This window comes from Periplaneta americana, chromosome 5 (assembly GCF_040183065.1).
Source record: "Periplaneta americana isolate PAMFEO1 chromosome 5, P.americana_PAMFEO1_priV1, whole genome shotgun sequence".
Lineage (NCBI taxonomy): Eukaryota > Metazoa > Arthropoda > Insecta > Blattodea > Blattidae > Periplaneta > Periplaneta americana.
The window spans coordinates 191236284-191380462 of record NC_091121.1 but is presented as its reverse complement, the minus strand read 5'-3'; the positions used below and the strand labels follow the sequence as shown (position 1 = coordinate 191380462).

Genomic DNA, 144179 nt, shown 5'->3' with positions numbered 1-144179 from the left:
AGACATGTGTACACGAAACCAAGTTCAGTCCAGTCTGCTGGTACTGTACAGTGACGTTCCAAAAAAAGGCAACTAATTTATCAAACATTAAAATAAAATGATTGTTAGAGGAGAAAAATCCTATAGGACCAAAAAATTAATCTTTACATAGATTAAAATAAAAAACCTATCATGCGAAATTTTCAAAATTAATTAATATGCATTTCCTTTCTACTTCTATCATAAGCACAAGTGCAATACTTACTCAACATACATAATAATTGTACACAACATATGAAGTACAATACATGGTACTGTTACAATGTAGCCTACTACAACACACATTCTGAAATGAGTCCTGGGTCCAGCACCGAAAGTTATCCAGCATTTGTTCATATTGGATTGAGGGGAAAAGCCCGGAAAAAACCTCAACCAAGTAACTTGCCCCGACCGGGAATCGATCCCGGGCCACCTGGTTTCGCGGCCAGACGCGCTAACCGTTACTCCACAGGTGTGGATGATGTAATGAATGCAAAACGAAAAAAGCACTAAGTCATTGAAATGTATCTTCGCTACCCCAGCAGTGTCCGTAGACTTCTTCCCTGCTAGCATGTCTTTTATGTCACAGAATATCGCATATATTCTTAGACTAATCACATAGATAACCACATGTACAGATCAAAACTAGACTACTAGCTATCTTCTGTCCTCTCTTCTGATAAAGTGAACTAGGTGTACGGGACTGTTTTTATTGTCAGAACAGTACCTCCTCTCTCTGCCTTATGAGTATGACTGAGTAAATAAAGCACATGGGACGACAGGTAGGTCGCTACCATCGCTGCCCCCACCCACTACAGTCCAGCTATCCAACTTGAAATCGCACTGTTTTCATCTATCGGGTCTAAAGTCTCTAAGCCTGTTAATATATTATAAATAATAGTTGATAATAAGCCCACAGAACAAGTATCTCATTTTGATTATTTAGGTTGTAATATAACTTATGATGTAGATAGAGATATTGACAAAAAAATAAGCAAATTCCAGTGGATATGCGGAACAATAAATAGAACACTAAAAAAATAAAACTAGAAAAGAAACAAAACTAATGTTCTATAAAACTATAGCGGTACGCGTGTTGACATATATGGAAGCGAATCATGGATAATTAAAGAACGAGATAAAAGTAAATTACAGGCTGCAGAGATGAGGTTTCTTCGCAGAGTAAAGGGATGCACAAGAAGGGAGCTGATAAGAAATGAGGATATCCGTAAAGAATTAAATATATACAACATAAACGAAAGTTGAAGATTATAAAGAAAAGTGGAAAGAACACCTGTCTCGAATGGATAACGAAAGAATTCCAACACTGATACAACAGTACCAACCTAAAGGCAAAAGACATGTAGGACGTCCTAGGAAGAGGTGCAACTGAATAAAATGTGAAGACGGAACAGCACTAAGCCTAAACCATGAAGTGAAGATGATGATGAAGATGATGATGATGATGATGATGATGATGATGATGATGATGATGATGATGATGATGATGATGATTAATATATTATATATATTTTAAGACACAAAATGAGTCACAATTCCTGGCAAGAAATAGTCTTAATTATGGATGACAAATTTATAATGACACGATTTCGAAGAATCTATATAAAAAACTGTAACATTTAATTTTTATTTTATTTTAAAATTATTTATTTCAGTCACTGGCTTCACAGCATATGTTTAAGGTGCTACACCTTTACATTACATATTTAAAAGACGTATGAACGTTTTCGTTTGATCTACGCCAATATCATCAGATACGAAGTACATTTCAGCAATATCAATGCTCTCTACATAATATCTACAAATACAAAACATATTTAGTGGCATGCAAAATGAGACATATTAAAACCAACATTGCTGTGATACACATTGACATTCTATATGACTGCCTTGATTGTCACTTACTTAAAATACACGTATAAATTACAAAAAATATTGATTTATATATATATATATATATATATATATATATATATATATATATATAAATGTAAGTCTTCACATATGAGATAATAAAATGATATGATTTAAAAGTGATAAAAATAATAAAATATAAAACTAAGATAAAAATTATATATGTGAAGAGTTGCAAAATTACAGTAATTACATGTATTATATTTTTATTTCTGTTTCACATTAATATATATATTTCCACCATTCAGAAACGTATGTATCATGGTTTGTGTCACGTAATTATTTGAACATTTTCAAGTTTATATGGTTTTATAAATGCCAATGTATTACACGTTGGGTTGTTTGATGTTGATTAATGATGTATATTTGATTTTGTCGGTAATGCTGTTCCTCAAATCTGGAATACAATGTAGACTTCTCTGAAAATTAAAAATGAATTGCAAAATGTAACATTTAAATTCAAATTAAAAATTAAAAAATTATGTAGAATACGCTATTTAAATTACTATCATATTTTATACTGATACATTTTAATTCTCTTATGATTTTATTATAATTAATTTTAATTAATTTTATTCTCAGTTTACTCTCTTAAAACAGGAAGTCCACACCTGTGGAGTAACGGTCAGCGCGTCTGGCCGCGAAACCAGGTGGCCTAGGCTCGATTCCCGGTCAGGGCAAGTTACTTAGTTGAGGTTTTTCCGGGGTTTTCCCTCAACCCAATATGAGCAAATGCTGGGTAAATTTCGGTGCTGAACCCCGAACTCATTTCACCGGCATTATCACCTTCACCTCATTCAGACACTAAATAACCTAAGATGTTGATAAAGCGTCGTAAAATAACCTACTAAAATAAAATTAAATAAATAAATAAATAAATAAATAAATAAATAAATAAATAAATAAATAAATAAAACAGGATACTTTCATTCTGACTTCTTACTGATATTAAATTCGTACTAAATACAATATTCCAGTTATTTTCATTTTAAGTACAGGCCTAATATTACCTTCTTTTCTTGGAAATAATATATTAAGCTACTGTATCCACAATTTCACCCGTCCCTCGAGCATGCGTTTTACTCATATGGAAGTTAGAATTATATTAAATGGAACATATTGTTATCTAAAGGTTGTTTCATTATTATTAATCTTATAATTTCAAGACAAGTTTTTCCCTCAATCCATTAATAGCAAATGCTGGGAAACTTTCAGCGCTGTACTCTGGATTCATTTGGCTGGCATTATCGCCTTCATCTCATTATTCGCTTGACAAACATCGCAGTTGATAAAGCGTTGTAAAATAACCCAATTAAAAAAAGACAAGTTTATTTCTGGAATCTATACTAATAATAAATCTGTAGCCGAAATTTTTCTGGTAATTTTCGATATTCCAAAAATAATTGGTCCTAACATATATAATTAACCGCCCTGAAACCGAAAATCGCTTTTTTGACATTTTTGTCTGTATGTCTGTCTGTCTGTCTGTCTGGATGTTTGTTACCTTTTCACGTGATAATGGCTGAACTGATTTATATGAAAATTATATGGAATATAAATTAAGTTCGTTGTAACTTAGAATTTAAGCTATATGGCATTCAAAATATTGTATTTAAAAGGCGGATTATAAGGGGACTTGAATTAAATTAATCGAAATATTTCCCTTATTATTAATTTTCATGAAAAATATTACATAACAAAAGTTTCTTTAAAAATAATTTCCGATAAATTATATTCCATGCAAAATTTTGATGGGACTGATATTTAATGAGATAAATGAGCTTCAAAATTACAATAACAACGCCATCTAAGGCAGTGCAATGAAATAAAAAACAAATGACTTCGTCTATAAGGGGCCTTGGACAGCAACAATCGAAAGCTATTAAACATAGCCTACAGAGAATGTTTCTGTGTTTGTATGAAGTAATATCGGAAGCTAAATTAACCGATTTGTATAATTAATTATTAATTCACCATTGGAAAATGAGAATTCATCTAATGTTATAATGTTATTACAGTAACTTCTGAGTGAATCGAGGACAGGTAAGATTAAAATAGCTTCTTATGCACAGAAAACTTGATAGACATTCGTTTCCTGTATTTCCTAAAATAATTTTTATGACTGGATCAAAATGATCGCATTTTAATTTTTTAATACAATTTAAATTAAGTAACATAATAAACGATTTATCCTTCTATCAAACACGAATGTTCCCTGGATAAAATGTCCTATTTTAATTATGTAATTACTTTATATTTATTTCTAATGGGTGCAGCGGAGCGCACGGGTACGGCTAGTTCATACTATATAATTAGTATATTTATGTCGTGTATTTTTCTAATACGCTACTGTAATTCATGTACATTTACAAATGCATGTTCTGATATTCTAATAATAAATTATTATTATTATTATTATTATTATTATTATTATTATTATTATTATTATTATTATTATTATTATTATCATCATCATTATTACAATGTATGGTTTTGAAAACAAACTACAATATTTTAAGGTAAATCCATAGGATGGCTTCCTTCGGAAGGGAAGTAAAGTTGAAGGTCCAGTATCGCAGATTTACAGGACGTAAAAGAAACCTTTCCCTGAAGAAGAGGGATCTGGGGAAAATGTAATAGTCATTTCTCACCTATATTCAAATTTGGAGTAGTACAATTAACCCACGGCACTGATGCGGCGAGCTTGTATCCTAGAGCTAAACTGTGGAAGCACCTTGCCAGCGGGGCAAGAGCACGCTCGTACGGGCAAAGCGTGCACAGGTCTGGCCTAAGACAACACAGAACAAACACAAAACAAGCAACAAAACCGTTTCCTTTGAAAATGAGATAAATACTCTATTCTCTCCAGGGTCGAATAATTGATTCACGGAGTTTGTGACAGGATGTGCTACCAATGGAACATCGTAAAACAGTTAGCAATTGCTGTCAAGTGACGAGACCTGCCAAAGAGATGCTTTCCCTTATAGGGTTAGGTACAGCTTCTTCTTCTTCTTCTCCCTTCAAGGTTTAGGTGATATCACCTGTTCCGGTCTCTATCGTCCAGCCACCTCTTGCGAGGTCTACCCAGATCCCTTTTCCCGATCGGGCGGTAATTCATTATCTTCTTTGGTAGCCTATTCTCTGCCATTCTGTCAACATGATCTTTCCATTTTGTTTTATTTTCTTCTACCATGTCGTGTACTGAGAAAATATTTAAATCTGATCTTATTGTTTCATTTTTTATTTTATCGGCTTTAGTGCATCTTCTTACGTATCTCATAAATTTCATCTCTGCTGATTGTATACGTGATTCTTTTTTTTTTGTTATTGTCCATGATTCAGAGCCATATATAAGAGTAGGTACAGCCATAACTTTATAAAATTTCATTTGAGTTTCTTTTCTCGCTTTTCTTCCTAAAGTTCTTCCAATTGTTCCACATATCATCTGAAATCTATTAACTTTCTTCTCAATATCTTTCTCATAATTAAAACTAATATCACATCCTAGATAATTGAAGTGGGATACTTGTTCTAAAATGTTTCCATTTACTATTATCTTAGATCTAACAGGATTTTTCCCTTTAAAAGCCATTATCTTTGTTTTGTTTGCAGATATAGTTAGATTGTAAAATATTGCGTTTTGGCTTAATCTATACACTGCTCTTTGTAGGTTATCTTCTGTTTCCTGGATAATTATTTGATCATCAGCGTATAGTAAAGTATTTAAAGGTGTGTTAGATTCTATTTTAATCGCAGTCTGTATTTCATCTTTCCACTTCAAAACTAGATTGTCAATATATAAATTAAACAGAGTGCGTGATAAACTGCACCCTTGTCGAACACCTAAATTTGTTAAAATTGCTTCTGACACTTTAAAACCTGAGCTAGGTACAGCTTACAGCAGTAAAATTTTGGAAATATTCAACAGTTTTTTCCTCCATTACTGTATCTTGTACAATAATGAAAAGTAATATGTGTAAAACACTGTCCTTCTCCTATATGAAAAAAATATTTTTACAATTTACTTTATTTTTTTAATTTTCCACATAAAAACCCTATTTTACATGAGTATATTAGGGTTAAACTTTTCAATCAACTTGAGATAATATAATATAAATACATGTTTTAAATTTTTTTTCTGTCGATGTTATGAATAAGAGAAATGTAAACTTAATTTTACGACAGTTACAACTAGCAACACAAACACATGAGAAGTCTACATCAATCATAAAAGAAAGCGCCTAATTATACAAAATACATTGAAATAGTAATATGCGTTACAAGAGCGGTATGTTTACGTTTTCATGGTCGAGGAAAAGATTGAAAAAGCGAAACGTAGTTGAGCTTTTTTAATTTCCGAGAACATGAAAACAAACATACCGCTCGTGTATCGTACATTATTTTGTGCGAAGATCATTTATTACATACCTGAAAGACGAATTTCTAATTAGTTGCAATGAAATCTCCATGTTGATTTCTGTTTAATGACGGAAACTTCGGAACACAAAAATATCTTTCTTCAACATTGTTGCTATAAAATATTTTCTGTGTTTACTATACTCCAGCAGGCCGTGATATACGTCTGTCTTTTTTCCCCCTCAGTCTATAAATGCGAACTTAAAACAAACGGTAAGGTTATGTAATGATTTATTTTTCATTTTAATATTTTAACAATATTATTTATATAACATATTGCAGTAATAACATCGGCATCTGGAATCTCGTTGATTTTTTCACGGCTTCCTTAATGTTACTTGTATCAGGAATGCAATAAGTTTCGTGGAGTAGTAGACTTTACTTAATTTTTGCAAATATTTAAAAACAATAATTAACATTGCAATTTAGGTGAAATTGCAGTGGTAAGTTTCCAATTTATAATTATTACTATGTTAAACGTCTCTAAAAATAATATGATAAAAGCCTAAAGCAGTAAAATGAATGTCGCGCTTAAGCGGTAAGAAGAGGGAAATTGTTATGTGTGTTACGTTGGGAATACTGAATGTGGTATTTGACACTTACCGCGTATTGGTTCTGTGCGGAAAACAAGCAAATACGCACGATCTCGCACAAAAAAATTATATCTGTAAATACAAAACTTAATTGAATAACAATAACGTAGAATTTGGCTTGAAATAATACATATAGCGTCCATAAGTCAACAAATATTATTATACATACTAAAGTAATGTGCAGTATACAGACATAATCATACTGTACAAACAAATATTTCATAAACAGGTAAATTTGTAATTTACACACACCCTTTTATAGCATAGCATAGATGGACAATTCATATTACTTTGTGATTCATTTTTTTTAATAATACACACAATACAAGAACAATATTGACACTTACAATTTTCTATTGATGTGGTTAATAAAATTAATGAATATTTTGCGACAACAATTTCTACTGAAAATGTTGTACAATAGCTTTTAGCTCATATCACATTTCCCCCCCCCCCCCCGAATTTAGTTCACTGTGCAGTGATGAAACGTTTCCCACATAACTAAAAAACTATCCAACATTTTGTGATGAATTTTTTTGTGTCTATTTATGCATGCCATATCTAGAATATGATGTCCACGACTGTGGAGTAACGGTTAGCGCGTCTAGCCGCGAAACAGGTGGATCGGGTTCGATTCCCGGTCGGGGCAAGTTACTGGGTTGAGGTTTTTTTCGGGGTTTTTTCCTCAACCCAATACGAGCAAATGCTGAGTAACTTTCGGTGCTGGACCCCGGACTCATTTCACCGGCATTATCACCTTCATCTTATTCAGACGCTAAATAACCGAAGATGTTGATAAAGCGTCGTAAAATAACATAATAAAATAAAATCTAGAATATGATGCAAGATTACTTCTCTACCTTTGATAGATTGTCTGATAAAAAATAAATTAATTTGAAAAATGGTAAAATATCAGTATTTCCTTCTAACACAAAATAAAAAAAAAAGTATTTATTAAGGAATGTAGTTGAAAGAGCATGATATTGTAAACATGAGTTTCAGCAATAAAATAAAAGAGAGAGAACATGAAAAAGTTAACAAGTTTATGAGTTATGAGGGAAACGCTTCATCACTGCACAGTAAACTGGCATCATTTTGAATTTTGAAAAACAAAAATATAGCCTAAATAGTTTTTTAATTGTAAAAATATTTTTTTCATATACCAGAAGGATAGTATTTTATACATACAAATTTTCATTATTGTACAAGATACAGTAATGGAGGGAAAAAATGTTGAATATTTCCAAAAAAAATTTCCTGGCATTTCGCTTTACAACTGGGATGTTACAGGCTTACTATTTGGAGCGAGGGGTTGTTTACCAAAATTTACATGTAATATCCTTAAATCCTTTAAAATTCCCTTTTATGAGGGAAGATTGTAATGGAAATTCTGAAGGCCTCTCTTCAAATTCTACACTATCATCTACAGTACCACGTAAATTTTTACGTTGAAAGAGTAATGGAACGGAGAAAAATTCTCTCCGGCACTGGAATTTGAACCCGGGTTTTCAACTCTACGTGCTGATGCCTTATCCACTAAGCCACACCGGATACCCATCCCGGTGTCGGACAGAATCGTCTCAGTTTAAGTCCCAACTCTTGGGTTCCCTCTAGTGGCCGCCCTCTGCACTACGTCATAGATGTCTATGAACGTAGGACTGAAGTCCACACATGTGCTGAGGTGCACTCGTTATGACTAATTGGCCGGGATCCGACGAAATAAGCGCCGTCTTAAATCACGAAGTGATTTACGCATATCATATATTATTTTAATGTACCGAAGTACATATGATATTTCCATGCAGATATTCTGCATCATACGATGAAAGAGTAATGGAACGGAGAAAAATTCTCTCCGGCACCGGGATTTGAACCCGGGTTTTTAGCTCTACGTGCTGATGGTTTATCCACTAAGCCACACCGTTCCATTACTCTTTCATCGTATGATGACGCAGAATATCTGCATGGAAATATCATATGTACTTCGGTACATTAAAATAATATACGTACATTTTTGTTTTAATGTACAAATCGAATCATTATTTTGCTCGTTTCATTTCCCTTTATCTTTTATGTTTGTTAATTCCGGATCCCAGTGGTCAACCTCACTTGAGGACGGATGATTTGAAATAAATCTTAGTAGTACCTAACCCCTTAAGGAAAACCCTATTACAAGCCATAATTTCAGTAGTGACGCAAAATAAACACAAATATTTATTTCCGGTGATGCTGAAACAGAATACTTAGCAAAGATGTCAACACAGGTTTTAATAATTAACAAGAACTTTGACGTAAGAGGCCGTAAGAATTGTTCTCAGAAAACATCTCATTGTCAGAAACAAGTTAGACACATTTGGGTACCGTCAATTACGATAAATTGTAGGTATGAAGAAAATTCCATTTACCTGCAATCACATTATTTTATCCGTGTTCAGCCGACGTTTAGCAACAAGATGGAGAAGAAATTATAAATTGCTTACTAGAAACCCTAATTTCAAGAGGATTGTCACGTGCAAGGATTCATTGCCGAAGAAGACGCGAACATGTTCAAACCTCAAACACTGAGGATGCTACTCCTGCTAACAGGGCTGTCTATAGCGACACACACTACTGAAAACCAACAGGAGAAAAGTAAGTGAAACTATTTTCCTTAATTACATATATTATTAAATTTATTTACATTACCCATTTATTTTTTTAATATTGAATAAGCAGTCGCGGACAGCCGATAAGGGTGAACCACCAGTATGGTGGTTAGGCGATGGGCTAATAACCCATCACCATAAAAAACAGTTTCTTACGAAATGACACTCGAAAGGAAATTAAACTCAGAATAAATATGGGAAATGCCTATTATTATTTTGTTGAGAAGTTTTCGTCATACAGTCTGCTATCAAAAAAGCTGAAAGTTAGAATTTATAAAACAGTTATATTACCGGTTGTTCTGTATGGTTGTGAAATTTTGACTCTCACTTCGAGAAAGGAACAGAGGTTAAGGGTGTTTGAGAATAAGGTGCTTAGGAAAATATTTGGGGCTAAGAGGGATGAAGTTACAGGAGAATGGAGAAAGTTACACAACGCAGAACTGCACGCATTGTTGTTGTTGTTGTTTTCTAATGCCAGGCGTTTGACAATAAAGTCATTTGACCTCTTGCACTCCAATATTTTTCAAAGATATTATCATGACCAGCCACTGAAGCACAGATTTTGAGGTGTTCCGAATCCATTTCTTGGTTTGAGTTGCACAATGGGCAATTAGGAGACTGATATATTCCAATTCTATGCAGATGTTTGGCCAAACAATCATGGCCTGTTGCCAATCTAAATGCAGCTACAGACGATTTTCGTGGTAAATCGGGAATTAACTGTGGATTTTGATGCAGAGAGTTCCATTTTTTCCCATGGGATTGTGTTATCAAATTTTGTTTGTTGAAGTCTAAGTATGTAGATTTAATAAATCTTTTACATAGATTTAGTAACAGGTCTGTAAGTAGCAGTGCTGCCCTTCTTTGCTAAAGCATCCGCATTCTCGTTTCCCAGGATTCCACAATGGGATGGTATACATTGGAATACAATTCTTTTATTGAGTGATATTAATTGAGAGAGCATTTTAGTTATTTCTGCTGTTTGAGATGAAGGCGTGTGTTTAGAGATGATTGATAGAATAGCTCCTTTGGAGTCTGACAATATAACTGCATTTTTAAATTTATTGATGTGGCATAGAAGATTCCTGAGACTTTCACTTATTGCAGTGATTTCTCCATCAAAACTTGTTCCATATCCAAGAGATCTATAAAGTGAGAAGAGACAGCACGCAACACCTGCACCGGCACCTTGTTCTCTGGAGATCAAGGATCCGTCAGTGTATAAATGAAGCCAGTTTTGTGGAGGGTATCTAATATTAATTGTCTCTAAAGACAATTGTTTTAGTATTTCAGTGTTTACTTCTGATTTCAGTATTTCTTCTGTTAAATTTAGATTACCTATATTCCATATTTAATAGAGTTAAAGTGTTTGGTTTAATTTGTAGGTTTTCTTTTAAATTCGGGATATTGATTTTCTGTTTTAATTCTTGAACAATGGATATGAAAGTTTTTTGAGTTTTCAATCTACAGAGAGGACTGTATGAATGCCAATTGTTTCCTGGTAATCTAATAAGTTTTTCATATTGAATCAGTGCTTTTTCTTCTATTGTCATTTTGATGCTGTTAATATTAGTGAGGAATCTCATAGAATCTATTGGCATTGTTTTGATTCCACCAGTAATGAGTCTGAGAGCTTGGTTTTGAACATATTCTATGTCGTTTATGAAAGGTGAAGTAATTAAAATTTCTCCGCAGTATGTCAGCACTGGCTGTATAAACATTTTGTATGTAGTGTTCAAAGTATTCCTAGAGCATCCCCATTTCTTTCCTGCTAGTCTTTTCAGAAGGGAGAATCTTTTACGAGCTTTTTCAGAAATGTATTTCAAATGGTTGCTCCATATTAACTTACTATCGAAAATAACTCCAAGATATTTGGATTCATAAGTCCTAGGAAGGTGTTGGCCATTGTATTGGATATTGAATTCTCTTTCTTTTTTACCAAGTGAAAATATTTGTATTCTTCACCTAGCATAAGGAAAATTATTTTTCTCCGTTCCACTCATCCTTCATCACATGATGAAGCAGAATTTATGCACGGAAATATCATACGTACTTCGGTACATCGTAATAATATATGATATGCGAAAAATAATCACTTAGTGATTTAAGACGGCGCTTATTCCGTCGGATCCCGGCCACTTAGTCACTCATAACGAGTGCACCTCTTCACATGTGTGGACATTGTGCCACTGTCATACATCTGTGACGCAGTGCATGAGGGTAGGCCGCTAGAAGGAATCCAAGAGGTGGAACTTAAACTGAGAGGATTCGATTCGACATCGGGGTGGGAATCCGGTATGGCTTAGAAAATAGAGAGTCAGCACGTAGAGCTGAAAATCCGGGTTCAAATCCCGGTGCTGGAGAGAATTTTTCTCTGTTCCACTCATCCTTCATCATTAATTTATTTTGTTTTACAGGAGCGCACTTGGGATTGATAGACTTGATAACTACAATCCAGGAAGAGCGAAACAATGATTCGACGGCAGACAACGCTTTCCAGCTGGTAGATGAAATGACTTCGAGGAAAATCAGTAACAGTCCTTTAACAGAAGTGCTCGGACCACCTATAAGCAACCAGCACAGTGGAAGTAAAGGTATTACAATAATTATTATTATGCTTACAGGAGTCTGTGATTATAATTGGTCATGTCTGCGGTAATTTTGTTTGCATTCTGTAGAAAACATAGTTTTGAGTTCGAATCCTATTTACACTAGCGGATTATGCAGCAAATGCTGCAAACTAAGTTCATTAGACTTTCAAATAAACATTTTTCAGATTTATTTTCAATGAATACCAGACATTCTGAAAGTTATTTGCTTCCATAATATTGAAAGATACTCTCTCTCTCGAGCCAATACTGAAGAGAACCACGCATATAAATACCTACACCACACCGCCATTAAATATATGAAAAAGACCCAACCCCACTTGATTAATAGCTATAAAAATATTTGATTTTAAATAATATTATTATCTTACGTAAGTTTTATAGCTTTCAGTAACATATACTATATAGCCGCCACTCAGTAAAATATAGAAATCAAAATCTAATTTAAGTTATTCTCTACATCTACTCATATAACCTCAAAACATTTCACTCTCAAATCATAAATATAGCATTAATATTTAATGTGTATAATTAATGAAAAATAGTCACATCATGGCATTAACTACAATAATATTTCATTTCTAATAGTAATAATGTCATCAAAGCACATCAAGTTTTGTAGTTTTTAATATCCAATACACAGCTGTACTCAGAAAATTACACACCACAGAATCGAACCTGTAAATTATTTTTAGTAAGTTTAGTTTTTAATAACCAATTTAATTTGAGCACTAAATATGTCAGCATTCTTGCAGATCATGGCCTTCGTGTAATATTGTTTACAGTAGTGTGTGTTTTGTTTTATTCTGTAATGCAATTAGCTAGTTCTCAAAACTGACGACAGATGGATTTTGGAAAATAGGAAAATTATGTTGAAAAATTGACATTTCACTGAAAACTACTATTTTTCTGAAAAACCATTATCCTAAATATGTAGGTTTTACTAAGAACCATCATACATACAGCACAGTTGAACAAAGATACGTTGTGTACTCCATACCACGGAGAGTAGCCTAAAATTATTCTACGGCCGAAAATATAGGTATTCAACATAAGTATCGTAGCAGTAGTAGTAAAGTCCTTTCACTCCTCCGGGAAGCATAGGGCCCTTGTGAAAACACGCCATCTTACTCTATTTTTAGCCATAGCTTTGACTTCATTCCAACACCATCCAAGTTGTTCTGCTTCTCTTCTAACGGTGTTACCACAGTCTACTATATACAGTCGCGAAGCTCAATATGTAGTAAAAATGCAAACATGGGTAGTTGCCCACCACTAGGATCGCTACTATCGCCTCATCATTGCAGATCTCTCTCCTAGCAGACGACAAAATATGTTACACTTTCGTTGTCGTGTTCTTTTGGAAAAATTAACACCTTCCTTCCATTATTGAAATATTAAATGCATAAAGTTAATTTGTTATTTTAATGAAGTATATTAAATTCCACCAAAAATTCGAAGATACCTGCAAGAAATAGGTTAATATTATTTTTGTTTCTGCAAAACGAACTGAAATTTACTATAATCGCTTCACTCATTCAAGATTATAGCGATAATTAATTATGAAACCAATAAATATTAATTTTCATTTCCCTTTACAACAATAATAATGGAAATATGAATTAATTGAGTAACTTACGTGTACCGGTACTTGTAGTGTAGGCTTACGTAGTTAACAAAGTGGGATGAGGTTAAGCAATAATAATCACACCAGAATTGGAAATAAAAACGTGATCAATAAATTTTATTGTAACAGACTTTTTCTACGTCTCTAGTAAAGTAACCAATAAAAATAACAACAAAATTAACAGCTATAATTAAAAACATATCCTTTGAAAAAAAAAAGTAGGCCTAAGCAATAATAATCCCACCAGAATTGAAAATAAAACGTGATCAATAAATTTCATTAAAACAAACTTAATTTTTCTACGTCTCTAGTAAAATATTATTATTCCAATTATTGTATTTTAGCCATTAACATTTTCATTATAACGAATAACGAACATTTCACAAGCATCAATGTGAAATACGCAACGAGCTAGCACTCGATGGAAATACGACACAGTCCAAAGTCGACCGTGGACAGTCTATTGTTTCTAGTTGCTAACCGCTTGGAGCGCTTTATCACGAGATTTGCAAAAAATCACCTCAAGCTTCGCGACTGTATATAGTAGACTGTGGTGTTACTCCAGCCGACTCTAGGCCTACCAACTTTCCTGTTTGCCCCATGTGGATTCCATTCAAAAGCTGTCCTAGCGATATTACCCTCTTTTCCCCGCAACACATGCCCAATCCATCTTCACTTCCTATACTTGATCTCTTTCTATATTTCTTGCTGATCAGTAATTTTAAGGAGATTTTTATTTGAGATGGTCTTAGGCCACCATATTCCCATTATGAGCCTCAGATATCTATCCATGAATACTTGTAACTTCATTTTAATTGTATTATGTTTCTTTCCAAGTTTCACATCCATATAGCAGAATATATTTTACATTCGTATTAAAAATCCTTATTTTGATTGTTGAAGAGATTTGTTTGCATTTCTAGAAATTTGCTAGTTGTGAGAAGGCAGCTTTTGCTTTCTTAATTCTTGCATTTACATCTTCATCTGAGCCTCCTTGTTTAAAAATTATACAGGGACACCATTTTATTTTTACTTCAATTTTTATTGCACCTGAGTGTTTCAATGTACTTCACTCCCATCCCTTCTATTAGTAAACTTCCAACCGTTCTCCACACAGAACCAAGGCCGCGTATGCAGTACTGAGTTAGTGAGTATAGTACGTTCCAGAAATATGTTCGCGTTTTCCAGTGACGAAAGAGCTTTCAATATTGAATCATATTTTCGCACAGGTACTGTCGTCCGCTTGCCTACGTCGCATCCCGGTTTCCCCCACCTGCTTCTGTTCGTCCCTCTGTAAAGTCTAGTAGCTAGGCTGTCTTATCTCTTTTCTGAAAACATTAATTTCTGTTAGGAATTGGACGTCTACGTAATATTATACAACTGTTAAAAATAACTTAAATAAAAGGGCCTCGTTAAGTAATTAACTGTCACGTAATGTCCTCCCTTTCTACGACCCTGCGACATAACCACTTGGAAGGACAGTAGATAGCATGTCTGAGTAATTTTATCTTTTCGGATTGGGCAGAAGTGAAGATTGAATTTACAGTACGTAAGGTACTCTTTTATAGAGTAGGTACAGAATTATTTCAACATGAGTTACTAGTACGAAGGACGAAACTGGTAATTGGAATTAGGTACAGTAGACCTATTCTATAGTGCGATAATATGCACATTAGAACTGAAGCCTGTATCGAAATGAACGGCCACCGTTTTAAAAAATGTGTTTAAATATCCATATTATGATTATTTTTCAATTGAACTTCATTCTCTATATTGTATGCTAATGTGCTGTAACAGTACAATATACACTGCACAATTAATAAGTCCAATGGATAGCTCAATTCGTGAGTAAAAACACTCATTGTTAATACAGTACTGTATTTTGATTAAACAAAAACCTAATGAAAATTATCAAACTCAGAATCGCGATATTTCCTAGTTTACATAAATGGATGAACTACTTTTCTTCCCTCCTATGCCTAGTAAAGTGTTTTGTATTTTACGCCAGTATCATCGAACTCCAGTCTTGGAAGGGGGAGCAAGCGGTGTTTCCGGTTCTAGACCTTTAATCCAAAGATATAGACAGGTTAATATTAAAAATGTTAGTAAAAATAAAATGATGTCCCTATACTTCCTAAGCAAAGTATCATAGCAAGTGCTCGTAATTTACCTTTACCTTAATCTTAAGCTATACTGAGAAATGTCTTCCATAATGCATTTTGTATTTTTTGCAAGCTGTGCATGTACATTTTTGTTCCTACGCATTATATGGTTTCACAGCAGTTGTTGACGCATATTTCGCATTTATTATCTGTCGGCATTTTTAACATGTATGTTGGAATGGCTTTGTTTTTATGCCAAAAGATAATCCTGTAGTTTCAAAACAAATATCATTTTCTGACTGGTCCACACCTGTGGAGTAACGGTTAGCGCGTCTGGCTGCGAAACCATGTGGCCCGGGTTCGAATCCCGGTCGGGGCAAGTTACCTGGTTTCAGGTTTTTTCCAGGATTTTCCCTCAACCCAATACGAGCAAATGTTGGGTAACTTTCGGTGCTGGACCCCGGACTCATTTCACTGGGATTATCACCTTCATTTCATTCAGACGCTAAATAACCTAGATGTTGATACAGCGTCGTAAAATAACCCACTAAAAAAATTCTGACAGTACCATTCAATTTGAAAAGTTTTTTTTTCTTTTAATTACAGGTTATGACGGAGTTCTATTCAACAATGATGGGGAAAATGCGACATCTATCGGCCATCGTCGAATTAAGAGACAACCAAAAAAACTGAAAGGTGTGGTACAAAGTGTGCTTGGTAAACTGATAGGTGGAGGAGGTGGAGGTGGAGGAGGGGGTGGTTCTGGAGGAGGAGGCGGTTGTGGAGGAGGCGGCTGTGGAGGAGGTGGTTACAGAGGAGGTAGCTACGGGGGAGGAGGTTGCACAACTTGTTATACACCTCAGCCAACGTATTATGTTGTACAGCAACGGCCTATGGTATACAGACCAGCTTCGCAGCCCTACTGCGATCCCTGTAATAGACCTGCACCAGCACCAGCACCACCACCACCACCACCACCGCCGCCACCACCACAACAATCATACTGCGACCCCTGCCACAGACCGGCACCACCACCACCACCCAGACCTGTCTGCAATACCTGCGGTGGCGGTAGAGGCGGCGGGGCTTACAGCTATTCAACGAGCACCAGCTACAGCTACAAGTAAGTACCGGTTCAAATATAGTCTAGCCTAGACCAGCGGTGGCGAAAATGCTATCGTGCGCCGAGTCACTGTGTAACCTGCAACGTGCATAGCACCTATGGAGGGAGGCGGACACCCGAAGGAGAAGTTAAGCAACTGTCTGACTTATTAACGGATTTTCATTTTCCTTACGTCAAGCACTTAAATATAATTTTATACAGTACAAGGCTACAAACTAATGTTTAGTACGTGTAACGAAGAAAGAAATGAACAATAAAACATAGGACACATTATCACAACCTAAAATGAATTGTCTTCAGAATGTCTCTGCGACAGAGTTTCAAAATCAGGAATTATGTCACTTACTGCCAGTCGTAGTTGATCACGAAGGTATTTGTCAGTGTTGATCTAAATTTGGTTTATACTATTTTCATTGTTGAAAATAATTTTTCACAAATGTAAGTTGTAGCGAACATGGCTTCAAAAGAGCAAGCGAAAGAACGAATTTTCAAATATTTATTTTTTGGCAAAGATTTGTAAAGTTCAACATTTGTTAAGTTTTTACATCTAGCTTTCATTTAACATCACACTGTAAATCTGTGACTTTAAATTGAAGATCTAACCGCATTATTCGTACATCTGCTGAAAAAAGATCAACGTACAGAGGTGATGATGATTATGGTGATGATGATGATCATAATAATAATAATAATAATAATAATAATAATAATAATAATAATACTCAACCTTTTAATGTTTCATGAGCCACATGTAGTATAATGCCGTTTTATGTTATACAACAGTTTTCCTCGTAATACTTGTGAACAAATCATACATTTAATATTCTCACCATATTGGCAGCAAAAAAATGAGTCCTCCCATCCCACTTGAAACTTTCGTTTTTGTAGAGGTATATGGTTTCAAGAGAGACATTGCGACGATACGCCACTCGCAGATCAGAGACAAATACAAATGGAACCGAGTTTGACTCCAGTGAGGGAGAGGGTGGGGGTTGTGGGAGGTAGGAAACGCATAGGTATCATTGCGAGCCACAATGTGCTCGTGAGTCACATTTTCGCCACGGCTGCTTTAAGAGATCGCGGCCAGGTAAATTCTTTTTCTATAATACAATGGCCCGGTCCCAACAAATTCACTCATAAATACCTTTCTAATTACGATACTCGGGTTTTGAAACAAGCATTTACACACTGCAATACCAACTTGCGAAGAGATGGTAATCACTACGACTATTCAGTATCTAGAACTGCATACAGACTGCATTAATCTTCAATATAAATGAAAAAAAATTGTTTATACTTCCTATAAAATTAATATTTGAGGAGAAAAATTCGCTCCGGCGCCGGGGATCGAACCCGGGTCCTTGGTTCTACGTACCAAGCACTCTGACCACTGAGCTACGCCGAATTCAATCCACCGCACCGGACCGAAACTCCTCCTTCAATGTTAACCTTTGTGGCCTGATTCCAAGTTAGGCTTATATGTTGACGTATATGTCCAGTGTCAACTGCCATTATACTAGGAGCGCACTCAGTTGAATGACTTGTTTGGCCAGGATTCCGCAGTTAAGTGCACAGTAATCTGTACAGACATATGCTCTGCAGCTATGAGAATATTATAGATTTATTAATTTCTCCGCAAATATTAATTGTCAATATTACAGAGATTATTCTGTAGATTTATGTAATAACAAGCCATAATATGTAATGTGGGGTAAATATGTAAAAATATGTAGTATCAAATTTTAATATATTAATGGTAATTACAAGATTTGCAAAGATTTGTTATTTATATAAGGTTAGGTTGAAAGGAATATAATATGCAATTAGCCTACATAGAAATCCGGTCCCTATTAATGAAGGTGCAAATGATAATTATGTTTCTGTTGACAGTGGGAAAAAGAAATAATGAAGAATCAACAATGGATGAAGAATATCAACATCTCTTTCGTGGAAACATTTCCAACTACAAATACGTTACCTCCCCCAAGTTGTCTATCCGTGATCGATTCAAGAAGGAAACAACGAAAGTTATGTGATGGAGAAGAATAGAACCTGTAAAATAACTTCAATGTGTATCTATTTATGAACATAGCCATACTTTCCTAATGGTTCCTCAACTTGCAATGTTACTCTTATTTTTATGTGACTAATAATCTGCATAGTGATTATCAGAACTCCTAAACTCTTGATTAAGACCATGAATGGTAAAATAAAATTACGTCAGTAAACCTAAGAAGCATCTTCGAACTTTTGTGTGTGTATTCTAACCTAACTTAAGCAACTTGGAGAAAATTCGTCTGTTCTATACACTAATGTAAAAATAATTGCATACTAGATCAGGGATTTGTAACGAATTGCAAAATAACAATGTTACAAATAAATTTACTACAGTACATTTATTTAACATTATAATGACGCATTCAAAAAACGGAAAAACTTCCCAATCTCATACTTACTTATTTACCTGTGGTTTTTAAGGAACCAGGAGGTTCATTGCCGCCCTCACATAAGCCCGCCATCAGTCCCTGTCCTGAGCAAAATTAATCCAGTCTCCCGAAAGTCTTTTTCCCTCCAGCCTCCCAACTAACACTCTATATGCATTTCTGGATTCGCCCATACGTGCCACATGCCCTGCCCATCTCAAACAACTGGATTTAATGTTCCTAATTCTTATGTCAGGTAAAGAATACAATACGTGCAGTTCTGCGTTATGTAACTTTCTCCATTCTCCTGTAATTTCATCCCTCTTAGTCCCAAATACTTTCAGTGTCGCCAACATAGTAATAATACTACACACCTAATCAAACCTAAGCTAACCTCTCTCATAATACTACTCACCTAACCAAACCTAACCTAACCTGTCACACAATACACACCTAATTTAACCTAACTTGTCACATAATACTACACACCTGTAGTAACATTACTCTCATTTAGTATAATTTCGTTTGCATGTATTGTCGACCCTGCTTCTCGTGTCAGTAGTCATTTAGTGGAAGTGGATCGTAATTCGAGAAAGGAAATATGGCGAATTTCATAACAATGACATTTAATTCGCCCAGTGTATGTTTTATGATATATTAAATGTGTTAATGTAGTAATAATTCTATATACATATAGTACAATAAGAATTTAAATGTGTTGTGGTTGTGATAAAAGTATTGAAAATTGCTTTATAGCGCCACATTGGCAGTGATAAAGGTAATTTCCTAGTACCCGGTACTCGTTACATAGGTCGTTTTTATGTTTAACATATCTATATATATAATTTGAACTGGTAATGGAAATTACGGGAAAACGGCTGAACGGATTTTAATAAATGGCCCCTCATTTTGAAGCTTGGAACCCAAAGTTTTTCGGAAAAGTAGTAGTTTTCAGTGAAATGTCAATTTTCCTACATAATTTTCCTATTTTCCAAAATCTATCTGTTGTCAGTTTTGAGAACTAATGTTATTGAATCACGGCCGACTTGATTGAATTTCAGAACAAAACACACACTACAATAAACAATAGGCTATTACACGAAGGCCATGACCTGCAGGATTGCCGACATATTTAGAGCTCAATTCAATTTGTTATTAAAAACTGATTCTGCAGTGTATAATTTTCTGAGTACAGCTGTGTATTGGATATTCAAATCTACGAAACTTGAGGTGGTTTGATGACATTATTACCATTAGAAATTAAATTTTATTATACCGGTAGTTAATATCATGATGCATCTATTTTTCATTAATTGTACATAATATTGATGCTATATTGATGACATGAAAGTGAAACGTTTTGTGGTTATGTAAGTAAATGTAGAGAATATCTTAATTTAGATCTTCATTTCTATAATTTACTGAGTGGCTGCTATATATATAAAACTACAAAACTTAAGTAAGATAATAATATTGTTATTAAAAATCAAATATTTTTATATTTATTAACCCAGTGGGGTTGGGTCTTTTTCATATACTTAATGGCGGTGTAGTGTAGATATTGTTATGTGTCATTGTCTTCAGTATTGGCTCGAGAGAGCGCAAAAATTACATTTCCTAAGGAAAGAGCAAAAGGTATTACTTACTGATAAAATAAGAGACCTACAAAATTTTCTGGTCTCCAGATCATTTCAGCAAGATCTCTTAGTAGGATAGGATAAAATGATTTTACGCTCTACATTTCAAGTTCTACATGCAGCAGCTATACGAAAATGCTATTGTTCGAAAGCTTAGCAAACCTGACATTTTTTTAACTTTTGCCTACAATCCACAATGACCTGAAATAGCTACTGCTATCGTCCTGACATTGATACTTGCGTTTTCGCGTTGAAACTCAAAAGCCGAAGTTGGATAGGTCCAAGAAAAAGTATTTGGCCTAAAAAAATCCATTCAGAGGGAGTATGTTTTATTATTATGGAAGCAAATAACTATCAAAAAGACAAGTATTCTTCATTGAAAATAAATCTGAAAAATTTTTATTTGAACGTCTAACGAACTTAGTTTGCAGCAGCATTTGCTGTACAAGCCACTAGTTTAGTATAACTTGTTGCTTGTGAGCCATCCCAAACCCCGACCTCCACGCCTAAGAGCGCCAGTCCTTATATACCCGTCAGTCAAGGTCTCCTGACAAATAAAAGCAATTGACAATAGATATCTCAGTCATGACAACCTCATTAAATATCCTATCAATTGAATAATCGATCTTGCTACGTACAACATATTACTTTATTGGCATTAAAAATGTAAAAAAATACTTCCAGAATATTCCTTGAATCAAAAAATGATGAAATAAGTGTGTTCAAAAAAAGAAATAATTATAAATTAACCAATTTTAAGGAATTATATATTCTTGTCACGTCACTGTCACTCTTACGAGCGACATTCAACTTTTATAAGCAAATGGTCATTTCTGAACTTCCGAAACGTAAAAATGACAGAACTTGTGATTTTTAACAACAGAAAACTTACGTTGGAAACATCCGACGAAAATAAATCTCTGCAATTTTGTATAGATCACAATTTAATCCCGAATAAGGATTCAAAGAATTGTGTAAGGTGCAACGGTGAACGAAGCCTTGTGTGGATATCTGATCGTGACAAGACATATTGCCCACATCGATTGAGGTGTAATATATGTAAATACAGTGTCTCTCCAAGAGCAAATACTTTCTTTGAAAGTTCCAAGATATGGCTGTGGCAGAGTCTATGTATTGTTTACAATTTTCTAGCTAAAACTACCATTGAACAATGTGCTATGGAGGCAGAAGTTAATAAAAACACCGTTGTCGACTGGTATACTTTCTGCCGCGAAATTTGTTATATATATATATATATATATATATATATATATATATATATATATATATATCAGTAATAACTCAAACAAAATTGGTGGAACTGGACACATTGTGGAAATCGACGAGAGTCATATTCGAACTCGAAAGTATAACCACGGGCGTCTTCTGCTTCCTGAAAGGGAACAAATATGGGTTTTCGGAGGAATTGACAGGAATACCAAAGACTGTTTTATAGTTAACGTTGAAAAGAGAGACACCGCAACCCTGTTACCCCTGATTATAAAGTGGATAAAACCAGGCACGAGAATTATGAGCGACCAGTGGAAGGCTTACAAAGAAATAAGTGAACACAATTTCCAGCACTCTACTGTGAATCACAGTCTAGAATTTGTGAATGCAGAAGACCGCAGTATACACACACAAAACGTTGAAAGAATGTGGAGATCTGTAAAGGAAACTGTGGGAAAACATGGTCGTCCTCACTATCATGGTTTTCTTTACCTGTCCGAATTCATCTATCGATACAAAAAAGGAAATCATTCGGCACCAACAATGTTCCTTCCATTTTTGGAAGATATTTCACTGGTCTATCCAGGACTAGGGAAAGTCGGTATGACAGCAAATGAAGTAGAAGAAATAGTGTAGCCTGAAAGATTTTATTGACACGAAAATCATTTACAGTGAAAGTAGTGGTGACAAACAAAATGTTTGAAGATATGGCTTGTATTTTACAATGTGTTTTTTGTTTGCTTTAGGGGCCTCTGTCCCCTAAAAATCCCTGTGGGGGGATTCGCCCCCAAACCCTCATGTAGTTACCTATATCTGTGTTAATGTAATTTATAATGATTAATCCATCCATCAGCTTTGATTTGAAGGTACGAGTTATATTTTATGACGTGTTCTTTCTTGCTCCGCACCTGTTGGGGACTTGGCCCCCAAACCTTCATGCAATTAATTTATAGTAATTAACCGATCCGTCATCTTTGGTTTGAAGGTACGAGTTAGGCTATATTTTATAATGTGTTATTTCTTGTTTTAGGAGACTCCGCCCCCTAAAAACCCCTGTTGGGGACATAGTCCCCAAACCCTCATACAATTAATTTATAGTACCCTAATAAACCGGTCCATCACCATTGGATTGAAGGTACGACTTATATTTTATAATGTGTTCTTTCTTGTTTTAGGGGGCTCCGCCCCCTAAAAAGCCCTGTTGGGGACTTAGTCCCCAAATCTTCGTGCAATTAATTTATAGTAATTAACCGGTCCATCATCTTTGGGTTGAAGGTACGACTTATATTTTATGAAGTGTTCTTTCTTGTTTTAGGGGGCTCCGCCCCTAAAACCCCTGTTGGGGACTTAGTCCCCAAACCCTCATACAATTAATTTATAGTAGCCTAATAAACCGGTCCATCACCTTTGGATTGAAAGTACGACTTATATTTTATAATGTGTTCTTTCTTGCTTTAGGGGGCTCCGCCCCCTAAAAACCCCTATTGGGAACTTAGTCCCTAAATCTTCGTACAATTAATTTATAGTAATTAACCGGTCCATCACCTTTGATTTGAAGGTACGACTTATATTTTATGAAGTGTTCTTTCTTGTTTTATGGGGCTCCGCCCCCTAAAACCCCTGTTGGGGACTTAGTCCCCAAACCCTCATACAATTAATTTATAGTAGCCTAATAAACCGGTCCATCACCTTTGGATTGAAGGTACGACTTATATTTTATAATGTGTTCTTTCTTGCTTTAGGGGGCTCCGCCCCCTAAAAACCCCTGTTGGGGACTTAGTCCCCAAATCTTCGTGCAATTAATTTATAGTAATTAACCGGTCCATCACCTTTGGGTTGAAGGTACGACTTATATTTTATGAAGTGTTCTTTCTTGCTTTAGGGGGCGGAGCCCCCTAAAAACCTCTCTTGGGGACTTGGTCCCCAAACCTTCATGCAATTAATTTATAATAATTAATCGGTCCATCACGTTTGAGTTGAAGGTACTGGTAGGGCCTACATTCTTTAATAAATCACTGAAAAACAAATGTGAATATACAGGATGTGGAGTGTGTACGAAATTATTATTTTTGGCGCATCATTTTTACGTAAATAACGACAAATAAAAACTAACTTGCCACATAACATTATTTTAGGAAATACAGGAAACAAGCATGAATTATATTCACCATTCTTAATGATAATGGGATAGAAAAAACGTATGTAATAGAAATTACATACAAATGTACGGGTAATAAACAATAAGCAAACCATCTTCGATTAATCGTTTCGAAACTACGTGAATATATGTGGATTGTGTAGGAAAATAATTTCTTATATGTTGCTCCCAATGTGCATCATTGTTAACTTATGAAAACAAATGAAGGGTACACGGGAAAAACGATCAAGGTCCATCAAAAATCGAAATTGAGTTAATAATACTATCTTATAGTGGAAAGGAAGTACTATCATGTGGTCTAGCTAGTAATAAGAAATCATCGTTCTGACATTCCACTACGTCAATTTCTATTAAATACACACATAACAAAGTATTAAGTGCTTGAACTTTAAAATTCGTTTTTCTCGAAACTTTCTAAAATGGACCTTGATCGTTATTCCCGTGTACCCTTCAAATGAAATTTAACATGGCATACAAACACTATTTGAAGAAAGATAGGAGATATTAAGTAATATTCATCGTTCTTAATGATCTTCGGATGGAAAATAACAATGAAATATGTATAAAATAGAAATTACATACAGGTGAGCATATAAAAAAGAGTAAGTAGAATCATTTATTTGATTAATAAGCTTAAATTACTCCAGGTTTAGTGTAAGAGTGGTCTATGTAACGAGTACCGGGTACTAGGAAAATACCGTGATAAAGATGTGCAATATTCGTTTAGTGACTGGTGGATATTCTATATTGGCCATTTGTTTCTCTGAAATCATATTTTGAATCTCAAAATAAATTTCCTTTTATCACCAAATCATTCTTTGAAAATCCTCAATCAAAGGCATGGCTGTACTTTCGACACAACAAAGCATCAACTTTTCACTCTTCTATTGAAAGACTAGAGGGTCAAACAATAATTACAATTTTCGACGTCATTTCTGTTTTAAATTATTTAAAAGCCAATAGCTGTCAGATCAATTTATTTAGTATTTATTTATTTAACCTGGTAGAGAAGGCCATCAGGCCTTCTCTGCCCCTCTACCAGGGGATTACAACTATAATATGAAGAATAAAATTACAATTAACATTACATTTACAATTACAATTGCAATAAAAATTAAAATACAACAAGATTACCTGATTATTGAAAGCTAGACAATTTATCATGGAAGTTAAAAACAAAGAATATTTTTGTATTTACTGAATTACGAATTAAATCTAGAATAACAAAATTCTATAGTGATGAAATTGTCATATATTGATATATTTTGTGATAGATTAAGAGAACTATTTACAAGAAATTATGTCTGAACGAGTCTCAATTACTGACTAAGTGCCTAGTAAGTTTGCGTCTGAATTCAATTTTATTTTGACAGTCCCTGATGCTAGCAGGTAACGAATTCCAGAGTCTTGGCAGGGCTATTGTGAAAGAGGATGAGTATGAGGAGGTGCGATGGGATGGTAATGTTAGTATTGTTTCATGGCGAGAGCGTGTGTTCAGATTGTGGTGGGAAGAAAGGTAAGTGAAGCGAGACGACAGGTACGAAGGAATAGAAGAGTTCAAGATTTCGAAGAGAAGGAGAAGTGAATGTAAATGTCTTTTCTTATCTAGTTCAAGCCAACCTATTCTTTCCGGGGATGGAGTAATATGATCATATTTACGAACATTGCTTACAAAACGTACACACAAATTATGAGCACGTTGAAGTTTCGTTTTGTTGTCGCTGGAGAGCTCAGTAAAATGTCAGCATAGTCAAAATAGGGAAATACAAGCGTCTGCACAAGGGACTTTTTTTAAGCAAGAGGGAAGATGAACATTTACCCTTTCTAGCACATGGATAATAGAATACAGCACATGGGTAATAGAATAGCACATGGATAATATCAATTCTTGGTGAATTGAAAAAGGAAGGTTTGTCATCAGAGAATGTAAAATTTAAAGTATATCCATATATTTTATCAAACTGCAGCTGAATATTTAAATAAATGGATTGTGCCCTTTGAGAGTTTACGGGACTTAAATTGGGTAACACTTAAGAAAGGAATACCCCAGTGGATGGATATAGAAAAGACTCAATATTACAATCGCAAATCAGCAATCATAGATTACACTGCGACTGTTGTGTATAGTGCATATGTAGATATTAAACACCGAAAATACTGAAAAAAAAATGGAAGCTGGAGAAAATATTGTCAATTAAAGACTGTTGGATAGAAATTATTTCACATTTTAAAGTGAACAGTGTTCCTTTTTCCAATTTCCTTAAAATATTAATAATTCTTCTTTTTTTTACTTGGATCATGTTGATTGATAAGATGAACTTTAACCACCCGTCTGTCAACTTTCATGAAAAGCTTTCTGATAAAAAGAACTCAGTAAAGAAGATCCAAACGTCGGCGAAATATCAATAGATGCTGCTTTAATTCTAAAGGACTGTTTGGTTGGAGTGAATTGAATACTGCTATATAAAGTAAGTTACACAGTTTTTGTTAATTTATTAGTTTCAAAACGTAAGTAAGCCTATTTATGACTAAACAATTTTTATAAAATATCCACATTTTGTCGTTCTCTTTTGTCCTTTTTTTCGTTGAGGAGAATATTAAAATGTCTCGTTTTGTTGTTTTCAAAAATAAATATGGTACCTTAGTCATATAATATACTTCATTTAGTGAAATTGTTTTAATTTTATCTGCTCCGCCAGTTAACCAATTTTGAATTTCCGCCACAACTTGAAAATATCGTTTTATTCCGATCATAGTTACGATTGGGTAAGTTGTAATAACTGTGAATATTACTGCCTTACAAATTGTGAATATCGTCAATTACGGTACAGTATGTGCAATAAACAAAACACGGCCCAATCTCACACATTCACACCGTTGCTTAACACGTACGCAACGCTCACACAGCAATGCAATGACGTTATATCACCACACGCAGACGTAATAAAAAAGAACAAAACAAAATCATGCGTCAACGAATCTAGTAAACCGTGATTAGTAACAGAAAGTCTCTATAGAGATCGCTGTAACCGCAGTTCTTTAGCGTATTAGGAGTTACGCAGATAGAATCAAAGAGTAGCCTATGAACACAAAACTTAAATAAAAGTAACCTATAATAACAGTTAAACTTTATATTCGCTATGTCGTATCCTAGTCTACATTTAGTCATAAACGTGTGTTCACTTTTAACACATTGAAAAAGCACGGTTCTCATCGGGGCCGTTCTCATCCACGGTCACAGCGATCTCTGTGGTCTGTTTCTGTTACTAGTCACCGTTCAATGGATTCAATGCCAAACGTTTCGGTTTACATGGCGTGATTCGACAGTGATAGGTTATAGTGGGATATAATAGTTAATATCGTTCAAGTGATTTCACTGATTAGAAATGTCGGAAATAATTCAAATGACTAGAATAAAGAAACGATCAAGAACAAGTCCATTGTGGAATTATTTCACTGTTACGAACAAAGAACACTATAGCGCCGTTTGTAATGTGTGCAACGCCAGGTTATCGTACAAAACTACGATAACGAATTTGAAGAAGCATTTGTACAAAAAGCACATGAAAGTGCTCAATTCAAACGATTCGGTTGAAGTAATTCGAAACTCTATTACCACAGAAGGCACAGATGACATTAATGAGGAAATTGTTTGTGGAGATATATTAGGAGAAGTAAATGAAATTGAACACGTAAGTAAACAATTGTACTTTTCTAGCTCAAAGAACTGTTTACGTAGAAAATCATTCATGAATCTCCAGTATCTTATTATTACACTAAAAACGTTTCGGGTAATCATTTATTCTTTTATATACAGTAGACCTACTCGAAATATATATGTCTACACCGGTATAACATACCTGTACATTCTTACTTTTGAATTTCATGCCAAAACAATTATATTGGCAAAATACTTGGCGGTGCATTTGAAGTTAAAGTCGGTTAATAAAATTGTGCTGAGGATTTCACAACAATATCATATCGACCGGACAGTTATTTAAAATAAGTTAATTCCTGGCTTTTAAAATGTCATTACGTAGGCTACATAAAAAAGTAGGCCCTACCTACGTAGGCTAGGCCAAATGCAAAATTTTAAAGAAAATTACCTATTCATTAATATTTTAAGATGATTGCATTCTACGTAGTTTTAGAGTACTAAAATCTGTGCATTTCGAACTGGCGGCGGATCAAGATCACGTAGGCCTACAAAAGTACAAATCACGCACGAGTCACAGAACTGAAAACTGTTAACTGAAGCACTGGTAATTCCGGCTGTCCCAGCTGACTTTAGTTGAGGAGAATGGTCCAGGATTGGGGTAAGCACACATAGCAAATGCAGTCCATTGGTTGACCTTGAGCCACCAGTTTGAAATGCATGTTTGATAACACTCTTTATTTTCATTAGGCCTACCGGTATCTAATAATTTTCAAATGGACAGCCGGCCAACTAAAGTTAAAAAAGAAAAACAACGAAAAAAATACAGAATCATTGTTTCCAGCTAGTTACGAATACTGTTGGAATTTGAATTCGTGATGATAACAAAGAGTCTTGATTATTGAAATAATGCATTAGGCGTATGGTATTTTTATTGTTTAGAAACGAAAACTGACTGACAGTTGTTAAGTTACTATTATTATTAGGTATACAAAATTGTACAGCCAGTACAGAGGCTCTACTGTCGAAGTGATAATGTTAATAATACGTACCCTTGATCACATATGACACGTAGTTAACGGTAAGCTGAAAGAAAAATCACTCTATTACTTGAATAACTACCAGTGAACTAAACTAAAGAAAAATCATACCAGTATTCTAAAGTACAGTAAGTAATACGTGTATACGGTGCCTAGGTAACGAATTTTGTCAAATTTAAAAACAAGTTTTAAACACAACGTTTAAATCTTTTTTACGTTATAAAAATTATTTCTCACTGTTAATAGATGCTAGATCTTAAGTGAAATATAAGCAATGAAACTGAGATTAATTTGAAAATATTCTTTTTTATGAAACTCACCATTAAGTTTCCTAAAATTTACTTTCTTTTTTCGGTTAGTAAGACATTAATTTTATAACCTTATTTAGTTTAATAAACAGCGCGATAAATTTAAAATGTATAAAATTCTGGTGCCCCAAAATTTTTTCTTAAAAAATTGAAATTCTGCCAATTTTTACAATACCCATCTGGCAACCCTACATATAAAACATGTTTTATATTTAAAAAAGAAATCTTATCAGCTTTATCAATTTCAACAGTTAAAAGATTAATCAACTCAAAATATCAAGGTGTACTTTTCCACGAAATACAAATAGTAAAAGATGGGAGAGTCTCAATGTACAATACAGGCTTAAATTTCCTTAGTCCCCAAGGAAAAGTGCAGTCGCACCCTTTCGATTAAATTACTCACATGACATGACTGTCAAAACACTTGGTTAAACGAGCGTTGAGCGATTTCCGCCGATTTTGGAATAGACACCGACGCACTTAGGTTAGGTTAGGTTAGTTTAGGCTTTTATTATCTCGTCAAGATGAAGGTGAAAGCGATTGAGTGTGATTTTTTGTTTTCTATGTTGGCAGTTCAAGTGCGTCGGTGTCTATTCCAAAATCGGCGGCAGTCGCTCAACGCTCGTTTCACCAAACACTTGAACAAAATTGGAATTTTTTCTTCACCACTTTATCCATTGTGCAGTCTACAGAGAGAAATGGATCAGAATCATATATCTAGCCCTTTCCTCTAAACCCACTCTGTGCAGCAATGTATTACTTTTATATGGAAAAATCTTATAGCATGTATATGCTCATTGGTGTAAATGAATGAACTACTTGGAAAGAAAGCGAGTTAATGGCTTTATTGTCAAGAACTCGGCATTAGTTAACAACAACAACTTAAAAAAGCGGTTTTTTAAATTTTTTTAATAAAACTTTTTTTTGCCAACCCTGACGGTAGTTACACAAAATATATTGATACATTTCTAAGTATCATGAAATCAAAATATTATTATTATTATTATTATTATTATTATTATTATTATTATTATTATTATTATTATTATTAAATACATTTCTACTTCATAATTTCAAATATAGACATAATTCCAATTCTTCATAGATCCACATTGTTTGATACTTCCCATTTTGTGAGAAAATGTCTATGTAGGGCTTTATAATTGATTGGAATTCTCTAAGAATAAGAACAAATAAAATAATTGTAATAATTATGGCCAGGAAGTTCATGCCCTAAGAACCTAATAAGTATGCATGCAAGTATGCTTTTAAAAATCTTGAAATATACACTAATAAAATTTTGTATTTCTTGATATCACTAAAAACTAAGTAGGCCTAATAAATAATAATAAGAATAATATGCAATAAATGTAATAGCATTATAGGTCAAACTAGAAGATTAAAACTTGCATTTATTGTTGAGAGTTGAGAGTGGCTCACTACTGTGCTATGAGATTCACTACTGTTCTCCAACCAGGAGATTAACCGTGAAAGGAATGTGCTTATTATTGCGTCACCTATTGCAGCGAAGTAGATAGGTAATATTACCGTTATAACGTCAGTTTAAAGAACATGCGCTCTCCTGCATATGTTATTTCCTGTATGGAGGGATTAAAAGACCAGAGGTGCTATTTATAGACATTTCGCTAGCCCACGCTACGAGCGTGCTAAACTAGCCCTGGCTATCGACTGGTTACTTGTACAGGATTCATATCATATCGCTAACACTGGTTTATGAATACGAAAAAGGTTAGTTCATTGATCAACCACCGGAAGCCCGCGCTAAGAATGTGTATGAATATGGCCCCAGGAGATTAACCGTATAAGTATGTGTGTATCAGTGTTATCGTTGTTGCTTTGAGAGTTAGCCAATAGAGATGCGTGTACTCACGTGTGTGACTTTATGATATCAACATTCATTCACAGCATTACCCCGCTGCGTCTCATTCCCCTGAGACTTTCTCCTGTTTGGAGTACAGTAGGTGTGCCGCAAACTTTCAACACTTTTCTGGTAAAAATAATTATAATAATGTCATTCAATACCACTTTTCAAAAATAGAATATGGTGCTTTTAGGCTATTTTAAAAAAATTCAAACTATCATTTTTATGCAACATAAAATCAGCTTTAATGAGCTTAAACGCGAAAATATGCCACAATAATATAAATATCATGAAATATTATGTATTTATAAAAAAGCCAAAATATGCAAATATATGCAACATAAAATTGTGTTTGATAACCTTAAATGTTGATGTTAATTAATCAGCAATTAATTACAGGCGCTGGGTAACTTTCAGTGCTGGACCCCGGACTTATTTCACCAGCATTATCACCTTCATATCATTCAGACGCTAAATAACCTGAGATGTTGATACAGCGTCGTAAAATAACCCGATAAAATAAAAAAATAAATAATAAATAAAAATTACAGGCAATGAAAAAATATGTGCAAATGCATGAACTTTTTGGCCCTAGTAATAATAATAATAACGATAGATTGTAGAACTATTTTCAGATTGGTATTGATGGAAAGAAGAGACGACTGCAAAATGACCATAAAAATGACACAGTTGAGAACTGCAGCAATATCGAACAAAGTGAACTTGGGGAAACTGAGGAACACTTCGAAATTGTGGACGACGAAGGCACCACCATTCACATCCCACCATCTCTTAGGAAGAGAAATATTGAAATAGTACATCAGCCAAAGTCCAGTGATTCAGTGGTAAACAGAACACCTCCCGCTGCAGCAACAGGACCTTACGGAGATGAATTCGACCTGTTTGGAAAACTTATAGCTACACAACTAAGGCAAATGCCTAAACGTGTAGCAATTGCAACACAGTTAAAATTACAGACAGTTATGACAGAAGAGCTATTACGATGTGAGGAAATTCAAGATTGAACTTACTTAAATGTAAGACATACTTTTGTATAATGCACACAAGTTCATCAGTTGTTTCTTTAAAATGTCAAATTTAAGTGTACCGATGTTACACATAAATTGAGAAGGACAAGGTCTCATTTTATATTGCACTGAAACTTGTGTTGGTGACTTATTTACATAAATGCCACTATTTCCTTGAATTTATTTGATTTCATTATTTCCTTTTCTGTCTCAGTGTGGATACTTGATATCATCTCGACCCAGGTGCCCCCTCTAGGATTAACATACCAATTCTATAGTTTATAATTCAACATTATTAGATAGTGTCCACAATGTGGAAGTGGATCTATATTCTTGGTGCAATGTAATTGAAGATTTTTTTTAAAAAGAACCATAGTTCAAAAAATGCAAATTTGGAATATCAAGTGTGTGGTTATAGAAGCAGGGGCAGTTATTCAGGTGAAGTAGGTGAAGTGCGACTTCACCTATTTACGCGTAAAACACAATTTTATCTCGTATTAATAATTAATTCTAGTTATTACCAGTACCATATTTCTAAAATAAAAAAAAGTTTTATTTTCAGTCGTTATGAAGAGTGTTTAGTTGTATAAATAGCACCTATAACAGTCCGCTGAATAGAATAATGTAACTGTCGCGAGCGCCGAGCGGTGTCTATTGCAACTTACAATACTGTAAAGGTGAAATTATTTGGGCTCCCATTCTCATACAGCACTTGGTTTCCATGGTAACGTGACGTCACACACTAAAGAAAGATTGTATGAGTGAAGTGTGTTTCTGAGTCTTTCAGTTACGGAGAACTGTCAGACTTGTAGGTGGAGTAACCAGTTTGCAGATACAACGTTAGAGAAGGGTTTCAGCTGGTCTCCAAGGCCGGGGGCTATTGTTCAAGGGCTGCGAAATTTTAGAGTATGTACTACCTGACTCGAGAATACTATCCTCATTCCTTGTGTCCAAGCAGCCACCCCTGCAGTGGTAAATTAGCTAGCTCTATGTTATTTTATCAGAAATACACCCCACATACATTCGCAAAGTTTAAAAGTTGTTTTCCACTGCGTGTATTATTTCTTACCATGAGCTTACCAGTTTTGTTCCAGCTTTTGTATTTGAAAGTTTAACGCGTGCGTAAATGTACACATGTAGTTTGATACTGTGTACGAATATATTAACTTATTATTTAATATATTTAGAGTATATTAGTGATAAGTGTATATAGTGTATTAATCCTACATCATAGTTTAATCACTATAGTGCTATTAAACAAATACTTAGGTACTAGTAAATAGAAATGTTGATAAATGAGTGTGAAATATATATCCCGAAAATGACACGGTTTGTTATTTATTAGAAATGCCGTTTCGTAGACTTAAATATGAGGATAAGAAAGTTGTTTTAAATTCTGGACGACCTACAGTTCCATTTCTTCTTTGTTTTAAAAAGTGCTAAGGAAATAGAGAAATTGTATAAAATAACTTCAAAAATTTTTTCGATGAAAGAAGATTTTCTGTTTGAAGAGATTAAAAATTTCACTCGGAATGCTACATCACAGGAGAGATTTTCCTCATTAGCCCCATAGCTTTGCATAGAGATATACTGTCCACCCTCGGTTAAAGTCAGACATTTTATGAAGACATTATCGACAGGTTTACTGCTTTAAAATATAGGAGGATTGACTTGGTATGCAAGCAATTGAGTGAGTCCCGAAATAAATTAATTTTTCTGTTTGCATGTGTTCTAGAACTATTAAAATTGCACGCAGTTTATGAATAATAGGCCTACTTATTATATTGGTAAAAGTGTTTATGCATTTGTGTATGTGAACAGCACTTCACCTATTTTTTTTTTTACGGCGATCCGCTACTGTATAGAAGTGGACATTTTCAGTAGTTTTCATAAAACAGGCATAGTCCAAAGATTTTTTTGTGAACACAGCCATTGTCAGGATGATGGTAGCATTTACAAATATCACATTCATATCATATTGAAACATCGCGGGTGCTCGTGTAAAGAGAGTTAAGTCAAATTGTAAGTTATGTAAACTTCTCTCCTTTGGTACTGAACAAAACTCCTTCGTCACAAAATATGGAGCAGTGTAACTGCATCATAGATGGGAGAATAACTTAACCCCTTTAACACAAGAGAAAAGTAATTGTGGATAGTTCAAATCTGTACTTATTCCATATTAGCCAATTTATACTTAACCCCCTTTATATGAGCACCCGCGATTTAACCATACAATTTTAAACTGTAGTAGACTAGCAGTACTGCTTCTTATGTACGCGGCAAAAGCCACCTCAGAGAAAAATACTTTAGCACGTGAATTGTTGTATTAGTTATAGAGTCATCTTTAGGTGCAGAAGTAACCCCATGGAAGAAACGTAAGCAACGAAAGGAGAAGAAACAGGATATAATAAAGAAAAAGAAGATTAAGGGAGAGGTTCACTTCAGCCCAACAGAGAATTTTTTTTTCTTAAAACAGTCATTGCCCACAATTACTTACATTTATGAGGCAATTTAACTTATAAATGTACTTCCATGTTTCTAGAATACCTTAAGTAATGGCACAATGAATTTCATACTTCAACTGTCAACAACACTCATGCCAGATAATTTTTTGTTTCTCCTGAGAATTTATGCTTTTGAACTATGGTTGTTTTTCTAAAAAAAAAAAAAAAAACCTTCAATTGTAATTAATGGAGGAATTACGAAATGATGCAGAGGAAATGGAATAATTGGACGTACACCTGCCCCAAACACTGTTTTTATCCATCATAAATTCCAGCTGGATTTGCCAGGATTATTTCAACCTGGAATATTCAGCCTTGGAAGTCGGTATTGTAGCTGCATGGTTTCAAGAAAATTCTAAATAAGTAAATAGGACCTACCTATATTCTCTTTTTTTTATTATTATTATTATTATTATTATTATTATTATTATTATTCTTTGGTTAAATTAAAAAAAAAAACATACATACATAGAATAGCATTCATTGGTTGAAATCTCGTATGTAGGCTTTGTCAATTGCATGGCATGTAGTCTATGAACTAACCGCATTGAATTCTGTTCTCTTTCTGCACTCTCTTGGTGTAAAATCGGACTGGTAAGAACACATATTTTTAATAAAACAAACCATAAATTTTCTTCTGTTCTTATGGACTGTAATACTTTATGTCCAAGAATCTTTCGAAAAGAGTTTTTTTCTCAGCTATCCACTAGAAATGATAAATGTTTAAAATGTATACATTTAAATTAAATCCTCTACTGAAATGAGGTAGTTTTTAAAACCTGATTATGAGATAGAAGGACTGAAAATTGTTTAAGAATGTAACTAAAAGACAAAGACTAATCCAAGTAATCTAGTTAAAAAGCTGAAATGTAACAATGTAAAGAATTTTTTTTTTCATTTATTTATTTATTGTCACTTTAATTTATAACAAAAGTCGTCGCGACACAAATTAATTTTAACAATAACATAACATTTAGCAAGTTAATTCATTACAATAAACATTACACAATTTTATCAAACAATCCACTATTATTATTATTATTATTATTATTATTATTATTATTATAATTATTATTATTATTATTATTATTATAACTTAGAATTGTGATAATAATAAAAATTAACTCAGAGAACACTCAGAACTTTTAGCTATCTTCACCATGGCCCACTCTGTCTAGAAATTCTTTATTTACTTTTGTTCTGAACTACAGAGGTTGCTCAGAACATACTATAGGATTATGTGGCTATTTTTGTGAATAATTAATGGAATGATAATAGCAAGGAAGGTATAAGCCCTAAATATGTCTGGCAAGAACTTTGTTCACTGAAATTTCACAAAATCTGTCAGGTTTATCCACAGTTTCTGTTTTGGAAAGTCGTAAGCTAATTGTAGTATTCCAGGAATTCTCGAATGCTACAAACCTAAGTGAAAATATTTAGGTCTACGTAGATTATTCAAGGATGCCATTGCAGAGATGGTGAGATCAAATTTGATGACAGAAATATTATTTAAATATTTAATTTTATGGCTTTATAATATTATGCGAACATAATTTAATTCGTGATTTATAATTTTTCATTATTCAATATAATATAATTAAGTTATCATTTAAATTACCCTTTCTTTTTATAAGCAATAAAAGCTAGTTGTAGCCGGAATACATCAATAGGTGTGCCACAAATGATCTGCTTATGTGCCGCAAGAAAATGAAAATAATAAAGATTGTCGTAGCAAAAATTGTAGAAAAAAAAAGTGAGTCCACAAAAATTAACTTTCAGCGAACGTGGCACAAGTCAACACAGTGTAGGTATTAGCGGCAGAGAGAAGAATGACTGACACTCAGCCAAGGTTGCCAGATCAGTAAATTTAAAAAATACCATATTTTACTTGTCTTAATGAAAAAATCCTACATTAAATACCTTCACAAAACATGTTGTAATATTGTATGTTTTCATATTTCCTAAAATAACAAATTAAGGAAACATGCAGAATATCATTATCACACTGATATTGCACTGTAATAAATTTCGATGATTAAATCTTACATTTCTACCATAAACTTCAAATAAAAATACAAAAAGTGTATTAGTTCTATTTGTGAATAATGTGTTTTTTGTTTCTCTTCTCAAACTTTTTTGCTTCATGCACCCTTTCACCATTCATCATACTCTCATTTCCTCCTATGTTGACTCAAAAATAATGAATATGAAATTGAAATTATTTTATTTTATATATTAATGCATATACATTTATCTCATTTAGTTGTATTTTATAGTCCTAATTCCCATAAAACCCTCACAATTCCCCCTGATTAGGAATCATAGCTTTAGATTATATGAGTGTGCCGCAGGATTTTAAGTTACACCTTCAGTGTGTCACATGTTGAAAAAGGTTGAAAAATACTGGCTATGCCATCATACGGATTATAGCATGTATAGGCGAATCCAGAAATGCATATAGAGTGTTAGTTAAAAGGCAAGAGGGAAAAAGACCTTTGGGGAGGCCGAGATGTAGGTGGGAAGATAATATAAAAATGGATTTGAGGGAAGTGAGATATATGATAGTAGAGACTGGATTAATCTTGCTCAGGATAGAGACCGATGGTGGGCTTATGTGAGGGTGGCAATGAACCTCCAGATTCCTTGAAAGCCATTTGTAAGTAAGTATTATTATTTCTTTATATGTTGTGTTCTAGATCTCTAGGAAAATTGGAAGAAATGTGATTATTCTAAAAAAAATCGGAGAATATATAATTATTATGTTAAATGATTTTTCACTCAATTTCTTAGCATATTTCTTAATTATTTTGCCAATATCTGCATAGGGGTCTTAATTTAGAGCCTTACCAAAAAGGCAAGTGCCGCCTCTTGAATATTTCGAGAATAACCTATAAACTCTTTTATTTGTGGAATGCTAAAGCCACGTTGCATTAAATTAAGAACATGAAATTTGAGAAAAATGTCATTTGTAAGTAAGTATTATTATTTCTTTATATATTGTGTTGTAGATCTCTAGAAAAATTGGAAAAAATGTGATTATTCTAAAAAAAATCGGAGAATATATAATTATTATGTTAAATGATTTTTCACCCAATTTCTTAGCATATTTCTTAATTATTTTGTCAATATCTGTATAGGAATCTTAATTTAGAGTTTTACCAAAGAGGCAAGTACCGCCTCTTGAATATTTCTTGAATATGTGGAATGCTAAAACCACGTTGCATTAAATTAAGAACATGAAATTTGGGAAAATGTTCTGTGAGATCTATTCTCCACAGCTAAAGTGTTGTGAAGAAATATATATTGGAAGCTAATTGTATGAACCCTACTGATTCCTCCATCCTCTCAACAAATAAATAAAAACATTTTGTCAATTTAATCAGTGTATAGTCATGCACTCATGAACAATGACAGCTTTGTAAGAAAATACATGAAATTTCATCCTCTTGAAATTGTATTATGTATAATAATTATAATTAACACTAAAGTTTGTGTACCATTAGGTAACAGATAAAAGGTCAGTTGAAATCGTGGTAAGTACAAGTGGAATGTATGACGAACAAAGACAGTAATGGAGCTGGTATTATTTCTGTACTTCCGTTATCCCTGTAATAATTACACTGTATATCCATAGTACACTATGATCATCATCACCATTACAGTAGCAACATGAAACTATTGCATCATAGCATTATTCCCAGGCATCAAAACCATGAGTTTCCTCCAGTGAATGTTTTATGGAGCTGGTAACCATGAAAATTCCTGAAGTTGCACTGATGTCTGAAAATGACACAAGGAAAGCAAAGTACTCAAATTATTTATCTACGATATGTTGTAATTAAAACTAAAAGCAGTTGAAATATTTTCTCTGTTAGTATTTCTGGCGACTTCTGGGACATTACATTATTATTATTATTATTATTATTATTATTATTATTATTATTATTATTTTTTACTCAGAATACCTCATATGAAGGCGTTATTTTAATAATAATACATCTCCATTCACATTTAATTTGAGATAGGGAGTCTTAAAGTTAAATGTGTATAGAAAATTCAGGATGTGAAATATTTTTCAATTCCGAAGAATAATAGTTCATGCCTTCTTGTCAGAGATTAAGCTGTCCTTCTACTCTTGGAAGTTTATGAATACTATGTGAAACATGTCTAATAAAGGGGTGACAATACAAATAAAAAAATTCAATGTATGATTGATAAATCCAAAGAAACTCTTTGGAGGTGTATCAGAATATTGCTTTTATGGCATGCCATTTACCTTCAGATATTTGATAATTTAGATCAAGATCTTGATCATCAGTATCATCAAAATCTTTTTAGAATCACTCATTTTGGCTTTGTATGGAACACACTTGAGTTATATCACTATTAAAATAATTTTCTTGTAGGATTATCTAAGATGCCTGCATTATGGTGCACTATGTTGGCAGTAGAAAGAAGTTGGAATTGTACCACTTTCATAATAAAAATAATAGCCAGGACAGGCCATATTATCACTCAGAAGTATCTTCACCACTTTAATCTTGTTGACTCTAGTAGTTGTTACTGGTGCAACAATAACAAAGAAGATTTGGAACATATCCTCTTAAACTGCCCTGTCACAAACATCCATAGAACTAATCTAAACTCTGCAATCCCTGTAATCTTGGACAATTCTCTCCAATATATACTGAATACACCTCATCTTTGGAATGTGGCTGCTGAAATATACAACCAGCATCGTGCTTTTTACCCATCATTTGTAAGAAGAGGAAATTCATAGTGAAACATAGTGGAACACGTGTTGTCAGCAAACAGCTGGATACACTACGAAGATAGATAAGATAGAAAATAAAAAGAATGAACATTTGTGATGCTGAAAATGTAGGTAACTTCAATTTAACAAAAAGTGGAGTTGTACCACTATTAAAATAACCCCTATTACGCTTTTCAGCATTTCTAATATCGGAAAATTGTTCCTTATTATATTTGTCTATCTATTCATCCTTTGAAGCAGTGGAAAAATTCAAATATCTTGGAGCAACAGTAACACATAAAAGTCACTCGGGAGGATTTCATGTTTCCTGATTTTCTCAATTTTAAAATTCCATTTTTTTTTTCCACATGCCCTACCAACAGACGTAGGAATAAATATTTCTTTTCTTTCAGGTCCTGGTTTCCATGACTAAAGCTGATATTTGTGCTGTTTTCAGTGATCTAAAAATGTCCACATTGAAGTTATATGAAATGTGTCAAGTTCTCGGGAAGAAGATAAAAGTTTTGAATCTTGTGTACACTACTTTTAACACTTGAATATAATTAATTGATTAACTAGTGGACTTACTCGTGTTAATTATGTAAGATTTGTGCGGCTTACAGCTGCTTCAGTGCTTCCTGCACCATCCTCAGGCTCTGAGGATGGTGATTGAAGCACTGAAACAACTGTAAGCCGCACAAATCTTACATAATTAACACGAATAAGTCCACTAGTTAATCAATTAAGATAAAAGTAATGTCACCTTTGCTGAAAAATTGAAAAACAATATTTTTTCCCAATTATCCAAGAAAAATGGATCAAATATTATTTATTATATAAATCATCTTCATGTAGACATCATAAAACGTGCCAAATTACTGTTTGAGTCGGATTATATCAGGTATGCTTATGCATTCATTTATAAGGTCCAAAATATTTTGCTAGAAAAATAAATTTTTCGCGAGAAATTGTGGGAATGGTAAAACCCCACCCTAAAAATAAATTTAACGAATAGAATTCCAGTTTTTAGACAAGATGTGTGTGTGTGTGTGTGTGTGCGTGCGTGCGTGCGTGCGTGTGTATGTGATGCTCTGGATTTAACAATGAAGTCATCATCCTTCTTGCTTCCCAATATTTTGATGGAAGGTCCACATATGTCCTAAGAGTTTCACAATCAGCCAGGTGCTCCATCTCCATGTCCTCTTCTCTGGTGCATAGTAAGCATTTAGGTGAATTCAGTACTCCAATACGATGGAGGTGTTTACTGAGGCAGTCATGACCAGTAATCAATCTAAACATGGCCACGGCAGATTTTCGAGGTAGGTCAGGAATTAGTTTTGGATCTTTGAGTGATTCTTTCCATTTTGAATTTTGATGTTTTGCCTGTTCGCTGTTACTTATTCTTTTTATGACTCGCTTTATTGATTCATATGGAAACTTGAAATTTGTTTTTAAGTTGATTTTAGTTCCTTTCTTTGCTAACATATCTGCTTTCTCATTACCGTTCAGTCCACATTGGGCCGGGATCCATTGGAAGACCACTTTTTTATTTAGCATTTGAATTTGTTTTACCATGCAATGAATTTCTTTTACTTTTTACATTTTAGGGGATGTAGTTGAGCTGATGGACTGGATTGCAGCTTTGGAGTCAGACAGGATGATTATGTTTTTGCACTGGTTTAGCCAAACAAATACATTTTGAAGTGATGTATAAATGGCTTCAACTTCGCCATCAGAATTTGTTGTGTACTTGCCAACATTTTTATAAAGAGAAAAGTATTGACAAGTAGCTCCTGCTCCAGCTCCTTCATTTTGATCCATGAGAGATCCATCAGTGTAAATGTACAACCAGTCCTTTTGTGGATATTTTGTATTAATTGTTTGTAGGGCAATGGCTTTTGCTACTTCTGGATTTATATCTTTTTTGTTGAAGACTTCATCAAGATCAAGGCAGCAGTCTACTTTGAAGTTATTAAGTGGATTATATCGAGACATCAAGTTTTCCTTTTCACTTGGTATTTCACAAGATTATTGTATGATGTGTTTTAGTCATCCGATCATAAGACTTTATTTCGTTTATATCAGTTGTGTTATGCTGTGAGCTGCACTAACACTTTAACTTAGTTGATCAATGTTATTCTTTAATAATGTTACATTGTGGGTGTGTTAATGATCCAGACCTGTTCTACTTTATATGTGGTTCGTATACAGTAGCAAAGCAAAGACAGAAAATAAATATATTCACAAATACGCGTATTTTACGAATTTGTATTAATATTAGGTGACCAAGATAATATATATTATTTTAATGTACCGAAGTACATATGATATTTCCATGCAGATATTCTGCGTCATCATACGATGAAAGAGTAATGGAACGGAGAAAAATTCTCTTCGGTACATTAAAATAATATATATGATATGCGTAAATCACTTCGTGATTTAAGACGGCGCTTATTCCGTCGGATCCTGGCCAACTAGTCACTCATAACGAGTGCACCTCAGCACATGTGTGGACTTCGGTCCTACGTTCATAGACATCTATGACCTAGTGCAGAGGGCGGCCACTAGAGGGAACCCAAGACTTGGAACTTAATCTGAGACGATTCTGTCCGACGCCGGGGTGGAATCCGGTGTGGCTTAGTGGATAAAGCATCAGCACGTAGAGCTGAAAACCCGGGTTCAAATCCCGGCGCCGGAGAGAATTTTTCTCTGTTCCATTACTCTTTCATCGTATGACCAAGATAAGCCATGGGGTCCACATAAAGTACCGGTATACGGTTTTGAACTTGTGTAGAAGGATTACGGTATTGGAAGAGTAGCAAGAGAAAAGCTATGCCATTTGGAATCACTAAGGTGTGGAGAGAACCAAACAATCATTTCTTTCATCCCCACCTGGGTTATATTCCTAAATCTAGGTGCTGTAAGTGAAGAACATGACGAAAGGTTTCACCAGGACATAAAACAAATGGAAAATAGATACCAAGGGAAGTAGAATGTAAGTATGTTGGCTGATTACTGCTGGATGCTTAAGAGAGACGGTTCTTCAGAAACCACTTCCAGAAAGTCAAGAAAACGGAAAGTTCAAGCAGAATGAGCTACAAATATGGTCAGTGTAAGTTACACAAAAGTAAATGTTATACTACTAGCTTTATTATTCCGTTATTAGCTCCAATTTTACCACCAACTCTCATTTATGCATGCTTAACAAACATAAACATGATACATTTATCTATAAAATAAAACTTTTTCATATTTTCGTTTTTTGTGATTTTTGAAAAATTCTGACATGAAGGGGCAACTTGGAGGTCAGTTTCGAATTCAGAACGAAAAATCTGATAAGAATCACCTTTTAGACCTGAGTCAGAAGGAAAAATGTTTCAAAACGCAGGACTGTGTACTCTAGCTCTTACTTTGGTTCACAGGAATCAAGAACTGGTATGTAGACAATACGTCGAATTCAGTAAGGAAGTAAATAAAACACATGTTAAACAGTTGAGAGTCCACACGTGTGGAGTAATGGTTAGCACGTCTAGCCACGAAACCAGGTGCCCAAGGTTCGATTCCAAGTCAGGGCAAGTTACCTGGTTGATGTTTTTTCCAGGGTGTTCCCTCAACCCAATATGAGCAAATGCTGGTAACTTTCGCTGTTGGACTCCGGACTCATTTCACCGTCATTATCATCTTCATCTCATTCAGATGCTAAATAACCTAAGATGTTGATAAAGCGTCGTAAAATAACCTACTAAAAAACAGTTGAGTACCCATATTACCCGAAAAATAATACACATGTGCCCAGTACAATATCATCATTCAACGTCCAAGCTTTCAGTACAAAATCTGAATTTAAAATATCTATGAACAACACAGCCTTAAATAAAGAATGAATAAAAAAAAACTGAAACAGACAATTTTATTAATATAAATTATTGTCATTATCAAAGTCAGCTAAATATATGAAGCAATTATCTTCTTCAAATCATATTTAAAACTTTTTATTTTTTAAAAAATCCGCACTACCGTTACTTGAAACCAGCCACTTTATGGGAAAATGTCTGCACATTGACAGCGATTCATTACCCAATTAAATTCGTAATTGATACACTGAGTAAGCCTACCTACTATTCTGAAAAAATTAAAGTTATGATGATGATGATGATGATGATAATAATAACAAATATGATGTATGAATAATAGGCCTAATAATAATAATAATAACCATTGTCTTAATGTTTGGTTTCAGTATAGGAAGCATATAAACAAATATACTGCTCGTATATAATAAAATTTGTTCGCAGTGAAGTAGAAAAAAGAGGGAAGAAAGTAAAAAAAAAAAAAAACAAACAAACAAACAAACAAAGAAAATGAAATTTATTAAGTCATTTTCATCACCCACTTCCATTCGAAAAGCTGACAACATGAATTGAGAGGCATGATTTTATTCGTGTATTTATTAAGCTACTTGATCCATTAATGATTGCTTGAGGAGAGTTTATGAGAAAACAGCAACAGATGCATAATGTCGTCTGTGTGTCATCTGCAAATGCCATTTTTGATGAGAGTCATTGATGAAGTGCTTCAAATTACATTTCTTCTTAATGTAAATAATGTCTTCAAAGTGAAAACTTGGACCTCAGTCAAGCTGTCAATGCAGCCATGAATTCTAATACAACAGATCTCATGAAGCATTGAGGAAAGATGCAGAGGTAAGATTTTCATTTGTATATGATAATGTTTTAAGGTTCTGCAGTGAGCTCTAAACACTTTTTTTTTCTATTAACGTTATAAAATATTGAATTCAAAGATTTTTTTTTTTTTTTTTTTTTTGCTTTTGTTTATGATTAAGTTTTTGTGTTTAAATTGATGAATTAATGTCTTCAGATCATGTGTCTGGACTATTACTTTAAATTTCTGAATGTATAAGAATTTCTATACCTCATTGGAGGAATGGAAGCACTGTAATGTAACAGCCTGTACTCATGTGTTAGAACTCTGCAGGTGTTCAGGCCACCATTTGGAGAAATATGAACAACACACTGCACAACAATGCAGAAAAAAGAAAAGTGATCCCGGTATAATGTGCAAACTTAAAGACGAGATTAAATAAAATAATCAGAGTTTACATGTCATATGATATCTTCAGAAAGGTAAACTTCATGTAAAAAAGTTTCTGTTAGCACTGTTCCGTAGTTTTATGGATGAATGCATGTGTTTCTGTACGAGAGAGAAAAAGAGGAAGATTGTTTTTAGTTACACCATACTCTATTGTAATTTGTAATAGACCTACAGTTCAAGTCCTATACAACTCGGTCCGAAACATCAGGGATGTGGATGTAACACTGGAAGAAACATGCCCTCGAAAATATCTTTATTAAATAATCATATTTCGATATACTGTACCATGGTCAAGCTGTAATGGGGGGAGGATGTAAATGATGTCTCTCATAATCCCGTTAAATGGGGATTCTATGGTTTTGCTTACGGTTCTTTCTCTGCCTATGCTATTGGTCAGCAAATCATGAGGACCAACATTGTGGCAAACAACCCACAACCTAGAAGATTATTTTAAAATTTATTTATTTATTATTTATTTATTTCAAATATACAGAATAAAGAAATATAATTACAAAACAAACAAAGAGAAATACAAATAAAATAATACAAGCAATATAAAAAGAAGATGCAGTAGTATTAACAAAATTTGAGACCGAATGAGCAGCGCTCGTGCTCGGTCGCAGTTCAGATATAATATTAAAATAAAAATAATAATATAAATAAATAAGTAAAATAAAATAGGAACTAAAATATAATTACAGCGGCAATGGAATTATATAATATAATATTAACACTATAGAAGAATAATATCGCACGTGAAAAGTAGGACTAATATATATTTCAAAATCATAGAATACAAATATAATATAGGTGGATTAATTCATACACATAGGCTATAAATTTATTTAATCAAATTGAAGATATTAACACGTTTCTAATTTTCTTGTTATATGTTAGTGGGTTACATGTTAGAAGTTCTGGGTGTAATTTAGTTAAAGCATTGTACAACCGAGGGCCAAAATTTATGCTATGCTTTAGACCAGCAGATGTGAGACATTTAGGTTCTACTAATGTTGAATTAATATTTCGTCTTGTGTCATAATTGTGTGTCTGTAATACAAACTTATTACGATTTTTATGATAAAAGGTCAATTTTCATTCATTTCTTGAAGCAACCATTTTCTCCCTTGATGACAAGTTTGTCTCTCATAAAGAAACTATGCAATAAAATTATTTCACACACTAGTTTCCATATATTTGAAGTGGTACTCCCTATAGAAAAGAGAACTGGAATAGAAGTACCAGTAGAGAAATTTTATGGGCTTTCCTTGTACATATACTAGATGAGAACTATGTCTCTAGAACCAAATCCTGAAGTTTTTCTAAAACAAGCCCCAAAATGCCAGAGATTACTTGTCATTATGCAATAAGGACATATTTACAGTCGTGTACACCTATTTACTATCATAGCTACATTACCTGTCACGATTTGTTCATGTGAGAGATCTTTTTCGTTGTTAAAATTCTTACCAGTATATAAAAAGAAGACTAAAGTACTTAAGGAACACAACAGATGAACAGTACTTGACTACATTACTTATGATGTTCATTCATGAAAATATTGAAGTTTCAGCTAGGGTTCCCAACCAGCCAGGATTTGGAAGGATTGCTCAGAAATTGTATGCTATGTCCTGGAGGAATTTTTTACTTTATCAGGACGGCAAAAATCCCAGAATTATAATAATTTCTGATTATTTATTTTTGAGCATGGCTGATGTAAACAGAAAGAAGTTTCAGTCAAGTGCATCTCTTCTTTTTCACAAAACTTACAATATTTTTCAAATTGATGTCATTTTGAATTGTTAGTTTTTCCTTTGGTTGTGTGTCAATCCATCTGGAGAAGTCCAAGTATATTTATGTATATATAGAAATGATCGGGACGAAATTGAAATACAAACTGCTGAGCCATTTATACCGGAACCCACGCTTTCAGAAGTCGAAATTGCTATAGAAAATCTGAAAAAGTACAAGTCTCCAGGTATCGATCAAATTCCAGCAGAATTAATACAAGAAGGTGGAAGTGCATTACATAGCGAAATTTATAAACTTGTACTTGCTATTTGGGAAAAGGAAATTGTACCAGAACAATGGAAGGAGTCCATAATTGTACTTATTTTTAAGAAGGGGGACAAGACTAACTGTAATAACTTTCGAGGAATATCACTTTTGTTGACGGCATACCAAATTTTGTCCAATATTCTTTTGAGAAGATTAACTCCGTACGTAGATGAAATTATTGGGGATCATCAGTGCGGTTTTCGGCGTAATAGATCGACTATTGATCAGATTTTTTGTATTCGACAGATAATGGAGAAAAAATGGGAGTATAAGGGTACAGTACATCAGTTATTCATAGATTTCAAAAAGGCGTATGACTCGGTTAAGAGGGAAGTATTATATGATATTCTTATTGAATTTGGTATTCCCAAGAAACTAGTTCGATTAATTAAAATGTGTCTCAGTGAAACATACAGCAGAGTCCGTATAGGTCAGTTTCTATCTGATATTTTTCCAGTTCACTGTGGGCTAAAGCAGGGAGATGCACTATCACGTTTACTTTTTAACTTCGCTTTAGAATATGCCATTAGGAAAGTTCAGGATAACAGGCAGGGTTTGGAATTGAACGGGTTACATCAGCTTCTTGTCTATGCGGATGACATGAATATGTTTGGAGAAAACCCACAAATGATTAGGGAAAACACGGAAATTTTACTTGAAGCAAGTAAAGCGATCGGTTTGGAAGTAAATCCCGAAAAGACAAAGTATATGATTATGTCTCGTGACCAGAATATTGTACGAAATGGAAATATAAAAATTGAAGATTTACCCTTCGAAGGGGTGGAAAAATTCAAATATCTTGGAGCAATAGTAACAAATATAAATGACACTCAGGAGGAAATTAAACGCAGAATAAATATGGGAAATGCGTGTTATTATTCGATTGAGAAGCTTTTATCATCTAGTCTGCTGTCAAAAAATCTGAAAGTTAGAATTTATAAAACAGTTATATTACCGGTTGTTCTGTATGGTTGTGAAACTTGGACTCTCACTCTGAGAGAGGAACATAGGTTAAGGGTGTTTGAGAGTAAGGTGCTTAGGAAAATATTTGGGGCTAAGAGGGATGAAGTTACAGGAGAATGGAGAAAGTTACACAACACAGAACTTCACGCATTGTATTCTTCACCTGACATAATTAGGAACATTAAATCCAGACGTTTGAGATGGGCAGGACATGTAGCACTTATGGGCGAATCCAGAAATGCATATAGAGTGTTAGTTGGGAGACCGGAGGGAAAAAGACCTTTGGGGAGGCCGAGACGTAGATGGGAGGATAATATTAAAATGGATTTGAGGGAGGTGGGATATGATGATAGGGACTGGATTAATCTTGCACAGGATAGGGACCGATGGCGGGCTTATGTGAGGGCGGCAATGAACCTTTGGGTTCCTTAAAAGCCATTTGTAACTAAGTAAGTTTTTCCTTTCTTAAATGTCTGTTTTGTCTTTGAAAACTTTACCCACATGAAGTGAGCTAAGAATCTTGCTTAATGGTGTTCGGTTCAGTATTAGTGTAGATAAGTTGCATAAAGATATTTTCATTCTCAAAATATCACCAGATGCTCTCAATAAAAACTATAAAATGTTTTTTTTTAAGTGTCAGAATATAAGAAACATTTAAAACTAGTTTATTTCCCTTTATCAGTGCCTGTTTTCAAGGCTTAAGCCTAATGTGAGAACGTTTTTAGTTTTAGTTTATATACATCATAAAGGGACTAACTGAAGATCAGTTGCAAGCAGAAATCCAGGTGAAACTAAATTTCAACATGTTCTATGCTAAATACTGGGTAACTTTCAACACTGGACCCTGGATTCATTTTGCTGTCATTGCCACCTTCACGCTAGATAACCATTGCAGTTGATAAAACGTCATAAAATAAATCAATGCTGAGTTCTATGACTGTGTTAAGAGTAGGCTAGATTTGATAATGAGAGCCAAATCTAAAGATAAGTATGTTTTCAAAACTTCAACTGCGATGTAGTAGTAGTAGTAATTTATTCATCATAAAGATCTTCACAAATCATGGCTTCGTCAATCTTATTTCTAAGTCTTAATCTAGTTTCTGATTATACTATGGACATATTTATGAATTTGTAGCTTTGTTATTGCAGGACATCTGCTGACATGATACAATTACACATTAATAGGCACTTTCTGCAAGGTCTAAAGACATAAATTCCTCTACAGTATATGGCATATGATGCAGCAGCAACCTGTTGACCATGTTTTTAAACTTCTTTTGTTTACTACTTATTATGGAGCTTGGAATTTTATTATACATATTTATGCCTCTATGTAAAATACTTTTAAGACTTGTGGTTATTTTATGAGTGGACAGATGGATATGACTTGATGTTCTTGTTTGATACATGTGGTAGTCTGAATACAATTTGAATTTTGCTTTGTTTTTATGAATGAAAGACACTGTTTCTAGAATGTATATACAAGGTACTGGCAGAATTTTAAGTTCCCTAAAAATTTCTTTACTTTGCGACCTTATAGGTGCTTGTTTCATAATTTTTATAATTTTCTTCTGTAGCTTAAAAATTTCAGTAATTTTGCTTGTTGCGCCCCATAATGGTATGCCATACTGAATCTGGGAATGTACATAGCCAAAATACATAGATCTGAGAACTTCATTAGAGGTTGTTTTGTTTAATATTCTGAAAGCATATACATAGCGCTTCAATTTTTCTATAGTTTCCTCAACATGATAGTTCCAGGTTAAAGCAGAGTCGATCCAGATGCCTAGAAATTTTGTATTTTTAACTTCCATTATGTCTTTATCATTTATTTTTATAGGAGTAGAATTTTGATCGCTGCTATTGTTAAAGAGTATGTAAACAGTCTTACTAATATTCAGTTGTAACTTATTTTGCTGAAGCCAGTTTTGGAGGTGGCCATTGCTCTGATTGACTGTACTTAGAAACTCATTTTTATCGCTAGAGTTAAATAGCATATTTGTATCATCAGCAAACAAAACCGTTTTAGCAAAAGGTATATGATCTGGGAGATCATTTATATATAATAAAAAAAGTACCGGTCCAAGAACTGAGCCCTGTGGAACACCGTGCTTCATAGAGGTGGAAGTCGAACGTATTGTATTTATTTCTACAAATTGTTTTCGACTGTCAAGATATGATTTAAACCAATTACCTGCAAGGCCTCTTATACCATATGACTCTAATTTAGTTATTAATAGATCATGGTTTACCATGTCAAAGGCTTTACTGAGATCTATAAAGAGACCAAGACTATTTTCTTTCTTATCTTTTGCTTCGAGAAGATTTTCAATGAAGGAAAAGAGAGCATTGTTTATTGTCTGGTTCTTCCTCCTGATACTAGTGCTAGTCTTGTCTAAAGTTATCAAAACTAAATGTGGATGTTTATGTTGGTCAGTACTGTACAGTAACTCTTAATTTGCTGTTTGTGACAATTAAATAAGTAAATAAATTAGTTCGGCTTAAAATTCGAAATGTGATTAGGATTCAGGCTAAGATAAACAACATATTAAATTAAAATGATCATACCGGTACCAATTGTATTGGGTTGCATTTTATTTAAACAGACTACTAAGATTTATTTTAAATCATCCGTCCTCAAGTGAGGTTGACCACTGGGATCCGGAATTAACAAACATAAAATATAAAGGGAAATGAAACGAGCAAAATAACGATTCGATTTGTACATTAAAACAAAAATTTACGTGTTAACATATAGATGATAGTGTAGAATTTGAAGAGAGGCCTTCAGAATTTCCATCACAATCTTCTGAACCTCATAAAAGGGAATTTGAAAGTATTTAAGGATATCACATGTAAATTTTGGTAAACAACTCCTCGCTCCAAATAGTAAGCCTGTAACATCCCAGTTGTAAAGCGAAATGCCATATTTTTCACTGAGGTATGGAAGACAAGGTACATATTTAGCTCACTTGTCATCATTTATCTGCAGTGCTTGATTCGTGTCTCGTTCAAAGTAAATCGTAGGGTCTAAGACCATCGCTTTCTGGGTTCTTCTATTGATGGCAATTATATCGACTCTTCTATGAGAACATCTTCAGACACACAATGAATCTCCTCATGTACTTCCCATCCTCTGTTTCTTAGCAGGTTGGCAATTGCTGTAAGGGCACGATGGTGTCTGTTGTTACACAGTATGTGGCCAAGTGTTTCAGTCTCGCTGCAGCCGGGATGGCGACAACTAAACAAGTTGCTCTTAAATTGTTTTTAATTCAATAACTTTTTTTCCTCCCCCTGGGCCTCGTGTAAGTTGTCCTGGAATTCACCAACTCAAAGTTGGGAACCTTAGTTTCAGCTGAGGAAGTTCTGAACAACTTACCCTATAAACACACATAATTGACCACTACGAAATTTTTATGATTACGTCATTCTCATTAGTGGTATTAATTTTGTCTTGTATTTAATTATTGCTTTATGAATAATAAATTTTTTTTTCATGTAATCATATCAATATCAAAGCCAGAGGTTTTACTAAGTACAGGATGTAACGGTATCAATCTATTATTTCAATCCAACATTCAATTATTTTTCGATCATTTACTACAATTTGATACAGCCGTCAATATTATTCTACATAATGTGTTCGAAAAAGTATACATTAAAATAGTTTTCACAAAAAGGGAACATTAATTTGATATAATTTTAACCAATAATATTCTGCTTCAAAACTGTTAATAAAACAATATAAGAATGAAACCTAGTACGAAGACAGTGCCATAATAAGAAGTTTAAGGTTTTGGTTGGTGTCCAACTGCATCGAGAACCTATATACCAGCAGTCATCAGTACAGTGCACCCTTGGGCTAGCATATCTTGCCCGCACATAAGAGACTGCACTATCGTGCATCTGTGGCTGCTAGCGGATATCCTTTCTCCATATCCCTTCTGCATGATGGTGCATATTCAGATACACTGCTTATCTGTTACCCATTTCAGCGAATGCTAATGATCACTGCTATATACCATATCCAAAAATGATTACTAGTAATGTACTCTGTTTTCACAATACTTATCTCTGTAACTATTAACGCTACAACAACGCAATAAGTGCTAATAGATAGGAAATCTCTCCAAGTTTTGTTTGATACCTTAAAAGTTCTCGATATGTAACCTCTGGTCTACCAGGACATATCTAAGCAATATTCCAATTCCTCCCGCACTCTGTACAGTGTGTCACCATCTATCACAGTAACTCCAAAAAAATTGTTTTGAGATACGTACACGCATTTTTGTTTTCGCTTTTCCTATACAAATCATAATTTTAGTTTAGGGGAGACTAGGGATGTGTGACCATAGGGGAGGTTTGACATATCTTGGCGAGGTCAGAAATTTTCATGTAAAATTTCTACTTCGTGGCCTGCTGAAGTGGTGTACAAATTGAAAATGGGTCGCAGGGCTGCCATCTATCCACAATATGCGGAATCTGAATCACGTAAGTGAAGTGGGTAGGTATTAGATACACACATTGTAGAGATGGTTGTTTCTTTCATTACTAATTTAAAGATCAGACAAGAGTTGAAATTAACGTTTTGGATTATCGAGCACTGAAGAATTAAATTCTGATTATTTCATAGCAGAAAAAAGTTCAATGCTTCACAGTATTTTCATTAACAGAAACAAACCTTAATCATAAATGTCAAACTTCTCCTTGAAAATAAAGCTGCTGTTAGAATTGCGAAAAAAAGTAATTCTGTAAACATACAATATCATAGAGAAGTTCCTCAGTTTTGTTTTTATTTATTAGCTTTTGTGTTAAAGCATATACAAAAACTCTAAAAGTACTAATCATCTTAAAAAAATTTAACCCTACTGAAATTACAATCATTTAGCATTACATTATAAATAATTTGTACAAAGCATATATAAATACCATGTAATTTATATAAAAATATTATAATGCATCTTTTACTTCACTCACTTCTTTGTCCTCCTTAACACTTTCTTCTGCTACCATTGTGTCTTTGATGCTTTCTTTATTTTTTTCAACTGAATCTTCAAGTAATGTTTCACTTACTTTTTCCGTCTCTAATTCTGATATATCGTTGTCAGGTGATCCCACTTTATTTTCAGATACTTTATCATCACTGGACACTTTCTTGCCGTCACTGTCTTCAGGAACTGCATTTGATGCTATTTCACTTTTTGAACAAGATTGATTTCTCTCAGTCTCCCCACTGGCTGCATTTGTGTCATCAACTTCAGGCACCAAATTCGGTTGTTCTGTAACTTCAGTATCTGCCTTCATTTCAGTGGTTGTTGTAGGGAAGTCGATGGTGGGAGATACTCTGGGTGGAACATTTTTGTCAGCTACCTGGAAAATTCCTGCAAATTCATGTGGGTCTTCTGGTGGGACATCTCCATGCTGGATGTATACTGGTATGTAGCCTGGTATTGGAGGCAGCACTTGTCTACGATTTGGCACAGCAGAATCTGTAATGTAAAGACAATGTAATAATTAAATTACATGACAAGATTCATTGTTTTTTTTAGTTTGTTATTTTACGATGATTTATCAACTGCTATGGTTATCTAGCATCTGAATGAGATGAAGGTGATAATGCTAGCGAGATAAGTTTAGGGTTCAGTGCCGAAATTTACCCAACATTTGCACTTAATGGGTTGAGGGAAAACCCCGGAAAAAATCTCAACTAGGTAACTTGTCCCAATCAGAATTTGAACCCATTTCACAGTCAGACGTGCTAACTGTTACTCCACAGCGTTGGACAAGATTCATTGTTAACAGCAACTTGAGGAGATCCACTATTCTGACAAGAATTGCATATCTACAACACAAGCATCCCAGATTTATTTTATAATTCATTTCGATCTTCCGATAAGTCAGTTATAATATTACAATGATATTTCAATTTTCAATCATATGACTTATCATTTGAGCCGTTCAGAGCAGAAGTGGTGTAAGTCAATTTTGACTTCCACCACTTTTGCTCTGAACGGCTCATATAAACTAGGCTAATGATTCGGTCGTTATTATACAAATTTAAATGACATAACATCAGGTATACCACAGGGGTCGGTACTCGGACCATTGTTGTTCACAATATATGTCAATGATATTACATCTCTTGTAAGGCATTGTAACTATCACTTGTATGCTGACGACCTTCAATGCTACATCTCTTCCCGCTTAGATCGAATAAATGACGCTATAGATAAATTGAACGAAGACATTGACTCGATTGTGACATGGACAAAGAAACTCCGTCTTAAAATCAATCCTGGAAAGACACAAGCAATTATATTAGGACACAAACGGCAAACCAACGCTGTAAAACACCTCGACATTTCCCCTGTTAAAGTAAGTACAGTGCATATCCCTTTCAGTTCTTCAGTAAAAAATCTTGGCATTCACATGGATAATAATCTCAACTGGGACATGCAAATCACAGAAACCTGAAGAAAAGTATATTCTATTATCCATGTGCTAAAAAGGATAAATGTTCATCTCCCCTCTTGCTTAAAAAAGTCCCTTGTGCAGACACTTGCATTTCCCTATTTCGACTATGCGGACATTTTACTGACTGACCTCTCCAGCGACAACAAAATGAAACTTCAACGTGCTCATAATTTGTGTGTACGTTTTGTAAGCAATGTTCGTAAATATGATCATATTACCCCATCCCTGGAAGCAATAGGTTGACTTAAACTAGATAAGAAAAGAAATTTACATTCACTTCTCTTTCTCTTCGAAATCTTGAACTCTTCTATTCCTTCGTACCTGTCATCTCGCTTCACTTACCTTTCTTCCCACCACAATCTGAACACACGCTCTCGTCATGAAACAATACTAACAATACCATCCCATCGCACCTCCTCATACTCATCTTCTTTCACAATAGCCCTGCCAAGACTCTGGAATTCGCTACCTGCTAGCATCAGGGACTGTCGAAATAAAATTGAATTCAAACGAAAACTTACTAGGCACTTGGTCAGTAATTGATTACTTGTAAATAGTTTCTTTAATCTATCACAAAATATTTCAATATTCAGTAATTTCATCACTATACAATTTTGTTATTCTAGATTTAATTTGTAATTCAGTAAATATAAAATATTCTTTGTTTCTCTATGATAAATTATCTAGCTTTAATTATTCAGGTAATCTTTTCGTACTTTGATTTTATTGTAATTGTAAATTTAATGCTAATTGTAATATTGTTTGTAATTGTAATTGTAAATTTAATACTAATTGTAATTTTATTGTTGATATTGTAGTTGGAATCTCCTGGTAGAGGGGCAGAGAAGGCCTGACGGCCTTATCTCTACCAGGTTAAATAAATAAATAAATACTAAATACTAAATAAATGAATATATATTTTGCCTGCAAATGTATATATGAAGAAAAGAGAGACTGAGAGAGAGAGAAAAAAAAAACAAAGAGAAAGTAGGAATTGTATTTTGTATGTTATTTATTTGAGCCGTTCAGAGCAGAAGTGGTGTAAGTCAAAATTGACTTACACCACTTCTACTCTGAACGGCTCACTTATTACAAGTTTTAATGACTGTTAATACATGTTATTTTGTGAAAATATTATGAACGTTTTCGCCTATATGGCATCATCAGACATATGGTTTGCTATATATAATATAGAATATTCACTCATATAGTAGATCATTAATTTATGTGTATTATGTTGATTGTTGATTCATGAGCTTTATGCACTGAGTGCTTTGTACTATGAAGAGATATTAATTTTCATTTCATAATTTGTGTTTAAATTACTAATTTATCAAATTCTATGTGATATGGTTTTATTTGTGCATAAAACTCATGTTACATGTTGTGCTACATGTCTTTATTCATTACAGTTAAAATTGATGTATGTTAAAATTGTAAGAATTTTAAATTTCTGTAATTTGGTCGAATATTATAGGCTAATTAAAATTAATAAAATAATGTATGACGTCTTGGTGTGTGTGTGTGTACACATCAAATGACAGAAATTTTAAATTCATACAATTTTAACATATACATAATCATAATGATGTTTTCTATCAATTGTAACTGTAATGAATAAATATTGAAGCAGTAATTAGGAGAGGGAGAGACCGATTTATTAGTGAAGTGATATCTCCATATTTTTATTACATGTATTCGCGGGGATGTTCTGGCGACTTCGTTAGAATTAGCTTCCCACACAGGTGTTTCGTCACTTGTCAGCATCGGACAGATTTACAGCCACCTTGTGCGGGATTGCATAGAGACTCGCTGAAGCGTAAAAAGCCAAAGTTGGACTAGACCCGTGGGAAAGTAATTGCAAGCTTGGGTTTTCCAAAGAACGGGGTTCTCCAAAATCGACAAACTAATTAGATGTTGTGGGAAGTCCAAAAGTTTAAATTTAGAGATGACGTATTTCGCGCCCAATAAGGAGAGATCTTGGTTTAGCTTATGAGGTCACTTTGGACCAATAGGGAATAGATTTTAGGCCGGTTAAGTGACGTAGTTGTTAGCCAATAGGATAGTTAGTTTTAGCGTAGGATAGGTTTTTTATAAATAAGGGTGACGGGGAGCGGAGATCATCACAACATCTCATCGTGTCGGCGGCCCTACATACAGGGCATGATCACAACATCTCATCGTGTCGGCGGCCCTACATACAGGGCACAATCACTACTCCTTTTCGTGTCGGCGGCCCTACATACAGGGCAGAATAACTACTTCGTTTCGTGTCGACAGGATAACTACTTTTCTTCGGGTAGACGGCGCGACATCTTTTTTTCGTGTCGGCGGCCCAACTTAATAGTCTTTCTTCCGGCGAAGACTCGATAGATAGAACTTTGTCATCGGCGAGACCACTCGTCAACGTTTAGGAGCTTCGATCATAGTGTACTGGACAGAGTATTGAATTTGTAGTATCGGATAGAGCTTATTCAGAGCCGCCATAGAGTCGATACAGAAGTGCGACCAACGATTGAATTATAAGTCAGCCGGAAATACATACTCTAGGGTTTACCAAGTGAATACGACAATAAACTTATAGTTTTGGAGTTTACACTGCCTTTTATATAAGTAGCCGGCTTGGTATTATTCCCGACATCATCCTATACCACAACAGTACCTCGGCTACCCTGAGTGAATCTCACGCAACACCGAGACGCACCCACCCTCAAATGGCGCCCAACGTGGGGACTCAATAACGACCACTTCACCCTCAACATGTAGCACAATATGTAACATGAGTTTTATGCACAACTAAAACCATATCACTTAGAATTTGATAAATTAGAAGTTTAAACACAAATTATGAAATCAAAATTAACATCTCTTCATAGTACAAAGCACTCAGTGCATGAAGCTCATGAATCTACAATCAACATTGTACATGTAAATTAATGATCTACTATAAGAGTGAATATTCTTTATTAGATATCGCAGTCCACACCTGTGGAGTAATAACGGACAGCGCATCTGGCCGTGAAACCAGGTGGCCCGGGTTCGAATCCCGGTCGAGGAAGTTACCTGGTTGAGGTTTTTTCCGGGGTTTTCCCTCAACCCAATTTGAGCAAATGCTGGGTAACTTTCGGTGCTGGACCCCGGACTCATTTCACCGGCATTATTACCTTCATTTCATTCAGACACTAAATAACCTGAGATGTTGATAAAGCGTCCTAAAATAACCCAATAAAATAAAAGATATCGCAAGGCATGTATCTGATGATGCCATATAGGCGAAAACGTTCATAATATTTTCACAAAATAACATGTATTAGCAGTTATTCATACTTGTAATAAATGATAAGTCATATGATTGAAAATTGAAATATCATTGTAATTTTCAGATTTACTTCTCCTTGGAAGTTTTACAACTCATAGAAACCTTTTTCCTTTGGCAGATTTGACCATGTGAACATCAAAAGTAATAGTAAACATAGTAGTCATTTACCAAGTAAAGCGATCGGTTTGGAAGTAAATCCCGAAAAGACAAAGTATATGATTATGTCTCGTGACGGGAATATTGTACGAAATGGAAATATAAATATTGGAGATTTATCCTTCGAAGAGGTGGAAAAATTCAAATATCTTGGAGCAACAGTAACAAATATAAATGACACTCGGGAGGAAATTAAACGCAGAATAAATATGGGAAATGCCTGTTATTATTCGGTTGAGAAGCTCTTATCATACAGTCTGCTGTCCAAAAATCTGAAAGTTAGAATTTATAAAACAGTTATATTACCGGTTCTTCTATATGGCTGTGAAACTTGGACTCTCAGTCTGAGAGAGGAACATAGGTTAAGGGTGTTTGAGAATAAGGTGCTAAGGAAAATATTTGGGGCTAAGCGGGATGAAGTTACAGGAGAATGGAGAAAGTTACACAACACAGAACTGCACGCATTGTATTCTTCACCTGACATAATTAGGAACTTGAAATCCAGACGTTTGAGATGGGCAGGGCATGTAGCACGTATGGGCGAATCCAGAAATGCATATAGAGTGTTAGTTGGGAGACCGGAGGGAAAAAGACCTTTAGGGAGGCCGAGACGTAGATGGGAGGATAATATTAAAATGGATTTGAGGGAGGTGGGGTATGATGATAGAGACTGGCTTAATCTTGCACAGGATAGGGACCGATGGCGGGCTTATGTGAGGGCGGCAATGAACCTTCGGGTTCCTTAAAAGCCATTTGTAAGTAAGTAAGTAAGTAAGTAAGTAAGTAGTCATTTACCCCAAGAACGACATACAGCTTATTTCTGTAAATTTGATCTGCTCAAAAAGTAAATTCTCTGTATTTGAATAGGGCCTATCATCATTATAAGTGTCGTCAACACCACTGTCAGCATGGTTCTCTCGATGCCCGGTTAGCTAGCAAAATTACAATTGCTCATTGTGTCTTATCAACTATTACGGCTATTCAGAGACTAGATAATACTGGCGTAATGGTAGAATGAGAGTAGAAGATGAAACAGAAGTACTTCGACAAAGCTTGTTCCACAACACCGCGTGTAAGCTTAAGTTATAGATTTGAATTTCGCCTGAATCATGGATTTTTCTCTTGTCAATGTAGATGATAGAGTCTTGCAGGACGAGTGTGCGAATACGAAATAAAAGCTAAGCCCAGTTCCGCCTAGCTGGATAGGCTACACGCAGCTCTCTACACGCTCCTTGCTATTTTCTGTAATTTGGTCGAATATTATACTCATTCCTTGCCCATGCAGTCTCGAATCAGCCCTAATTCCGTATCACTAGTCCATGATACGACGCTTTAGATCACGCGGTTAAGACGCCGGATGTTAATGTATAACCCAGGGATGTATGAGAAACGTCGGACAAGGTAGCTATAATATGTGTTCTAAGCTTCCTTTAGGCTGCGTGCCTGCCTCTGTCCCTTGTTAATGTTCTATCCTGTGTGTGTCTAAGTGGAGGCCCCTATGCTCTGACTCCAGGCCAGGCTAGAGGAGGGCCACAAATGTGTAGACGTCTTTGTGTCCATAAATTGTCTCCTCCACTACAGGCATTGGTATGCAAGATCTATAACAGGGCCGGACTCTTTACATCCGGAGGTTACACTTGTTATTTAGTATATAAGTTTTTTAACAAACTTGACATTCGGACCTTTTACATCCGAGTATTTTAGAAATACGCCAGATAATTTATTTATGGTAGCATTTGTATTGTTATTTTATCTCTTTTTAAATATTAGTTAAGGTCAGATTTTTATAATGTTTTATGCATCACCCTGTTGAAACTGCATTTGTGTACCTCGTTTTAATCGTGACAACGTTTTTTAGTTCTTTAAGCATTCTGATTATTGTATAGTTTCTGTTTAAAGAATTTTAGACAAGGGCGCAAATAGCCATAGATGCTGACGCGCCCTTTTTAAACCCCACTAACTAACTCTATAACAGGGAAGGTTAAACGATCGATGAAAAAAAATTATTACCTCTCTACTCATTTATTCATTTGTTTGGCGATCACAAATTCTGTAATTACCTTTATAGTTCTGCTGATTTCATATGTTTGGCCTATTCATTACTAAACCACTTTTCATCCATCTATCCATAGCTCATTAAGGCGATGTGTTACTGAAGATAGTCGAATGTTGACAAATTCTATCAATGTTTTATTTTCGCACTAAAAATGTACGGTTTCATGAAAATGTTATCTCAATATCGTAATTATAAGTATACCTTTGTATAATTAGTAGAGGCTGTGTTAATGTACGAGTTATGTTTAACCAAAACTTCAAATTTAATTATCTCAAAAAGAAATGTTCAATGTTTTCAACGGCAAGTATTCATTCTATTTCTCAGTAGTTAAACTTGGCATACTTATTCATTAATATCATTGTGAAATGGAGCATGGACTGTATTCAGCATAGTTTTATTGCTAGAGAGTTATACGTAAAGCAGTGTTAATTATGTTTGAATAATGAAGAAATTATATATATATATATATATATATATATATATATATATATATATATATATATATTAGAAAAGAAAACAAATTAGAGTAGGCTATTACTAATGCTCCGTTGTACAATATGCAGTGTTATCCTTAAGAAAAATTTGGTTTAAAAATAATTATTATTTCAGAAATAGGATTTTCACTGAGAAAATAAAAAGATAAAACAAAGTAAGTTAAATTTTTTAAAAAGTGTTTATAAGAAAAGGTTGAAGTGTATAATGTGTGACTATGTTATTGACATGCTATTCAGTAAAAATGTCAACTCTCTACTCAAAAATTGTGGATTTTAGAAATTTCAGTAGCGCATCGCCTTAAAACACGTAATTAACCAATTATTATCTCACATATTCATCCATTAGAAATCACTCAAATATTCATTTACTACCCATTTACCCACTCTATCACAATCATTCACTAATCAACTACCTGTTCAAGCATTCATTGTCTTGTTTGTTCACCCTTTAATTAATTTAAATTAGTTATTTATGCATCCTGTTAATATGCAAAAATTAATCGATTTTTGCCCCATGCGAGTCGTGACCCGAAGCCAGGAATCCCGCATTCCAGGAAGCAGCGGGGCTGCGCTTCGGAACCAGTTTGCCATGATATTAACGGACTCGAGACGGAAATCGATGATCGAGCAGTGCACTTGACTGTTACGAGGTACTGTAGCGGCGATTCCAAGAATCCGCGCCCGCTTATCGGGAACACTGACCCCGGCCTGAAACCCACTGAACCGTGCAGGTCCATCACCGCGAGCCACGGCTTGTGCACCCAGCGTAGAGCATCAAGGGGAGGGCGTTTGCTTTTTACTTCCTTATTGTGCGAGAGATATGGTGTGGTTGCGAAAATTGGTTTTGAGTGTCTTTATGGAAAATATAAATGTAGGTGTATACACAATGGGCCAAAAAAAAAGGTACAAAATTAGAAATACTCTATTTTCGGAAATACATGACATTAATGTATAATGAATACACTTTAAAGATGAGCAGGACTTTTTATAATGATTTTTTAAGTTCAATTAAAATCTTATGGAGGTCAATACACAATGATGCGAAAAATGTGGTTTTTGAAGACAATTTATTATCAATGTTGAATCTTTCGTACACTGCTTTTAACACTTGAATATAAATAATTGATTAAATGGCGATCTTACTCGTGTTAATTGTGTAAGCATGTGCGGCTTACAGCTGTTTCGGTGCTTCTTCACACCATCCTCAACAGACAAACAAATAAATACAACCACACAGGCGTATACAAACTCACATGCAATAGTTGCGACAGTTTCTATATTGGACAGACAGGCAGATCATTTCAAACTCGATACAAAGAACACATTAAAGCAATAACCAGAGGACACAATACATCTACATATGCCGAACACATAACTAATGCTAACCACACATACAATAACATAAATACAGACATGGAAATCCTACACATACAGCCCAAAAACCAAAAATTCAACACACTAGAACAATATGAAATATACAGACACACTAAAACACACCCTGATCAAATTCTCAACACACAGATCAATTTCAGAACACACACACTATTTGACACCACATTTCAACACTTTTCAACAATCGAACGCACCCACACAACAGGCAGCGAAGTTCGAGATGACGCCGAGATCTAGTAGGCTCTGAGGATGGTGTGAAGAAGCACCGAAACAGCTGTAAGCCGCACATGCTTACACAATTAACACGAGTAAGATCGCCATTTAATCAATTATTTACAATTTATTACTTAAAAATGCAGAAACTGAATGTTGGTAAAATTAATAATAATTCAAATAATCAAAATTAAAAATGATGCTCTATGTGACCGCCATTTGTCCGCACAACCATTTGTAGGCGTCTTCTCCATTGCCCAATAGCACTGGATATCTGTCTTTGATCAAGCCGGTTCCAACATTCAAGAAGGTGTTGTTTTAAATGTTCTATATTACGAATTCTTGTTTCGTAGTAAACTGCTTTTTGTAGTTGACTCCATACAAAATAGTCCATAAGATTAAGATCTCGTTTAAAACTATCAGAGAATCTGAGAAATACGATCTTTCACACAATAATCTCTCAGGAGGGACATCATGTCCGTATCTTGCTAATCAATCGTTGTACACTTGAAACAGACCATTTTCGCTGAGCCTAGTTCCTTAGGCCTACAATTTAACGGGCTGATAAAATGGTGCAAATGTTTAATGAAAATCTTGTCTTCGTTCGTTATGCGACCCATTATTCACAAAATGAGAACTCAAAACGGAAGAAAACAAATGATGATAGCACAACAAACGGCTTGGCCTGCTGAACTCGTAAGACCACAATGCTTAGTTCAGCATAAACGATCGATTTTGCACTGCCGTACAAAAAAAAATAATGTTTAATTAATGTTAAAAAATTAAATATTACATTACTTTCCCGGTCTACAAGGACTGTGAAATTTGCCTGTGAAATAAACTTTCAAGTGAAATCATTAGCTACTAGAATATAACCATTTAAATTTTGTGACTTTTTTTCTTGACCCACTATGTAGGCTATATATCTACGTCTGCACCTTTTGAAAGCTACTGATAGGAAAAAATAAACTATATTTATATAAAGCTATAAGAATCCCGTTCTTAAGAAGAGATACAAATATTTACCCCTACCCAGAATGGGACTCAGATCTGTAGCCAAAAATTCTAGCACTGAGTCACACATGCAATAATGCACACGAAATATATTTTTTTTTCTGGGGTACATGACGAGGAAATTGATAAAGGACTATGAAAATTGAGGACTAAATCAATGTAGAAAAAACTTATTGTATGGCAATTAATAAAGATATATGAGATTTAGAATTAGAAGAAAGAAAAAAAAAATTAAAGGAAGTGTAGAATTTAAACATCTAGGAAATAAACTAACAAAAGATGGTAGACATGAAAAAGAAATAATTGAAAGAATAACAAAAAGAAGAGCAACAATAAGTATATTAAGTGGAATTTTATGGGCAAACAATTGAAATATAAATAAAATAAATATAGTGTTTCTGAGAATAAATAGTTGGGTTTTACGAGTTCACTGTGAAGCATGTATTATGTGTAATGGATTGAAAGTGCTTGTAATTAGTTCAGTAACTCAAACAGTTTCCAAATAACGTTAGTAAATTTCAATATAATTACCATTACCAGTACGACAGATGTCTAAGCGAGATTCAATTTCAGCCGCACTCTGACAAGAACATCTGGTGTAATGCTTGTGATTACTTTTCTAATTCTTCGTTTTAGGTAATTAAATTCTCAGTTCTTTCACTGTAGACTTCGTTCTTGACACAGTCCCAAAGGTAGAAGTCCACTGGAGTAAGATCTGGACTTCTAGCGGGCCATGGGATGGATAGGTCCATTTCTGCCAATCCATCGGTCTGGAAATCGTTGATTTAACTCTTCTCATACATGTTTTCGAAACGAGGCGGTGCTCCATCTTGTTGAAAGATGATTTTCAACTCCATTTCCATTTGCTCGATTTGAGGAAACAGGAAATCCTGTAGAATGTCCAGTCTACAATGGAGTTGATGTTTGTTTCAACAAAAAAGAATGGACCAAAAATCTTGTTGTGCATTAGGTCGCACCAAACGTTGACCATAGCAGAATCTCGAATGTGTTCGTGTATCACATGTGGATTTACACAATTGTGCCGATTACATGGAACGTGGCCTCATCGGAGAAGAGGATATTCTCTAGAAATTCTGGTTGATCATCAATTCTTTGTAGCATGGTAGCAGCGAATTCAGCTCTAAGCAACTTATCCTGTGTTTTTTTTTTTGCATGCAAGAGTTGAATTTTTGACTACAGTAGCGATAAGAAGAGATAAGGCAATAATGTGAGCAAATAGGATGAGGATGAAAGAAGGAACCAAAATACAACAAACCTGTCTCTAAACCGCTTTTCCCACCTACAAATCTCAAAGGACCTATCGGTATCGAACCCCAACCATTTTTGACAAGAAGCAGTTTTCTAAATGAACGAGTTGTTACGGCTTTTTTTTTTCTGGAAAAAAATAACTAATTTAAGTTCTTAAGTGATAATTACTGAGGAGAAAAAAATATATATATTTTTTAAACACTTAGGCCGGGAATACACGGACGCGCTGCGACAGTAATGCAACGAGGGTCGAACAGAATTCGAGGCCTCGTTCGCTCGTTTGTACGCAATTTCAAGCACGCGCTGCGGCCAGAGCGCGCACACCTCAAATGTCGCACAGCGATCCGTTTCTTGTCGGTTTTTCTCGCGAACACAAAGGGATTCGTTGCCGCAGTGTGGACGGGTTCGTTGCCGCAGTGTGGACGGGTTCGTTGCCGTTTGTCTCGTGAAGCGCGCAGAGTGGTCTGAAGTAGACTGGACCTCATAAATTATGCCCTGTCTTGTGGAAACCTGGTGATATTGAAAACAACGGAACGTGCCAGTGAATACGCAAGATGAGACAGGGCTCCAAAACGAGCGAAAAAGCAGGTTGGTAGTACAGAACTACTGACAGACGCTGTTGGAATTATGCAAGCCTCTGCTGGGACGTTAATTTTTTTAATTAGTTATTTTGCGACGTTCAATCAACTACTAGATTAGGTTCTATTTAGCGTCGATGAAATTTGTGATAGCGAATTGGCAATTGACGAGATGAGGCCGAGGATTCGCCATAGATTACCTGACATTCGTCTTACGATTGAGGAAAACCTCAGAAAAACACAATTAGTAATCAGCCCAAGCGGGAATCGAACCCATGCTTGAGCGCAATTCCGGATCAGCAGGCAAACGCGCTACCGCCTGAACCACGCCGATGGTTTCTGGGAGGTTAAAGATCACTGTGTGAAGTCAAATCATTTTGTACTTTCTTTTATCGAAAATAATAGCATATCATGCAACTACTAAGAAAGGAATTCAGCAAGCTATCTATGACGTTCAGGTGAAAGCAAAACGAAAATACTCGTTTTGACTACACTTAAATTAGCCTGAGTAGCAGAGTTGGTATAGCGCTGACCTTCTATGCTCAAGGTTGCGGGTTCGATCCCGGCCCAGGTCGATGACATTTAAGTGTGTTTAAATGCGACAGACTCATGTCAGTAGATTTACTGGCACGTAAAAGAATTCCTGCGGGACAGAATTCCGGCACACCGGCGATGCTGATATGACCTCTGCAGTTTGCGAGCGTCGTTAAATAAGTCATAATTTCTTTTTATTTGGCAATCCAATTTCGATTACTCGAAAAAGAAAATGTTTGTAGTTTCATTGTATGTGTTTCTTCATTACAATGCGACTTCGAAATACAGTATTATTGATTTTTCTTTGTGTGATATTTCGAATTTTTTTACCGTAATTCTCTCAATGTCTCATTATTTGTATTGCAATTAAAATATCCCCATTAAAGAAGCACATTATGCTGGTACTATGATTGAACTCATCTTGATATTTTTGTTTAATGCGCTGACAATTGCTGGGCAAACGTCTGGAATTATTTCTCCGATAATCTGTTTTGAAATTCGCAAAAGGTATTGAGGGCTTGTAAACGAATCCCCTGTCTCTAATTTGGTTTTGCGTTTTATTGTTTTTACTAGCCGTACCCGTGCGCTCCGCTGCACCCGTTAGAAATAAATATAAAGTAATTACATAATTAAAATAGGACATTTGATCCAGGGAACATTCGTGTTTGATAGAAGGATAAATCGTTTAATATGTTACTTAATTTAAATTGCATCCAAATAATTAAAATGCGATCATTTTGTTCCATTGGTGCAATGACAATTCCTTTAACATGTTTCTAATTTTTATTACATGCAACCATAGTTTAATGAAGATTGACATCATTTAGATTTAATGTGTATACTTTATTTTACTTGTTATAGGTTTGCATTGAATTATGGTAATAACTTAATTTTAACCCTTGTTTTCTACGTATTCAGTAAATGGCGTTTGGCCCACTATGGTTCTGAACCCTTCAAATAACTTAAATTATATTATATAATATTACATTACATATATTATATTATATTATATTATATTATATTATATTATATTATATTATATTATATTATATTATATTATATTATATTATATTATATTATATTATATTATATTATATTATATCAGAAGTTACTGTAATAACATTATAGCATTATGTCCATGTAGAGAAACTACACTTTCCAATGGTGAAATAATAATTAATTATACAAATCGGTTAATTTAGCTTCCGATATTACTTCATACAAACACAGAAACATTCTCTGTAGGCTATCTTTCATAGCTTTCGATTGTTGCTGTCCAAGGCCCCTTATAGACGAAGTCATTTGTTTTCTATTTCATTATACGGCCTTAGATGGCAGTTATTTTAATTTTAAAACTCATTTATCTCATTAAATATCAGTCCTATCAAAATTTTTCAAGGAATAAAACTTATCGGAAATTATTTGTAAAGAAACTTTTGTTATGTAACATTTTTCACAAAAATCAATAATAAGCGAGATATTTCGATTTATTTAATTCAGGCCCCCTTATAACCCCCCTTTTAAATAATGTATTTTGAATGCCATATAGCCTAAAATCTAAGTTACAACGAACGTAATTTATATTCCAATTTTCATCGAAATCCGTTCAGCCATTATCGCGTGAAAAGGTAGCAAACATACAGACAGACAGACAGACATACAAACAAAAATTTCAAAAAAGCGATTTTCGGTTTCAGGGTGGTTAATTATATATGTTAGGACCAATTATTTTTGGAAAATCGAAAATTACCAGAAAAATTTTGTCTACAGATTTATTATTAGTATAGATATCCAAGAAGGTTAATGAATTATGTACTTTCATTCTTTGAAATGCCAACTTATATGGACAAGAACGTTTTCATTCACATGCACCTTCATTTGATGTCTTATTCCCAAATGAGTTACCCTAGACAACCTATTCAATTACTCCCTCAACTTACTATGCTTCAGCTCCCGAACCACCGCAACGTCCTCCGACTCAAGTCTTCTCAAGCCGACTTTAATGACAAAATCTCCAATCCCATTCTTACTACACTACACCCTTTCACTTTCGGATTTGAATCAAACTCTCTTGGCTCTCCCCAACATCATCCAGCCAAAACTCCGTCCCCAGAATGATAATCACGTAGGCTACTCCGATAGTCAAAACCAGCACGTTTAATGTCTTCTGTTTTTTCTTATTATTTTTAATGAATTGAATAACAATTATTGTAGTATTTGTTGTATATATTTTGCATTCCTATGTTTTATTTTAAAATCATTTTCTTTGGCTTATTTAAAATACTGGCCGTTGACTTCTTGAAATTTTATTGCCCCCAATAAATTACTTAGTCCCTATCCGTTTTCTATACAGCTCCGTACGCCACCGTCGTCGAGGTCTACGTTTCTTCTTGTTCAGAGCCATTACTGCTAAAGCACCAGCATCAGTTAACAAAGCTTCCTCCTTGTCCATTGACGTGCGTTGTGGGTGGCAGGTAAAGGGTGCGTCAGAAAGAACGGATGGATTTCACATGGCAAGAAAATTGTAAAGATTCATCAAATCAAAAATTTATTGTTATCAACATATTCACCAATACATGCAGTTTATTTATGGAAAACAACATTATCCATATGATGTCCTTGGCTTTCAATACAGGCATCGAGGCGTTTTCTGATGTTCGCCATCACTTTCACAGTCATAGCTGGTGCAATTGCCACGATTTCTTCACGAATCGCCGTCTTCAGTTCGTCCAGTGTATGTGATCGATGTTTACAAACTTACGCCTTCAAATGGTCCCAAAAAAGAAGTCGCAGGGCGCGAGATCTTACCGTAGCCTCGGACAATCTCAGTGCAATAGAATTTCGTCCAGGTGATTTCATCTTTAATGTTGAACCTGTGATACGAAATGAAGCCACCCACCGCAAAATTGTATTCCGAGTTGGAATCCTAGCGTGACATCCGATGTCGAAATGAGTCCTGAGTGGCGATCACAGACTCTTCATTTTTCAAAAATGTCTCTACGATGAAAGCACGTTGTACACCAGACCAACACCATATTCTCAACTGAAACTGCATTCTATGGCTGACCCAACGGTCGTGGTCCCCCTCACTATATCTCTCTCCTCGTTGCGTATCCATAGTTTGAAATCCATCCGTTCTTTCTGACGCACCCTTTACAATGGAACTAAAGTCGTGTTCGCGGCTTGCGCGCCCTGCTCAGATGGTTCGTCCCGTGCGCGCAGCTTGCTCGAGACTGCACAATTTACTGCGAGCATGCAATGCAATGCCGCGTTACTGCCGCGGTGCGTCCGTGTATTCCCGGCCTCAGAGGGAATTAAGAAATGTCACATACGAGATTTTACACGGCCCAGTAAATACCATTTAAAAACAGCGTCATGCGGTTGTTGATTACAACATGAAAAGGTTTTCAACACGAAATTTTACACAAAATGAAATACTGATGGTTTTCGTTCTGCACAGGAATTTGTTACATTTGTTCCAATTAAATTTCTGCACATTTAATGGAGAAAACTAAAATTATTTCAATCACTAGCCGTACCCGTGCGCTCCGCTGCACCCGTTAGAAATAAATATAAAGTAATTACATAATTAAAATAGGACATTTGATCCAGGGAACATTCGTGTTTGATAGAAGGATAAATCGTTTAATATGTTACTTAATTTAAATTGCATCCAAATAATTAAAATGCGATCATTTTGGTCCATTGGTGCAATGACAATTCCTTTAACATGTTTCTAATTTTTATTACATGCAACCATAGTTTAATGAAGATTGACATCATTTAGATTTAATGTGTATACTTTATTTTACTTGTTATAGGTTTGCATTGAATTATGGTAATAACTTAATTTTAACCCTTGTTTTCTACGTATTCAGTAAATGGCGTTTGGCCCACTATGGTTCTGAACCCTTCAAATAACTTAAATTATATTATATAATATTACATTACATATATTATATTATATTATATTATATTATATTATATTATATTATATTATATTATATTATATTATATTATATTATATTATATCAGAAGTTACTGTAATAACATTATAGCATTATGTCCGTCTAGAGAAACTACACTTTCCAATGGTGAAATAATAATTAATTATACAAATCGGTTAATTTAGCTTCCGATATTACTTCATACAAACACAGAAACATTCTCTGTAGGCTATCTTTCATAGCTTTCGATTGTTGCTGTCCAAGGCCCCTTATAGACGAAGTCATTTGTTTTCTATTCGTTATACGGCCTTAGATGGCAGTTATTTTAATTTTAAAACTCATTTATCTCATTAAATATCAGTCCTATCAAAATTTTTCAAGGAATAAAACTTATCGCAAATTATTTTTAAAGAAACTTTTGTTATGTAACATTTTTTACAAAAATCAATAATAAGCGAGATATTTTGATTTATTTAATTCAGGCCCCCTTATAACCCTCCTTTTATGTAATGTATTTTGAATGCCATATAGCCTAAAATCTAAGTTACAACGAACAAAATTTATATTCCAATTTTCATCGAAATCCGTTCATCCATTATCGCGTGAAAAGGTAACAAACATACAGACAGACAGACATACAAACAAAAATTAAAAAAAAAAAAAAAGCGATTTTCGGTTTCAGTGTCGTTAATTATATATGTTAGGACCAATTATTTTTGGAAAATCGAAAATTACCAGAAAAATTTCGTCTACAGATTTATTATTAGTATAGATTTATAATCATATTACACTGCTCTCTTAAATTGATTGATCATATCGGAAATTAAATCAATAACTTTCTCGAAACACGCTATGAAATGTTTCATATAAAACTTTATTTTTCGAAAGGATGCAAAAACGAGCAAAATTCTCAATATTCGTAATATCTCAAAGAAACTGAAATTAATTACATTATTTACTGTTCACCTGTATAGTTAAAAGACAGTATTAAGATTAAAAAATATATACAGTGTGGTGTCTTGGAACACGCACCATAGGGATTTCAATGCTAAAGTTTTGTAGAGAAAAAACTTCTGCATCCAATTAAACCAACCTTTAAAACCAATTTTTGGCTGGCGATAAAAAAACTAAAAAAATAATAGAAAATATTCCCGCCACAGAAACTGCACTAATTTTTCATGCATGCTAATCATAGCTGGCCATGGATTAGTAAAAAGAATTGAATGTAAAGATATTGTTGGTTATGGTTCATTTGTTAATCTGAATAAAATGTATTCCATGAAAGAAAATGTTCAAATATTAAATGGTAGGGCCTATTATACTGGAAACAGTACACGTAGAGAATGCAACAAGATATCAAACATGCAGTTAGCAAATATCGGAAGAGAGTTTTATAGTAGACTTGGTTATTGTTTTGCAGCAACATTTTTGTGATTTACTAATTTATCATGAAATAATGTAAACAATGATATTTTCATTGTTAATCTGTAAAAAATGAATTCACATTGATGTCACATTTATTTCTTTCTCCTTTAAATTTTATCATAACCGGTTGGATCCTAAACTATTTTTTAAAACACAAACATAATTATCCATGACCGACTGTAATTTTATTAAGCTTTCATTAAAGGTTGTTATAATTACTTTTTAATTTTAATTAATTCCAAACACACTCATAATTAAAATATTAATTTAATAAAAAAATGGATACAGAATTTTTTCTCTACAAACAACTTTAATTAAATTTTCTTCTTTAATAATTAGGGAAGCTAATATAACAAAATATAAATTTTAGCATGACATCCCTATGGTGCGTGTTTCAAGTCACCAGCGGTGGAATAATCACCCTAAACAAAAACATATCGTTGATGTGATTTGTGAATCTTGATTGACATACCTGCAGAATTGAGACAGGAGATGAACACATAAACAAACACGGGCGTTGTCGCCCATGAGAGGAAGAACCCCATTGCGTCTTCTTCCTATACTAGTTCGCAAGCAACCTCAATGCGATGCCATCCGAATTGTTGTGGGCATTGACTTGTGTGCAACGGCGCTTATATAGGAGGCCGTGGCGGTCCTGTTATACCGCCTCACGTAGAGGACTCCCAACATATGCAGACCAGTGGTAAAGCAATTAACAAGAGCGGGATTTTATCGATATATTGTCATTTATAGACACATGATCTTCGAAGGAGCCGTCAATGGATAGACTGATATAAGAACGTGCGTTAATACGTAGTTCATTTGACGCACCTTTACGGTTACAGAAGATATTAAACGCGATTAAATATTGACAAGACAATAATGGGATAATGACAATGATAATAGCAGGAAAATTCGGAGCTCAGATGAAAGATGTCCCATAGCCTCAATATTCACTAGGTACAACCCTTTTAGAACGTCGCTCGCTTTTGCCAGAAACAATAATTGGTGATAAATTAGTTCTGATAATAAGAATAGTTTTAGGCCTGCTTTAACAATTTATGTTCTCTGAAATAATTTTATATTACTATTCTAACAAAATAGTAGGCCTAATTGGTTATTTCAGTTCTTTTTACAATTTTAACAAAAATATTGAGAAATAAATATAGTACATGGAAACAACCCTCTGTATATTAAATGCTAATTCCTTCATAATCATAAAAAATAATAATTTAATAAAAATTCCAATAAAATACTTACATGATAAATAATTTGAGTAGCTTAATATCAAAGACGGACATCTGACCTCAATCGAAATTTATGTAGCTGTGGTTTTTTAGATAATTTTTCATGCTCTTTCCAATTATAGTGAAACCATATGCAAACTCTAACACTACATTTATAAAATAAATTGTGTTAAACATTACAAAAACACTGTGAATTAAAAAATTGCCTCTAGATCAAAACTAAGGAGACGACAGATGTCCGTCTTTGATATTAAACTACTCATTTATAACCTAATAATTTTTTTAACAAACTTAAATTGATAATCATTTTAAAACCAACACGAATGAAAAATAATTGAAATTATAAAAATATATTAAAGACCTTATCCACCATAACATTTATATTAATAAGATAAAAACTAAAAAGATAGAAATATAGAATACTAATAAATTAATTAAATTCATTTTTTTATAAACCAGATACCATTGAAGTCGAATAACATATTATCACCCCTAGTAATTATTAATAAACATCAAAAAGATACTATAGCAGCTTACATTTCCATTTCGCGTGACTACGAACACGCCTTTTGCGTTGGATTTCTTTTTTAAAAATTCAAAAATTCTTGAAGCAAGATTCTACCATTCTTACATAAAATTCGTGAAAAAAAGGAGAAAAGCAAGGATATGGGAAATGAGAAAGGAAGTCAGAATAAGAGAAATAGAAGAATACGAAAGATGAAGATGAAGTAGGTAAAAAAGAAAAGGGATGAAAGGAAAAGAAGTTCGATAGTTTGATGAGAAAAATAAAAGTATAAAAAGAAGATAATATATAAAAGAAGTGCTAGAAGTAAGAAATAGAGTAAAGATAAGAGAAGTGGAAAGAGGGAACTGAAGGAAAAGGATGAGAAAGAGGAACTCCTGGCTAATAAGAATAACAAATAAAAGAATGGTCTGTAATTGGTTTGGTGTTTGGCAGTAGAGGTTCTATTGCAAAATTCACATGGAATTATCTTAAGGAACTTCACATTCCTTTTGATTATGTAATGTCTGTCCTTATAAATATTATCAAGGATTCTCTTCAAATATTACATCATCATCTGTATTTCAATTAATCTACTTATATTATTTTCCTTCAATAATTAACTTTCTTTTTTCTTTAATGTATCACATCACATTATACTGTACCTGTTTATTGTATTCAGGACCCTTGTGGTCACTCAGATTCTTTGAGTCTTTAATGAATAAATAAATAAAGAAAATGGAAGATGAGAAAAATAATAGGAATAAAAATTAGTAAGACTTTGGTGCTTATATGGTGGTGGTGGTGGTGGTGGTGGTGGTGGTAGTGGTGGTGGTGGTAGTGGTGGTGGTGGTAGTGGTGATGGTGGTGGTGATAAAGATAAAGATAAAATTTCCTTTACACGGTCATCAGTTAAAAATAAACGAACTCCTCGTTCGGTGAGTATGCATAATTACTAGACAGTTAAGGGTAATCGAACATGAGTCCGTTTAATGGATTAATAACACGTGCTACCTTCTTCCTTTGTCTTTGTTTTACCTCTCCTTTTGATACCGACATAGTAGTCAAAGCAGTTTAGGGGAGGTTATCGCACTCCCAATAAAATAGAGTCGTAACTCGAAAATTGCTATTTGTAAAAATATGCAATTTCCTAGTGAAATACTGCTGTAAAAATATTTTAATAAATAGATACCAAAAGCTTTGATAATTTACTATTTTATTGTTATAACTTTATACCTCCAACTAGTAAAACAACGTTGAAAATAATTTACGAAAGTAGTTTGTGATTTTCGACATACAAAAATATTTTGTGCGAGATCGTGCGTATTTGCTTGCTTTCCGCACAAAACCAATACGCGGTAAGTGTGAAATACCACATTCAGTATTCCCAACGTAACACACATAACAATTTCCCTCTTCTTACCGCTTAAGCGCCATATTCATTTTACTGCTTTAGGCTTTTAACATATTATTTTTTGAGACGTTTAACATAGTAATAATTATAAATTGGAAACTTACCACTGCAATTTCACCTAAATAGCACTGTTAATTATTGTTTTTAAATATTTGCAAAAATTAAGTAAACTCTACAACACCACAAAAGTTACTGCATTTGTAATGCAAGTAACATTAAGGAAGCCGTGAAAAAATCAACAAGATTCCAGATGCCGATGTTATTACTGCAATATGTTATATAAATAATATTGTTAAAATATTAACCGCTTGGATGGAAGCGCTAACCACTAGATCCCTCTGCAATATCTGCTTTGTACTCTACAAATCATGACCTTGATGGAGATCGAACCCGGGCCACCTGAATGCACCAGCACGCTAGTGCTGAGCCATTTATTGGTAAGAGAATCCGAAGATAACGTATTCCGCAGTCCTTTTGTCTACCACAACTTTATACGGCGTTTCATAATATGTGAGATCTAATTCAAGACAGGTTAACAAAGAGTGTTAATTGATGTCTTTGATTCCAACTTAGAGTTGTTTTTGTGTTCCGGCAATACTCCATATGAAGGCCCTAAATGAGCTTCTTGTATATCGATTGAAGGCCTGAAGCACCACGTTATTGACCTTCTGACATGTTCAAAAATTCAAGATGTCTGTCGATTTCGTTGGCAACACTTTTCAACAAGTTATTAAAGCATTTCAAAGTTCTCAGTAAATCTTGAATAAACACTGAAATTAGATAAGTTCACAAAAATAAAAATTACATAAATTCAGAATCGGGAAGCGTGTAGATCAGACATCATTTTAAATAAATAAATATGGGAATGCCTGTTATTATTCGGTTGAGAAGCTTTTGTCACCCAGTCTGCTGTCAAAAAAGCTGAAGGTTAGAATTTATAAAACAGTTATATTACCGGTTGTTCTGTATGGTTGTGAAACTTGGACTCTCACTTTGAGAGAGGAACAGAGGCTAAGGGTGTTCGAGAATAAGGTACTTAGAAAAATATTTGGAGCTAAGAGGGATGAAGCTATAGGAGAATGGAGAAAGTTACACAACGCAGAACTGCACGCATTGTATACTTCACCTGACTTGATTAGGAACATTAAATCCAGACGTTTGAGATGGGCAGGGCATGTAGCACGTATGGGTGATTCCAGAAATGCATATAGAGTGTTAATTGGAAGACCTGAGGGGAAAAGATCCTTGGGAAGGCCGAGACGTAACTGAGAGGATAATATAAAAATGGATTTGAGGGAGGTGGGATATGATTGTAGAGACTGGATTAATCTTGCTCAGTATAGGGTTTATGTGAGGGCGATAATGAATGTCCTGGTTCCTTAATGGCTATTTGTAAGTAAATAAGTAATTTAGAAGCGTTGCGATTTTATTCAAATTTTACATAAACTATTTGTATTACTTTTAATTTTTGAATCCGTCCATCATTGAAGAACTGTATAGAAATAGCAAATTAAATCTTCTGGGTTCCGATCATCTTACCTCCGGCGAAAAGTTGTCAGCTAAATGAAAAACGTAATGCTTGGAAGAAGGAGGAATAAAGAGATTAGAACACAAAGCAAACAAGGCAAGTCAATGGTCACATTTTTAAGAAAGCTTCGCTTGGACTTCGAAATTTGGTGTTGGTGATGGTGTGATCGTAGTGATGGTGATGGTAACGTTATTGGTAATTATTATGGTGGTAACTATGACTGTGGTGAAGATAGTGGTGAATATAGTGCTTTAATAGTGATGAAGGCCACCGACTTAGCTCAGGTGGTAGACACATTTGTCTAATGATCGAGAGTTGCTCTTCGGAGTGGGTTCGATGTCCGCTTGGGCTCATAACCTGGTTGGATTTTATCCGAGGTTTTTTCAACTGTAAGACGGATAACAGGTAATCACATGGGGAATTTCCGAGCTCGTCTCTCCAAATATCATCTTGCTACCACCAATTCTATAGGCACTAAATAATATATTAGTAGATATATAGCCCTTTGAAGGGTCAAGACCGACCAACCGACTGGTGTCCTCATGTCCACATGCCGAAGCAGAGGTGGACGATCATCCAACCAGAATGGAGGTTAGCACGATGATCCCCCCAGCCGTTATAGCTGGTTTGATTAGTAGATATAAAGTCGTCAAATAACTAACAAAAATAGTAATAGTAGAAATTGATAGTTATGGTAGACGTGGTACTGCGATAATGGTGGTGTCAGCAGTGGCGGTAATATAGTGGTATTGGTGGTGGTAGTAGTTATCAGTGGCGAAGCTAAGATGTAAATACTGGGTGGACTGAAAAAAATCTGCTTACCTTATATATTTTTATACGGTAAATGTTTATCGGCTTTTCTATTAAACTATTGTTTGTGACACAGATCCCATAAGAAGAATATGACCACCCATTTTCTCCCCCAAACAGAATAAGATATAACAATATAACGTGTTTGTCTCAGAGCACCATGTTAGCCAAGGATCATTCTTACACCACGAAAATTCAAAATTTCTATATTGTCTTCCTTCATCAGCTACTTAAATATATATTAATTTTATATCTTAGTACGAGAGGATCAGATATTTGCAATAATTTTTGTTTTATGATTGTTATTAATTTACTATTTTGGGAGATATGTGCAACGGATTTAGAATTTCATTTTGTTAGTTATTTTGGTGTCTATCTTCTATTTTCGTAAGCACGTTTTATACAACCAACTAAAATGTTTTCTCTTTCAATTCTACAAATAAATAATAATGACCTCAATACTCTCTCAGTAAGAACCATTTTACATAAAATTAATATGTAACATACACACACATATGCACTGTTGATTAAACTAACACTCAACAATACAGCCCATTCATAGAACACCAACGTAGCGCAACGTATTATTGTGACGGTAGGCTACAAAGCTAGTCTTGTTTAGTACGGAGATGAAGCGAATCCATACCCCTTCCCCGGTTCTCCATCACGCTTACGAGTCAAAATCGCAGCCAGGACTTTAGAGGTTTGTGGCCACAAGCCTCGGCTCGCACTCAACTCTCGGAACTTAGAATGATTGCCAACAGTGAATTTAATTATATATAAGGATCGGAGTTGAACCAAGTGTTACCAAAAATCGTTATTACGAACTTATAGACCTACTGTTACTAGGTATAATAACTCAAATTTTTTGGGTAGACAAAGCCTCGAAAGTCTCTTAATGATAATGATGTTGACGCAAATTGCAGCGGTATTCAAAGAAAAGGGAAACCGGCCTACATGTTACTAGACAGAAGGCCATCTAGTGTGAAGTTAACCCTTAACTTGGCAAAGCTTCATTTCTCACACTAGTTTATTAAACCGTGTCGGACCGTAAAGAAAACAACTATCGCAATGTCTATATTTTTATATGTGTACAATATTATAGTATTGTGAAATTTTAATTTTCCTACCAATTTTTTTCTATTGTTCTATTAAAATTATAGCATATAGCCTATTAACCTGTTGTATCCTATAGGACACATTGCCAATTTAAGGGCTAATAAAGAAAAAATAAATGAGGAAAGAAAAATATATTAGAAAACTAGCCGTACCCGTGCGCTCCGCTGCACCTGTTAGAAATAAATATAAAATAATTACATAATTACTGTAAAATAGGACGTTTGATCCAGGGAACAACTTTTATAACAGCGCAAGATAATCTGCTTCGCTCATTACCCAAGTTTTTTGCATTGCATTTATTGCATATATAATTTTATGTATTTTAACACGATTCAATTGAGCATAGTTAAAATTTGAATTATAAAATAATGGATTGCTAAGCTAACGTACTATTACTGCATACTAAATCAATACACTCTCGTTGTTCGTTAATTCTCTGAGATTAAAATGAGTGTACATAAATATTATTTTAAGAAATACAGAAAACGAATGTACAAAATAGCCTATCAAATTTTCTGTGCATAAGAAGCTATTTTAATCTTACCTGTCCTCGATTTACTCAGACGTTACTGTAATAACATTATAGCATTATGTCCCATCTAGAGAAACTACACTTTCCAATGGTGAAATAATAATTAATTATACAAATCGGTTAATTTAGCTTCTGATATTACTTCATACAACACAGAAACATTCTCTGTAGGCTATGTTTAATAGCTTTCGATTGTTGATGTCCAAGGCCCCTGTTTCGATTGTTGTTGTCCAAGGCCCCTTATAGACGAAGTCATTTGTTCTTAATTCATTGCACCGTCTTAGATGGCGTTATTTTAATTTCAAAACTCATTTATCTCATTAAATATCAGTCCTATCAAAATTTTGTAAAGAATAAAACTTATCGGAAATCATTTTTAAAGAAACTTTTGTTATGTAACATTTTTCACAAAGCAATAATAAGCGAGATATTTCGATTTATTTAATTCAGGCCCCCTTATAACCGCCCTTTTAAATAAAGTATTTTGAATGCCATATAGCCTAAAATCTAAGTTACAACGAACTTAATTTATATTCCAATTTTCATATAAATCGGTTCAGCCATTATCACGTGAAAAGGTAACAAACATACAGACAGACATACAAACAAAAATTTCAAAAATGCGATTTTCGGTTTCAGGGTGGTTAATTATATATGTTAGGACCAATTATTTTTGGAAAATCGAAAATTACCAGAAAAATTTCGGCTACAGATTTATTATTAGTATAGATGTTGTACAATATTGTATGTATCGTCTACAATTTTATAAACAGCTTTCCCAATGACGGGACTGCCTAATTGGACAAAGCATAATAAACATATTGAGTGAAAAAAAAAAAGACCATAAAAGAGAAAGGAGGGGAACGAACAAATTGTGAAATTTTAATTTTCCTACCAATTTTTTTCTATTGTTCTATTAAAATTATAGCATATCTCCTATTAACCTGTTGTATCCTATAGGATACATTGTCAATTTAAGGGCTAATAAAGAAAAAATAAATGAGGAAAGAAAAACATACTAGAAGATTCAGGACTGTCAGGGAATGAATTATAAGAGATAGTACAAATGTTAAAATAGTGAGCTATGTAATCCCATCTTTTCTAGCTTTCATCTTTATCCTAAGAAAGAAAGAAAGAAAGAAAGAAAGAAAGAAAGAAAGAAAGAAAGAAAGAAAGAAAGAAAGAAAGAATGGGTGTTTGAATAGACGCATGGAACAGTCAAAATCAGCAAAATGGAGTCGAATTTTCAATCATAGTAACTAAGTTAGGGGACGGCTATGTTGCAGTACCTATAGAACAATAGTCACTATTTCTTCATTGCTAACTTACCTGGTAGTCAGTGCTCTCCTCTTCTCCTTGTCTCTCTTCTCTTAGGACGTGACAGGTCAACACCATCGGACTTGCAATTTAATGATAAAGAAGTGGCCAAATACTGAATAAAAACGTAATGAAGGATGTGCCTGTGGGGTCTCCGCTTCGACTGGCCGGACCGGTGAATCTCGTCCGTCCCGGTGCAAACAGACTGTTACAAACGCGCTAACCTTCGCTTCGTACTCCGAGTATATCTGGCTATATCGTCATGCGAACTTTAAGTTCAATTTATACTTTTGGAAAGGAAGAAATAAATGTGATTTATCTTTCACCCTTCAGTCTTCATTTTAATTAATGTGACGTATGTGAATGTAAATTCAAGCAACAGTACTAGTAGGCTTATTGGCATATTCTATAGCAGCGTTTCTCAAACTATGATCCGCGGACCACCTGTGGTCCTCGAGGTCTACCCTTGTGGTCCTTCAAAAAAGGCAGAAGAAAAAATAAAATCCTAACGAACTGCGTATCACTCTATAGCTGAAAATCTCAGAATTTGGAAATGACATATGGTAATTGCCTTTCACTTTTTCTCTCAGTTCTCATATTTTATGAAATTTATTACCCTATCCTTCTACTGAATTCCCACTTTACTCTCAACAACAAAAGAGGGATTTAAAGCACTATGAACGTGGTGTTTCTCGCCATCTTTTCCCTGCATATCTGGCGCCGACCATGTAACCCAGCCAGGGACCACCCAAATTCATAACAGAGGACCGAACCTTTCCATGTATTTATGACTTCCTTAATAGTTTTACCGACACCTAGTCTGCACATTGAAATGGTCACGTACTGTACGTCGTACACAATAATACAACTCTGAGGTCACAATTTGAAACTTATTTTCCGAGTAAATATTATGATGAATTTTCATGGGTTCGTGATCACTTTCATTGCGATATTGAAACTAATAAACTTTTATTGGGTGAAATTAATTAATTATATTTTAAAATATAAGTATATTGATATTAAAATATACTACAAAAGTGATAAACTTGTTTTCGGAGGGAACAAGAGTAAGGTGATCCGCGGAACTGTTCTGACTTTAAAAAGTGGTCCCCACTTCAAAAAAGTTTGAGAAACGCTGTTCTATAAGATTGTCGCACTTTCCTTTTAATGTGACGCAAGTGATAATTTAAACGTCTTTGACTCAAGTGATAACTCGGAGAGAATTCGTTCTCTCAAAGAAATATAATTTCACTACTCTATGCTAGTTTAGCACGCTCGTAGCGCGGGCTAGCGAAATGTCTATGAATAGTACCCTAAGTTTCATTAAGCTACAGTATTTGCAACATTTCCCATAAATTAATCGCTATTTGTTAAAAGGGCGGAAGTCATATTTTTTTCACGATTCATTTTTTTTATTGAAATGTGTTCTGTTACCATAGACACATCCATTTATGTTAAAAGGACTTTAAAAAACCAATACAAATGGTTAAAATTGAACATAACATTTTATAATTTATACTAGCCGTACCCGTGCGCTCCGCTGCACCCGTTAGAAATAAAATATAAAATAATTACATAATTAAAATAGGACATTTGATCCAGGGAACATTCGTGTTTGATAGAACAATAAATCGTTTATTATATTACTTAATTTAAATTGTATTAAAAAATTAAAATGCGATCATTTTGATCCAGAGACCACTCATTTGGTCATAAAAATTATTTTAGGAAATACAGCAAATGGATGCCTATCAAGTTTTCTGTACATAAGAAGCTATTTTAATCTTACCTGTCCTCGATTCACTCAGACGTTACTGTAATAACATTATAGCATTATGTCCATCTAGAGAAACTACACTTTCCAATGGTGAAATAATAATTAATATACAATTCGGTTAATTTAGCTTCCGATATTACTTCATAGAAACACAGAAACATTGTCCGTAGGCTATGTTTTATAGCTTTCGATTGTTGTTGTCCAAGACCCCTTATAGACGAAGTCATCTGTTTTTTATTTCATTACACCGCCTTAGATGGCGTTGTTATTGTAATTTTGAAACTCATTTATCTCATTAAATATCAGTCCTATCAAAATTTTGCACGGAATAAAACTGATCGGAAATTATTTAAAAAAAAAACTTTTGTTATGTAATATGTTTCATGAAAATTAATAATAAGGGAGATATTTCGATTTATTTAATTCAAGCCCCCTTATAACCCCCCTTTTAAATAAAATATTTTGAATGCCATATAGCCTAAATTCTAAGTTACAACGAACTTAATTTATATTCCAATTTTCATATAAATCGGTTCAACCATTATCACGTGAAAAGGTAACAAACATCCATACAGACAGACAGACATACAAATAAACATTTCAAAAAAGCGATTTTCGGTTTCAGGGCAGTTAATTATATATGTTAGGACCAATTATTTTTGGAAAATCGAAAATTACCAGAACATTTTCGACTACAGATTTATTATTAGTATAGATTAAAATGGTGATTGTTCTGGACAGTATTTTGTCTCTCCTGTAAAATTTGTATTTTTGGACTTCGGCCCTTTTAACAAATAGCGATTCTATTGTATTCATGTATAACTTTAGAACAAATTATATCAAAGCACTGCTACGAATATTGAAATGTCATCTAGAAAAGCGCTGACTAGCTATGATGGACCCGAAATTTAATAACATTAATAACTTTTAGTACAAATTATTTGAAATAACACACAATAGCGACTTACTACAAAATAAAATCTAAATAGGCCCGCTTTCTTTGTAATCTTCTATATCACGTATGAATGAGTGTAAAGAATCGTAAAACTTTTTCATCAGAAAAATTAATTATTATGTTCAGAATTATTTCTACACTTGATGGTTGTAATTTCGCGTTCATGTTCTACCGCTTAGGCTCACAAGAATCATCATAAAATACCACGCGACGGTACACATACCAAAAAAAGTAGTTTTTTGTAAAATATTAGTGATTATTAGTTCTCAACTCACCATGTTATGCGTACGTGAATGTCCACAGAAGTGTTGGCCTTCAACCATCTGATTTCGCATGCTGCTGGTTATCTGGAAAGTAAGGATTATACTTAGAATCCTATTATAAGTAAATATAAAATTTAAATGTTGATTTTCATAACTGAATAGCTAAGCGGAAAAACGTCGCAAGCGACATTTTATTTCCTATTGCAATGTTTTAATATAAACACGTTGCACGCACTCTGTTTTACACTGTAGTAAATTCTATTGGTTGAAAATGGATGTACAGATTACTTACTCACTTACTCACTCACTCACTCACTCACTCACTCACTCTCTCACTCACTCACTCACTCACTCACTCACTCTCTCTCTCTCTCACTCACTCACTCACTCACTCACTCACTCACTCACTCACTCACTTTCTTTCTTACTTAGTTACTTACTTAGTTACTTACTTAGTTTCTTTCTTTCTTTCTTTCTTACTTTCTTACTTACTTACTTACTTACTTACTTACTTACTTACTTACTTACTTACTTACTTACTTACTTACTTACTTACTTACTTACTTTCTTTCTTTCTTTCTTTCTTTCTTTCTTTCTTTCTTTCTTACTTTCTTACTTACTTTCTTTCTTTCTTACTTACTTAGTTACTTACTTCTTTCTTTCTTTCTTTCTTTCTTACTTCTTACTTTCTTACTTCTTACTTACTTACTTACTTACTTACTTACTTACTTACTTTCTTTCTTTCTTTCTTTCTTTCTTTCTTTCTTTCTTTCTTTCTTTCTTTCTTTCTTACTTACTTACTTACTTACTTACTTACTTACTTACTTACTTACTTACTTACTTACTTACTTACTTTCTTTCTTTCTTTCTTTTTCTTTCTTACTGGCTTTTAAGAAACCCGCCCTGTGAAAATATTGAATAAGAAGTTGCGGACAGCCGATGAGGGATGGTCCTCCAGCTAGGGGGTTGGGCAAAGGGCTAACAACCCATCACCGCAAAAAAACAGCTTGTTACGAAACCTCAAAATAGGCTAAGCCTCGGATGTACAGACAGGGAAATAAAATTTGGAGTGTTCTTATTGAATAAGTTCCGCTTACAACACACTGCGTAAGTGCAGTAAACTAGAGCCCCTGTATGTATGCTACTTGTATCTCATATTTTGTTGAGAAGATGTTTTTGTTTCTGAAGTCGAGATGAATGCGTCGCACCTGGAAGTCTGCCCAGCAGTAGCGGCTGAAACCTGCATTGCCGCCAAATATTGGAGAGCTATGCCCACGTGCATTAACGTCGGTTAGTGTAACCACCACTTAAAATTGTCATCTAACCTCTGGTTAAGCATTTTTACAGTGGATCGACCTCGGTTACGACTTAAATAGGAGGTTAACCACAGTAATCTATAACCGGCCATTTTCGAGCGGTTAAAGGAGATAACCAGTGATTAGTAGAGCAAGTAAAGCAAAATGGCGGCCAGAGCCACAGATGTTTACTTCGAAGACGATTATTATTGTACAGTACTTGAATTACTTGGATAGAGCGTGGGCGTGAAGTTTCTTTAGTGGAAAGAGAGAATCTTTACGAGGAATTAGGTGACAGAAAATTTCAGGAGGGATTCTGTTTATCAAAATCTACAAATGGCTCACTTGCAATAACTCAAAAACAGTCATATTTCTTCTGTTGATCAGCTCCTTATGTTAAGATTCTATGTAACTGTTATTTTCTGTATTTTAAGAGGGAATACTTGAATATCTCTTTCTCTGTCACTGGCTGAACAAAGAGAGGTTATGGATGGATCTTAGGATAATGAACAGTAAGCTGGTGTAAATGGGATCTTGGGTCGTACACACATTTCTACTAATCTTCTGCATCCTTTTCCTTTATGGATATTCCTTCTTTATTATATAATATATTTAAATCTATTAAGTAAGTCTATCGATACTTAACCTCACATTGGGATATAATCATTTTTGCATTCAATTTTCTATTTTGTACGATTTTAACCTAACAGCAATGAAAAACAAAGAAATGCAACTCGCAAATATAACAGCGCCCAAAGGCAAACAAATGCAACGCGAAAATGTAGGACATGTTCACTTCGATGTAGAACGGAGTGAGCGCAGTCGTTTTTAGATGTTAACTATTATCTTTGCTGTGGTATGAATGCTTTCCTTTAGTCATTTTGTAGAAACAGTGTACCATCATAGACTTTGCTCTGGTTAAATGAAGTGTCAGCTAACTATGTTTAAGTAATCGGTGATTATGAATGGTGCACAGAAATTACATTTTAACCACGGTTACTGTTTAACCATCGTTTCGTAATCTATGATTACTGCGTTTTTAACCGATGTTGATGCACTTCGCCACTAGACTGTTAATGGCTTAAATGCCAAAACAGTACATTAGAAATCAATCAACCGTAATGCTACTTGTGGACAGTCGTGTGAAATGTTTGCCTACATACAGGTTGACTCCCATCAAGACTCATTCCAAATTTTAATTCCGTATCTACACATACGTCCATACCTGTGGAGTAACGGTCAGCGCGTCTGGCTACGAAACCAGGTGGCCCGGGTTCGAATCCCGGTCGGGGCAAGTTATCTGGTGGAGGTTTTTTCCGGGGTTTTCCCTCAACCCAATACGAGCAAATGCTGGGTAACTTTCGGTGCTGGACCCCGGACTCATTTCACCGGCATTATCACCTTCATATCATTCAGACGCTAAATAACCTAGATGTTGATACAGCGTCGTAAAATAACCCAATAAAAAAAATCTATACATACAGTACTTCATTATAGGCTACAGAACTTAAATGGCTGTGGGAAAACTTTACAACACTAATGCATCAAGCATTTCTTTTTCTGTCCCTGTAAAATTTTAATTTGCAATGTTCTTTCACTTAGCTATCCAAATATCTAAACAATATTGTAGAAATTATCATATTATATAGAAACAGCCATTTCATGTGAATTTGTACAAAATTAATTAAATACACCAACTTAAAGTGTAGAATGTATAATTCATTCATAGTGTTCCGCTCAAGGGTAGTTCTTTCAATGCAAACCCAGCATTCTCCAGTCTTTCCTATTTTCTGCCTATCTCTTTGGCTCCGCATATGTTTCATATATCTTAATGTCGTCTGTCATCTGATATCTTCTTCTGCCCCGAACTCTTCTCCCGTTCACCATTTCTTCCAGTGCATCCTTCAGTACACAGTTTCTTCTCAGCCAGTGACCCAGCCAAATCTTTTTCCTCTTTATGATCAGTTTCAGCATCATTCTTTCTTCATCTACTCTTTCCCACACAGCTTCGTTTCTTAATCTCTCTGTTCATTTCACACGTTCTATTCTTCTCCATATCCACATATCAAATGCTTCTATTCGCTTCTCTTCACTTCGTCGTAATGTCCATGTTTCTGCCCCATACAATGGTACACTCCACACAAAGCACTTCACTAGTATTTTCCTTAGTTCTTTCTTCAGAGGTCCGCACAAGATGCTCCTTTTTCTCAATGTATGAATGAAGTCAAATATCTTAGCTTTAGGTATTATGAAAAATGTCTTTTGTGTGCTGTAGAGGAAAGGAAACCTTACCTTGTTACTTGGGTGTGTAGTATACAATTTAATTTATGTATAAGTTTCAAGTAATAGTTAAAAAACAAACTGCTGCTGCTACTGCTACTACTACGTATAACTGGAATGCCATTTGCAACAGTCCACTGCTGTGAAGTAACGATTAGTACGCCTGATTTTAAAACGAGGGAACGCGGGTTCGAATAATGGTTGAGACAAGTTACCTGGTTGATATTTTTTTTCGGGGTTTTCCCTCGTGCTGGGTAACTATCGGCGCTGGACCTTGGACTCATTTCGCTGACATTATCACCTTCATCTCGCTCAGACGCTAGATAACCATAGCTCCCCCTCCCATTTGCAACATGAGAAATCTACATTGTTATGAATTTCGTAAGACGTATAATGTTTATGTGTATAGTGTTGTGATTCCGGCTTTTTTATTTTGTAATAAAATTGTTTATTTAGTATATCTCATTTTAATACTTTTCCGTCTCTTATTCTACATTACAGCAATTGCTCAAAGTGACGGACTAAGTTTTTCTAACTCTTTGCAACAACCCCTTGGCCCGGTTTCTTCAACCTTTGTTAAATTATAACAGTGTGTCATTCCATTTTAACTGTAAACTTAACAGTTGAAGCATTCCTTCAACTACTGTTAGTACTAACAGGCTGTTAAAACCTATGTTAATTTAACTGCCCAATTTCATGCAGTTAAATCATTTAACTCTCTGTTAGCATAGAAGTATCCAATATGGCTGGTGCGTTAGATGCTGAACTTACATATCTGGATTATTTAGAAAATTATATCCATGAATACATAAACAAAGGGGATGATTTCTGTGATTTGACAGACCAGAAGTTCATACAAAGGTATAGACTATTTTCTGCCAAGCCTCACTTTCGCTTTCAACATAGATCTGTTTGTTTGTTTATTCTCATTAATTGGTTTATACTGCGAAATAATTTCCAGCAGAAGACTTCTTTCGAACAAATAGAAATTAGTCCCACGATTTCTTTTTGTTCCAGTGTTTTCCATTTCACAACAGCAATACCAATACGCCGCTCCACGCTATTGTGATACAGACGAGGAAAGAAGCAGAAATCAAACCTGAGAGAATAGAAAGACTTCTATTCTCTCTGAATCAAACAACGGAAACAACCGAGAATCGCAATTGTCAGAGTTCAGAAAACAGAAGTGAGCCTATACTTGGTTATAGGTTATGGTTAAACTCTAGATTCTCTGGTCCTAACAGAGAGTTAACAAACAGAATGTTAAAATGTGAAATGTAGAGTCGAAGAAACGCAATAGTTTTAACAGAAATTCATGCTTTTAACTTACAGTTAATTAACGCTATGTTAGGTGCATTTTAACAAAGGTTGAAGAAACCGGGCCTTACTGTTTTGAGTAGAAAATTCTGAAAATCAGAAGATCCTCAATGTCTGCTGGAGTTTCAATAGTACGATTATTCCCAAGTGGTCAGTGCAGTGCCTTACATAACATTTAGGCGAGAAGCAACGAAGAAATAATCATACTATATTCATTCATTCATTCATTCATTCATTCATTCATTCATTCATTTATTCATTCATTCATTCATTTTATTCTATAGATCTTACATGAGCAATGAAGCTTTAAGATGTGGAACATGTCAACATTTTACAATATTACAATTACAATTTTTACAAATTTTTATAGTTTTACAATGTAGTAATTTTCTACAATTTTTACAATTTTGTACAATTTTTTTACATTTTTTTATGATTGCACAGCGGATCCCATACACCTTTAGAGAGCATTGAAGTTACTGAGTCTTGGAATAGGCTATAAGTTATAACTGGTGACGTCAGTCTAGGGACCTCACGTAGATATACTCAGGTTCATAACCCCGACCTTCAGTCTCATCGCAACTAACTGTAGGTCTATCTTACAGTTAGTGCAAGTGTGTTTTGATATATTGTTCTCGTATTATTACGTATATTTCGGATCAGCTTATTTAATACCCTAAGGGTGAAACGTAACCATTTTTCCCCTATTACTACATATCCTAGTGGATTATAGTGATTTTCTAGATGTCACGTTGAATTTTATTTTACCAACTTTGTTTAGAATTTTGGGTACTGATAAATAGGCTACTACAACTTTCAGTTATTTTCTGTTATGTTGGTAGCAATAATTTTGATTTGCAGTAGAAGGAAACTGATGAAAATGCAAGTACCGGTAGGCCTAGTAATTAGAATAATAGTAGGTGCCAAATCTAGGGAATCGTGTAGGACTATTTTAAAAAAACTACAAATAATGCCCATGGCTTGTCAGTATATCTTTTCATTAATAATCTTCCTCGTATGTAATCGTGAAAACTTTGTAACCAATTCAACAGTTCATAGCATAAATACACGTCAAAAAATGACTTTCATACTCCATCGGCAAGTCTATCGTGCTATCAAAAAGGAGTGCGTTATATGGCAGTAAAAATTTTTAATAGCCTCCCTATCGATATAAAAAATGAAACTCAAAACATAAAATTATTTAGGGCCAAATTAAAGAAGTACCTAATTTCTCACGCCTTCTATTCTGTAGGTGAATTCATGACATTCAATAACACTTCATGAAATTGATTCTAAACTTTGTGTTGTACTAGTAGACTATATTGTAAATCTCGTCTGTATATATTTCATCTAGACTGTGACTATAAATTAAGATTTTATAATAGTATTAAGTTTTTTGACTTGTTCCATATTCTAGCTGTAAGCATGTATGAATACCATGGAATGTTAATAAATACAATACAATACAATACAATACAATATCTAAGTTTGTGAATTAATAATTAATATCAATTCAGTTCTGTTGCGTTGTGATTCCAATTCAACTCTATATTCAGGTAATATAGCTTATAGACCTACTTGGAATGAAACGTGCACGTTGTTAAAGGACAGAAAATAATATATTTCACGTTTTAATGCATTTCTTTCGTGTTCAGATTTTTATTAAAATGTCTAAGAGAGGAAACAGTATAGTAACAACTTCTCTAAGAAAGGAAGTGCTTGCCATTCAAAGTACTTACGCTTCACGAGGTTTTAGTTAATATATAGACCTTAAGGGTGCTATTCATAGACATTTCGCAGCACGCGCTACGAGCGTGCTAAGCTAGCCCCGGCTATCGACTGGTTACTTGTACAAAATTCATATCATATCCTATCGCTAACACTGGTTTATGAATACGAAAAACGCTGATCATCCACCGGAAACCCGCGCTAAAAATGTCTATGAATACGGCCCTTAATGTCCCGATGAAAGAAAACGTTAAAAAAGAAATTACACACCCAGAGACGGCAACTATAACGAGAACAGCAACATTATTATGAGTAGGCCTAAGTTTTTAAGTGGACTACACATTTCAAAGTGGTATTCTGTTTCCGGAATTCGCACTAATCATTTCACGTGATCCACTACTCACGCCAGGAATCGAACATTGGACTACTTGACTGGGAAGTGCATGTACTATTTATAATAGACGAAGATAAAGCAATAGTCGAACAATGGTGAAAAGAAAAGAACAAAGAAAGCAGAGGTATTCGGTGAATATGTGCCCATAGCTTCACTAAAAAGCTCGTACGATTTACGGAAAACTTTAAAATAGAATTTCTTTATTTTATATCTATTATAAACTACAGAAACTATTGTATGTCGGTTACATGACAAAGCTACAAAAGGACGAGGCTGGAACGAGAATGGCTTGTATAAAATCAAAATACAGAGGCTATTAAATGTAGCTGAAATAAAAAAAAATTAAGAAACCTTGGAGCGAGAAGGGCTGGGAGAATCGAAATAGAGAAACTATTAATTTGTAAGGAGGATGAAGGAGCTGTAAGAGAACAAAATTTGTGTGGTAATGGCCGAGAGATCCGAAATAGGTGGAGAAAATTACTACTCAGTACTCACAGGAGTTTCACCACCACAAATATGAAATACTGTAATATCGAACTCCGATCCATTTTGTTATAAAGCCGTCAAATGTCTCACAACTACGCATAGATGAAGAGACATTCAGCCAGATAGACGAAGTGGATAGCTAACCACATAGAAGTCGAAATGAGAATACTTAGCCTCGGGCTTCGAAGCGCTGACCTCCCTGACGCAAGACAGATGTGTTAAGTCGTTCAGTCGTGACTTGTCTCCTTGTCCTAGGTCTTGTAGTTGACATAATTGCATCAAATGCTCTACTTGTGAACCGGTGTGAATTATGTCTTCAGACTGTCCGAAGTTCATGGAGACAGACGCCAATATCAGACAAAATACTTTCCGTTTACTACATACTAGCCGTACCCGTGCGCTCCGCTGCATCCGTTAGAAATAAATATAAAGTAATTACATAATTAAAATAGGACGTTTGATCCAGGGATCATTCCTGTTTGATAGAAGGATAAATCGTTTAATATGTTACTTAATTTAAATTGCATCCAAATAATTAAAATGCGATCATTTTGGTCCAAAGAGCACTCATTTGGTGCAATGACAATTCCTTTAACATGTTTCTTAATTGTTATTACATGCAACCATAGTTTAATGAAGAGTGACATCATTTAGATTTATTGTGTATACTTTATACTACTAAGATTTAAAATCATCCGTCCTCAAGTGAGGTTGACCACTGGGATCCGGAATTAACAAACATAAAAGATAATGGGAAATGAAACGGACAAAATATGGATTAGATTTGTACATTAAAACAAAAATTTACGAGTTAATATATAGATGATAGTGTAAAATTTGAAGAGAGGCCTTCAGAATTTTCATTACAATCTTCTTTATTTGCTATATGTTTCCATTGAATTATGGTAATAACTTAATTTTAACCCTTGTTTTCTACGTCTTCAGTAAATGGCGCTTAGCCCACTATGGTTCTGAACCCTTCAAATAACTTAAATAGTGATACAGCATAATAGTAATATGTAATAATAATTATATTTCTTTCTTTCGAAAATGTAAGAATTCATGATCTCCTATGTACCATTGCCATGGACTGAATAAATGTGTTTTTTCTTCCTACTCAAAAATTTTATATTTTGCACATAGGAGTTATTGCAGGAACAACAACGCTATAATCTGAGGCGGCGGTGAAAATGTATTATATTGTTATTTTAAAAGTCTTGTATATTCTTTAATCGATATTACTTCATACAAACACAGAAATATTCTCTGTAGGCTATGTTTAATAGCTTCAGTTTGTTGTTGTCCAAGGCCCCTTATAGATGAAGTCATTTGTTTTTTATTTCATTACAGCGCCTTAGATGGGGTTGTTATATAAATTTTAAAACTCATTTATCTCATGAAATATCAGTCCTATCAAAATTTTGCATAGAATAACACTTATCGGAAATAATTAAAAAAAAAACTTTTGTTATGTAACATTTTTCACGAAAATTAATAATAAGGGAGATATTTCGATTTATTTAATTCAAGCCGCCTTATAACCCCCCTTTTAAATAAAGTACTTTGAATGTCATATAGCCTAAAATCTAAGTTACAACGAACTTAATTTATATTCCAATTTTCATATAAATCAGTTCAGCCATTATCGCATGAAAAGGTAACAAACATCCAGACAGACAGACGGACAAACATACAAACAAAAATTTCAAAAAAGCGATTTTCGGTTTCAGGATGGTTAATTATACATGTTAACACCAATTATTATTTTTGGAAAATCGAAAATTACCAGAAAAATTTTGGCTACAGATTCATTATTAGTATAGATTATTAATACGGAGTGTCCCAAATTGATGTATACACTCTTTGAAATATTATTTCACAGCAAAGAAATGAAACAGAAATACGATTTTTGCGGTTTATGATTCAGAAGGCAGTGGAAAGCATGGAAACATGTTCATCTGTTTATAAACAAACATGGCGGTGCAATTATCTTTCGATGAACGTAAGTGGATACTGAAATGTTATTGGAAAGTGGAGAATGTTGTTGAGGTTCAACGACGTTGGAGGGTTGAATTTGGAATACAACCACCAACAAGGTTAACTATCACAAGAATCCGAGACAAGTTTGAAGTCGACGGAACGGTGCAAGGTGTGTTGAAAGGGCGGTGCGGAAGAAAGAGACGTTCCACAGATATCGAGTGTGTTGATGCAGTCATGCAGGCTTTTGCACAATCTCCAAATAAGTCAATTAGGCAATGTTCTTGTGAGATTGGTATCAACAAATCCAGTGTTCATCAAATTTTGTGAGCTCAAAAATGGAAGCCTTACATTCCGAGACTTGTCCACGCACTAAATGAGGACGAATCAGATAGGTGACTGGAATTTTGTGAGTGGATCTTGAACATGTATGATGAAAGGGAAAATTTTCAAGATTTAATTGTTTGGTCTGATGTAGCCACATTTAAACTTAATGACACAATTATCCGGCACAATTGTGTTTACTGGGCTAACGAAATCCCATATATCTTTCAAGAAAATGCCGTCAATCTTCCAGGTGTAACAGTACGGTGTGGTTTGTCTTCCAGAGGAATAATTGGGCCGTACTTCTTCGAAGGGACTGTCACGAGTGAGAAATACCTGCAAATGTTGAAAACCACGATTCCACGTCTTAATGACCTCTTTGAGAATGAAAATGGGTTTTACTTTCAACAAGACGGGGCTCCAGCTCACTTTCATGTCAATGTGAGGAATTTTCTCGATCGCACACTCAATCAGAGGTGGATAGGACGTAGAGGAAGTGTTGAGGAGTTCGATCTCCGGATTTAACCCCTCTAGACTTCTACCTATGGGGAGTTCTAAAGGACACAGTGTAGCCTACACCACAAAACCACAAACACTGGAGGAACTGACAGTTCAGATTGAACATGCCTGTAATGATATTCCATTATCAACAATCCAGTTGGTATGTCGCTCTGTTATACGTCGTTGTTGGGAGTGTACTGTAGCAGAAGGGGACCATTTTGAACATGTACGGGCTTAAGAAAAACAAAACCGCAAAAATTGTATTTCTGTCTCATCTCGTTTCTGAGAAATAGTGTTTCAAAATGTGTATACATCAATTTGGGACTCCACACCTGTGGAGTAACGATTAGCGCCTCTAGCCGCGAAACCAGGTGGCCCGGGTTCGATTCCCGGTCGGGACAAGTTACCTGGTTGAGGTTTTTTCCGGGGTTTTCCCTCAACCCAATATGAGCAAATGCTGGGTAACTTTTGGTGTTGGACCCCTGACTCATTTCACCGGCATTATCACCTTCATCTCATTCAGACGCTAAATAACCTAAGATGTTGATAAAGCGTCGTAAAATAACCTACTAAAATTAAAAAAAAAACAATTTGGGACACTCTGTATGGCTTAAAAGCATTGTTTATTATTGCCTGTGAAAAAATATGATCTAAAACAACTTAAAATAAAATGTATTCTACAATTGAAATTAACATCAAGATGTAATTATTTTCAATTACCTTACCTAACCCTGATAAAATGTTGTGAAACACCCTGTATAAGTTTGCAACATAGTGAGGTCTATTTATAAGTCAATATGTTGCAGTGTACCCAGGCTATCCTCGACCATGGCCGAGTGGTTAGCTTCGCCTGCTAGTGACCCGGGTTCAATCCCCGTTTGGGTCACGATGGAATTTGTGGTAGACAAAATAAGGCGCGAAGGTTTTTTCTCGGAGTTCTCCCATTCTCCTCACCATTCTACCAATACTTCACAATCACCCTCACTCTGCAAGTTGTCGAGCTAGGCCTCCAGAACAAACAAAAAAAGTCAAAAGTTGTATGCATTGTATTTAATAAAAAAACTATTATTGAAAGTGGAGTAGTTTCCGAATTAAAAAGAAAAACCGGCCCTTTTAAAATGGGTCACAGGAGGCTACAAGGCATTATTTAACATCCAGTTGTGAGATTCTGAACTCAAAGATATTGTAAAAATATTATAATGCCCTGAATGGAATAGCTTGCTAAAAATTTCCATAGCGATTGAACTAGTAAGACTAGATCTGTTACCTATAAAGAAACCGGTCGTTTAACTCGTTAGAAAATCAGTTTTAGTGATTACTCCACTAACTTGTGATGTAGTGCGTGAATTTAATAATATAATAATTGCTAATTCTCTTTGGTATTCAGCGAACCTCTTGTTTTTATTTTTTGTATGTCTGGATGAATGACTGTAATATCGCCGGGACCTACATTGACCGTTTTAAGTTAACAGTTGTGCAGGAAATTGGATGAACAGAAATAAATGACTGTCAGTTACGAGCGCAGCTGTATGAAGGGAGATTTCTGAAACAGGTTTAGAATCAGAGCGAGAGGTGAACTGAAGAGGGGGGCGGTTGTAAGGATAATTTAATGACGAGATTGAAGTTCCCTGCACCTGCCGATAAGTATGACCTTGAGGACACGTTCTTTCCATGATAATAACGAATTGGAGAAAGAAGTTATATGTTGCTACAAAAAATATTTCCGAATCTTGGCGGTTGTGCGTAGAGAAGCATATTTAATATCGAGAAAGTTTCTGTATGTAATTTACCTGATTGTTATCTACGTATTTATAAAGCATAGCTCTCTGTACATACTGCATTTGCTTTCTTCTATTCGAACATACAGACAGGTAATATTATCTTCTGTCAACGGACTGATTTTCTTTATCTTATAAAATTTCGAGTCAATTTATTCTAAAAGTAACGGTGTAGGCCTATAACTAAAATATAAGATTACCAGATAATTCTATACGATCAAGAAATTAATGTTTACGTAAAACATAAGCTGTTTTTTGTACACCAGCATTAATAAAACACCATACACAAAAAGGGCAGCAAGCTGGACTGTAACAATTTCCGAGGAATCTCGCTGTTGAATGTTACATATAAGATTTTTACAAATATAGTATCTAATTATATTAAAGCATATACAGATGAATTCCTGGGTGAATATCAGTGTGGTTTTAGGCAAGGACGAAGTACAACCGATCACATATTCACAATCAAACAGTGTTTAGAGAAGACAAGTGAATATAATATCCCCATACATATGCTTTTTATAGACTTTAAGCAGGCATTTGATAACATGAATCGATTTAAAATTCTGGAGGCTATGAGAGAATTTGGTATCCCTACCAAATTGGTAAATTTAACAAAAATAACCCTCTCCAAAACATGTAATAAGGTAAAGATACAAACAAAACTATCTGATAAATTCTTAACAGTAAATGGGGTGAGGCAAGGAGACTCCTTATCTACAATTCTGTTTAATATCGGCCTTGAAAAAGTCATTAGGAACATTGATATAAATTTTAATAGTACCATATTTAATAGGACCAGACAGTGCATGGCCTATGCGGATGATATCGTGGTCATGAGTAGATCTCTTGGAGTGCTAAATGAAATAGTAACCCAAATTCAAACAGAAGCAGAGCACATGGGGTTAAAAATTAATAAAGAGAAAACTAAATATATGAGAAACATAAGACCAAGTGGAATTTGTAATAAAGATATTATAATAAATGGACAGAAATATGAGGAAGTAGATTCTTTTAAATATCTAGGAGTTCTAATTACCCAAGAAAACACTGCAGATGCGGATATGAGGCAAAAAATTGCTGGGGGAAATAGATGCCTGAGAGCCCTTAACAAAACTTTGAGAGCAAGATGCATAAGTAAAAAAGCAAAACTTACATTATATAAAACAGTCGTAAGACCAATTGTGCTTTATGGCAGTGAAACTTGGACTCTGTCGAAGAAAATGGAACAACAACTGATGACATGGGAAAAGAAAATTCTAAGGAAAATCTATGGTCCTAAATATGAGAATGGGCACTGGAGGATTAGATATAATACAGAACTGAAAACTCAATATAAATCTCCAGATATTGTTGCTGAAATCAAAGCCCGTAGGTTGGAATGGTTAGGACATGTAATCAGGATGAATGATCAGAGAATACCAAAAAAGATTCTAAACACAAAACCAGAAAGCAGGCGCAATATTGGCAGACAGAAACTAAGATGGTTGGATGGAGTGGAGGAAGATTTAAGGACTCTAGGCATGAGAAGATGGAGGCAGAAGGCTCTGGTTGGACAGGAATGGACCAAGATCCGAAGGGAGGCCAAGGCTAGACTACAAGGGCCGTAGTGCCAAAAAAGAAGAAGAAGAAAAATTAATAAAACAGCCTTTGTCCAACACCTTCTAAGTCCACACCTGTGGAGTAACGGCTAGCGCGTCTGGCCGCGAACCCAGGTGGCCCGGGTTCAATTCCCGGTTGGGGCAAGTTACCTGGTTGAGGTTTTTTGCGAGGGTTTCCCTCAACCCAGTATGAGCAATATGGGCAATGAGCAATTGGACCTCGGACTCATTCCATCAGCATTATCACCTTCATCTCATTCAGACGCTAAATAACCTAATGTTGATAAAGCGTCGTAAAATAACCTACTAAAAACACCTTCTAATTAAATGGCCGTTGCTATAATAATAATAATAATAATAATAATAATAATAATAATAATAATAATAATAATAATAATAAAACACGGAAATTTTACTTGAAGCAAATAAAGAGATAGGTTTGGAAGTAAATCCCGAAAAGAGAAAGTATATGATTATGTCTCGTGACCAGAACACAGTACAAAATGGAAATATAAAAAAAGAAATTTATCCTTTGAAGAGGTTGAAAAATTCAAATATATTGGAGCAGCAGTAACAAATATAAATGGCATCCTGCAGGAAATTAAACGCAGAATAAATATGAGAAATGTCTGTTATTTTTCGGTTGAGAAGCTTTTGTCATCCAGCCTATTCTCAAAGAGCCAGAAAGTTGGAATTTATAAAACAATTATACTACCGGTTGTTCTGTATGGTTGTTAAACTTGGACTCTCACTTTGAGAGAGGAACAGAGGCTAAGTGTGTTCGAGAATAAGTTGCTTAGGAAAAAAAAATTGAGGCTAAGTGGCATGAAGTTACAGGACACTGGAGAAAGTTACACAATGCAGAAATCCACGCATTGTATTCTTCACCTGACATAATTAGAAACATTAAATCCAGATGTTCGAGATGGGCAGGGCAAGTAGCACGTATGGGCGAATCCAGAAATGCATATAGAGTGTTATTTGGGAGGCCGGAGGGTAAAAGACCTTTGGGGAGGCCGAGACGGAGATGGGAGAATAATATTAAAATGGATTTGAGGTAGGTGGGATATGATTGTAGAGACTGGATTAATCCTGCTCAAGATAGGGACCGATGGCGGGCTTTATGTGAGGGCGGCAATGGACCTTCGGATTCCTTAAAAGCCATAAGTAAGTAAGTAAGTAAGTAAGTAAGTAGTAGTAGTAGTAGTAGTAGTAGTAGTAGTAGTAGTAGTAGTAGTAGTAATAATAATAATAAAGTTAATCTTTGCATTATTCTTTCTTGTTACTCTTGCTAGGATCTAGTGGATAGTTTAAAAAAGTCACAGGTGTAGACTATAATCTCCTGAGTCCTGAGACATTTTTTTGTTTTCTTTTTAAAGTTCAATATAATTTCTACACTTCAAAGAAAGTCACTGAAATGAGGAAAAATGTTGAAAAAATTCTGCAGGTTAGTTAGGGCACAAATGCAGGTATATTATACTAGACTTTGGGTCTCTGCGCATACATCTTATATTATAATCATGTATGAAGTATAGTATAGTATACTATACTCTAAGGACTCAGGAGAATAAGCGGAGTAAGAAAGGAACTACCTCAGCACTAGTTTAGCCAAAAGAGTGTCCTGACTCTAGAATTTCGATAGCATTGATAGTCGTAAGTCATCGTCCTCACCATTTCTGCAGGAATACGTTGGAATGGAAGACAAAAATACATGAGTTAGAATTTAGATACAGAAGTTCTTTGGTCTGAGGAACAGACGTCACTATCAAAATTGTTTAAATATGAACAAAATGTGATTTTTTATAGATGTCAAATATGCCGATAATGTTTTAAGCACATCAGTATGTTGTATGTTATATTTTATTTCTTTAAAAATCCGATAACAAAATAAACGTAAAAAATCTAACCTCGAAAAAAAACATAACTTGTGTCTCTGAAGTAGGAAGTTTCCTAACACCCGGTACTCGTTACGGTAAATCTTTCTTATGCCACAGCCACTAATAAATAAATATAAAATACCTTGAAAATTCATTGGATTTAAAGTATTGAGAAGCAGAAATTGATGGTGATCACTGGGAGAGCTGTAAGCCCGCCCTAAATACGTACCTTATATACGAAAATCGTCGTGCGTGAACGAAGAATACCGCCATATTTCTTTAATGTAACAGTGGGTTTCAGCGTTGCCAACATAGTAATAATATACACACCTAATCAAACCTAACCTAACCTTTCTCATAATATTACACACCTAATCAAACCTAACCTAACCTGTCACATAATACACACCTAATCAAACCTAACCTAACCTGTCATATAATACACACCTAATAAAACCTAACCTAACCTGTCACATAATACACTCCTAATCAAACCTAATCTAACCTGTCACATAATACACACCTAATCAAACCTAACCTAACCTGTCATATAATATACACCTAATCAAACCTAACCTAACCTGTCACATAATACTACACAACCTAATCAAACCTAACCTAATCTGTCACATAATACACGCCTAATCAAACCTAACATAACCTGTCATATAATACACACCTAATCAAACCTAACCTAACCTGTCACATAATACACATCTAATCAAACCTAACCTAACCTGTCACATAATACACACCTAATCAAACCTAACCTCACCTGTCACATAATACACACCTAATCAAACCTAACCTGTCACATAATACACACCTAATCAAACCTAACCTAACCTGTCACATAATACACACCTAATCAAACCTAACCTAACCTGTCACATAATACTACACAACCTAATCAAACCTGTCCACACCTGTGGAGTAACGGTCAGCGCGTCTGGCCGCGAAACCAGGTGGCCCGGGTTCGATTCCCGGTCGGGGAAAGTTACCTGGTTGAGGTTTTTCCGGGGTTTTCCCTCAACCCAATACGAGCAAATGCTAGGTAACTTTCGGTGCTGGACCCCGGACTCATTTCACCGACATTATCACCTTCATTTCATTCAGACGCTAAATAACCTGTGATGTTGATACAGCGTCGTAAAATAACCCAATAAAATAAAATAAAAAACCTAATCAAACCTAACCTAATCTGTCACATAATACACACCTAATCAAACCTAACCTAACCTGTCACATAATACACACCTAATAAAACCTAACCTAACCTGTCACATAATACAGATCTAATCTAACCTAACCTGTCACATAATACACAACTAATAAAACCTAACCTGTCACATAATACGCAACTAATAAAACCTAACCTAACCTGTCACATAATACACACCTAATAAAACCTAACCTAACCTGTCACATAATACACATCTAATCTAACCTAACCTGTCACATAATACACACCTAATCAAACCTAACCTAACTTGTCACATAATACTACACACCTGTAGTAACATTCCTCAAATTTAGTATCATTTAGTTTTCATGTATTGCCGGCTCTGCCAATCGTGTCAGTTTCCATCTAGTGGAAGTGAATCGTACTAATAGTCTACTACTACTAATTCGAAGAAGAAGCAATGGCGACTTTCATAATAATTACATTTTACATGTTTCGTGATATGCTAAATGTGTTAATGTAGTAATAATTCTCTATATATGGTACAGTAAGATTTTAAATGTGCTATGGTTGTGGTTCTGATAAAAGTATTGAATATTGATTTATAACGCCACATTGGCAGTGATAAAAGTGTGCAATATTCGTTCAGTGGCTGGTGGATGCTCTAGATTGACCTATTACAAACTGACTAGAATCACATCTAGTAACAAACTATTGAAATTCTCTTCAGACAGGAGCCACTATGTAAACACAAAAACGACCTATGTAACGAGTACCGGGTACTAGGAAACTACCTGAAGTAAAAGATATTCGAGACTTGCTCATTACAGATACACTCCAAAATATAGCTACTGAGTCCACACCTGTGGAGTAACGGTCATCGCGTCTGGCCGCGAAACCGGGTGGCCCGGGTTCGAATCCCGGTCGGGGCAAGTTACCTGGTTGAGGTTTTTTTTCCGGCTTTTCCCTCAATCCAATACGAGCAAATGCTGGGTAACTTTCGGTGCTGGACCCCGGACTCATTTCACCGGCATTATCACCTTCATTTCATTCAGACGCTAAATAACCTAGATATTGATACAGCGTCGCAAAATAACACAATATACAGACGTGGACAAATTATTAGCAAAATTGAAGATTTTATTATATATTTTTACAAAATATGATTCTTCAATTTAGACTACAGTTGACATTTTTGTATATTTCCAAATTATTAGCAAAATTGAAGATTTGTATTGTATATTTTTCAAAATTTAACTCCTCAATTTGGACTACATTTGATATTTTTGCATATTTACTAATTATTAGCAAAACTGAAGGTTTTTATTGTATATTTTTACAAAATTCAATTCTTCAATTTGGACCACAGTTGACATTTCGGATATTTCCAAATTATTACCAAACTGAAGATTTTTGTTTCATATTTTTACAAAATTTGACTCTTCAATGCAGTTGACATTTTTCCTAATTTACAAATTATTATTAGCAAAATTGAAGATTTTTATTATATATTTTTATAAAACCTGACTCTTCAATTTAAACTACAGTTATATTTTTGCATATTTCTGTCTTCTGTAATGAAGGAAATATGCAAAACTGTGAACTGTAGTTTAAATTGAAAAGTCAAATTTTGTAAACAGAATTATCATAAAAAATCGTCAATTTTGTTAATAATTTGTCCACGTCTGTAGATACTGATGAGTTCAAATTACAGTGGATGATTGAACGATCCAAAACAATAAGACACCACAATAAGCTATAGTTATTTGTATACAAAATAGTGAACATATGTAGCTACTTTACCTTATAGACAACGCAGCTCAGAAGTACGAAAAGAAATTCGACATTCGAGACTGAAATAATATGGAAACAGAGGAGCCATTCGTCATTTCGTCTTATAACCTACTGTCTTACACTGAAATGATTTGCAGCAAACAATAAATATTCTGAGTCTAACGACACAAACACACACTCGCGATATTTAACACAGAAACACTGTCAGATCGTCAATATACACTGCACAACAAAAATGCATTTGGCCGCACTTTTTGCATCAAATAGAGCTCTGCATAGTAACGCATTTGTTTCTGTGCCGCTCACTAACAAAGCAGCTCTATGATTGGTTCACGTGATGACGTGTATGGAAGATACGTAGACAGAACAAAGAAGCAAAGCTATTGGAATATCAGAGCATGCTGCTTGAGTACAGTCGTTAGCGTGGAAGTTGCGTTGATGCTACCTGCAATTCATTTGTTAGTTAAGAACGTCATTGGTCCATTATAACATAGGAAGAAAAATAAAGTAGGTAAACTTGCGAATTTTGAATGAGGCAGTGAGCAAGTGGGCAGCTTCAGATATTATAAGCAATAACATGAGCTGATGTCAGTAAGTCAAAAGGAGGATAGAAATTGCCAAGGAAGCTTTTAATAAAGAAGAGCATCTTCTGAGAAACTATGGTAAAAGATCTAAGGAAGAGACTGCTGAAGTGCTTTGTGTGGAGTGTGGCATTGTATGAGACAGAAACATGGACATTACGACGAAGTGAAGAGGAACAACTAGAAATTATTCAAATCAACTTTACAGGGAGTTATACCTGAGAGCTTGATTTGCATAATACACGTCACTGTTCGTTAACAGAAAACCACAATTTAAGTCGCACAGATTTAGTGTGCACTCAATGTTGGTTGCTTGACGGTTGTCAGCCCACTTTGAGGTCTGTGGATACAGAGGGAAAAAATTGGATCGGTGTCTGGTAGAGTTCCCGAGAAGCTCAGTTGGTAGAGCGTTGGTACGTTTAACCGAAGATCCCGGGCTCGATACCCGGCCCCGGAACAATTTTTCCCTCGAAATTATTCAAATCAACTTTACAAGGAGCTATACCTGAAAGCTTGATTTGCACGTCACTGTTCGTTAATATAAAACAACAACTTAAGTCACACAGAGGTAGTGTGCACTCATTGTTGGTTGCTTGGCGGTTGTCAGCCCACTAGAGGGAAAAAATTGGATCGGTGTCTGGTAGAGTTCCCGAGAAGCTCAGTTGGTAGAGCGTTGGTACGTTTAACCGAAGATCCTGGGTTCGATACCCGGCTCCGGAACAATATTTCCCTCGAAATTATTCAAATCAACTTTACAAGGAGCTATACCTGAAAGCTTGATTTGCATAATACACGTCACTGTTCGTTAATAGAAAACAATAACTTAAGTCACACAGAGTTAGTGTGCACTCAATGTTGGTTACTTGGCGCTTGTCAGCCCACTTTGAGGTCTGTGGATATAAAGGGAAAAATTTGGATCGGTGTCTGGTAGAGTTCCCGGGTAACTCAGCTGGTAGAGTATTGGTACGTTTAACTAAAGGTCCCGGGTTCGATACCCAGCCGCGGAAATTATTCAAATCAACTTTACAGGGAGTTATACCTGAAAGCTTGATTTGCAACGACTAGAAGCATTTGAAATATGGATATGGAGAAGAATGAAGCGTGTGAAATGGACAGACAGAATAAAAAATGAAGGTGTGTTGGAAAGAGTGGGTGAAGAAAGAATCATATTGAAACTGATCAGGAAGAGAAAAAGAAATTGGTTGGATCACTGGCTGAGAAGAAATTGCCTACTCAAAGATGTATTGGAAGGAATGGTGAACGAAAGAAGAGTTCGGGGCAGAAGAAGATATCAGATGATAGACGACATTAAGATATATGGTTGAGATAAGGAGACAAAGAGAAAGGTAGAAAGTAGGAAAGATTGAAGAATACTGGGTTTGCAGTAAAAGACCTGCCCTTGGGCAGAACGCTATGAATGAATGAGCCAGGTTATGCTTCTTCTATAACACTGATCAAATAGAACGCGCAACCTATATTTATTGTGTTAGCGGATTCATTCTAATTTGTTTTCGTATTTTAAGAGATAACGCGCGGATCGCAGCATTTCTTGAAACTACAGCATTAATTAAATTGAATGCACAACGTATACTGACGGATCAATCCTCATTGGTATTTATATTTTAAGAGGTTATGTGAGTAGCAGTATTCCTGAAAGAAACCATCCAGACAACTTGAATGTCGTCCCTTTATTCTGTATAAGCTTAAGTAGTATAGGGAATTCCAACAGAAAACATGACGTAATAATAATAATAATATAATAATAATAATAATAATAATAATAATAATAATAATAATAATAAAAATAAAAATAATAATGATAATAATAATGATAATAATAATATATTTTGACTCATCTTTATTTCAGTGATTTATACAGGGACATCATTTTATTTTTACTAACATTTTTAATATTAACTTGCCTATACCTCTGGATCAACGCCGTTTGCTATCCCCTTCCACGACTGGAGTTCGATGATACTGGCGTAGAATACAAACAAATCACTTTACTAGGTATAGGAGGGTAGAAAAGTAGTTCATCCATTTACGTAAACTAGGAAATATGGCGCTAATGAGTTTGATCATTTTCATTAAGTTTTTGTTTAATCAAAATACAGTACAGTATTAACAATGAGTATTTTTACTCACGAACTGAGCTGTCCATGTGGACGTATTCATTATGCAGTGTATATTATACTGTCTACAGTACATTAGCGTACAATATAGAGAATGAAGTTAAATTAAAAAATAATCATAATATGGATATTTAAACACATTTTTTTAAAATGGTGGCCGTTCATTTCGATACAGGCTTCAATTATAATGTGCATATTATCGTACTATAGAATATTGTACCTAATCTCAATTACCAGTTTCGTTCTTCGTACTAGTAACTCATGTTGAAATAATTCTGTACCTACTCTATAAAAGAGTATCTTACGTATTGTAAATTCAATCCTCACTTCTGCCCAATCCGAAAAGATAAAATTACTTAGACATACTATCTGCTGCCCGTCCAAGTGGTTATGTCGTAGGGTCGTAGAAAGGGAGGAAATCACGTGACAGTTAATTATTTAACGAGACCCGTTTATTTAAGTTATTTTAAACAGTTGTATAATATTACGTAGACGTCCAATTCCTAACAGAAATTAATGTTCTCAGAAAAGAGCTAAGACAGCCCAGTCACTAGCTGGCGAATAAAAGCTGGTGGGGGAAACCGGGATACGACGTAGGCAAATGGACGACAGTACCTGTGCGAAAATGATTCAATATTGAAAGCTCTTTCGTCACTGGAAAACGCGAAATATTTTTCGAACGTACTGTTTACTATGACCGTAAGGCTACTATGACTGTATATGCGGTCTTGGATCTGTGTGGAGGACGGTTGAACTTCATTAGTAGAAGAGGTGGGAGTGAAGTACATTCAAAAACCCAGGTACAATAAAAATTTAAGTAGAAATAAAATGATGTCCCTGCATATTTATACAAGGTGAACCGTAAGCAATGTCATCAATTTCAGGCGGTTATTCTTAGAGATATTTCAAACAAAACAATTTAATATAATTTTGATCGTTTTTGCTTCCTTAGATATTCGGTTGTTTTGATTTTCTGTCTGTAATTGTGTCATCAGCCGAGATAAAAATGATTTTATATGAATAATTTCATAACGTGTTTTGGGAAAGCTATTGATTTAATTCACAATACGCCCAGCCAATTTAAGAGAACAGTGTATTATGATAGCAAATGGTTGAAATAATTCGTTTTGTCATTAAATGTGCAGACATTTGTTCCGAACAAATGCACAATTTTTTACTTACACCCCGTATAATTGAAATTGTGTTGCATATTTTCCATAAAAAAAACGCAAGGGCTCAGCCGGGATTTGAACCCGGGACCTCCTGCACCCAAAGCAGGAATCATACCCCTAGACCACTGAGCCGTTGACCACGATGTTTGAAAGACATTATTGTCAGAGAAAACAATACAGCTCAAATATGAAATACAATTGAAACTATGTTACATACCCTTAACCCAAAAAAATAGAACGGGCTCAGCCGGGATTTGAAGCCGGGACCGCCTGCACCCAAAGCAGGAATCATACCCCTAGTCCACTGAGCCGTTGACCACAGAGTTAGAAAGACATTATTGTCAGAGAAAACAATACATCTCAAATATGAAATAGAATTGCAATTATGTTACATACTCTTAACTCAAAAAATGAAACGGGCTCAGCCGGGATTTGAACCCGGGACCTCCTGCACCCAAAGCTGGAATCATACCCTTAGACCACTGAGCCGTTCACCACAGCGTCAGAAAAACATTATTGTCAGAGAAAACAATACAGCTCAAATTTGGAAATACAATTTTAAACTACGTTACATACTCTAAACCCAAAAAATTGCACGGGCTCAGCCGGGAGTTGAACCCGGGACCTCCTACACCCAAAGCAAGAATTATACCTCTAGACCACTGAACCCTTACCAGCGATGTTTGAAAGACGTTATTGTCTGAGAAAAAAAATACAGCTCAAATATAGAAATACAATTGAAACTATGTTACATACTCAAAAAATGGCACGGGTTCAGCCGGGATTTGAAACCGGGACCTCCTGCACCCAAAGCAAGAATCATACCTCTAGACCACTGAGCTCTTAACAACGACATTTGAAAGACATTATTGTCAGAGAAAAAAAATACAGCTCAAATATAGAAATACAATTGAAACTATGTTACATACTTTTAACACTTGAAAGACGTTATTGTCTGAGAAAAAAAATACAGCTCAAATATAGAAATACAATTGAAACTATGTTACATACTCAAAAATGGCACGGGTTCAGCCGGGATTTGAAACCGGGACCTCTTGCACCCAAAGCAGGAATCATACCTCTAGACCACTGAGCTCTTAACAACGACATTTGAAAGACATTATTGTCAGAGAAAAAAATACAGCTCAAATATAGAAATACAATTGAAACTATGTTACATACTTTTAACACTTGAAAGACGTTATTGTCTGAGAAAAAAAAATACAGCTCAAATATAGAAATACAATTGAAACTATGTTACATACTCAAAAAATGGCACGGGTTCAGCCGGGATTTGAAACCGGGACCTCTTCCACCCAAAGCAAGAATCATACCTCTAGACCACTGAGCTCTTAACGACATTTGAAAGACATTATTGTCAGAGAAAAAAAATACAGCTCAAATATAGACATACAATTGAAGCTATGTTACATACTTTTAACTCAAAAAACGAAACGGGCTCAGCCGGGATTTGAACCCGGGACCTCCTGCACCCAAAGCAGGAATCATACCCCTAGACCACTGAGCCGACGGTGAAAACGTTTGAATTACACGTATGTTAGAAGGAGAAGCTATACCGCTCGAATACGAATTTTGAATAATTGAAATAATGTTACATATTTTTCGTTCAAAAAGAATAAGGCCTGAACCGGGATTTTAACCCGGACCATTGAGATGGTGAATATGTTGTTTGAAACACATGGATGTTAAAAGATATAGCTTAACATTTTTGAAATATAAACATATAATTGTACATATGTTACAAATGTTATTCGTCATCTGAAAAAGGCAGCGGGTCAGCCGAGATGCAATCCCAGGACCACCTCCAACCAAAGCATGAATCAAATCTCTAGACTACACAGACGTTGAATACGCCATTTATTCTTGTCAGCAGAAGAAACGGTAATTTAGGAATTTGACTATTCTTGTACAATTTTTGTCAAACTTCGTTTTTCGCCGTGTTTTACCGTCGTAAAAATGATATAAAATGTTCATCTATCAGAAATCAACTATAATCTAGGTTGGGTTACGTTAAGTTGTTAGGTAAAGGTAATTTACGACAATTGAAAGTATTTTTATCGTTTTTACGACAGTAAATTACGGCGAAAATGAAAGTTTGAAAAAAAAAAAATAGTCCAAAAGTTTTAATTACCGGGCAATATACAATGCTCTATAACTTACGAATTACAGTGCATGAGGATTAAGTTGGCGTGATTTCTACTGTCCTTGTCTGAGGTCCTTCTCTACCGACTGTCACCAGATGTGACGATCTTGTTGTACCAATTTAATATAATATAATTCACAAATTAAAATGTTTTCGGAGATGCATGGTTTCACTGTTACCTTAAATATTGTAATGAGTGTTGTGCTCTTGTTTTTAATAATCATGGTAGGCAATAGCCTATGGGAAAACGCGGGAAAGCCTTGAAGTCGGACAGTATGAAATAGGTTATTAATGCACATAAATTATTTACTGAAGAATATGAGGCACTGAAATGCTGAAAACAAACAATATCTGTGCCGAGTTTTATCGAAAGAACTGCTGCAGCGACAGGTATATCATCTCGTGGCGTTACAGGATTAAAAAAGAAAAAAAAAAAAAACAACAAAAGGAAGCGCTAGAAAGCGGAAGTGGAAGTGTGCTGCGAACTCCAGGAAAGAAACGCCCGAACAGGACTCCTAAAAAACTGCAATTGCCGCTATAAGAAGAGTAATTTATTCTTTATATCAGACTGATTTTTTTTGCCTAGTTTGAAAAATTTAAATGGCGCGTTAATTAAGGAAAACTTATTCACTGGGAGCATATAGAGTTTGAAAGATATTCTGAAAGAAAATTAAATTTATGTCAGAAATACTCAAACCAGAAAATTTTTAATGGAGAAATCAGATGCTGTTTTAAAAAGATTTAAATTCTTAAGAAAAATGAAGAAATTATTCGACGCACCGTTATTTGTCTAGACGAAACTTGGGTTAATGTGAACCATACGAAAAGCAAAGTTTGGAAAAGCAATGACCACGAAATTGACTTCCCACTTCAAACCCCAATAGGAAAAGGTCAGCGGTTTATTATTTTACACGCCAGATGTTCAATATGTTTCGTTCCCAACGCGCTTCTAACTTTCAAATCTAAGTCAACTAAAGACTATCACGAAGAGATGAACAGTACTGTATTTAAGAACTGATTCATTAATTAATTATTACCAAACATTCCTCCCAATAGTATTATTATAGACAATGCCCCCCCAACTCAATAAGGCACCGATTTCATCAACATCGAAATCTGAAATGCAGTCCTGCCTCCGTAACAATAACGTTGAATTTGATTTACGATCCACGAAACCTGTATTCTATGAACTTATAAAAACAAAAAAAGACAATTTCAAAACATATAAAATCGATCAAATTGCGACAATGCACCCCCTACTGTAGTGAGACAGCCACCATACTATTGTGACTTAAGCGCGATTGAATTAATATGGGAACAAGTTAAAAATGAGCGCTCTTGCAAAAGTGACGGAAGAAAATTGGAGGAAGGCCTGTGAACACGTAGAAAAAGTTGAAACATTTTATTGGGAGAAGGATGGACTTGTAGATGGAAATTTATTATTGGTTCGTTATCAATTTGGACGTCACGGACACGGACGAACTTTCTGGCGGAGTGGAATCAGAATTTGAAGAGGAAGAGAATACCGCTACTGGTAACTCGTGGTCGTTTGAAGGAGTGTCGACCATCATAAATGAGGGTAGAGAGAGATGGTGAGCATTCTCTCTCTTTCTAAAAGGGACTAGACAAGTAAATCCTCATGGACTTATAGACGTGAAGTGGTGAATATAATATAGTCTCCCAATCTGCTTTCGAAAATCCACAATTGTCACATGCAAAACTAACAGATAACACACCATCATTAATTAAGAATTCATGCAATTCTTCTTCCCTCAATCCACACGTGGGCCTCACGATAGGATCATCTTGGCTGTGACATGATAACTGCACATACACAGAATGCGCGGACTTGTTAGTAAAAACCTAAACTAACCGAACCTAACCTTCGTATATGGAAGACGTAGGCTGCAACCGCGGAGTACGAAGGAAACTTCTTGATTTCATCTGGAATGTGCACGCGAAAATAAATCCAGGTAACCATCACGCTGACACTGCATGAGAGATCGCGAGCCCCTCCTTCATCCACTACCATCGAAGTCATAAAGACAAAGGATAGATTCTTCAATACTGCAATCGAACTTCTCCGCTCAGCAACCAATCACAACAATCTCCACTAAAGCTGAGCCACCAATCGTAACGCCCGGCGAATTCAACCGTGTAAGCTTTATCGTAATAAACTACTAATAAAAAAAAAACTTGTTCAAGTCATTTCCGAAAAATTAAATCTAATATACAGTTTTCACCTTATAAAACTACCCTATAACCAAGAGCCTTTATTTAAAAATCCGTGGACTAATCAAACTCCATAATTTTGAAGAAACAATACAGCTCAAATATGGGAAAACAATTGAAACTATGTTACATACTTTTCATTCAAAAATAACAAGGGCTCAGCCGGGATTTGAACCCGGGACCTCCAGCACCCGAAGCAGGAATCATACCTCTAGACCACTGAGCCGTTGTTCAGAGTATTTGAAATACATGATTGTCAGATAGAACAATACCGCTCAAATATGAAAATACAATTGAAAATATGTTACATACTCCATAATTTTGAAGAAATAATACAGCTCAAATATGGGAAAACAATTGAAACTATGTCACATACTTTTCATTCAAAAATAACAAGGGCTCAGCCGGGATTTGAACCCGGGACCTCCTGCACCCAAAGCAGGAATCATACCCCTAGACCACTGAGCCCTTGACGTCATTGCTTGAAAGACATTATTGTCAGGCAAAATAATACAGCTGAAATATGAAAATACAATAATTGAAAGTATGTTACATATTCTTCACTCAAAATATGGAAGAGGTTAAGCGAGGATTTGAACCCAGGGCCTCCTGCACCTAAAGTAAGTACCATACACCTAGACCACTATGCTTTCAAGACGTTACTGTCAGAGAAAACAATACAGGTCAAATATTGAAATACAATTGGAACTATGTTACATACTCTTTACCCCAAAACTAGCACGGGCTCAGTCGGGATTTCAACCCGAGACCTTCTGCATCCAAAGCAGGAATCATACCCCTAGAAAACTGCGTTTGGAAGACAAATTTTCAGACAAAATAATGCTGCTCAAATATTAAAATACAATTGGAACTATGTTACATAATCTTTACTCAAAAACTGGCACGGGCTCAGCTGGGATTTGAACCCGCGACCTCCTTCACCAAAGCAGAAATCAGACCCCTAGACCACTGAGCCATTGAGCTTGACGTTTGAAAGACACTATTGTCAGAGAAAACAATACAGTTCAAATATTAACTTATCACTGAAACACTGTTGCACTTTGTTTGCTGTGTGTATGTTTGCTATATTTATTAAACTATTACACGGGCTCAGCCAGGAATTCATTCATTCATTCATTCATTCATTCATTCATTCATTCATTATATTCTATAGATCTTAAATGAGCAATGAAGCTTTAAGATGTGGAACAAGTCAAAATGTTACAATATTACAATTACAATTTTTACAAATTTTTACAATATTTTACAATTTTTACAGTTTTACAATTTAATAATTTTCTACAATGATGAGGTGAGGTCCGAGGGTTCGCCAAAAAATCGCATCCAAATCAGGAATCATAACCCTGGACTACCGAGCCGTTAAATACTCTGAAATATGCGTACATGAAATTGTAGAAAACAATGCCTAATATGAAAACACAGGCTCATAATTTACTCGTATTATCCAAGGAAATAGTGTTGTCACTTCAGACCAATATACTGTAGTTTTGTTAATTCGGCCACAGAAGACGGTGATATTATGTTAGTCATACAGAGAATTAAATTTATGACCGTAAACAATGCTACTTGAAAGCAACATGAGACTGAAGAATGCTAGGTTTGCAGTGAAAGACCTGCGCTTAGGCAGAACACTATGAATTATTATTATTATTATTATTATTATTATTATTATTATTATTATTATTATTATTATTATTATTATCATTATTATTATTCTGCTGTCAAAAAATCTGAAAGTTAGGATTTATAAAACAGTTATATTACCGGTTGTTCTGTATGGTTGTGAAACTTGGACTCTTACTTTGAGAGAGGAACAGAGATTAAGGGTGTTTGAGAATAAGTTTCTTAGGAAAATGTTTGGGGCTAAGAGGGATGAAGTTACAGGAGAATGGAGAAAGTTACACAACGCAGAACTGCACGCATTGTATTCTTCACTTGACATAATTAGGAACATTAAATCCAGACGTTTGAGATGGGCAGGGCATGTAGCACGTATGGACGAATCCAGAAATGCATATAGAGTGTTAGTTGGGAGGCCGGAGGGAAAAAGACCTTTGGGGAGGCCGAGACGTAGATGTGAGGATAATATTAAAATGGATTTGAGGGAGGTGGGATATGATGATAGAGACTGGATTAATCTTGCACAGGATAGGGACCGATGGCGGGCTTATGTGAGGGCGGCAATGAACCTTCGGGTTCCTTAAAATCCATTTGTAAGTAAGTATTATTATTATTATTATTATTATTATTATTATTATCATGTTCCTGCACTGACGACAATGATGATAATGCCGATGATGACGACGATGATGGTGATGAGAATGTTAGTGTTTCTTCCTAACATATTAACGGAACTGGAAACGTTATCTAATTTATATTCACACAAAAAGTTAACTCACCCTCCAGGACGGCAACTGGCAGCCAAACAGTCCGGATCCCGCCTTCAGCAGCCTTTCTGATTCCTATTCCAATGGCGTTGGGTTCAAGGAGATCTTGTTGGAGTTCATCGACAGATATTCCTGTGTATATGTCATTCCATGCATCGTTTGCAATTGCCGAGTAGGGTGCTGATAATTCCGCATCGATGACATCATCATACAGGATGACACTCGGTATTTCAAGTCTTAATTTCAGTGGCAACTCATTGTGATGACATTCGTACGACCTCCAGTTCAAAATGAACGTCATATTCTCTTCAGATATTCGACGACATAAGAAACGTACGTTGTCTAGCTCAGATGGAATCTTCTGATAATAATCCTGGATATTCTGTGATGGGCGAAGCATTCTTTTAAATGTAAGAGTAGGATGCTTGTTTTCTGGCACTATTGGCACTTGGCGTGCAAGCTGAGGTCCCAGAGGCACGTTAACACTGTTTGAATTATTTTCATGAGATGTAGTTCCTTGGGCATTTCGAGGAACTGAAAAAGAAACGACGTCATTTACAGGAATTGAAGGTGTATAGGGAATATTATGAAAAACATCGAGTTTGTGAGGAAAGTTCAGTGAGATATAAGGCAATTCTGGGACATTTTCAGGACTCACAAGTGCTTGAAAAACATTATGAGGAGCAGCTGATGATTTATGAACATTTTTAGAAATAGTCGACTGAGGAATATTCTCAGAAACTGTGAGTGATCCAGAAACACAAAGAGAAATATCAGATGATTTTGGAACATTCTCAGGAACTATAAATGGCTGTGGCATATCTTGAGAAACGTCATGAACTATTGGTTCTTGAAGAATAATTCTGAGAAGCAATAGGTGATTTGGGACATTCTCAGGAACTACAAATGGCTGTAGTATATTTTGAGAAACAGCAGATGTTTTGCGAACACTCTCACGAACTATTGGTTCTTGAAGGAGATTCTGAGAAGCAATAGATAATTTTGGGACATTCTCGGGAACTACAAATGGCTGTAGTATATTTTGAGAAACAGCAGATGTTTTGCGAACACTCTCACGGACTATTGGTTCTTGAAGGAGATTCTGAGAAGCAATAGATAATTTTGGGACATTCTCGGGAACTCAAATGGCTGTAGTATATTTTGAGAAACAGCAGATGTTTTGCGAACACTCTCACGAACTATTGGTTCTTGAAGGAGATTCTGAGAAGCAATAGATAATTTTGGGACATTCTCGGGAACTACAAATGGCTGTAGTATATTTTGAGAAACAGCAGATGTTTTGCGAACACTCTCACGGACTATTGGTTCTTGAAGGAGATTCTGAGAAGCAATAGATAATTTTGGGACATTCTCGGGAACTACAAATGGCTGTAGTATATTTTGAGAAACAGCAGATGTTTTGCGAACACTCTCACGGACTATTGGTTCTTGAAGGAGATTCTGAGAAGCAATAGATGATTTTGGGACATTCTCGGGAACTACAAATGGCTGTAGTTCTCATTCTCGTTGTCGTTTCCGTTCCCTGTTTATTGTGAACCAGCCTTAAGACTTTTGTGGTTCGAATCCTGCCTGGGAAGGAAACTTTTTTTTGTTCCTTATTCAAATTTACTCCCAATACTTTTCGATTGCTGGTAAAATTCATGTTCTGGGAATAATAAGTTAATTAAGTAGTAAAACATCGCTGCAATCGAAAAGTATTGGGAATAAATTTGAATAAGGAACAAAAAAAGTTTCCTTCCCAAAAGGACAGTGTTTTACACATACCAATTTTCATTATTGTACAAGATACAGTAATGGAGGAAAAAATGTTGAATATTTCCATAATTTTACTACTGTAAGCTGTACCTAATCCCTTAAACTGACTGAGCATATTAGAAATTCAACCAATGGCTTTCCGAAAACACGCTATTAAATGTTTCATATAAAACGATTTTTATCTCGAAAGAGAAGCAAAAACGAGCCAAATTGTATTAAACTTTTTTGTTTGAAATATCTGAAAGAATAAAACAACACTCTGAAATTAATTACATTACTTACAGTTCACCCTAAATGGTCTATAAAAATATAAAAAAGGAGAAGAAAAAGTTTCTCTTACTGTTAATGTTGGCAGCAGTGGCTAAAGCCACCACAAGAACGAAGACCCACAACTTCATAGTAATGTCTTCAAAGTACAATGTCTTACTATTTATATCTAACGACGTAAGTGTTTAAATTCATTAGAGAGCTTTCGTCATACCACTGATAGTAACTTAACGATGTCTTCCTCAAAGAAAACAATCGTAGTTAATGTTTCTTCCAGGTGTGGAACACATAATAGTCGTTTATTTATTACGGAAGTTCACTGTTGTAAATGTTCAGCATCTTAGAACTTTAATCTAATCATTAAGCAAAGCTCAATTTCCAAACGCTACGCAGTTTTCACGTACTTGAACTACTATCACTGATGTGCAGGGAAAGGATTTATATGTAAATACATATTTACTTATAAAGCTAATATAATTTATATTTTGCATTATCTTTATGTTTCACAATGTGTAGGGTTGAAAAATCCTACTTTTATTTTCCATATTTTTCCATATTTTAGAGTTTAGTACATATTTTCGTTAATTTCCATATATTTTCCATATTTCATATAAAACAGTCCATATTATATTAGGTTTAACAATAAAACAAAACAAAATTCCATTAACTTTTAAAAATACATTTCAACAATAGAGATTTAAACACATGTTCAGTAATCCCTTTAACATCAGAGTTATTTGAAAATTAGCAGTCCTATCAACAATGGGAAAGTAAGTTACAAAACTGTATTAATTTAATTTAAAATTTTTAACAGACTTCAGTTGTGCAGCTCAACAGTTAAATGCCAGTTAGAGTACACATAGGTTCAGTTTTGTAAATCATACTATAAAGACGGTAAATATGCCAAAAGTACGTCATTCAGTCAATTTAAAATCAAAACTAACAAGTTACATTTCAGAATTTAAAGAAGATGGTTTATCAACTGACAATAAAATATTATTTTGTAATTTGTGTCAGTGTGCAGTATCATCTACACAAAAGTTCCTGGTGCAACAACACATTACAACTAGTAAACATCAGGCCAACAAACAACTAAATTCCAAGCAGAGACAATTGTTTTTAACACAACCAACAACATCGAATGTAAGATCTGAGTTTAACATCGACCTGTGCCGTTCTCTCATCTCTGCTGATATTCCTCTCTACAAACTAAAGAATAAGGTCTTCAGGGAATTCCTTGAAAAATATACTCAACATACAATCCCGGATGAGTCAACACTTAGGAAGACGTATGCTCCATCCATCTACGATGAGACAATACAGAAGATAAGAGATGAAATTAAAGATAGTTCAATTTGGGTTTCCATTGATGAGACTCCCGACAAAGAAGGTAGACTTGTTGGTAATGTAGTTATCGGTTTGTTAAGTGAACAATATTCTGAACGAATTCTTTTACATTGTGATGTTCTAGAAAAGTGCAATAACAAAACTATAGTTAAACTGTTCAACGAAGCTATGGGTATCCTGTGGCCAAAGGGTATTATGTACGATAATGTGTTATTCTTTATTAGCGATGCTGCCCCTTATATGGTCAAAGCTGGACAAGCATTATCTGTTGTATATCCTAAATTGACTCATTTTACTTGTGTGGCGCATGCATTTCATCGTGTGGCAGAAGTGGTCAGAGACAATTTCCCTAAAGTAGATTTGTTGATTTCATCAGTGAAAAAAGTATTTCTCAAAGCTCCCAGTAGAGTTAACGTGTTGAAAGAAATGTACCCTGAAATTCCATTGCCACCAAAGCCAATTTTAACTAGATGGGGTACATGGCTAGAAGCAGTTGAATATTATGCCGAACATATAGACTCTATTAACAATGTTCTCCTTGCATTGGACTCTGAAGATGCAGTCTCAATTGATACTGCGAAAACAGTTACCTGTGACATAAGTGTGAAGAATGACTTAGCTCACATTCAGCATACATTTTCATGCATCATAAAAACGCTCAAAAGTCTCCAAAATAGGCACCTTTCACTATCTGAAAGTTTTGAAATTATAAATAGTACTGTGGAACAACTGAATCGTGGTAGAGGTAAAGTTGCAGATGCAGTAAGAGCTAAGGTGGACACTGTACTTTCAAAAAACCCTGGATATGAAGAACTACAAAAGGTTGTTGCTGTGATGAGTGGTGAATCAACAGTGAAGATTAACTTGGACTTATCCCCAGCAGACATTGTGAAATTGAATTATGTACCAGTTACTTCTTGTGACGTCGAACGCTCTTTTAGTCAGTATAAATCTATCCTCAGAGACAATAGAAGAAGATTCACTTTTCAGCACTTGAAAGAAATGTTTGTAACCTATTGTTATGGTAACAGACAATAAAAATTGTGTTTTGTTGAAACTACATTGGAAGATAAGGTACGTCCATTATATTTTTTGTTTAGTTTGATTAAAATGTACCAATATTTAACGTACATAGTCATTTTTTTATAATTTTAAGTCCATATTTAATTCCATATTTTGGTAAAAATCCATATTTAATTCCATATTTTGGTAAAAATAACTACATATATATTTACATATTTCATATATTTTTAGTCCATATAAATCCGTTCCCTGCTGATGTGTATTACTGATTTATTAAAAATTCTAACAAAACTTATTCTTAATCACAGTCTAGTATATACGGGCTATTCCATATGAAATCGATCAGTAAAAAACGTCGCATTTTTTTATATTCTAATTTTTCCCCTATTTATACAAGGTGCTGAGGAGAGTGCATTTGCAAAAATATACTATCGAAAGTCAAACGGTTTTCGTATTGTTGAGCGACAAATTTAGCGTATTTTAGAAAAAACAAGCCTCTTTCAGCGCTCAGAACTCTGGAACCATTTACTGTAGAACATTGAACGAGAGCTCATTTTGAAGCTGACATTTGGTAGGTTATGATAAGAAGTAACACTTATTTTTATTGTACACAGAGAGACAGATAATCTGATTTTACTTACGTTTAGGCTTTTTGTCCATTTGTAAAAATGTAAAAAAAATATTGAGAAAAAACCTTGTATTATTAAGAGGAATTCGGCATTGTTTGCTTAGTGGCTCGGCAATAAGTTTGGAGGGTATTAAATAAATTATTTTCACATGCCTAGACTTGAACGGCGCAGTACCGCACGCACTGGCCGAGAGATGATGATAAGCGAGCGTTGGGCGTCATTTTACTCCTGTGTTTATGAAAACTTGTGACATATTGATTTGATTTATTGATATAGTTCACAAGTACAAAACTTAATAATATAACAAAAGATCTATAAACAAATGTAGTTCTACATACTAAATATACAATTTCCTAGACTCATTATTTTATTGCAAATCTCAATAATTTATTGGTTCAAACTTGCACTTACGTCTGGTTTTAGTATGAAAACTTGTGATAAAGCTATCCCAGCTATGCGCTACTAGACGAAACATCACGTGTTTGTCTCCTGGCCTTGCTTGTCTCGGCTAGCTCCCGCCTCACAGTCAGCTGGTTAGTTCACGCGCGTACTATTTATTTTCTTTATTTGATATTTTCAATACTTTCTTATCAACATACCATCAGTAAAAAATGGGTTTATTTGTACTTTCAATGCGGAATCTAACTATATATTTTTTAAATATTTTTTTCCTAGGCAAAGGCGTCTTAATGAGGAAAAATCTCAATTTCTCCATTTCCATAAAAAGTAAGAAAATCTATTTACATGTCAATATAAACTTTAATTTTTCAGCATCAAAATAAACCATGATTTTGATCATTGGGTGAAAGGGTTTCGGAGCTACAACAGTTTAAAGTTGCTAATTTTATGAAAATGCGATAAATTTAAATATTTTTAATTTAAACACTATGAAGTTCTGATGCCTCAAACTTTGCACAAAGCATTGTATCACAGTTCTCTACGTACAAAAAAAGTTTCATTGTATTTAAAAATTTTCTCTATATTTCGGTCGATTTGAGATGGAATAGCTCATATAGTCACGAAGCTCAATGCGTAGGGAATATGCATCCATAGACAGTTGCTAGCCACTAGGATCGCTACTATCGTCTCATCACAGACAATGCAAAATAGTACCGGCACAGTCTATTGTTCCTAGTACCCTCAACAACTCAAGCTTCATGGCTGTATATACTAGACTGTGCTCTTAGTATCAGGCCTAACCAAGGGAGCTGGCTCTCGGGGCACGGGTGCAGAAAGCAAGGGGATGGTTGCGCGAGGGTGAGTAGAATGGCGGACTTAAGCACAAGTCTTGTTTTACTCAGTGAAACGGCTTTATTTATATTTTCAAATAAATGCTTCTCAGATAACAATTGTCAGTTTAAGTGTATGTACAAGAATTGCTCTAAACCAAGGGTTCCCAAACATTTTGAAGGCGCGACCCGCTTTTGGGCGAGGCTTTTATTGCGAATCCCTCCCCGACTGTTGTCGTACCATACCATACCGTACCGGAGTTATGTATCCCGACCCCAGTGGTCGAGCTACGAGCCCCAGAGGCCCAAAACCTAGGGTTCTAATAATTTAATATTAATATAATTATAATACACGGGTAAGAATCATTCTGGCCAGACATATAGTCTGGGACTTATCACTAAGAAAATAACTCATGAATTTAAGTCATGCATCTTATCGCCTCACGAGGATACGAGTCACAGTTCACCCTAGCTGGACTCATATAGGATGACACCCTATCACGGGGTCATGACTGTCAATATGCAACGTCATGACCCTCTCTTTTGCCAGACCATGTAAGTTTGACATCAGAATTGACACGTGACCCAAGTCTGGAAGAATTAAAAAAACTGAGGGTTTTCAGACACTCACTCTCTTTCGTTTAGCTGTCGTCGAAGTTATTATAACTGACCAGCAGGCTTCACGTCCCGAGTATTGGGTTCAAACCCTGACTAAGTACTTAGCTGAATGTAGTTCAGTCTAAGGGAATTGTACATTTTAGAACCGGCTATTCAGGCTTGAAAATAAACCAAATATCATAAAACCTGGCTTCTCATTTCGGTTGAATAAGATATCACACAACGCGAAGTGAACCAACGGAACCGTGGCTTCAAGTTCGCGATATACAAATACTTGTTAAGCTGCAAAACTTAACTCCGGTACTTAATTCCATTCTAAAAATGAAAAATCCCTTTAAATCGAAACAAAAAAAAGAAAACAATTTTATTCAAAACCAGTGAATATCGCCCAAAGAACTTAACAGAATAGAAATGTATTATGGTGCAACGACACGAAACATTAGGTAAACAAATTTATATTCCGGAAAAACTCGAACTAGGTAACTTGTCCCAATCAAGATTTGAACCCAGTTCCGCAAATTTCACGGTTAGATGCACTGAACAACGGTGAACCAAAAAAAATAGTTCAGTATAAATCGAAAATGATGTTTGCTCTGTTTCCAACAAACTCATAAAGGAATTTGGTTTCTAGTCGATTTCACTTGACAAAAAGAAATTTGATTCATTTCACTCTAATAAGTAAATTATAGAAAATTTAGCTACGTATTACACGACAAATACTCAGATTATTTTTGTAGACATGCACAATTTTAAACAACAGTTTTCTGAGTAGATTACTCAAAACAATTACAATAGTCATAGATGAGTATCGAATCAGTTTTTAGACACTTAAGTTCAACTGGCTGAAATTCCAAAAGAATATAAAAAAACTCACTGAAATATACACCCACTGATGGAATGTTGAAACTTTGGTTCAAAAGAATGCAAGAATACCTCGAGCTTGCAAAAAAAAAAAAAACTTAAATTTTATGCAACAATTGCAATCTCGCATTTATGCACAATAACTTTCTCGTCTGTGATTTCAAACAAAAGCAAGAAGTCTCCTTGACTTGAAAATGATATCACTGTGTGTATCGAATGAAGAGTCCGATTTGAGAACCTACAGTCTGAAAAACAGTCACATTTGTCGCATTAACTATTATATTTTATGTTTTAATCACCGAAACATTACTTTAATTTTCATGTTTAACTTTATGTTTGTACGTACAAAGTAAATGCATATTAATAAGGTATTTTTGTTTTATTTTGTAAATCATTTCGCGGCCCACAGTTTGGGAACCGCTACTCTAAACATTTATTTCATAGGTCTATTAGTATTATGCCTGAAGAATAGGTGCTCTTGCATGTACCAAAATAAATAAAACAATAAGATTAGTTTAGAGATTACAGTATATTTAACATACGTACAAAGACCAGTTTCCTTGACTACAAAAAAAATCGATAAGTTTATGCTACCTACATGTGTGTCTGTGCTATGAGACGTGAAATTTCTGGACATACAGACGTACTAAATTGAGATTAAAAATCACCAGCACAATAAGATTACAGTACGCCGGCATCTGTAATAGCAAACATTGGACGTCAGACTTGCTAAACATTATTATTATTATTATTGCAACTACATGTATTAATAATAACGAAATAATATCAGTAACATTATTATCATCAATATTATTATTATTAGTATTATTATTATTATTATTATTATTATTATTATTATTATTATTATTATTATTATTATTATTATTGGTTTTGTTGACGTCGTACAAAATTTTGTTCAATATTCTTTTGAGAAGATTAACTCCATATATACTGTAGATGAAATTATTGGGGATCATCAGTGCGGTTTTAGGCTTAATAGATCGACTGTTGATCAGATTTTTTGTATTCGACAGATATTGGAGAAAAAATGGGAGTATAAGGATGGAGTACATCAGTTATTCGTAGATTTTAAAAAGGCATATGACTCGGTTAAGAGAGAAGTTTTACATAATATTCTTAATGAATTTAGTATTACCAAGAAACTAGTTCGATTAATTAAAATGTGTCTCAGTGAAACGTACAGCAAAATCGGTATAGGCCAGTTTCTACCTGATGCTTTTCCAATTCACTGCGAGCTAAAGCAAGGAGATGCACTATCACCTTTACTTTTTAACTTTGCTCTAGAGAATGCCATTAGGAAAGTCCAGGATAACAGACAGGGTATGGAATTGAACGGGTTACATCAGCTTCTTGTCTATGCGGATGACGTGAATATGTTAGGAGAAAATCGACAAACGATTAGGGAAAACGCGGAAATTCTACTTGAAGCAAGTAAAGCGATAGGGTTGGAAGTAAATCCCGAAAAGACAAAGTATATGATTATGTCTCTTGACCAGAATATCATACCAAACACGAGATTAATTTAAGGACTGTTTAACTTACAGTCTGATTGAATGATTGCCTAATTGCTTGACTCTCTGGTTGAGTGACTGATTAGGAGGCTGTCTTGACTAACTTACTCACTGACTGATATCCGCTTATTTGACTGATTGACTCGCTGAATGATTCATCGATTGTATGTATGTCTGGTTGACTGACTGACAGGCTGAATATCCTACTGCAACTAAATACAGGGACATCATTTTATTTTTACTAACATTTTTAATATTAACCTGGCTGTACCTCTGGATCAACGCCGTTTGCTACCCCCTTCCACGACTGGAGTTCGATGATACTGGCGTAATGTACAAACAAATCACTTTACTAGGTATAGGAGGGAAGAAAAGTAGTTCATCCATTTACGTAAACTAGGAAATATCGAAATTTTGAGTTTGATAATTTTCATTAGGGTTTTCTCTAATCAAAATACAGTACAGTATTAACAATGAGTGTTTTTACTCACGAACTGAGCTGTCCACGTGGACGTATTCATTATGCAGTGTATATTATACTGTCTTTAGCACATTAGCGTAGAATGAAGTTAAATTGAAAAATAATCATAATATGGATATTTAAACACACTTTTTAAAATGGTGGCCGTTCATTTCGATACAGGCTTCAGTTCTAATGTGCATATTATCGCACTATAGACTATTGTACCTAATCCCAATTACCAGTTTCGTCCTTCGTACTAGTAACTCATGTTGAAATAATTCTGTACCTACTCTATAAAAGAGTACCTTACGCATTATAAATTCAATCTTCACTTCCGCCCGATCCGAAAAGATAAAATTACTCAGACATAGTATCTACTGTCCGTCCAAGTGGTTATGTCGTAGGGTCGTAGAAAGGGATGAAATCACGTGACAGTTAATTACTTAACGAGGCCCTTTTATTTAAGTTATTTTAAACAGTTGCATAATATTACGTAGACGTCCAATTCCTAACAGAAATTAATGTTCTCAGAAAATAGCTAAGACAGCTCAGCCACCAGCTGGCGAATAAAAGCTGGTGGGGGAAACCGGGATACGACGTAGGCAAATGGACGACAGTACCTGTGCGAAAATGATTCAATATTGAAAGCTCTTTCGTCACTGGAAAACGCGAATATATTTTTGGAACGTACTGTTTACTATGACCGTAAGGCTACTATGACTGTATATGCGGTCTTGGATCTGTGTGGAGGACGGTTGAACTTCATTAGTAGAAGGGGTGGGAGTGAAGTACATTCAAAAACTCAGGTACAATAAAAATTGAAGTAAAAATAAAATGATGTCCCTGTACTATCACGAGAGACGTTGAACACAGAACAATGTCGAACACTCTCTAGACTAGCTCACCTAAAGAGTGAATGAGAGCTACCCTGCCTACGTGCAGGAGGCCCTAGTCCTCAAGAGATGTCATAGACTAAATTCTAAATTCTAAATTAATCAGTGAATTAAGCAGTCAGTCATTTAATCAGCCTTCCAATCATTAATTAATTAATTCAGTACCGTACGACCAGACGCCAATTCATACTGCAGTGTCATGACTTTAGTCAGCTTGTCAGGCAATCAACCAACTTGCCAGACGGTAAGCTGAAAATGTGAGGTTTTCCGCACATATGCTTACGCACATTAAACTACTGTTTAACTTGAGTTGCACGTAGATTACATCCGCGTAATGGAAGTCATGAATCTCGACGGCAGACAGGTTAATTAGTGTTAGACGAGAGAGCAGATAATTGCTTTCTTGAAGTAAATTGCTCACTGGTCAGTGTGATTGCTTCGTAGTCTGCGAAGGTGAATGGCACCAGGCAAAAACATGTCCATTCTTAAGCGAGGAAAACATTGGACATTACACTCCCTGGCAATGTGGTCGGCATAGCGACCGTTTGAGATAACACAGGAGAAGCAGAAGACAATACCCAGTTCTTGTAGGAGAGAAGAATGGAATTATCATGATCAATATAGGTCTAATCATCATAATAATTGCCATAACAATAATATGGGCTGAATAATAGGATTATTCTGGCCACGAAGAGATTAAATATTAAATAACACAGACCTGCGATGAAAATATTTTTAAAGAGTTTTAGCTCTCCTTCATGTATTTTTGTATGCTGAAGCCTAGATTATATTATACCCAGATTGCTCGGCGTTATAGGTTTTGACGGTAACAACTTTTGTCAGGTTTACTATGCTGCCATCTACTTGTTACATAAGGAGTCACGTCATAACTGCCATTTGAATTGCATTAGCGACTTTACTGCCATCTCGTGTTCGTTTGCGGCGGACGGGTGGCGATCCTGGAGGTTTCCCCCCCCCCCTTTATTGTGCTAAAACAGCATGTTCCATTGCATACAAGATTTGCAACACTACATGCTATGTTTATGTTACATATTTTATAGTTCACAGTTGGAATTCATATAGCAGTACACTATTGCAATATACAGAGTCGGTTAAATAGATATTACAATCCAAAAATTAAACTAAATAAAAATTATCTACTCTACACAATATATGATCAACTAGCCAATTATAAATCTTATGCTTAAGTACATTACAAATCCACAATTAAATTATCTATGTACTATATACAATCAATTCGCTCGCCAGTTACAAAGCTTTTGCCTAAATACATTATAAGTAAATTTTGTACAAGTGTTGCAATATTACATGCTATGTTTATATTATCAATCGAATTGATATATGTAGAATAGTTCACAGTTCATAGTTATTTAGCAATACACTATTGCAATAGATAGAGTCAAATTAAATTATACCTTACAAATCCAAAATTTAAAATATGTATTACAAATCCACAATTTAAATTGTACCTTACAATTTCACAAGTTAAAATGTTATACATTACAAATCCACAAATTTAAAATATGCATTACAAATCCACAATTTAAATTCCAACTTACAAATTCACAGTTTAAAATATTACACATTACAAATCCACAAATTTAAAATATGTATTACAAATCCACGATTTAAATTGTACCTTACCTCCTGGAGGTTGTTCTCTTCAAAATGCAACTGATTTTAACATAGGAAAGAGCAATCTATATGTGATCTGGGGCTGAAGACAGAAATGACATAAAAATGTCACATCACGCACCATTTTTACACAACACTATATTTCATGTTTTATATTATTAATATACTAATGATTTTGCTACATCCATAACCCAGTGCTCTAATGTAAAATTTTGTACTAATCAGTTGATGAGCATGAGAAACATGATCTAAAAAGCTGTGTGGTATAGAAAGTGAAAGTCCTCAAGAATTTACCAGTTTGAACTCAATGATTTAATAAGAGATTTAAAATTGCCCAAGGAAAAAGCTGAGCTCTAGATTAAAATATTGTACATTATGCAACGAGCCTATAATGGTAGTAATTAAGACGCCAGTATGTTTATGAAACGAGCGCAAGCGAGCGTCTTAATTACCATTATAGGTAAGTTTCATACAACTTTTTATGCTCGACCATATTTCTAACTTGAAATTATTCATAAGTATTCATGTTATTCTTATCTGATTGGGGAGCGGAACTGACCTTGTGCAATATCTCGTAAATTGTGAGATGTGCGCAGACGCGAAAGTATTGATTTTTTCCGAGAAACAGATGTCATTGATCTTGATATAATCTAGAGAGTAAAATAAACATTAATCTTGATATAACTTTGAAATTGATTTAGACATTGAAAAACGAGATGACAAATTGAATTTACTTGAATATTATTTACAATTAACGCTAATTATTATAGTAACAGAACATAACCTTCTGCGACAGTATTGGATTTCCAGCCTCTGTGACGTTTCGCTAGTTGTCTTTCGATTGCATATCCGAGAATAATCGATACTTGCGTTTTCATATTGCTACAATGGTGTTTTCTGATTGGTGTAACACCTGAACTTTAATGAGTAGGTGTATTTTAATGACATGCATTAAAGGTCTGCTACCAGGTGTATAATTACTACATTTCGGCATGGCCGAGCATAAAAATCTTTAAAAAATTTCAGCTTTCCTTGATGTATTTTTGTATGCTGAAGCCAGAAATGACATAAAAAATGTCACATCACGCACCATTTTTACACAAAACTATATTTCATGTTTTAAATTATTAATATAGGCCTACTAGTGATTTTGCTACATCCATAACCCAGTGCTCTAATGTACAATTTTGTACTAATCAGTTGATAAGCATTAGAAACATCATCTAAAAAGCTGTGTGGATAAATCGTGAAACAGCGAACGCCAGTAGGGGAAGTTATCCCCACCCTCGCCGCTCGGCATCTCGATCGCCTGCTCTCTCTCTGTCTCTCTCTCTCTCTCTCTCTACTGTTTCTCTCTACTATCTGCCCCGCTTTGGTGGATCACTGTCTACCGCCTCGCATGTATTTCATATTTTACAACACAACACAATACAACCAAATTAATGTGCATTAGACAACAACCACCATACGTACTAAGACATATCAACGACACACTTTGCATTTCTGCAATACGTTATGGCAGTTCCCTTGAACATAAATAGATTCATTTTCCCTTCTACCACCAACTCGTCTCGGTAGCCGAGAGGTCTAAATCGTAACCAAAAAGCGTGCGTGCGTGCGTTTCATTAGGAAGATGAACGGATCGAATACTACTGTCGGTGACTCAGGAGAAGACGAGAGCGGACTGAGGAGGAAGGGATGTGAACAGATAACAACATACGACAACACGTGCAATATTTGTACTGCAGTAAGCGGAAACATTAGGTCTCCTTCTGTTCAACTTAGCTTTAATTTCCATACGCATTGTTACTCATGTTTCCCGCACCTGGCTACTGGGATGCTTATCTGAGCGATGTTTATAATAATCAACAGCGATAGTCAAGGTCACATTCTTTCCGCTCGTTTTCTCCTGAGTAACGGACAGTACCTTCTGCTAAGCCATAAGAAAAAAAAAAGAGAGAGGCATGAAGCTAGGAAGAGAGAAGGAGAGGCTGGAGAAGGAAACAGGATGAAGTTTCGCTTTTGCTTCGTAGATGCCGCATTCACTCTTTTTGTTCCACTTTCCTCCACTAGATGTCACCCCACCCTAAACCCCTATTTCCACTCTTTCCCGCTAGAGTGTGTGGTGAGCTTGTAGGGGAAAAGTGGAAAGGGGTCGTGGGCGGAGCTTAGCGTTCGCTGTTTTACGATTTGTCGTAGGATTAAGGTAAGCGTTCACTACATCGTATCGCACGCATCGGACGAATCGCACGGATCGGAAAAAGACTATCTTTGCTGTAATTGTTATGTAACCGCGTTCACTACATCGTATCGCACTCATCGGACGAATCGCACGGATCGGAAAAAGATTATCTTTGCTGTAATTGTTATGTAACCGCGTTCACTACATCGTATCGGACGCATCGGACGAATCGCACGTATCGGAAAAAGACTATCTTTGCTGTAATTGTTATGTAACCGCGTTCACTACATCATATCGCACGCATCGGACGAATCGCACGTATCGGAAAAAGACTATCTTTGCTGTAATTGTTATGTAACCGCGTTCACTACATCGTATCGCACGCATCGGACGAATCGCACGTATCGAAAAAAGACTATCTTTGCTGTAATTGTTATGTAACCGCGTTCACTACATCGTATCGCACGCATTGGACGAATCGCACGTATCGGAAAAAGACTATCTTTGCTGTAATTGTTATGTAACCGCGTTCACTACATCGTATCGCACGCATTGGACGAATCGCACGTATCGGAAAAAGACTATCTTTGCTGTAATTGTTATGTAACCGCGTTCACTACATCGTATCGGACGCATCGGACGAATCGCACGTATCGGAAAAAGACTATATTTGCTGTAATTGTTATGTAACCGCGTTCACTACATCATATCGCACGCATCGGACGAATCGCACGTATCGGAAAAAGACTATCTTTGCTGTAATTGTTATGTAACCGCGTTCACTACATCGTATCGGACGCATCGCCTCACGGCAAATCCGTCCACGTTTCTCGGATGGGCAACTTTTCCGATGCGTGCGATCATGGCCTTCTTTAATAAATCAATTTTAATTGGTCAACTGTTACTATTATGTTGTGCCATGTTCAGTGTCGCGCCAAAATGGCAGACGGAAAACTTATTTCGCGTGTAGGAAATTGCGAAGTATTATATAATTTGAGGCGTTCCCATTACAGTAATCAAGTCATTTCTTGCAAATATATTATGTAGCCAATATTTCTTTCGTTTCTTCCTCTTCAATTAAGACGCATGAAGCAATTACAAATTCTTATTCGCTAACAGACGTAATTAATAGACCTAACCTCAACTCCTTTGCTTTCAGTAATGTCAATATCGTACGACGTCATGTTTTAAACAGCTGATAGGGAAATCCGAGTGAGGCGATGTATTGAAGCCGTTACAGTGAACGCACTGCACTTAAAATATCCGTTGCGTGCGATTCGTACGAGCAGTGCGATACGATGTAGTGAACGCTTACCTTTAGAGAAGAGGAATTTTTACGCCCTACTCTTCATAAGAGGGTGCCTTAGTATACTACAGTGATATTCCTGTTTTATACAAAAGTTTAATGTCAGTACGAAGTGGATGAATTGAGGCTTTTACCGATTCCTCTAAAAGAAGTCTGAAGAGTGCTTTGCACAATGGCAACAAATATGCTTTGTTACCTGTTGGTAATTCGGTACACCTTAAAGAAACTTATGAGAATCTTGAACTGGTTCTTACTACAAAGATCATACCTGGATGATCTGCATGCTTCTTAGTCAGCAGGCTGAATACTGGCTAATTAAAGAAATGATGCTCCTGAATAGTTCATTCTTTATCTGTAATATTCTTTTACCCTTAAAACTCAAGAATAATATTATTTTATAAACAATTTCAAATTAATGTAATTCTGAAAATACTGAGATTAGGACCAGTGGCGGCTCCTGCATATTTCTTAAGAGGAGGAAAGAAGTTAACAGCGCAAAATGACACCTTCTTGAGAGAAACATGCTACAAATTAGCCTACATGCATACGTGTAAGACCAGGTAGTGTTGGGGTTGGCCTTCCTCCCTTTTGTATAGCAATAATCTGTTTTTGTAAACTGAGTTTCCTAAATTCTCCAAAATATATTATGTTTTCACATCCATTCATTGTTGAATAATTGCACAAATTAACAATTACAAGGAAATCCACAACCTCGCAGCATTTTTCACGCACACTACAGCATCACACGCGTTGGAAGAGATTAGCTACTAACACATAACCAGAACCGTTTTACGGAAATGAGAATGAGAAATAATCTGTTAGGAAAGCGAGAAAACTGCACCCACCCACGTGGTCTGTGTTGTCACATGTACATTTTACATCACATGCTTTTGAAGAATATCAGTTCTTGTAAAGTCATACTACCATTATTGTTCAAAGCTGCCGGTGGCCGATTAATTTTTTTATGTTAAAAATAATGTAGTTTGGAGTACTTTCAATTTCAAAGATATTTGTGCAAAACTGACAACTTAGCTGTTCTGTCTAGTAGACAATGAATGGACATGAATTTCAGGGGCCAAAAAGATCTGCGATACTAATGTAGAACTACTTCCCCTTTTGTTTTATATAAATCCAACTTCAGCTTTCAGATATCCTCGAAAGTTTCAAACCATGAATAGTAGCCTATATAAAGTGCAATGAATAATATATTTTGATCTATAATTAAAAAAAGTTTATATGGTGGCTTTCATAGCTTTGCGTTAAAACTGTTTTTATTGTGTCTCCTCCTAGATGTGTTATAGTCTGGTTGAATGCAGCATCGTTAGGTGGCAGCGGTAGCGAGCTTGCTGCACGACCAGTCGGTTTCTATTTCCCGCCCATGCGCTGATTCAGAGGAGGATCTCCTCCCTCTCCGTTCATTTACTCGCTTTAAAACTCTGCTTCTTTCTCTGGCCGCTAGTGCGCTGTTGTCTATGTGTGTTAACTGCAGTAAAGGAGGAATGGATTGACTTTCCTCCACACAAACAATCTCGCATCCTTCTCACAATTTTCTAGTAGCACATGAGTGCGCGTCGTTTAAAACTCGATCAACCGAGGTTTTCTTATAGCTGTGAACTTAAAAATGATCGATCTTTCTCGAATTTCAAAGCATATATTTCATTTGGTATTTACTTTCAAAAGAAGAAAAATGTGAGGAGGACGTTCCTCCCTTCCTTCCCCCGAGGAACCGCCACTGATTAGGACACATGTTTATATGACATTTTTGGTTCAGAAAGTCTTCGGAAATAAACTCCGTAATGGACGGTAAATTTTCGTGAATCATCCTGTATAAGCAAGAAATAACTAAGGAAAAAATAAAATCAGAAAGAAAGGAAAAAGAAATAAATGTGGGTAGAATTACCTTCTCCTTCGTTAACTTTAGGAGCTGCTGGTCTCGATAAACTCACGTTTGGACGCAGTTGTCGAAATAAGATGATTAGTTTCATAACAGGCTATTCGGTGTTTGAAATCGTCCTCCTTGATAACCACGTGTTTTGATGTAAGGTAATTGTTTCCCCAAGAGTACAGAAGCAGCAGTGGGAGCAAAGTTTAATGACACGGCAAGAAATCCCAGCTCGCTAGTAAAACGGGGAGCGGCTCGTAGAAACTTAATAAAAAGTTCGTTCCTCAGAAATTTACGACATGTGTCTCACACAGCCGAGTGTTTGGGAATGTCGTCCTTGCTGAAATTTTTGCCAAGAAGAGTCGGCAACCTTCTCTCGGACAGAACATATGGGCAACGTGAACTTTCAATGACGCATAGGGTGCCTCAAAATACAATCTCTTCACGATGGTACTCGGAATTATTCAATGAAGCGTACTTACAGAGTGCGTCAGAAAGAACGGATGGATTTCACATGGCAAGAAAATTGTAAGGATTCATCAAATCAAAAATGTATTGTTATCAACATATTCACCAATACATGCAGTTTATTTATGGAAAACAACATCATCCATATGATGTCCTTGGCTTTCAATACAGGCATCACTTCCACAGTCATAGCTGGTGCAATTGCCACGATTTCTTCACGAATCGCTGTCTTCAGTTCGTCCAGTGTATATGATCGATGTTTACAAACTTACGCCTTCAAATGGTCCCAAAGAAAGAAGTCGCAGGGCGCGAGATCTTACCGTAGCCTCGGACAATCTCAGTGCAAGAGCATGTTTGCGGGCTGATCGTTGAGGTGGCCGGACAACCTACTGTCTGTCTCCACATTTGCAGGTGTACACGCGCTCCGTGTTCGTCCAGGTGATTTCTTCTTTAATGTTAAACCTGTGGTAAGAAATGAAGCCACCCACCGCAAAATTGTATTCCGAGTTGGAATCCTAGCGTGACGTCCGATGTCTAAATGAGTCCTGAGTGGCGATCACAGACTCTTAATTTTTCAAAAATGTCTTTACGATGAAAGCACGTTGTACACCAGACCAACACCATGTTCTCAACTGAAACTGCATTCTCTGGCTGACCCAACAGTCGTGGTCCCCCTCACTATATTTCTCTCCTCGTTGCGTATCGATAGTTTGAAATCCATCCGTTCTTTCTGACGCACCATTTACTAAGGTTGTCTAGAAACAATGAGATGACTCCTGCTATTAAAACGACAATGAAGCCGACGAGAGTAAAATACTGTAGTATATTCATGAGATCTCGAATAAAATACTGTAGTATATTCATGAGATCTCGAATAAAATACTGTAGTATATTCATGAGATCTCGAATAAAATACTGTAGTATATTCATGAGATCTCGAATAAAATACTGTAGTATATTCATGAGATCTCGAATAAAATACTGTAGTATATTCATGAGATCTCGAATAAAATACTGTAGTATATTCATGAGATCTCGAATAAAATACTGTAGTATATTCATGAGATCTCGAATAAAATACTGTAGTATATTCATGAGATCTCGAATAAAATACTGTAGTATATTCATGAGATCTCGAATAAAATACTGTAGTATATTCATGAGATCTCGAATAAAATACTGTAGTATATTCATGAGATCTCGAATAAAATAACAATGAATTATAACTGGGGACCGTACTTTATACCAGGAGGCCACAAGGTTAAGTATTACTGGAGTTTTTACTGTAACGGATGAGTATCTGTCTGCTCACACGAATCCTCTTTTGCCAAGTTGGACGGAATAAAAATAGACCACTTTATCAAAATTACGTTAATATTTACAATCTACAGGGACATCATTTTATTTTTACTTCAATTTTTATTGTACCTCAGTTTTTGTATGTACTTCACTCCCACCCCCTCTACTAATGGAGTTCAACCGTCCTACACACAAATCCATATACAGTCATAGTAGCCTTAAGGTCATAGTAAACAGTACGTTCCAAAAATATGTTCGCGTTTTCCAGTGACGAAAGAGCTTTCAATATTGAATCATTTTCGCACAGGTACTGTCGTCCATTTGCCTACGTCGTATCCCAGTTTCCCCCACCTGCTTTTATTCGCCAACTAGTGGCTGGGCTGTCGTCTTAGCTCTTTTCTGAGAACATTAATTTCTGTTAGGAATTGGACGTCTACGTAATATTATACAACTGTTTAAAATAACTTAAATAAAAGGGCCTCGTTAAGTAATTAACTGTCACGTAATTTCCTCCCTTTCTACGACCCTACGACATAACCACTTGGACGGAGAGTAGATAGTATGTCTAAGTAATTTTATCTTTTCGGATCTGGCAGAAGTGAAGATTGAATTTACAGTACGTAAGGTAGGCCTAATCTTTTACAGAATAAGTACAGAATTACTTCAACATGAGTTACTAGTTACGAAGGACGAAACTGGTAATTGGGATTAGGTACAATAGTCTATAGTGCGATAATATGCACATTAGAACTGAAGCCTGTATCGAAATGAACGGCCACCATTTCCAAAAATGTGTTTAAATATCCATATTATGATTATTTTTCAATTTAACTTCATTCTCTATATTGTACGCTAATGTGCTGTAGATAGTATAATATACACTGCATAATGAATACGTCCGAATGGATAGCTCAGTTCGTGAGTAAAAACACTCATTGTTAATGCTGTACTGTATTTTGATTAAACAAAAACCTAATGAAAATGATGAAACTCAAAAGCGCGTTATTTCCTAGTTTACCGGTACGTAAATGGATGAACTACTTTTCTTCCCTCCTATACCTAGCGAAGTTATTTGTTTGTATATTACGCCAGTATCATCGAACTCCAGTTGTGGAAGGGGGTAGCAAACGGTGTTGATCCAAAGGTATAGCAAGGTTAATATTAAAAATGTTAGTAAAAATAAAATGATGTCCCTGTATATTATTTAAACCAGCGGTATTCAATCTATAGCACACGTACCCCTAGCGGTGCGCGGAGTTGTCTCAAGCGGTATGCATCCCACTGATTAGGCATTAAACATACTGACATAATCATCATTTGTTGATAAACATTGCAGTTTACATATTTTATTTTACAATATCAACGCTTGTTTCTGTATGCTTCAATAATATTTTACACTAGCCGTCCCGTGCGCTCCGCTGCACCTGTTAGAAATAAATATAAAGTACTTACATAATTAAAATAGGACGTTTGATCCAGGGAACATTCGTGTTTGATAGAAGGATAAATCGTTTAATATTTTACTTAATTTAAATTGTATTTAAATAATTAAAATGGGGTCATTTTTGTCCAGAGAGCAATCATTTGGTGCAATGACAATTTCTTTAACATGTCTCTTAATTGTTATTACATGCAACCATAGTTTAATGAAGATTGATATATCATTTAGTTTTAATGTGTATACTTATATTATTTGCTATATGTTTAAGCAGTTACTGTAATAACATTGTAGAATTATGTCCATCAAGAAAAACTACACTTTCAAATGGTGAAATAATAATTAAACAATTAATTAGCTTCCGATATTACTTCACACAAACACAGAAACATTCTCTTAGGCTATGTTTAATAGCTTTCGATTGTTGTTGTCCAAGGCCCCTTATAGACGAAGTCATTTGTTTTTATTTCAGTACAGCGCCTTAGATGGCGTTGTTATTGTAATTTTAAAACTCATTTACATCATTAAATATCAGTCCTATCAAACTTTTGTATAGAATAATACTTATCGGAAATTATTTTTAAAGAAACTTTTGTTATGTAATATATTTCATGAAAATCAATAATAAGCGAGATATTTCAATTTATTTAATTCAGGCCCCCTTATAACCCCCCCTTTTAAATAAAGTATTTTGAATGCCATATAGTCTAAAATCTAAGTTACAACGAACTTAATTTATATTCCAATTTTCATATAAATCGGTTCAGCCATTATCGCGTGAAAAGGTAACAAACATACAGACAGACAGATAGACAGACAGACATACATACAAACAAAAATTTCTAAAAAACGATTTTCGGTTTCAGGATGATTAATTATACATGTTAACACCAATTATTTTTGGAAAATCGAAAATTACCAGAAAAATTTTAGCTACAGATTTATTGTTAGTATAGATAAGAGAGAGAGAAAGAAAAAAACACTCATCCGGCCTTAATTAAGGATGACCACGAGGATCCGGAAATCAATAGCAAACAAATATAATTAATTAAATATGAATATTGTTATAAAAATAAAGTGTAATAATTAAGCACCATTGATTACCAATTACTAATTATTACTATTGCATCAATAACTACTGCATAATAATAATAATAATAATAATAATAATAATAATAATAATAATAATAATAATAATAATAATAATAATTAGGGCTAGAGCGGCCTTGTGGTAGTCTACAGGGAACTACATCAGGTAAAATAATTAAAGTGTACTACTTAGAAAAATTATGTAAAATTAAATAAACTTAAATGTTGGTACTAGAATTCAATTTAATTACTAGTCTAAATATTAATATTCCTACTAAGCCTATTATGTAAGATCAATTTTAGGACATTTTAAGGGCATTTTTTCATGATTTATAGGTCATCAAAATCCTAGCCCTAATTATTATTACCCGGGGAGGCCCTCCATGTCCTTGTGTGGTCAAAAAAGTATGTATGTGATCCATAGATTAATTCCTCTCCCGACAGGTCGCGGCACTATAAGGCCCGGGTGGCGTGGGTCGTGTAAAATGTACCTAAAAGGGAGAGGTTAAACTAAGAGAAAGAAGAAGACATTTTCTCTACATATTTTTTTTCCAATTAATACCCATTATTTTGTATATTATTATTTTTAATCGTTTTTCTACACAAATATTGTCATTTTAACGTAGTACACCCCCACGTAATGGATCAGTCCAACTACCTCTTCAATATAGACTCCTCTATACCTGCTAGAAGGATAACTCTGACCTCTTTTTCTTAGAATTTATAGTGCTACAAACGTCTCCTTGTCCCATATTATTATTCAAATTATTGTATTTTAGCCATTTACATTTATTACAACCGATAACGAACATTTCACAGTTTACACAACTTTTCACAACAATGCGAAATACGGCACAGTCAATGCCGTTTCGATCTAGACTAGGCGTAATATATGTTCGGGTTTCCTATTTCAGTGTATGGAGCTCAGTGAATTATAATATTATAACTTTATTGCGTATCATAGCTAAGTTTTATTTAGTGTAATGTGTCCATAAGTTCCCTTTACTTCTTGTTGCATAATAGCCTATGTCGCAGAAATAATATTACAAAACTGTGTTATTTTAATGTGAAGAGAATTTTAGATGTTAACATAATCTTTTCGCATCAACATTTTAAGTTTAGAATGGAAGATATTTTGAGGTTTAATAAAAAAGAATTTATATTGTGATTTAATATAGCACATCTACCTTCCTTAATAATGACAGAAAATTTATCATACCACGCCTATGAAATTTGTGTACGTACGATTGTTACTTCGTCTCTTAGGTAGTAGATAAATACAATAATTCAGTACTCAATTGTAGTATTAAAATACAGACAAATTGAATGTGCGGAGTATCATACATGACATTATGCTTAATTATAATGTATAATTGCGAATTTAGGAATATAAGATATAGTAAACATAACCTATAATATTTCCATATGAATGGCAGGGCATTGGAGACCACTAAAATTAGACAGAAAGGGGCAACTGGGACAGTAAACATAACCTATAATTTCAACATATCTAAATATCCGTGCGGTGCAACTGAAAATTATTGAATCGTGCATAAATGAATGTACAAGAATTTCGCAATATTTAATCGAAATAAAAGCAAGTATTACACATACGAACAACGTAATTTTCACACCAAAACTAATATTTCATCTTAACTCGCAAGTGATTTATGTCTGAAGTGTCTCATAATCATTGTTTTAAATTTTATTGATGCAATTACACTACATTTTAGAGAAATATATGTTACTCTTTATGCATTCCAACTAATTTATATGGTTGAAACGCCGCCCTTCGTGATCGGGTTAAGCGAGTTACATGGTCTGCCTTACGGCCTGTATTAGATCACGATGGCAGTGACACAGTCTATTGTTCCTAGTACTCACAGCGCTCCAAGCGGCTAGCAACTATCGAGAGAAATGCGAAAAAACATCCCAAGCTTCGCAATTGTATATACTAAACTGTGGTGGGACGACGTGGAAATCTTTTTTTGCTTTTCTTTCAAAGTACATATTCACCTTACCGCAGAGACTACGTGATTCGAAATCTTCGAGAAGGCAAATTAAAAATTTTTTAAAGTAAAAAATTCCTTTACTTTCCGCCATAAACTTTATGATTCCTCATCCGCACTTGAATTATCTTTCTCCAACCCTTAACTCAAAGAACTCAAAACTTACGTCATTAATTGAGTAAATAGAAATAAGTTTTTACAGAAAGCTATTTACTTTGTCACCCTAGAGATCTTGTCCTCCACCTGTCCCAGGATTTGGGGCCTGTCATGAAAAACCGTATCTTTAAGATAGCCCCACAAGAAGAAACGAAGTCTGGTAAGATCGGGTGAACGTGGTAGTCACATACTAGCAAAGATGACTAGGTTGTCAAAAAACTGGATATATATATATATATATATATATTTTTTTTTTTTTTTTTTTTTTTTTTTTTTTTTTTTTTTTTTTTTTTTTTTTTTTTTTTTTTTTTTTTTCCCCATTGACTCTTCGGAGGTATGACAGGTCGCCTCATATCCTTGCGTTAGCTCCACGTCATCAAGTTGCTCCAAAACTCTGCAAATATCTTCTTGTATGCATTCGTTTCAAACGTATCCCGGAAAAATAATAAAAATAATTGGGCCAATAATCCTTAGGCCTATACCAGATACTCTCACTTTCACTGGGTGTAATTGAAATTTGTATCTTTCATATTGCCGCCCTCCAAACTTTACCTTGAACTGTCGTTGCGTTTGAAGGAAAGATGTTATGATCCAATTAGAACGTATAATAAATATACATCCTTCAATGGAATACGCCATCTTCATTTCTTTTATTTTTCAATTGAGGGGCTCGGGCGTAAAAAATGGTAACTGACATTTTGGTTAAAAATGAAATGTAACCTAGTCTAATGCAGTAGTTAGTTTTTCAACATCTCAACATATGGCAGAGGTATAGATATTTTACTTTCCTGGTAACTATATTTCTCTAAAGTTTTCTGCATACACCATTTTTAGTATTTCCCATGTTTCTGTGGATTAAGTTTTATTAGTATTTTATTGTTCTTATTGCATATTGCATTTATTTAATGGAAATAAGAAATGAGGGTCTGCGAAAATAGCTCAGTATGTAACATGAACATCAAAATGTCTCGCTTGTTTGTTGTTACCATTACGTTAGTAATTAATACGTATTTAGCTCAGCAAAATCAAAGTTAAGTACCGTAATTTCCCATAACTATGGTCCAGGCACCCAACTATGGTCGAAAACGCATTATGTACTACTTAGTCCCCCAAGAGTTCGGTGTTTGCCATTTAAGGCGCCACTGTGATGGAATTACGTTCCCCATAGATGCTTCTATCTACCATTACACGTGGCAATGATATGGATGCTTAACAAGGTCAGTGTGCATCGTTCTATTGAATGTGTGAAGACACGAAATCATTCAGTTTGTGATTGTCTGTTTTATTAAGCTCTCCTCTGTAGAACTGGTAAATTATAGATATATGATTGTTTGTACAATTAAACCTGGCTATATACTGTTTACTTTCACGTAATAATTAGACTGGCAGAGGTTAAGGACTCTGAGTAAAAAATGTTTAACCTCAAGGCTACAAGTCAGTCCTCAACTATGTACCACAATTTTTCGTGGACCATAGTTTTATTTCATTTTGAAATATTTGTTTTAATGAAATGTGAACAATGTGATTATTTACTTCTGCAAATACGGTATCTCAGTATATTCTAAAACACCATTTAACATTATAGTCCAGTAAATAAAGAAACAGGCTGTTCCAGCATCAATGGTACTAGCACGAATAATGGTCCGGTAAAATGAAAACTTCAGGGTAGAAGGATCACAACCGTCCCTGTAAGTGACTATGAGAGCGATGAAATTGAATTGGATACAGATTATGATGTTTCCGATGTACTCTCCATATTTACAGACAGTGAGTCACATGTGGAAAAGAAGACGAAATCTGTTAAAATAATACTAAATGCACATAGTTATATGGTAGTTACTTATGAGGAGGAACTATGGCCAGGGAAAGTTTTGGAAGTGAAGAACAATGGAGCTGTTGTTTCATGTATAGTAAGAAGCGGCAATTACTGAGGGGAGGCAACATCCGCTATTAGTAACATCTGGGTGGCCACAAAATCAGTTGAATATTTGGAAGAAAATTGAAACAATTTGTAAGTTTTTACAGCTTTTAATTATATCCATTGTTTGGCGTTGAAAATACTAGCGCGAGTGATAATAAAAAAGAGTTTTTTTTTTCTGGGAAGCCATGTTTTCTTCATTTCGTAATGGGTTTTCTGATTCTCACCTCATAAAAAACATTGAGAAACTTTAGGTGGCCCGGTATTTTTGCCGGTGAGTGTAGTTGTTCATTATTGCAGGAAAATGACTTTCAGATTTCACTTGTTTATTGTGTGTTTATGCAATGTGTACTAATAAAAAGAATCCATATACTTTTCATTTATTTTTAATATTTCTGTGCTAGATTATGTTTCTACCCTTAAATTAGAAACTCAATTTATTGATTTACGAATAATTACAGATCCAGCTATAGTCCATTCATGTTTTCAAGCATGAATATATGAGTGGACCATAGTTGGGCAACTCAGAATACAACTATGTACCAATGCTTATTATTTTTTCAACACTTGTAATTAAATAATTTCAAACATATATGTTAATATTTTTTCAACACTTGTAATTAAATAATTTCAAACATATATGTTAATATTTATTTAATATACACTTACAAGAGTCCGAAGCCAAAATTTCACTTCATCTGGATGAATAGCATTGAATATGCAAAGAAAAATGTGACAAATGTGGACCATAGCTAGGGGAAACTACGGTACTGAAGGTTTCGAAATGTTTCACTTTTTTATGCTCGATCATGCCGAAATGTAGTAATTATACATCTGGCAGCAGCTCTTTAATGGACCTTATTAAAGTACACCTATTCATTAAAGTTCAGTTGTTCAACCAATCAGAAATCACCATTGTAGCATTATAAAAGCGCAAGTATCTATTATTCTCAGATTGCAATCGAAAGACAACTAGCGAAACGTCACGGAGGCTGGAAATCAATACTGTCGCAGAAGGTTATGTTCTGTTAGTATAATAATTAGCGTTAATTGTAAATAATATTCAAATAAATTCAATTTGTCATCTCGTTTTTCAATTTCTATTTTAATTTCAATGTTATAACAAGATTAGTATTTAGTTTACTCTCTAGATTATATCAACGTCAATGTGGACATCTGTTTCTCGGAAAAAAATCAATACTTTCGCGTCTGCGCACATCTCAAAATTTACGAGCTATGCACAAGGTCAATTCCGCTCTTCAGTCATATAAGAATAAAATGAATACTTCTGTATAATTTCAAGATAGAAATATGGTCGAGCATAAAAAGTCGTATAAAACTTGACTATAATGGTAATTAAGATGCTCGTATGAAAATTATGAAACTCGCTTGCGCTCGTTTCATAAACATACTCGCGACTTAATTACTACCATTATAGGCTCGTTGCATAATGTACTATTTTGATATCGCAGTGTATTATGACATGGAAATAATGGGGGATGGAGAAGTGATAAGGACGGAATAAAGGCGAAGAATTCACAGACAAGATGATTAATGTAAAATGTTATACTATAAATCTCATAAAACATTAAGCATTTCAATGTTATCTTCACTTCATTCAATACACTGTATAACGAAACAAATTCTTGACCATGGAACATTAATAAACACAATATAATATAATATTTGATAATATTGGATCGGTGTCGGGTAGAGTTCCCGGGTAGCTCAGTGGGAGAGCGTTGGTACGTTTAACCAAAGGTCCCGGGTTCGATACCCGGCTCCGGAACAATTTTTCCCTCGAAATTATTCAAATTAACTTTACAGGGAGGAGTTATTCCTGAAAGCTTAATTTGCATAATACACGTCACTGTACGTAACAGAAAACCACAATTTAAAGTCACACAGAGTTAGTGTGCACTCAAATGTTGGTTGCTTGAAGGTTGTCAGCCCACTTTGAGGTCTGTGGATATAGAGGGAAAAATTGGATGGGTGTCGGGTAGAGTTCCCGGGTAGCTCAGTGGCAGAGCGTTGGTGCGTTTAACCAAAGGTCCCGGGTTCGATACACGGCCCCGGAACAATTTTTCCCTCGAAATTATTCAAATTAACTTTACAGAGTGTTATTCCTGAAAGCTTAATTTATACAATATAATATTTTTTACTCAGTCAAATGACAAATCAATGTAAAATAATGACATATTATATGGTCATTAAGTTTTATATACATGAATTACAAATTGCAAACGTTTTCGCCCATTCAGGCATCTTCAGGCACAATTATACAATATCTCAATATCAAACTGTGCAGCCATTACATTGGTGGTAGATAAACTGTTTAAGATTAATGATGTACAAAACATCTCCATTATTAAAATGTAATATTGCAGGTCATAAAATTAAAATAAAATAATATAAATAAAATAAAATAAAAATAAAAATTCTATTTCGTATTTATTTATATATTTCAGACATGATTCATCACTCATTGGACTCTACTGAACAAGAGTTCCACAGAATATTATGAAGTTTAATTACAACACTACGTGGTTTTTAACATTATTTTAATTTTATGGCCTGTAATATTACATTTTAATAATGGAGACGTTTTGTACAGGGACATCACTTTATTTTTACCAACATTTTTAACATTAACCTGGCTATACTCGGAAACACTGTTGCCCCCTTCCATTACAGGAGTTTGATGTTACTAGTGCAATATGTAAACAAATCATTTTACTAGGTATAGGAGGAATGAAAAGTAGTGTATCCATTTATGTTGTAGGGAAATACGATATTACGATTTTCAGTTTGATCATCACTTTTACGGATTTTATCAAAATACAGTAGAGTAGTAACATTTGTTTCAAAAACTCAACTTTTCAGGCGGCTATGTTCGTTATGTAATGTCTACTTTATTTAGCATATTAATTATTGATGTTAACATACAATATAGAAACTGCATTTAAATTGAGGGGGTCATAAGTAAAGGGCTGTAAGTGCACTTAAGTTACTTTTGAGAAAATGGGGTTTAAATGTTTAAGCTTTCGTAAAATCGGTGAAATTTTTATTAAAATTTTAATGTGTGAGGGGATTAAAATATCCCTTTGCCACTAAAATTTTAGATACTTTTGCTTACACTGGATGCACTTAACTCATGTTATTACAAATGTCACTAGCATTCCTTTGCTTCTAGCCACCTCAATTCAAAATAAGCTAATCTGAATTTTTAAACAAGTTGCTGAAAATGGTTGCCGTTCATTACAATGCAGGCTTCAATTCAGTGCGCATATTATTAAAAACATTTTGAAGCATATTCTCTGAAATTGAATTTATCGTTTCTTGAATATAATTTTTTAGTACGATATTATTAATATAGGTTCTTTCTTCTATAGAAAACGCAATCATATTTCTGAAACACACTATACACTGCAGTGTTTACTTCACTGCTTGAAGACTTCGAATGCAACAGCGGCCGTAAGTTTGTGTGTCTGACGGGAGCAAGGACATTAGTGAAGGGGTGAGAGTGAAGTACATTCAGAAATGCAGGTACAATAAAAATGCAAGTAAAAATAAAATGATGTCCCTGTACATAATTAATCTTAAACAGTTTATCTACCACCAATGTAATGGCTACACAGTTTGATATTGAGATATTGTATAATTGTGCCTGAAGATGCCTGAATGGGCGAAAACGTTTGCAATTTGTAATTCATGTATATAAAACTTAATGACCATATAATATAAGTCATTATTTTACATTGATTTGTCATTTGTCTGAGTAACAAATTTTATATTGTGTTTATCTATATTAATTGACAATCTGAATATTTCCAACATGCTTTCTAAGTTATGGAACATTAAGTTCATAAAAATATTCTTATTTGGCAAGAATTTATAAAACTAAAATTACGTCGGTTAAATTACTCTTTCAGCATACATAGTATACAAAAAATACATGATTCAATAAAATTGAATGCAGGTATTACGTACTGTATATGATATCAGTATTACAAAATACGAGTACATGTAACAGGGATGCAGTCTCTCGTTTCGTGCATCTTTAACCCCAAGATCCAAATGAGCCCGATGAGCTCTGAGAAGATGATTCACTGAACCCTCCACCGAAACCACTGGGTACGCCGAAACTACCAGGCACACCGAATCCACCAGATGAACCTACACCACCAAATCCACCGCCAGCGGCGAATCCACCAGATGGCGCACCGAATCCACTAACTGCGCCAAATCCACCTCCTGAACCGAATCCACTGGATCCACCGAAACCACCGCCCGCGACTATTCCAGTGGACGGAGTTGAGAACCCAATGGGCACGGACGCTCCTCCGGTCCCGAAACTGCTAGCTGACGCCTGTGCCTGGGATGCAGCCCCTCCAAAGCCAAATCCTCCCCATTGGCGCTTATGCCGGACCCCTGTATAAATTGCAAAGCTTTATTTAACGTGCATCTTAAGCTAGACTAGTTAATTATACACGATAAAACGATAAAGCGATAATGCATTATTAGTTATAGCTGTGAGACTTATTTCAGGCGAGTTGTCAATGTGATTTATTAAACCACGGAACTTCATACACTTACTTACTTACATACTTACTTACTTACTTACTTACTTACTTACTTACTTACTTACTTACTTACTTACTGGCTTTAAGGAACCCGGAGGTTCATTGCCGCCCTCACATAAGCCCGCCATCGGTCCCTATCCTGAGCAAGATTAATCCAGTCTCTACCATCATATCCCACCTCCCTCAAATCCATTTTAATATTATCTTCCCACCTACGTCTTGGCCTCCCCAAAGGTCTTTTTCCCTCCGGCCTCCCAACTAACACTCTATATGCATTTCTGGATTCGCCCATACATGCTACATGCCCTGCCCATCTCAAACGCCTGGATTTTATGTTCCTAATTATGTCAGGTCAAATATACAATGCGTGCAGCTCTGCGTTGTGTAACTTTCTCCATTCACCTGTAACTTCATCCCTCTTAGCCCCAAATATCTTCCTAAGAACCTTATTCTCAAACACCCTTAAACTCTGTTCCTCTCTCAAAGTGAAAGTCCAAGTTTCACAACATACAGAACAACCGGTAATATAACTGTTTTATAAATTCTAACTTTCAGATTTTTTGACAGCAGACTAGATGACAAAGCTTCTCAACCGAATAATAACAGGCATTTCCCATATTTATTCTGTGTTTAATTTCCTCCCGAGTGTCATTTATATTTGTTACTGTTGCTCCAAGATATTTGAACTTCATACACAAAAAAAAAACCGAAAATATGCATGCAACTATGCAGTAAAAACTGAAATATGCGCTAAAAATTTAAATATATGCAGTAAAAAATATGCTTTGGATGTTTACTTGATTTAATAATATGATGTAAATGAAAATAATAATTTGAAGAAATAATATCATTAAACCTCATCATTTTAATAAATATATTCTTTCTATAAATGTATTAATTACTCACTTTACACACATATTGGAATTCCTGACTTTTAATCTTTTTTCAACTTTTTTTTTGCCATTTACGTAATTACCAGAAACAGGAAGTTTAGGCATTATAAATCATTAAAATAGACAGGCAAAAAGGCATCATAAATAGCTAAAATAGGCAGGCAAAAAGGCATTATAAATAGCTAAAATACGCAATAAAAGGCAATTACAAAAACCTTGCACTAGACCCACAACCTTGCACTTTCCACAAAGGGATTTCGGCAGCAAGAAAAGCTCTACATAAGTTAATGCAAATTGAGAAGTTTTATATAATATTCTTATTGAATTTGGTATTCCCGAGAAACTAGTTCGATTAATTAAAATGTGTCTCTGTCAAACTTACAGCAGAGTTTGTATAGGCCAGCTTCTGCCTGATACTTCTCCAATTCACTGCGGGCTAAAGCAAGGAGATGCACTGCCACCTTTACTTTTTTAATTCGCTCTAGAATATGCCATTAGGAAAGTCCAGGATAACAGAGAGGTTTGGAATTGAACGGGTTACATCAGCTGCTTGTCTATGCGGATGACGTGAATATGTTAGGAGAAAATCCAAAAACGATTAGGGAAAATACGGCAATTGAAGCAAGTAAAGAGATAGGTTTGGAAGTAAATCCCGAAAAGACAAAGTATATGATTATGTCTCGTGACGAAAATATTGTACGAAATAGAAATATAAAAATTGGAAATTTATCCTTTTGAAGAGGTTGAAAAATTCAAATATCTTGGAGCAACAGTAACAAATATAAATAATACTCGGGAGGAAATTAAACACAGAATAAATATGGGAAATACCTGTTATTATTCGGATGAGAAGCTTTTATCATCCAGTCTGCTTTCAAAAAATCTGAAAGTTAGAATTTATAAAACAGTTATATCACCGGTTGTTCTTTATGGCTTTATAATTACATAATAATAATAAGACCTTTGTGGAGGACGAGACGTAGATGAGAAGATATTATTAAAATGGATTTGAGCGAGGTGGGATATGATGATAGAAACTGGATTAATCTTGCTCAGGATAGGGACCAATGGCGGGCTTATGTGAGAGCAGCAATGAACCTCCGGGTTCCTTAAAAGCCAGTAAGTAAGTATATAACTGTTTATAGACTTAAGAATAATGCTACGTTTCTACAACCTAGAGGCGATAATACGATGTATTCCAACCAACGTAATATTTACGTTTGTCCTTCGGGCGAACATTTAATTTTTTCCTTGCTTGGCCTATTGCCCCATACAACT

At 34.9% G+C, this 144179-nt stretch overlaps 3 protein-coding genes, 1 long non-coding RNA gene and 5 other non-coding genes across 10 annotated transcripts in view; 2 read left to right on the top strand and 7 right to left on the bottom strand.

Annotated features, from left to right (window-relative positions):
* Positions 1-9505: 9505 nt before the first annotated feature.
* On the top strand, positions 9506-17072 carry LOC138700457 (insulin receptor substrate 4-like). Its single transcript, XM_069827069.1, has 3 exons — positions 9506-9593; positions 12025-12201; positions 16552-17072. The coding sequence occupies exons 1-3, from the start codon at positions 9506-9508 to the stop codon at positions 17070-17072; spliced, it is 786 nt and encodes a 261-aa protein (XP_069683170.1).
* Positions 17073-27520: 10448 nt separating this feature from the next.
* LOC138700364 (uncharacterized) lies at positions 27521-32608 on the top strand. Its single transcript, XR_011332335.1, has 2 exons — positions 27521-28208; positions 32025-32608. It is a non-coding gene; the product is annotated as an uncharacterized lncRNA (long non-coding RNA).
* Positions 32609-52598: 19990 nt separating this feature from the next.
* Positions 52599-113574, bottom strand: LOC138700363 (uncharacterized). 2 transcript variants are annotated; one of them, XM_069826948.1, is made up of 4 exons: positions 113501-113574; positions 111397-111918; positions 82170-82241; positions 53173-53311 (listed from the first exon to the last, which is right to left on the bottom strand). In XM_069826948.1, exons 1-3 carry the CDS (start codon positions 113556-113558, stop codon positions 82210-82212), a joined length of 612 nt encoding a protein of 203 aa, XP_069683049.1. In that variant the 5' UTR covers positions 113559-113574; the 3' UTR covers positions 53173-53311; positions 82170-82209. The 2 variants fall into 2 exon arrangements, with proteins under 2 accessions (XP_069683048.1, XP_069683049.1); XM_069826947.1 differs by lacking the exons at positions 82170-82241; positions 111397-111918; positions 113501-113574 and adding an exon at positions 71166-71322 and having other exon boundaries at positions 52599-53311.
* On the bottom strand, positions 104641-104712 carry TRNAP-UGG (transfer RNA proline (anticodon UGG)). Its single transcript has one exon. It is a non-coding gene; the product is annotated as a tRNA-Pro (tRNA).
* TRNAP-UGG (transfer RNA proline (anticodon UGG)) lies at positions 104998-105069 on the bottom strand. Its single transcript has one exon. It is a non-coding gene; the product is annotated as a tRNA-Pro (tRNA).
* On the bottom strand, positions 106037-106108 carry TRNAP-UGG (transfer RNA proline (anticodon UGG)). The gene has a single exon. It is a non-coding gene; the product is annotated as a tRNA-Pro (tRNA).
* On the bottom strand, positions 109131-109202 carry TRNAP-CGG (transfer RNA proline (anticodon CGG)). Its single transcript has one exon. It is a non-coding gene; the product is annotated as a tRNA-Pro (tRNA).
* Positions 109373-109444, bottom strand: TRNAP-UGG (transfer RNA proline (anticodon UGG)). The gene has a single exon. It is a non-coding gene; the product is annotated as a tRNA-Pro (tRNA).
* Positions 113575-138975: 25401 nt separating the features above from the next.
* The window catches only part of LOC138700362 (uncharacterized), a 12211-nt gene continuing 7007 nt past the window's right edge, over positions 138976-144179 (bottom strand). Inside the window, exon 3 of the mRNA XM_069826945.1 lies at positions 138976-141856. Within this exon, the coding sequence (XP_069683046.1) occupies positions 141486-141856 (371 nt within the window). The 3' untranslated portion in view covers positions 138976-141485. The remainder of the gene's footprint in view (positions 141857-144179) is intronic.

Coding starts and splice junctions, on each gene's coding strand:
- LOC138700457 (XM_069827069.1), top strand. CDS start 9,506: ATGTTCAAACCTCAAACACTGAGGATGCTACTCCTGCTAACAGGGCTG. Junction 9,594..12,024: donor TGAAAACCAACAGGAGAAAA/GTAAGTGAAACT, acceptor TTTGTTTTACAG/GAGCGCACTTGGGATTGATA. Junction 12,202..16,551: donor CCAGCACAGTGGAAGTAAAG/GTATTACAATAA, acceptor TTTTAATTACAG/GTTATGACGGAGTTCTATTC.
- LOC138700363 (XM_069826948.1), bottom strand. CDS start 113,558: ATGAAGTTGTGGGTCTTCGTTCTTGTGGTGGCTTTAGCCACTGCTGCC. Junction 111,919..113,500: donor CACTGCTGCCAACATTAACA/GTAAGAGAAACT, acceptor TTTCTTTTTCAG/TTCCTCGAAATGCCCAAGGA. Junction 82,242..111,396: donor GCCAGTTGCCGTCCTGGAGG/GTGAGTTAACTT, acceptor CTTACTTTCCAG/ATAACCAGCAGCATGCGAAA.